The sequence below is a fragment of the Dromiciops gliroides genome, chromosome 3, assembly GCF_019393635.1.
Source record: "Dromiciops gliroides isolate mDroGli1 chromosome 3, mDroGli1.pri, whole genome shotgun sequence".
NCBI lineage: Eukaryota > Metazoa > Chordata > Mammalia > Microbiotheria > Microbiotheriidae > Dromiciops > Dromiciops gliroides.
The window spans coordinates 400,038,937-400,180,655 of NC_057863.1; the positions used below are offsets into that span (position 1 = coordinate 400,038,937).

Here is a 141,719-nt window from a genome sequence, read left to right on the forward strand (position 1 = left end):
AGCAAATCTAATTAATTAACCCAGTTGAAGTAGTTCTTCACTTCTGAATTTGTATATAGAATTATCTTGGCATTGCCAAAAAGATCAGGTTATTGCAGATGGATTCCTGCTGCTTTGGACAGAAATCACCTCAGCATCCTTCCACCTTTACCCTGGGGAGTTTGCCTTGATCCTATGATTGTCAGTCTGGATGGTGATTGACAAGCTATCCTTTCATAGCCTAAGGGATTATGAACTGCTGAAGTCACATGAGCAGAGAGTATGCCACTACCAGGCCAGTATATGGAAGTAGAAGAGGGGTGGCAACCACTATATATCTATAGATATACATATGTGTGTATATATATATCTGTATCTGTATATCTGTATGCATATATATATATATATATAAATGTGTGTGTATATAGAGAAAAATCTGTATATACATGACATATATCTATATCTGTATCTATATCTATTGGATTTTCTCTCACTTTTCTTATTCACATGTAAAGGTGAGGATTTTCACTCCCACCCATATCTATATCTATATCTATATCTATATCTATATCTATATCTATATCTATATCTATATCTATATCTATATCTATATCTATATCTATATCTATATCTATATCTATCTATCTATCTATCTATCTATCTATCTATCTATCTATCTATCTATCTATCTATCTATCTATCTCTATCTACATCTATATCTACATCTACATCATCTACAATCTACATCATCTACAATCTACAATCTACAATCTACTATCTACAATCTACTATCTACTATCTATATATCAAGCACCAGAACCATGAGATCCTGAGCACTGGACTTCAAGACCAAAGCTGCATGGATGGATCATATGTAGTGTATGGGATTTCTCTATTTTCCTTTCTCTATTTCTCCCAAGAGGGCATGTTACCATTTCCTGAAGCTTATCTCTGTTTTTTAAAATGTGATTTACCTTTCTGTTTACTTAGTCTTTTAAGTTGGGCTAGTCTGATAAACATGGTTAACCATTGCATGGCTAATCTACGTATGTCATTCAAATGTAATACAAGGGAGTCATGAGGGAATGTCTGGGAGCTGAGCGAGATAGATTTACAATGGTATTTTGCCCATGTGGCTCTGGCTGGGTGCTCAAGAGCTAGAAAAAAGAATTGCAATTGATTAATTTTTTCCAACTTCCCAGAGCAGAGAGAAAATACTTATGCCAAGATTTTTCCTAGGAAATGAATGAATCAGCAGTCTGGCTAAGTGGGGGAGGGTTGGGGAAGGGAAAAAAAAGGACCTTTATGAGCTGGACTGGCTTTGGAGGTACCATTATGTTTCCCTTTTTCTCCTCCTGGGTTCAGTTTGAAAGGAAAAACCTGTTGGAGGGAAGTGACTAAGTGAGTGGCTGGGAGGAGTGGTCAGGTTCATATTAATGCTAGGATAGGAGTGACCAGCCCTGACAAAGTTACTCAGTGTAGTGCCATACTATCATGCCATAGTTACATGTATATATTCTTTTTCCTTGTAAAGAAACTAAAAAGGGAAAAAAAAAGGTCAACAGAACAAGATAACTGGTTATGGTGGTGGTGACTGAAGAAGGTAAGGAAAATAAATAGGCTCAATAATGGAAAATCTCTCTACTTAGGGCTCAAAGAAAATCCTGTAAACTCAGTGTGTTGAGTTGGAATTCAATTTGTGAAGAACTTTGGACAGTCGTAACAAGTCAAGGTCTTCTGGTCAAATGAAAGAGTAGCCTTCGACCAGCTCCAAGAAGAGGATTTGATACCCCAGGAAGCTGATTTGGTTCACTAAGGCCTAAGGCTTAAAGATGACTCTTTCACACTCCTTATACATCTTTTTAAAACAAATGATGATTTTTCAAAATGAAGTTTATTTTTATTATGAATTTAACAATCAACAAATCATAGATATTTCAATCCACAAAAAAAGCAGAAAAGGGGACTTCTGTTATGTATTCTTTTAAAGGTATATTACATCTAGTATGATAGCAACCAGCCTGTCTGTGTTCCCTTCTGAACATCCTTCTACTGTCTTATGTGTATTTAAACAATTTTATTGATGTTCTTTATATTAAGTTGGTGGAATTTCATTGATTTCTACCTAACCTAGTGCTTCCTCAAGTTGCTGCCCCATCAGGACTTTGATGTACTCAGAGGAAAGCATAGATGTTCTAGACAAAGATGGGACTCATGTGAAAGGATAAGAACATTCTGTCCACTCATAGGTCTCCTGTTTCACCACAGTGGCTCTGGATCTAGGCTTAATCAAGGGCATATGTGCTTGGGTAAGTCAAGCTTGGCAAAACTTTGTGACAGGTGAAGTGAGCATTTAGTTTCTCTGTAGTCTTTGTTTTGGAAGCTACATTGTATCTGGGTATCTAGTACCTTTATGCTTCCCACTAATTGTTCAGACTCCCTCCACCCCAATTCCTTTTTAGCATCTCATCATTCAAAACCCAGCTTCTCTTCCGTGAAGTCTTCTCTCATCACCCAGGCCCAAATTTGCACTCAGAGTTCATCAGTTCTCTCTCTGGAAGGGGAAAGCATTTTTCATCATGAGTGTTTTGGAATTGTCATACATAGACCATTGTATTGATCAGAATAACTGTCTTTCACAGTTGATCATCATTACAATGATGTGGCTATTGTATATAATGATCTCCTTGTTCTGCTCACTTCACTCTGGATCAATTCACATGTCTTCTCAGTTTTTTTCTGGAACCAACCCCCTTGTTATTATTATTTGGCTTTTTTTTTGGTTTGTTTAAAAAATTTTTTTGCAGGGCAATGAGGGTTAAGTGATTTGCCCAGGGTCACACAGCTAGTAAGTGTCAAGTGTCTGAGGCTGGATTTGAACTCAGGACCTCCTGAATCTGGGGCCAGTGATTTATCCACTGCTCCACCTAGCTGCCGCCATGTTTTTTGTTCTTGCAGGGCAATGAGGGTTAAGTGACTTGCCCAGGGTCAGTCACACAACTACTAAGTGTCAAGTATCTGAGGTCAGATTTGAACTCAGGTCCTCCTGAATCCATGGCTAGTGCTTTATCCACTGTGCCACCTAGCTGCCCCAGCCCTTCTTCTTCTTATTGCAAATAAAATAATATTGTTTTTCACTTCATTTTTCTTGATTTTTAAACAACATGGCTGATAAAGAAATGTTTGCATGACTTTACATATTTAATGGGTATCATATTGCTTGACTTCTCAATGGGTAGAGAAGGGGCTGGAAAGAGAATTTGGAACTCAAAATTAAAAAAAAAGTTAAAATATAAACTAAAAAAGAGGGAGAGAATGCTAACAACTGGAAGGATTAGAAAGTGTGACACATAGCAGGTGGTACCTAAGTTATGTTTAAATGAAATTAGGGATTCTATGAGGTAGTGGTCAACAAGTACATTCCACGAATGTCCAATGGGATGTTGTGTACGGAACTTCTAGCAGGCTATTTTGGTCAGAATAGAGTCTACTGAAGGGAGTAGTATAAAGTAAGACCAAAAATGTAGTTCAGAACCCTATTGCATAGGGGTTTAAAGGGCAGACCTTATATTTCATCATAGAGGTGATATGAAGCCACTGAAGATATTTGAGTGTGTGTGGTGGGTGGTTAGATCTATGTTCTAAGAATATCAGTTTGACATCTATGTGGCCTGGTGGGTGGGCAAGGGAAAAGATTAGAAGTATGACCCAGACTTGAGCCATTAAACCCCAAACAACTCAGGGAAATAGAATTTATTTTACAATCATAGCATCGAGTTGAAAGAGACCTTAGGACAACTTTCTACAAAAAGCAGGAATTCCTGACAGATAATTTTCCCCTGGTGACAAGGAACTACTACAGCATGAAGATATTGGGTACCCCAAAGGAAGGAGGAAAGAGCAAAATAAGGGTAGTGGATAGAGAAAGGGGAGGTTATATCAAATGTGCTAACTTACAGAGGACTGGTTGCCCCTTTTCTTGCTAAAAGATAATTTCAAAATTTGTTGCAACAACCCAGGCATCCTGAACATTTTGGCCATACCAAATGCCTTGTCAGGCTTAACACACACAGAAGACCAAAAATTTAGTCCCAGCAGCCCAGCTGAGGTGGCGGGAGGAAACCTGTAGATGGAGAGAAAAGCAGACTGATTTATGGGCTAGCTAGAGGGAAGGGAAGGAGGAGGGGTATTGGCTGCTGGTTCAAGGAAAGAGTCCAACACCACATTTCAAATGTGCATTTAGAAGCACATTTCCATTCTGCAGGCTTGCAAAACCTCTCCAAGCACTTGCTCATATTTTAGAGGGAGTAATCACAGGGACAATTTAGCATGCTGTGGTGGGGCTTGATTTTAAGCCGATTACTACCACCTTTGTCACAAACGTTTTCCTTTACCTCTTTACCTGACACCAGGGCAGTGCAGTACTGTATTTGGGGCTGCCCTTGGCACAAGCCCCAAGAAAGGGAATAAGATCCTACAGTCTATCCCCACCCTAATTTCCTACTTAATCTTCTACCTACTCCCGTTCATGTATTGTGCGTTTTAGTTAGGCCTACCTCCTCTCGGTACCCAGAATGTCACATTCATATTCTGATTTCTGCATACTCGCTCCTGATGTTTGCTCCAACTGAAATGCCTTCTTTTTTCCTTTTTGCTTACCTAAATCCTGGACAATCTTCAGGGATTAGCTTTCTCCAGCTCTTCCACACAACTTTCCCCAATGGCTCTAGCCCACAGAGATTTGTCCTTTCTCTGGAATCCAATAGCATTTATTGTCTGTAGCACATGATTTGACCTTTACTTATTCCTCGTTTCATGCATATTAGTTTTGTTTCCCTCAGGAGATTATAAACTCTGAGAGGGTGGTGACCTTGCTGTCTCCTGCTCTTGCATCTTCCATAGCACCTGGTACAGTAGATGCTCAATAAATGTTCACTGATTGATTAAATTAATGATTGATATGTTTGGGGACAGGAAGACCTTGGTAACTGTAAAAGAAAGAAAAAAATACTCACATACATCACAGGCCTATTCTACCTATTCATAAAAGACTATTCTGGGCCAAAGGCACTTTGGTGATAACCCATGATCCAATTCCACATGATTCTGTTAATTTATTTCTCAGTGCCCAGTCCCTGAGCAGAGAGAAGCAAAGGTTGTGCCCAGTGGCAGTAGGTTCTAAAAGGGGTTTTCCCAAGTGCTCCATCAAATGCTTCTGGATTCTCCCACCATCTCCCCTTTCATTAGGGTACATTGCAGAAGAGGCATTTCAGTGTTATGGATCTTTATTATCAAATATTTCTGTTCTGCAAGACTTGGAGTTAATCAGGAATCTGTGTAACTATGGACCTCTTAGAACCCCAGACAATTCTCTAAGACTTAAGTTACAGGTAAGTTGTTGATCGGTTATCATTGTTTTCCCACAGAGACTTCTCATGTTAATGAGTCCAGACCATGTGAAAAACATTTTCATCACAAATAAATATATTTGTCTGTGGCATAGTGGATGAAGCACTGGGCATGGAGTCAAGAAGACTCATCTTCCTGAGTTCAAATCTGGCTTCAGACACTTACCAGTTGTATGACCCTGGACATGTCACTTAACCCTCTTTGCCACAGTTTTCTCATCTGTAAAATGAGCTGGAGAAGGAAGAGGCAAACTCCATTATCTTTGCTAAGAAAACCTGAAATGGGATCATGAAGAGTTGGACAAGACTGGGATGACTGAACAACAACAAAAAATGTGTAGGAACACTATTGAAATACTCTGTATAAAAACGAAAACAACAATAGTAATGACTTTATCATATAAATAGCTCATGGTACAATCAGGTTTGGATCTTTCACAGACTGGGCTTCAAATCATGGGGGATTCTAATTGGTAAATCTGGCTTGTTTTGCTGTTTCTCAATTAAGAACTTCTGAAGTTAACTTGGGTCTAGTTATTCAGTTGCAAGCTATGCTAATAAATCCAGGCAAGAACAGCATTAAAGCTGTAAAACACTTAGTCAAGAGAGAAACGAACAGTAAAGCACATTTTGCTGTTAGAACAATTTTATTCCCTTTCCTTCAAGAGCAATTAGGGACAGAAGTTTCTCTAAAGTTCATGACTCTGAGAAGGAAGACATGAGTACAGGATCACTCTTGAGCCAGAGTACACTGTTTGATGAATCCTAGGGGCTGGAGACTTCACTGAAGGTGCAAGTCTGTGTCTAACCAATGTTTGTTCCTTTACTATAATTTCTTTTCTTTTCTTTTTTGGTGAGGCAATTGGGGTTAAGTGACTTGCCCAGGGTCACATAGCCAGTAAGTGTTAAGTGTCTGAGGCTGGATTTGAACTCAGGTCCTCCTGACTCCAGGGCCGGTGCTCTATCCATTGCACCATCTAGCTGCCCCCCTTTACTATCATTTCTACATGTGGTTAATCTGGAATCCATCTCTCTCTAGGCTTGCATTAAGCATTGCTCTCTACTCCAGGCATTACAAACTGAATAGAGTTTTCTATTACTCTTACGTCTTTCCTACAGTCCACTTTCATCCATCAACAGCTCTGTGGTGTGCATACAGCCACATGTGAAACGGAGTTTTGCTTTCTTCTAATGAGCATTAATATTCTGGAGCTCAGCATTTTGGCAAATGTAATCCTTTCCCAATTTGGCCATACCTCTTATGGACAACTTTAGCTTCTTAAACATTTCTTTTCTTTAAATATTTTTAATATTCATTGTTTGAGATTTTGGATTTTAAATTCTCTCTCCATTCATTGAGAAGGCAAGCAATATGCATTATATATGTGACAACTAGCTTAAAAATAATAAACGTTTTTATTTATAGTTTTGAGTTCCAAATTTTATCCCTCCTGCCCTCCTTTCCCTCCCCCCTCCCTGAGGTGGTAAGCAATCATATATAGGTTATACATGTGCAATTATGTTAAATATTACCCTATTAGTCATTTTGTACAAGAAAATGAATATAAGAAAAAAATGAAAGTGAAAAATAACATGCTTCAATTTGTGTTCAATCAATATCAATTCTTTCTCTGGAGGTGGATAGTAAGCTTCATCATTAGTCCTTTGGGATTGTCTTGGATCATTGTATTTCTGAGAATAGTTAAGTCAGTCAGTTCTTCATCAAACAATATTGCTGTCTCTGTGCACAACGTGCTCTTGATTCTGCTCACTTCACTATACATCACTTCATACATGTCTTTCCAGATCTTTCTGAAATTTTCCTGCTTGTCATTTCTTATAGCACAATAATATTCCATCACCATCATATACCACAGCTTGTTTAGCCATTTCCCAATTGATGGGCATTCCTTCAATTTCCAATTCTTAGTCACCACAAAAAGAACTGCTATAAATATTTTTGTACAAATAGGTCTTTTTTTATTTTTTTGGATGTGACAACTAACTTTTCAAAGTACCTTCCCATCCACCATACCATTTGATCCTCAAAATACTCCTTTAAGGTAGGAATATCATGTATTTTTATCCATGTTGGACAGATGAGGAAACAGAAACTCAAGTTAAATGATTTGCCCAAGGTAATTTAGTTAATGAGTTTTAGGGCTGCTTGAGAATCCAGGTCTTCTGACACTGAGAAAGGTATAAACTTTACCTTAAATGCAACATAAATCCCATTCCTTTTTGTTCAAGTTGCAGTAGTCTTACTAGCTCTGAGGACTTCCTAGGGAACAAAATCACTAGGGTACCTCATGGTAGCATAAAGTAATGAAAGAAGAGGAAAAATACCTGTACCTGCATAGTATTATTTAATTTTATAAAGCTCTTTTTGCTTCTTTTAAAAAATTATTAACATTCCTAATTTTTTTTTGAAGATTCTCTCCTTCCCTCTAGCCCCTCACCTAATCCGTTGAGAAGGCAAGAGCCACATTACCAAAAAAGCAAGAAAAATAAGGAAAGTGAAAAAAAATAACACTTCAATTTGCTCTTAGAGTTCATCAGTTCTCTCTCTGGAGGTTGAATAGCATTTTTTTCATCATGAGTCCTTTGGAATTATCCTGGATCATTGTATTGATCAGAGTAGCTAAGTATTTTACACTTGATAATCATTCTAGTATTGCTGTTACTGTGTACAGTGATCTCCTTGTTCGGCTCACTTTACTCTGCATCAGTTTATGTAGTTCTTCCCAGGTTTTCCTGAAACCACCCCCCTTTTCATTTCTTACAGCAAAATAGTGCTCCATCAAAATTCCATACCACAACTTGTTCAGCCATTCTTCATCATTCAGAATCCCCTCAGTTTCCAATTCTTTGCCATAGCAAACAGAGCTGCTATAAATATTTTGTACATATAGGTCCTTTTCCTTAAAAAAAATTTCTTTGGGGAAGCTAGGCGGCACAGTGGATAAAGCACCAGCTCTGGATTCAGGAGAACCTGAGTTCAAATTCTGCCTCAAATACTTGTACTATCTGTGTGACCCTGGGCATGTCACTTAACCCTCATTGCCCCATCCCCCAAAAGATCTATTTGGGATGTAAACCTAGTGGTATTGATGAGTCAAAGGGTATATACACTTTTGTAGCCCTTTAAGCATAGTTCCAAATTGTTCTCCAGAATTGTTGGACCATTTCGCAATTCCACCAAAAAGTTCATTAATGTCCTTGCTTTTCCACATTTCCTCCAGCAATTGTCATTTTCCTTTTTTGTTGCATTGGCCAATTTGATAGGTGTGAGGTGGTACCTCAGAGTTGTTTTAATTTTCATTTCTCTAATCAAGAACAATTTAGAGCTTTTTTCATATGACTTCAATTTCTTTTTCTGAAAACTGCCTGTTCATATCTTTTGACAGTTTATCAATTTGACAACAGCTCTTATTTTCATAAATTTGACTCAGTTCCTTATATATTTGAGAAATGAAACCTATATTGACCTTTCAGATATATTATTCATTTCATACTAATAATTCCATTCTACTCCCCTTCCCTCCTGTAGTTTACTCATTTTACAGATAAGGAAACTGAGGGTACAGAAAGTTGTCAAGATTTGCCTAAGGTCAGAAAACTAATTAATGACAGAACTGAGACTTGAACCCAGAGTCTTTTTTGTTGACTTGTATCTGACTCTTTGTGACCTCATTTGGGGTCTTCTTGGTAATGATATTGGAGTAAATGTCTGAGGTCACATTTGAACTCAGGAAGATGCCCCCCCACCCCCATCCCCTCCCTGGACTACTTTTTTTTTGGGGGGGGTGAGGCAATTGGGGTTAAGTGACTTGCCTTGGGTCACATAGCTAGTAAATGTTAAGTGTCTGAGGCCAGATTTGAACTCAGGTCCTCCTGAATCCGGGGCCAGTGATTTATCCACTGTGCCACCTAGCTGCCCCCCTGGACTACTTTTAATATACCTCAGTATGTGTACTTTGGAGGGCTCATTTTTGTTACTCCTCTATTTTTTTTTTCCTTTCTCTAAATACTGACCCATTTTCCTTCGGGAGTGAAATCTTCAAAATTTGTCTTCTGTGCCCCTAATTATCAAGTTTTGTGCCCTCTTTCCCACTTCTGAAACCCAATAAATTCATACAGAAGCCTTGGAATCCAGCAATCCTGTTCTATTCTACTCAGAGGCAGCTAGGTGGCACAGTGGATAGAGTGCTTGACCTGGAAGACTCATCTTCATCTGACTTAAAGACACTCACTAGCTGTGTGACCCTGGGCAAGTCACTTAACCCTGTTTGCCAGAGTTTCCTCATTTGTAAAATGAACTGGAGAAGGAAATGGCAAACCACTCCAGTATCTTTGCCAAGAAAACCCCAAATGGGGTCACAAAGGGTCAGACAACTGAAATGACTGAACAGCAACAATTATACTCATACCCTTTCCTGGTTTTTTGTTTTATCTGAGATGGGAAGTTTTGACTCTACCCTGGCTGCTCAGAGTGATCTTGAATGGGGGGCAGGGAGGGAGAAGGGAGAGGAGAAGAATAATTTTTCCACAGATAATTACTTTCCTAGCAAAGCCAGTGAATGAGGGAGGTGAAGGGAAAATCAAAGGCAATTTCTGATGACTATGAGGTTGGTGGACAGGATTCTAAATAGTCTGAGATTGCTAGGTGAGTTCTACCCATTGGCAGCAACCATCTTAACCTGCTTAAACTTCTTTACCCTTGGCTCTGGGCAAGCTTAGAAATACTGGGGATGGATGAGATCCTAAAAATAAAACCACTGGGAAGAATAATAAAAAATGACAAGCACAAGTGACTCACAGAAAGGAAAGCCTTTTGGAGGCTAGTTTAGTTACTGAGCTTTTCTTACTGAGATTATGTGGCATTATGGCTTTGGCATTGTGCCTCTGTGTGTGTGTGTGTGTGTGTGTGTGTGTGTGTGTGTGTGTGTGTGCATGCATGCACTACAAGAGTTAATGGGGCTTACTGGATTTGGAATCAGAGGATCAGAGTTTGAATTCCAGACCTGCTACTTTACTGGGAAAGTGACTAGAGTAGCTAGATGATGCATAGGGTATAGGGCCTAGAGTCAGAAAGACTTGAGTTCAAATATAGCCTACACACTGACTACATACTGACTAGCTGTGTGACTCTGGGCAAGTCACTTAACCTCATTTGCCTCAGTTCCCTCTTCTGTAAAATGAGCAGGAGAAGGAAATAGAAAACCACTCTAGTACCTTTGCCAAGAAAACCTCACATGGGGTCACAAAGAGTTGGACATGGCTGAAGAGAAGCAGTAGCAAGCCTCAATTCCCTACTCTAGAAAATGAAGGTGTGGGGCTAGACAGTATATTCTTGTGTTGAATTCTTGTTTCTCAATCATGTCCTGAGGGAGAGTTGTTTAATGAGATCACTGGAAAACAAAAATGGAAGTCAAGTCAAAAAACATTTATTAAGTGCCTACTATATGTCAGGCACTGTGTTAACTGCTGGGAATACATAGAAAGGAAAAAATAGTTTCTGCCCTCAAGGAACTTATGATCAAATGGGGAAGACAAATGGAAACTATGTATAAACAAGAACTATAAATGATAAATTGGCGATAATCTCAGAGGGAAGGTACTAGCATTGAGAAGGACCTTGGGAAAGGCTTCTTTTAGAAGGCAGGATTTTAGCTGAAGAAAGAGATTAAAGTGTCTTCTCTGCTGAGAAAGAGGAAACTAAAATGAGAGAAAAAGGAGGAGGAGAGGGAGAAAGAGAGGGAGAAAGGGGGAGGCAGAGAGAGGAGAGAGAGAGAGAGAGAGAGAGAGAGAGAGAGAGAGAGAGAGAGAGAGAGAGAGAGAGAGAGAGAAAGAGAAATGTTCACTTTTAGTAGATGGGTGAAGCAGTAGTTCTACTGGGCAACAGGAGCAGGTGAATGTAAAGATACACTAATTGTCAGATAGGCTTTTACCTCCAAGGGAGGCTTTGGCTCCCTGCAAAAGAGGGAGGTGAGCCTATGTTTTCTTCTTGCAAATGGCATCGTTTACTTCCTGCCCTGAGATTGAGATGATGTACTATTTGTGGCCTGGGCTGTGGGAGGAAACCAGCTGTAACTTGAATGCCAGCATCTGAAAGTCCATCTCTGCCAGTATCGCCAGACCTTCATTTTTCCATGGGGCTGATGGCCACACAAAAACCCAGCTGATGGGCTTTGGCTCAAGTCTTGTTAGTGAGTGATGGGCCACCTGCCAGCAAGGAGGTATCATAGGCTGTGGGAACTGGCAGGGACCTCAGAGATCATCTTGTCTGAGCCCCTCATTTCACAGATGAGGAGACTCGACCTCAGAGAGGTGAAGGGACTTGCCTAGGGTCACGCATATAGTAAATGGCAGAGGTAGGAGTCTCGCCTGGCCTCATTCTCTTTGATTTCAAATCCGAAGTTCTTTCTGCTACACCATTGTGTAGGATGGGGGATTGTGGATGGATCTGTGCAACTCCTTGTTACTCCTAGAAAAACAATTCAAACAATAGCAGATAGCACATGCAAAAAACTATATAAAACAATATTATTAAAGGGTTTATAAAAGGTCACAGAGCTTTGCAAGGTTGAGTCAGAGCTAAAACCCAGGTCTCTTCACTCTAAAATGGCTCCAGATAAGCTGGTAAATGCATTTGTAGGTGGACTAAGAGCTACCTTCCTTCTAATTAGTTATAGGAGTCCTCATGAAGGAGGTGAGCCTTTTTTATAGGAGGGGGGTAGGCAGTCAGGATTACTAGTGAGTTAGAGCAGCTAAAACTGAAGCCTAGGGTAACTACATGGTGCAGTGGAAAGAGTGCTGGGCCTGGAGTCAGGAAGACTCAGTTTCATGAGTTCACACCCAACCTCAGGTACTTTATAAACTGTGTGACCCTAGGCAAGTCACTTTACCCTGTTTACCTAATTTTCCTTATTTGTAAGATGAGCTGTAGAATGAAATAGAAAACTGCTCCAGTATCTTTGCCAAGAAAACCCTAAATGGAGTCATCAAGAGTTGGATTTGACTGAAAAAATGCCTGAACAACAAAGCTGGAACCTACGGCCCAGGCTGGGTGCCTCTTTAGCCCTAATCCCCAAACAGCCCAACTCTAACTCTCTCCTAGGGCCACATTCTTTATTCTGACCATTTTCTACATCTCCAAACTGACTTATGTTCCCCTTTCCCTCTTCTGTCCTCAATTATCTGACAATTATAATAAAATCAGCACAGCCATTGCTTCTAGAAAGGATGTGCCAATTGAGCCCCTTACCATCCACGTGATTTCTCAGACCAAGACAGTTTTCCCTGGCTATCACTCCCCTTTATGTCTTGTCTTCCCCTTGTTGAAAGATAAACTCCTTAAAGGAAGGCACTGTCATGCTTTTGTATTTATATCTCTAGTGCTTAGTACAGTGCTTGGCATATAGTAATAATACTCATTCATTCATTCATTCATTCATTCATTCATTCATTCATTCATTCATTCATTCATTCATCCATCTATCCATCCATCCAATCAATCATTCAGGGGGGCAGTTTTAACCCTTGTGACTTTTCCTCTTACTTTAGAGAGTCAGAAAAATAGTCCCATTTCTCTGTCCCTTCCTCCCTTTCCCACCATTTGAAAACCAGCCACTTTAAAAAAGGAAACCCAGGAAGAGTGATATACCATACCTAGAGCACTCCATGAAACGGAAGGTCCCCTCCCAAAATAATGTCTGCCAGCCTAAAGACTTGGGTCTATACCAGCTGCTTTCGTTAGGCATCTGTTAAAAGAAGTTAAAAATATAAATCATCCCTTCTTAAAAAAATAGCCCAATGGAATATCACTTAGTGAGGCCACATCTGGACAATTGGTTGCTTTCAGGGTGTTGGGAAAAGGACGGAGGCCCGGAGGTAGGAGGGTTGGAATGCTTGACTCCTGGAGATGAGGGCACTTTAGAGACAAGGATGCAAACAAGGGGCTTGAGACTGAAGTTCATCCATAGCAACAACCTCCAGTGACATCTCCTTCTCTCATTATGTGTTCTACCCACATTCCAGACCTCTAAGAGCAGCTATGTAGCCAATATGCATCTGTCCACCGACTGAAAAGGTTTAAAATTTTCTCATCTTTGGAAGGCTTCTCAGATAGTGGCCTAGCATAGAGCCAAGCTTGTTGGCAGTAGTCTTTCAGAGAGGCAGAAGACTGTTATTGAGTAACTGAAAAGAAAGGAACACAGTTCTCCTAGCATCCCTTAGATCATGGTGGTTCCTTGGCTTAAAGACATGGACATTTAACTGGACTCAACCCTGAGTCAATTCACAGATATTTATTGAGCAGCCAAGAATATTCCTGGACTGGGTCACTGTTGAGGATGTAGATGAAGAATAGGGGAGGCAGCTTGGTGTGAGAGACCCTGGATAGTGCAGCAGAATAAGCACTAGATCTGTGATCAGGGAATCTGGATAAGGATTTTGAATCTGGTATCTACTAGTGGTTATGACTGCAGTCAAGGCAATAACTACTCATCTATAAAATGAGGGTATTAGACTAGATCAGGGATTTTAAACCTGGGTTCATGAAATTTATTTAAAAATATTTTGATAGTGATATTACAGTATAATTGTTTTACTTTGTAATCCTACTTTATTTTATATGTTCAAAACATTATTATGCGTAGGGGTCTGTAGGCTTTGCTAGGCTGCCAGAGGAGTCCGTGACCCAAAAAAGATTAAGAATCTTGGACTAGACAGACAATCTTTAAGGGCACCTCCCAAATCTAAAAGCCTATGTTTCTTTCCTTTTTTCTTTTCTTTTCTTTTTGCTGGGCAATGAGAGTTAAGTGACTTGCCCAGGGTCACATAGCTAGTGTCAAGTGTCTGAGGTCAGATTTGAACTCAGGTCCTTCTGAATCCAGGGCTGGTGCTTTATCCACTGTGCCACCTAGCTGCCCCCACCCCCATCTTTCTTATAAGGTAGGCTCTGCCCTCAAGCAGCTTAGCTTGTAATGGGAGCCAAAACTAACATGTAAAATCATGAGTGGATAATATAAAATGACATATAATCAAGGGATGGATTTTGTGATATTGATTGTAAGTGGAAAATTAAGGGGGTCTGAGAAGGTAGAGACCACTGAGGACTGGAGGAGCTTGGCAAATGTTTCCACTGTTTTCAAAAAAAGGAAAAGAGGAGGGCTTTGGAAACTATGGACTGAGGAGTTTGATTTGGATCCCTGGCAAAATTTTAGAGCAGTTAATAATAGACTTTTACAATTACAGGGTACGACAGTTACCACAACCCTGAGGTAGGTAGCAGAAATAGTATTATTCCCAATATGAACATTTGGGAAAAAAACCCTCTGGTTTTTGGACTCAAATTTTTCTGTGACAGGCTGCCTCTGTTCTAGTCACATTCCCCTTTCTTGCTTGGCACATACAGCCTTTTTGAAAGTTTCTACACGCGGAAACTTTCATGCAAGAAACTTCTATCTCTAGTGCCCCAAGGTACAACCTTGGTTTCTCTTTGTTTATGAAATCAGAGAGGGGAAACCATTCAGATGTGACAGATTCTACTCCTACCCTTAAAACCCATCCCTCTTTATAATTCTCAAACTACCCTAACACCGGACCTAATACTTCAAACTATCAGTCAAGTCAGTAGACAATCACTTTTAAGCATTTACTAGGTGTCAGGCCGGGGTGGGGGGTTGGGGGAACAGCTAGAAGGCTCAGTGGATAGAGTTCAGGGCCTGAATTCAGGAAGACCTGAGTTCAAATCCAGTCTCAGACACTTACTAGTTGTGTGACCCTAGCCATAATCCACTGGAAAAGGGAATGGCAAACGGTTCCAGTATCTTTGCCAAGAAAACCCCATGACCAGTATGGTACAAGGGGTCATGAAGAGTCAGACAGGAATGAAGGATTGAACGATGACAACAAAACATCAGGCTCTGTGCTAAACTTTAGAGATATAAGGAGGAACAAAAACACAGTCTCTGCCTTAGAAGAGCAAGGAAAACTTGGTGTAAGGATTCCCCAAGCTCAAGAGGTGGTTGTGGGGATCTGTTCTCACATGATCATCATGGATTTCCCCTTCCTGCTGATGTCAGAAGAGGTTGGCTGCTATCCTGGTATGTGTGTGTGTGTGTGTGTGTGTGTGTGTGTGTGTGTGTGTGTGTGTGTGTATGTGTATGTGTGTATGGTGTATGATGCCTGTTGGCTATTGATATGGATTGGGAGATCCATTTTATAGATGGAGAAACTGAGGCTCAGAGAGGTCAAGTAGATTGCTCATTCACTTGCCTCACACAACAAATAAATGGCTGGGGAGGGATTCAAACCTGGGTCCTCTGCCTCCTAGCCTGGGGCTCTTTCTACTACAGCAAAGTTAATATGATCCTTAAATTCTAATTGCATTTTGTGTCTATACCACACAATTGACCCCTTAATAGTTTTCTATTTCTTTCCCATGGGTCTATTTTGTCTTCCCAGAGAGAGTATAAACTTCTTGTGGAAGTTTGCCCTAGCCAGTATTCAAAGCCCACCACAGCCCGGTCCTATTTCACCTTACCAGTCTTATCTCCAATTATTCTTTGCTATGAAATCTTTGCTCCAATTGAAAAGATTTTTACTCTGTCTCTCCCAAGTTATGCTCATTTGCACCTCTCTATTTTTGGTCATAATTCTGCTTCCCTGAAGGCACCCTCTTTTCCCTTAGCCGATGAAAAATCCTACAAATCCTTCAAGGTCCAAGTCAAGTCATACCTTCCTTATGAAGCAATCTCAGACTATGTGAGTGCATATTTATCTCTCCCTTCTCTGAACGTCTATTTTACCATCCGATGTAGCTCTTAATTGTTCTCCAAACTGCAGAATTTTTAAGGTTAGATGGAACCTCTAATGCTTTTGACTCAAAAACGGTAATTATTTCACATGTGCTAGTCTCGTCTTCAAAGTTAGATTGTAAGCTCCTTGAGGAAACAGACTAAGTGTTATTCTCCACTTGGGAGTATTAAGGAGACTGGTTTTCAATCGGATGACTATTAACTGTCTCTGATCCCCTAAAGTAAGGGGGAAAGCCCCAAGGATTAGCACAGATCTGGGAGGAATCTACTTGTTGAATTAACTAATAAATATCATGAAATAGTAAAATCTTGAAACGCCCATTAGATGATGTGCTCCTTGAAAGCAGGGATTTGTCTTTTGCCTCTTTTTGCATTCCCAGTCCTTAGCACAGGGCATGACACATAATAAATGTTTATTGATGGATTGAAGTGCCATTTCAAGATAGCACGGGATTAAATGGAGAGGAAATATGGTACAGTGCTTTGGAGTCAGAAAAACCAGGGTTTCATTTTTGCCTCTGACACATAATAGGAATATGCCTCTAGACAAGTCACTTAATTTCTTAGTGCCCCAGGAAGCACTATAAGGTGATAAATTACAGAGAGTTTGACACTGATGTGTAGTGAAATCATGAGTCCAGACCCCCCCCCCCCCCCAATATATAGAGAGATCCTATATGTCTGGATAGGAGAGAGGAAACATCATAGAGTGGAGCTGGAGATGGGGAAGTTGCATAGAAACTAGTTATGTGATCTAGCTATGAAAAATGAGGGGAGAGGATTGACATAATGGTCCCTAAAGTCCTTTCTAGTTCTAAATCTATGTTCCTATCTTGAGCTAAAGAGCAGAGGAGGTTGTGAACATGCTGTATTCAGGGCCAAGTGAGAGGACCTGCGGTGGCTGGAGGAGATAATGTGTATTAGAGAGTTATGGGAAATTAGATTAGATAAGATAAAGTGAGCTAGGTTATCTAAGGCCCCGAAGGCAGATATACCTTCTTTGCCAATTTTGAGTTCAGCTCCTCTCATGTTTGAGTGCTAATTCTTTGAGAACTTTTCTTGAGTCTTACAATGGCAGAGCTATAATTAGTTTGGAGTGAATAGGGTCAATGTCTTAGGGCAGGGGGATGAGACAGAGCTTCCTCTGTGCAGTGATCACTATCCTTATGCCTTGCTTCATGGTTGTCTGCTATATCACATGTGGCTGAATTGCACAGTCCCTCTTGCGTCACTACTTCCCAGGCCCTGCCCCATATCCCTGTCCCCCCAACTCCTAAGGGCAGGAATGAAATCTCTGTGGGGTAGGGGTTACCAGCTTGATGGCAACCATAGTTAGCCTCTTCTCAATTTCCCAGCCCATCTTTTACCTCAGCTGAATTTGCCTCAGGTGCCAAGATTCCTAGTTATGCACATAGCACTGGCTGGAGGAGATAGAGAGTTAAAGGAAATTAGATAAGATAAGATAAAGTGGACCAGATTATCCAAGGCCCTGAAGGCAGATACACTTTCTTTGCCATTTTTGAGCTCAGCTCTTCTCATATTTGAGAATAAAAGTTTGGACTTCCTGGTGGCAGTAGGAGCTGGTCCAGTGAAGGAGAAATATTTTTAAACATGATTCAGTGGACCCAGGCCAGTGTGAGGCTGTGATGATCTGAGACACTGGTGCTAACGGCCCACAACTTGCTGGAATCTTCTGAAAGCTGCAGCCCACTACTTCCTTCCAAATATTTAATGCTTTCTCAAGAAGTCCTTTGAGAGCAGAGTCTGCATGTCAGAACTTGAGCCAATAGCACACCCCTCAGATGTGATTAAATTGTGAAGGAACAATGAAATTTTATTATCCCTGGAGGTTTTTGGGGAAGGGTACAGGCTGGAATGTGGGAATGTTCTTCCTCTCTGCTATTCCAAGTAGGCCTGGTGGAAGGCCTGTTCAGGCACACACTGTCTCTCCAATGCCAATGGGAAAATATCAATCATGGTGAAAGAGGGACACACAGTCTTTAAATTGCAGGCATAGCTCTTTATCTTCTTCCTGCATGGGTCTACTTCATGAGATTTTTTCCTTCTATGTAATATACAGAACTGGACTATTTGGTAACTCAACAGTGAGATGCACTGGGGCAACAGGAAGTGGTCTGGAAGAAAGGGGGGAAAGATTCTGAGCTCATCCATGTGCACTCATGCCCTCATTCAAGAAAGGCTTTTCCAAAATGTGCTTCTATCCATACAGCTTCTATTTGTTCTGTTCTGTTTGTTTGTCTTTTCATATCAATGTTAGCTCAATCAATCAATTATTCAATCAAGCTTCTATTGAGCACCTAACATAAATATCTTTTCCTTCTTTGAATTCCTGTGGTGCTTATAGTAAGAAGGATGTCTGTTTTTCTCCTGTTTTCTAATTGTTCATGAACCCAAAACTTCTCTTAGAAGCAAAGGTTGATGTTTAAATAAAAAATTGGCCCCTCTTTTAAATACCAGCCATGATAATTTTATATCAAGGCAATTTGTGGAAAACTATACTCATTGAATAATTAAACATGAGCATCATACAGAAGGTAATGGAGAGATGCATGGTGGGTATGAACAGACAGCACAACAACACAGAAAGATGGCAGAGTAGTTGCAGGAAATTAGCTGAATTTTCTCAACAGTCCCTTCCAAACAACTTTAAAATAATTCCTCAAATAGAATTAATATTTTTTTGGCAGGGCAATGAAGGTTAAGTGACTTGCCCAGGGTCACACAACTAGTAAGTGTCAAGTGTCTGAGGTCAGATTTGAACTCAGGTCCTCCTGAATCCAGGGCTGATAACTTTATCCATTGTGCCACCTAGTTGCCGCTCAAATAGAATTTAAAGCAGAAGAGTCAATAAAAGGTCAAGGGCAGACATTTTTCCAGTCCAAGACAACTTAGGAGGTTCGAAGAAGAGGTCCGTGACACTAGGGTGGAGACTGACCCAGAGTACACTGGACAACACACAACACTAGTAGCAAGCCTTAGAGGCAGCTGCAACAGTAGTAGCAGTCGATTCAGGACCTCTCAGCCTAGAGATAGTAAGGGAGTCAGACAGCTGGTCAAAAAGAGATTATAGGGCAGGACCCCGTTCCATTGCCCAAATGGAGTTTAGGGTGTCAGTTCCAGGGTGAAGAAGAGGTGCTTGTGGTCACAGCAGAGAAGCAGCTCTGTTCACAGTTTCTGGGCAGAGAAGAGTGTTGGCTACTCACAAGGGAGAAGCAGCCCTGGACACAGTTTCAATGAAGAAGGGAGCACTAGAACTTATAGCTGCAGGAGAGCAGGGAACCCTAGTTCCAGGACCAAGAGGAGTGTTAGCACTTGCAGCTGCAGGGGAGCAAGATCCCTTCCTGGGTAAAAAACCAGAGTTCAGGCCAGGAAAGCATTGACCACACTTCTTGATTCATACCACTTTGGAGGTACCCCAAACTTATAGATTCTCAGAAATAGCTCTGAAAACAGAAGTAAAAAAATCTGAAACTTGGGACAATGCTAACCACCTCCCTTGTCCTTCCAAAAGCAGAGCCCAATTTTAACATAGAGTTAAAAGTTAAGAAATAGACTGGAAAAATGAGCAAACAACACTACCAACAAAAAGTACCTGACCATAAAAAGCTATTTTGTTGATAAGGAAGATCAGGACACAAACTCAGAAGAAGAAAATACTTTTTAATGTTTTTAGAAGGAATGAATGTTTTATTTTGTCCAAAACCTTTTTTGGATTTGTTGATATAATCACATGATATTTGCTGTTTTTCTTATTGATATGGTTAATTATGCTGATAGTTTTCCTAATATTGAATAAGTCCTACATTCTGGGTATAAATTCCACCTGCTCATAGTGTATGATCTTTTTGATGTATTGTTGTAATTTTCTTCCTAGTGTTTTATTTAAAATCTTTGCATGAATATTCATTAGGGAAATTGGGTAAAGTTTTTGCTCTTCCTGGTTTTAGTATCAGAATTATATTTAAATTTTTGAGTATGTGTGTTAATTCTGTTTTCCTAACAACAAAGGGAAGGGGATGAAGGTAGGAAACAAACATTTATTAAATGAGTACTCTTTGCCAGGCACTGTGCTAAGTGCTTAAAAATTATTTTATTTGATCCTCACAAGAACCATGGGAGGTAGGTACTATTATTATCTCCATTTTACAGATGGGGAAATTGAGGAAGAGTTTAAGTGATTTGCCAAGGTTAATATAGCTAGTAAGTGTCTGGGGTAGGATTTGAACTCAGGTCTATCTGACTTCAGTCCCAGAGCTCTATCTATTTCAACACCTGGCTTTAATGATAACAACAACAGCAACAACAACAACAATAGCTAACATTTATTTAGTGCTTTCATATAGGTAGATTGTAAGCTATTTGATGGCAAAGATGGTGAGTTAGCTCATTCTGGCACAAAAGGTATATTTTAATTGGTGAATCTTACAGTTCATTCATTCATTAAATTAAAAAAAAAAATGCCTGTTTACTAAACACATGGTCCTAAGCTAGGCTTTAGGGCAGGACTTTTTTGGGGGAAGGGGCAAATAAGTTTTTTATGTTCTTCTTTAGACATGCTCCCTCTGTGGCTACAGGAAAAGAAGGGTTCATTCTTATTGTACAATAGTTTACAAATCAATTAAAGAAAACAAGGTATGTACATATACTCATAGACTCCTCTATTTTGGAGAGAATTCGGGCCATCTAGGCTAACCTCTGATCCAATGCAGGAATCTTGGCTAGCACATTCCTGAAGCACAGTCTTTCTTTCAGCTTCTGTTTGAGTATCTCTGGGGGTGGGCTGAGTACTTTGCCAGCCCCCTGATCTGGGTCCCTGGGTTGCTCCATGTACTGAAGATGTACTTTCAAAGTAACATTAATGATAATAATGATTATAACTCACAATCATATATTGCTTCTTTGTGGCAGGAACTGCACTAAATGCTTTATAATTATTATCTCACTTGACCCTCACAACAACCTTTAGAGGGAGGTGCTATTATTATCTTTATTTTACAGATGCGGAAACTGAGGTAAACAGAAATTAAGTAATTTGCTTTGGATTAAACAGCTAAGAAGTGCCTGAAGCTAGATTTGAACTCAAGTCTTCCTGTCTCTAGGCTTTGTCTTCTATCCACTGTACCACCTAGATACTATATTGAATGCTTAAGGACTATTCACTGGATCTGGACATTCAGTCTGTTGTCAATCCAGTTATATTCTCATTTAGCCATTGTTTCTCTAGATCTCCATAAGAGTACTGTGGGAAATACTTTATCAAACTTTTTGCTAAAGAAAACTATGCTTAGGACAAGGGAATAAGAGTATTCTAGTGTGACTGGTTCTTTAAAAAAATTCTGGATTTAACAAACCCCAGATAAGATGATGGATGACCTGTTCTTTGATGAAATTATGCAAGGTCTCTGCAATCATTGCTTCCTTTCTAGATGTTCACTAATTGTTTCTTTACTAATAAATACCAGAATTTTTCCAGGAACAAAAGTGAATCTTCCTGACCTAGAGGATTGTGGTAAAAAATGAAAGCTTTTAACTAAAATTTAAGAGTTGGCTAAACAATAACTGAAGGACCCCAGTTTTTGAAGGACTGCCCTTTCGGGGAGGAGACTGTGACGAACAGCCGTGTGTCTGCTAATGTTCGGGAGAGCGCGACCAAGCACTCCACTTCTGGGGTGTGAGCTTAAAAACGAGGAGAGAACGGAAGTGGTCTCTCTCGCTCTGCACACACACGCTGACTCAGGTTTGACGGCGTGTTCTGGTGATTGGCCCTGGTCCTCGGTAGCAGCACGTGCTTGACATGGCTCTCAGCCTTAGAGGTGGCCTCGGGATTCCATGAGTTTTATAATGAATATAGACTAAGCTTAGATCTAAGACTATTTATTTGTATTTCTACTTTCCTATTTCCCTAATCAGCATCACATTGTTTGTTGGCTAATTAATTCCCAAACAATAAAAGCTAAATAATCCATCTCTAATTAAAGCTCAGAGGCTTCTTTCTCTTTCTGGTCTGGGAGATATATAAGGGAAAAGTTAAAGGGGAGTTTAATGCTCTTATATCCAATTTTAAATCTCACAGGATGCAGATTAAATTCTCTTCTCTTTTAGAAAATCAAGACATTTGTCTGTGTCCATTCCCACCTTACATCTTGAGTTCTTCCTGATTGTTCTCATATTGAGAAGTGACTCAGCAATCACTTCCACCAGTTCTTTCACTACCCAAAGATCAATCAGTCAATATCAACATGCACTTATTAAGCACCACATCTGTCCTATTAATGGACCCTGAATACATTATGTTCACTTCCTCCTTTGTGATTTAGGTCAATAATTTTCTCACTTCTACCTATACATTTTCCTATCTCCTAACCAGATAGCTAGAACATCTATTGGGCATATTGCTCATTATATTATTTATGGTTCATCTATTATCTCCTTTACTGGGTTTGAAAGTTGAGATGTGTCTTAGTCATCTTTGTGCCTCCTTTAGTGCCTTGCACAATGCTTATAACTGCTGAATGCTGAATGTTGACCTCCCTCACTATTGGCCCTTATATCTAAGAGGTATATTGTTATTTAGCACTGAGACCTTGAACAGAATTATCATTCTTTTCTATTTGTAACTCACAGCCTCTGTTAGAAGATCGCAGGATCCAGGGAATGCCTTCATTTAAGCAGACCAAACTATTAAAGTGTATCAGGCCACTGGGCTTGGGAAGCTGCCAGGAGACTGATGTTGCTGACTGAGGGATTTCAGGAGCTGGCCAGTCTGTCATCAAAGCTTATGTAGCTCTTGGAAAATCCCAAACAGAAGGAGTTTCAACAGTGACTTTGATCAGTCAATCAAAATGAATTTCCTGTATTCCTACTATGTACCCAGCTTTATGTTAAGAACTGTGGGGGCAACTAGGTGGTGTAATGGGTAGAGTACTGGCCCTGAAGTCAGGAGGACCTGAGTTCAAATCTAGCCTCAGACACTTGACACTTATAGATGTGTGACCCTGGGCAAGCCACTTAACCCTCATTGTCTTGCCCCCAAAAAATGAAAGAAAGAAAGAAAGAAAGGAAGGAAGAAAGAAAGGAAGAAAAAAAGAAAGAAAAAAAGAGAGAAAAAGAACTATGACTCATTGTGGGATAGATCTTTAAGGATAAGACTTATTAAAAGGATAAAACTCAATCACTACCCTCAGATGACAGTCTTGAGTAGCAGTTCTCCAAGTGTTGTCTGGGTACCCTTTGGGGTCTCTGACACCATTTGAGGTTGTCTGCAGGGTCAAAACCATTTTTATAATAATACTAAGATATTTTCATTTTGAATTAGGTAAATATTGGTAGATAAAGCCTGCATAAACAAGAGCTCTTTGGGTGGGGGCATCCTAATAATTTTTAAGAGTATAGGGGCAGGGGCAACTAGGTGGTGCAGTGGATAGAGCACCGGCCCTGGAGTCAAGAATACCTGAGTTCAAATCCAGCCTCAGACACTTAACACTTACTAGTTGTGTGACCCTAGGCAAGTCACTTAACCCCAATTGCCTCATCAAAAAAAAAAAAAAAAGAAAGCATATAGGGGCAACTAGGTGGTGCAGTGGATAAAGCACTGGCCCTGGATTCAGGAGGACCTGAGTTCAAATCCAGCCTCAGACACTTGACATTTACTACCTGTGTGACCCTGGGCAAGTCACTTAACCTTCATTGTCCCGCAAAACAACAACAACAACAACAACAGCAACAACAACAACAACAACAACAAAACACACCCCAAAACCCAAACCAAACCAAAACAAAAAAGAGTATAAAGGAGTTCAGAAGCTAAAAAAATGCAGAAATGCTGGTCAAGTGTTTAGTTGGGGAAACCAGACATGATTACATCACACGAAATGATTAGGAAATAGTTCAAGATAGTATATAATTAAGGAAAGAATTATAAGTTACAAATTCAAAGAAGAGGTAGAATGAATAAACCCTAATATCCATGCTGCATGGGGAAGAGTGCTACAAGTCCCCTTCACAGGCTAAAACATCACTCATAGGCTTGCCCCAAAATAAAGCGAGCTCTTTGAGAGCAGTGGCCATCAATTATTTTTCTCTTTGTCATCCTTGGCATCTGGTACATTCACAGAGCACCTTTGGGTGGTGGCCATCAACTCCTTCTATAACACTGATGGTTTCTTTCCAGGGTAATTAGGCCTAGGAGAGACTATCATTCAGCCTAGGGCCCAAAACTTGTCCAGGGCAATGGTGCTGCTTTGGATGGCTACTGAAGTTTGTGACTGCTACTGAGGGAGATGAACACAGTAGACGACTTTCTCCCACTGATGCCCTTTCCCTTTGGGGAGGTAAGGAGCCAGCATATGGTGGAAACACATTTGTGGTTCTGGTTAGCTGATGGGATTGTTTCGCGGATTTTGTTGGCTGGCGATGCAGGGTGGTTACGTAAGTGCTATTTTGCTTAAAGGCTGTCAGTGGGGAGGTATGTGAGGATTCAGCAGATTTATCAAGTGCCGGCTTCCTTTTTAAGAGGGCAACATCCATGCATGGAGAAAGATGAATGAGAAGGGATCACCTTGTGAAAATCTGAGACTCCCTCCGTTCCACATGTAAGAAGTTACCAGACAGTCAATTCCCCCCAGGGTTCTGAGAAATCGTTTTGGTTGTTGATAGTTTTCCTGTAGACAGTGACTGGGGTGGGAGCTCTAGTCCGGACTCTGGGAATCTTGACCCAGTTTCTTAAAGATAACATTGAAACTCATTAGACCACTTCACTCACAGTGTTGTGGCATCTCATCCAAACATTGCCTTAGTAACAACATTCCAGAGCCAAATAACTAGATAACAACTCATTTTTGGGGGGTTGGGAGCAGGGAAGGAAATTGTTTAAAGGAATTTGAATATATCAAGGTCCTGATTAGTGTGAAAAATGAATCTTATGAAGTGGTTGAATTATTTTAATTTGCACTGCATATTTCTACTGGGCAGGAACCAATTATCATACTTTACATCATTTAAACTTTGAATAATGCAAATTTGAATACATGGGACCATTTTATGAGATTCATTATTTGTACTATTTGGGACCTATATCTTATAACAGGGATTTTGGGGCAGCTAGGTGGCGCAGTGGATAAAGCACTGGCCTTGGATTCAGGAGGACCTGAGTTCAAATTTGGCTTCAGACACTTGACACTTACTAGCTGTGTGACCCTGGGCAAGTCACTTAACCCCCATTCCTCTCCCCACCCCCCCCAAATAATAAATTCTAACAGGAATTTTTTGAACCTGAAGTTTCAACTTCAGTCAGCTTTGACTTTTGAACTTCCCAGGAAAGGGATTCTGCCTCCCAAATCAGTTCATTTTACTCCTTGGAAACTCTTTGGTAGGACATTTTTCCTCAAAATTTCCTCTTTTTACCTTCCACCCACTGCTTTCGAGTCTGCCTTTTGGGGGTGAGGTGAACAAGTCTGTCTGTCAGCTCTTGCAAATCCTTGAAGAGAGCTATTATGTCAATCTGTCTTTCTCTTCTCCAGGCTAATCATCCTCAGTTTATTCAACCTATTCTTATTATGCCATGAACTTAAGACCCTTCACCGTTCTGGTTGCCATCTTCTGAACACTTTGCATCTTATCAATGCCCTTTCTAAAACATGGCACCTGGAACTGACTGCCACACCCCAGATATTGACTGATCAGGGCAGTTATTATCAGCTTCTTAGTCCTAGCCTTTTTTGTTTTTTGAATTTGCTGAGAAGGTTAAGGAAAGGGAATAAAGATTTGTTAAGCATCTACTAGGTACCAGGCACTGTATTGAGCACTTTACAAATATGATCTCATTTTATTCTCACAATAACTGAGGTTAAATGACTTGTGCAGGGTCACACAGCTAATAAGTTTATGAAGCAGGATTTGAACTTGATTTTTTGACTCCAGACCTGGCACTCTATCCACTCTGCCATCTAGCTTCTTAGATGCAATAAGGAATTGCTGGTTGGTATCTATTCTGGAACTTTTATTTTTAGAAAGTTTTCTGGGACACTGAGAGGTATTACCATCTTTCAACTCAAATTGATAATTATTTTGCAACTTATAGTCCTAGAGAGTTTTTTCTGGTGGATGGGGTGGAGTGGGAGGACTCTGTGCTTAAGTGACTTGCCCAGGATCACACCACCAGTATGCCACAGAGGTAGGCCTCAAACTTTAAACTAAATCTTAATCTAGTCAGGATTCTTTTCTTTTTTTTTTTTTTAAAGTCAGGCTTATTTTCAAAGTCTTCTATACCAGGAGCAGTCAAGTGGCAAAGTAGATAGAGCACTGGCCCAGGAGGACTGAGTTCAAATCTGGCCTTAGACACTCATTAGCTATATGACCCTGGGCAAGTCACTTAATCCCAATTACCTCCAAAAACAAAAACAAAAACAAAAACAAAAACAAAAACAAAACCCTCCTATATAGGAAAACCTCTTTTAATGTAGCTGCAGAGATGACTTTTGCTCTTTCAGCCACCATATTGAGTTTGATGTTTCCTAAAACCTCAAGATCTTTTTCAGATTCATTCTTAACTGGCTATACCTTGTACTTATATAAAGTTGACTTATAAAAATCCAAGTGTACAAGATTTTCCATTGAACTCTATTAAATTCCATTTGATTTGTTTTGACCCATTAAGTTCTTTTTTATCTTGACTGTTATCAAATGTGCTACTTATTCTTCTGAACTTCATGTCATCTGCAGATTTGATAAGGATGCCCTTTACATCTTTATTCAAGTTACTGAATAAAAGGCTAAATACACAGGGCAGAGACTGGCCCAGTGACATTTCCCTGGTAACCTTTTAAAAATGTGTTTAAAAAAACCTGTGTTTGGAAAGCACTTTGTATCCTTTGCCTCATTTGTCCATCACAGCCCTGTGAGGTAGGGACTCTAGATATTTTATCCCCATTTTTCAGATGATGAAACTAAGGTTCATAAAGGTTAGTGACTTGTTCATAGTTACCCAACTAGGAAGTGTTCAAAGCCAGGTCTCTCCAAACTTCAAGTGCATACTCTTGCTGCCTTTCTTGCTTCATGCTTTCAAATGATCACATTCATGATCATATCCATGATCTCAGTGAAACTTTATAACAACCTTGTGAGGTAGACAGAGTAGAGTAGGGCAAGAATTGCTTTATTTTATAGGTAAGGAAACTGAGGCACAGAAAAGTTTATAAACTGACTAAATTAAGAACTCTGTGGCCCCACAGGTATTGAAACACCAGCTAATGTTCCCTTCCCTGTTCTCTTTCCCCCTTCCTGTTTCATCATTGATAATCTTTCCTGGGTTCTCTAAAGCTGCTAGAAATAGCTCTAGAAGAACCAAGAAAACTGTTCATTCCTATCTGTATTTCTCTTCTCTTCTCTCTTAGTCATGGCTCTTGTGAGTTTTGAAGACAATTTACATAGCTAATCCCCTTGTAACTAGCCTCCATGAGCTCTCAGTGGCTGGGTGTTTCTCCCCTGTAATGAAAGAGCTGCTACTCCATATTCAATTGACCTCTCAATTCCTCAGGCTATAAAAGAGGAGTTGTCTTTCTAGGAAGGGAATGCTCCAGGCTAGCCTCTTTACTTCCACTAACTTTAGGGACCCTTCAGTGTATGCCTAGTGAGCTTACTGGGTATTTGACCTTGGCTTGGAGAAAGTCACACAACTAGCTAGTGGTAGAAAGCAGAATAATCTAGGCCTCCATAAGAATTCTCAGCTCATTGCTCTATTTATTATATAACCCAACCTTTAAAAGTGCTGGTTTTGGGGCAGCTAGGTGTCGCAGTGGATAGAGCACTGGCCCTGGATTCAGGAGGACCCAAGTTCAAATCCGGCCTCAGACCCTTGACACTTACTAACCCCAATTGCCTCACCAAAAAACCACAAATAAATAAATAAATAAAAATAAAAGTGCTGGTCTTGATGTCAAAGATTAGTCTGAAAAAAATATATATATCTAACCTTTGTATTAAAAAATCTCTACCATTTACTCCAATAATTTACTCCCAACTTTTACTAGATCTGGGACAGAGGCAACTCTGTGGCACAGTAAATAGATTTCTAGACCTGGAATCAGGTAAACCTGAATTCAAATGTGACCTCACACATTTGCTAGCTGTGTGACCCTGGGCAAGTCACTTAATTGTGTCTACTTCAGCTTTCTCAGTTGTAAGATGGAGACATTATAAAAGTAATTTACTTCCAGGTTTGTTGTGAGGATCAAATATTTGTAAAATGCTTAGCACAGTGTCTGATGCATAGCAGGTATTTAATAAATGCTTGTCTTCCTTCCTTCCTTCCTTCCTTCCTTCCTTCCTTCCTTCCTTCCTTCCTTCCTTCCTTCCTTCCTTCCTTCCTTCCTTCCTTCCTTCCTTCCTTCCTTCCTTCCTCCCTCCCTCCCTCCCTTCCTTCCTCCCTTCCTCCCTTCCTTCCTTCCTCCCTCCCTCCCTCCCTCCTCCCTTCCTCCCTTCCTTCCTTCCTCCCTCCCTCCCTCTCTCCCTCCCTCCCTTCCTTCCTTCATCAGATTGTTCTAGGAGACCCTGATTTCAGGAAGGACATTGATAAGGTAGGGAGTGTACAGAGGACAGCAGCCAGAATGGTAAAAGGCCTTGCCATTAAGTCAATATACTTATAGATCAAAGGAACTGAGGATGTTTCATATGAAGAATAAAAGACTTAGGGGTCACTTGATAGATATTTTCAAGTATTTGAAGGGCTGCACATGGAAAATATAATATACTTTTCATTCTTTTTCTGACATAGGAGCCATGGGTGGAATTGCAAAGAGGTAAATTTGGAGGCGAATGACTTGACTTCAGAAGATTGTAGAAACTGAGCTAAAAGGGACACCAGAAGCTGTATGGTCTAACCCCCTTGTGTTTTTTTTTGTTTCTTTGTTTGTTTTTGCAGGCCAATGAGGGTTAAGTGACTTGCCCAGGGTCACACAGCTAATAAATGTCAAGTGTCTGAGGCCGGATTTGAACTCAGGTACTCCTGAATCCAGGGCTGGTGCTTTATCCACCATGCCACCTAGCTGTCCCCTAACCCCCTTGTTTTATAGATGATGAAACTGAGGCCTCAGGGAGTTAAATGATGTGACCAAAGTCACACTGGCCATGTCAGAGGACTTCTTAATACTGAGGGTTCTATCTCATCAGGTATCTTCTCTTAGAGACTGGATGATAATAACCTGTCTAGTCCGCTGTAGAGGGTGTTGTCGTTCAGATATGGGTCAGACTAACTGTGTGATTTTTGACTCCTGCATTCTTTTCTACATATAAACAACAATTCTTGCTCTTTATACCTTACAAGGTTGTTATCAGGAAAATATTTTATAAACCCAATGGAGATAGTACAGGGATCGTGAATCCAAGAGCCCTGGGAATTGTAGTCCTCTGCAGACACACACATATATATACATACAAACACATGTCACTTGCATGTACACACGTGCATGCACTGGGTTTCTGATGGCACACACTCTCTATTGGGAAAGTTCCCAAGTTTTGACAGGAACTTCAAAACCTACATGCTCTATACCTCCTGGAGTGACATTAATTAATGTTGCTAAATATCTCTAAGCCTCTTTTTTGAAAGGTGCTGGAAGACAGAGATATTACTTTAAATTCTGATTATAGAAACCCCTACTGAGATCTTGCAATTAGGTGGCTGTTGTTACACTTGAGCATGTGCGATTTTAATAACAAACTAAGTTTTAATTAAAGTAGGGCCTACTGTAACTCTAGATTTAGCCAGAGAAGTATTGTATTCTTAGCAGCTCATTATATACATAATATACTTGGGTTTCCAGGGGCATTGCCAATTCTATGGTCTATAATCCAAATGTGTTTTTCATCTCTATCCTCATAATTCCCTCTTAGGTGAGTGAGAATACCTTTCTTCTTCTTTTGTCTTTTTAATCTTGCTTGTTTCAACAACCCTTTACACCTCCTACTCTTACTTCTCTGGTTCCCAGGAAGACACCAGTTTACACTTTCTTACTCAGGTCTTGTTCTCAGCCACATGATTTTAAGAATAGGATTTATATTTCAAGTTTTCTGATGTTTATTGGTAACCTTTTTTTGGTGGGGCAATGGGGGTTAGTTGACTCGCCCAGGGTCACACTATTGGTAACCTTTTAAAAATAATATGTATCCTATGAAAAAAAATAAAAATATTCTCAGACTTGAGAGTAAAGAGAATTGGGTCTCTGTCACTAAGTTGTATTAGTCATTTAAACCATAGTTTCTCAGTTTGTGAGATAGGGACCATAATATTTGCTTCTATATAGCTATATCTGTATCTATATATACATGCATGCATATGTGTGTACATATACACCTTACAGAAGTTTTGAGAGGAACAAGCCTCCAAATGTCCATTAGAACGTAGGGTCTAGCACTGGAAGGAACCTTGGACATGAGAGAATCATAGATTTGGAGCTGGCAGAGAACTGGCTCCCCCTTTTTTTTTTAACAGGTGAGGAAACTGAGACCCAAAAAAGTTAAGTGATTTGCCCAGGATAGTAAGTAATAGAAGTTGTAATCCAATATTTTCATTTGATACATCAGGAAACTAGAGACCTAGAGAAATGAAATGACTTTTCCAAGGTCACATAGGTAGTAAGTAATTTAAACCCAGGTCTTTATGACTCTAACTGCAAAGGGTTATGTAAATTATGTGATTATTTTTACATAGCACTTACATGTGTTTACATAGTACTTTAAAGCTTATGAATAAATGAATTTTAAAAACCCATTTATTGGGGCAGCTAGATGGCACAGTGGATAGATCACCAGTCCTGGAGTCAGGAGTACCTGAGTTCAAATCCGACCTTAGACACTTAACACTTACTAGCTGTGTGACCCTGGGCAAGTCACTTAACCCCAATTGCCTCACTAAAAAACAAAAAAAAACCCAAAACATTTATTAAGCTCTTACTATGTGGAAAACATCATGACAGGTGCCTAGGATTCAAACAAAAATGTAAGATAGGGGCCAGCTAGGTGGTGCAGTGGATAAAGCACCAGCCCTGGATTCAGGAGGACCTGAGTTCAAATCTGGCCTCAGATACTTGACACTTACTAGCTGTGTGACCCTGGGAAAGTCACTTAACCCTCATTGCCCCACCAAAAAAAAAAAAAAAAAAAGTAAAACAGCCCCTGCTCTGCAGGAACTCATATTCCAAGAGTGAAACCAAAGAAAGGAGGTGATCTTAGTAGCAAGTCAGATGGAAATGACCAGCGGTCCTTAGGTTGCAGAGAAAAAACAGATGGTAATATCTTTTCTTTCATTTCATTTCCAGAGATAAAAGTCATGGTTTTCTACGTTGGACCATTTGACTGTGCCAAGGACTTTGGTAGTGAGAACTTTCTTTTCTAGGTCTTTGGTTGTTATGGCTGCCACCTCCATGGAAGTAGTTGCAGGCCACATCTCCATAGAGATAGGATTCTTGGGTCAATGGCTTTGGGGGCTAGGCTAGGAGCAGGTACGTGGGAGGTAGATACTGACACTCCAGGGTTTCTTGGGCTTATTTGCCATCAAATGGCATTTGGTTGGCAGTTGATATTGGTAGTGGCAAGCTTGATGAGCCTCTTTTTCACAGTAACTATTCTACTTAATAATGGCTTTGTGGTCTGGATAGGAAGCAAGGCCATTGGTCTGGGGACCACTAAAATCCCCAAGGCTCTTTGATTTGTGATCCCAGACTACGTTTATGAAACTTACAAAATATTTCCTTCCTTACAACCTTGTAAGGTATAAATGGGAAGAATTATTGTTCTCATTTAATAGATGTAGAAACTGAGGCTCAGGCAGGTTAAGTCATTTCCCAGGGTTCTATAGCTAGTAAGAGTCAGAGCCAGAATTCAAACCCAGATTTTCTGACCCCTAAGTCCAATGTTTTTTCCACTATACCATGTACCTTTCATTACTGAGGATGCAACAGTAAATGCTATACTTTTTATTTTCAAAATTATGATTCAACAATTTTTTTGGTAAATAGTATTTGATTTTTTCCAGTTACATGTAAAGATAGTTTTCAACCTTCATTTGTTTTTGTTTTTGTTTTTTTATGAGGCAATTGGGGTTAAGTGACTTGCCCAGGGTCACACAACTAGTAAGTGTTAAGTGTCTGAGGCCGTATTTGAACTCAGGTCCTCCTGATTCCAGGGCCGGTGCTGTATCCACTGCGCCACCTAGCTGCCCCCAACCTTCATTTTTATAAGACTTCAAGTTTCAAACTTTTTCTCCCTCCCTCCAATTCCCCCTCCCCCAAACAGCAAGCAATCTGATGTAAGTTATACATGTGAAATCATGTAAACATATTTCGACATTAGTCATGTTGTGATTCATTGATTGTTAAGTGACCAAAAAACCAGTGAAGACATTATACAAGGCAACTAAAGTAATGGAGAATATAAAACAGATTGAAAATGATTTAAAAAATTTCTTGACATTTTCCTTCTAACATTCCAGGGCGGTGATGAAGGCCAAAAAAACTTTCTTTTCCTCTACTGTTACATCTGTGAAGCCTCAGTTCAGTGGAGCTGTTCCAGGTGGTGGCTGGTCTGATTAATCTAGGATTCTGCCACTCAGGAAAGTGCAACTCTGCCCTCTGAAGAGCTTTTTCCCCTTTCCCTTTGGTAGGAACACGTTCAGAATCTGTTGGACAAAATCCTCATGAAGTGAGCTCAGAGAAGTACAGGAGATCGAGAACGTCTTGCTAATGAGGGCAAGGTTACAGTTTCACTGCCTCAGTGAACATTGTTCTCTGCACCTCAGCATCCTCATCTAAAATGAGAGGGTTGTATTATAGCTAAGGTCTCTTTCACACTCGGCCAGAGTACTTTACTGGTATTATCCTATCTGGAGAACTTGAGGAAAGTCCCCAGCGTGTTGAGTAGCCCTCCTTAGGAAGAGAAGAAAGGGAATATGCATTTGTATAGCACCTACTATGTGCTAGGCACTGTGCAAACATTATTTTATTTGACTACCCTTTGGGTATGGAACTTATAGGAGGATGTAGACCAAACTTGCACAGAAAGTAGGCATGTATAGGTTTATGATCTGTGTCAATGCAGGGAACGTCCCCATAGGTGAAATCACAAATCTGTTTTGAGTATTTAATTGCTCTCATTAATCATAATGTTATCTTACATTTATATATAATTTTTGTTGTTGTTTGGTCATTTTGGTCATGTCTGACTCTTTGTGATCCCATTTGGGGTTTTCTTGGCAAAGGTACTAGAGTGGTTTGCCATTTCCTTCTCCAGCTCATTTTACAGTTGAGAAAACTGAGGTATACACGGTTAAATGACTTATCTAGGGTCTCACAGCTAGTCTGAGGCCAGATTTGAACTCAGGTCTTTCTGACTTCAGGCCCAGCACTTTATCCAATGATCCACCTAGCCGCCTTATATATTACTTAAAGTTTACAAGGTGAGTCACATACATTATCTAAGTTGGTCTGTACAACAATTCTATGTGAGAGGTGGTACAAGTATTGTTATTATTATTTTTTTTTATTTTAATTTTTTAGTGAGGCAATTGGGGTTAAGTGACTTGCCCAGGGTCACACAGCTAGTAAGTGTAAAGTGTCTGAGGCTGGATTTGAACTCAGATACTCCTGACTCCAACTGTGCCACCTAGCTGCCCCTGGTATAAGTATTATTATTCTTATTATATTGATGAGGAAACTGAGGTTCAGAAATATGAAGTGGCTTGTTCAAAGTAGCAAGTATTGAGGTAGAGTCCGATCCTTCTGAATTAAAGAACCAGTGTTCTTTTCATGACACATCACCTTTCTTCACTATTGCCTCTGTTGTATAGCACGATCAATCCTAGGTCTATAATTGGAAAACCATCTTATCCACCTTCTTCACCTTGTGCATTTCAAAGCCTGTCACTTGTAGGAAGCCTCTCTGATCATTTCGGGGATCTATTCCCTTCTCTGGCATCCTAGACTATTCAGTGTCTTCTATGCTTTTAAGCATAATTATTCTATAGATGAGGAAACTGAGGACCAAGGAGAGTATGTAAATTGCTCCAAAACACGCAGAAAACAAGTGTCAGAGGCAGGATTTGAACCTAAGTTCTCTAACTTTCGACTCAGTGCCCTTTTCATTGTGTCACATGACATTCGGTGCAGATGGGTTTCCTCTTATTTACGTTTATTCTACCCTTTCCATTTTGGAGATTCATCTCCCTTGTCAGAGATCATGGAAGCAAAGCCACAGTTGAGTAGCTCTGATTTCTCCCTATCATCTGTTAACATTATACCATCTGCCCCGTGCAGCAGGATTATCCCTTTTTTCTTCTTCTCCGTGCTCTTAACATATTTCAGCTTTTTATAAAAAAAAAAAAAAAAGCATTTATCTATTTTGGGTCCTGTCATCCTACTGTTGCAGTCAAATTGGTCACGTTACCACCCACTCCCTCTCTCTAACCCGTCTGACAGGAATGCTCACTTCCCCCTAAATGCTGTTCTCTCTGTCAGTATTAACTTCTCTCTCTCTCTCTCTCTCTCTCTCTCTCTCTCTCTCTCTCTCTCTCTCTCTCTCTCTCTCTTCACCTTGTACATTTCAAAGTCTATTCTTTATATGAATCCTCCTTGACCATATCAGTCCATAGTGATCTCTTCTTTCTCTGCCATCCTAGAATATTCAGTTTTTACCATGCTTTTAATTGTAGATGCTCATGCAAGACCTTGTCCTGATGGGTGGGGAGACTTTTCTGTGCATGTAAACTGTCTTGAGGGATTTTTCCTCCTATTTTTTTAAGCCTTAATGTTAGTGAAGCATTTCCCTGAGGTATGAGTGAGGACATGAACCATATTGTTTTGTTTGAAAGAAAGGAGTAGTTGGAGAGCAAGGACACATGTCCACAGTCCCATTGTCTTGGGCAGGGTTAGGTGGGTAGGAAGAGTTATCTCAGTTATGCTAATGAATGGGAAATTAGGGGTGGACCATCTGGGCAACAAAGAGTAAGAAATAGAACAGAAATTCAGTCTGGAGGGAGCCTAGGAACTGCTTCAGGGAAGTGGGTAATAGAAATTTAGTCTTATCTTTTGATGCCATATGGTCTGATGCCAGCATAGGGCAGTAGGTGAGACATTTCACCATTCAAGACAGAGCCAAGAAAAATTTAAAAATAGGGGGCAACTACGTGGCACAGTGGATAAAGTACCAGCCCTGGATTCAGGAGGACCTGAGTTCAAATTTGGCTTCAGACACTTGACACTTACTAGCTATATGACCCTGGGTAAGTCACTTAGCTTTCATTGCCCAGCAAAAAAAAAAAAAAAGACAGAGCCATTCTTCTCTGCAGTGATTGCCACTGCTATATCTTGTCTTGTGATCTTTTGCCACCAACCCCAGGTCAACTTCCCTACCATGGTCTAGCCATTATAACATCTTTCTTCAGGGGTCTGACTCTCCCCCATCTCCCAACATCCCTGGGGGGCATTATAGATCAGAATTTATGAGGGACAGTCCTCCCTCTCTCCCAGGTTCACTATAAGTGCAATTGGGCTATCCTCTGTGTCACCTTCCTCATGGTTGGTCTGCCATTTTGCCACCTCCTTCCTCTTCTCCTCCATCATGTCCTCTGGAATGTTTTTGTCTTGGATGAACATGAAAATGACCAAGAATGGAAGGGAAGGAGAGGAAAGGAGAGAGAGACACACACACACACACAGAGACAGAGAGACAGAGAGAGAGAGAGACATAGAGAGAGACACACAGGGCAGAGAAACAGAGAGACACACAGAGATAGAGACAAAACAGAGAGACAAAGACAGAGAGAGAGAAGGAGAAACAGAGATGAGACGGAGAGACAGAAACAAAGAGAGAATATTCAGGAGCTAGACCACTGAGATTTCCATAGGAGGGTGATGGAAGCACAAGATCTGAAGCTCAAGAAAAGAGATCTTAGGAGACCAGTAAGGGAAAATGCTTGAAGAGACAGCAATAGGTTTGGAATCTGAAGACCTGGGTTGAAATTCCAGCTCCAGTCCTTCTAGCTGTGTAACTCTGGGCTAACTCCTTACCCTGTTTTTGCATCTGCAAAATGGGGATAACATTACTTGTGATACCTACCTCATAACACTGTAATGAGGAAAGCACTTTAAAGTGCTACATACTGTACCACCACCACCACCACCATCATCTGGTTCCTCTTCTTCCTTCTCATATTTGATAGAATTTAGATACAGTCTGAAGACAAATTGTTCTCCTCCTATTGTTCGTTTGTGTTTCTAAGCTCCTTGAAGTCAGGGACATCTATGTTTTCTGCCTCCCCAGTAGCACCTCGTATTGAGCTAAATCTAGAAGAAGTTTACAATGAATATTTGCTGATTGATTTCCAATTAATACATAGTCACCATTTAAGATCACATAGACACAAACATCAAAATCTATGGAGTTTGAGCAATAGAGAAAAAGAAGAGACTTAAATGAGGGGATGAAGAGTCTTAAAAATGTCACCATTCTAAAAGAAAAACTAATTAGAAAGAGAGGATGGAAAGATTATTGTGTAAATGGGAGCACATAAAATGGGAATAATAATATCACTCCCATCCCAGGGTTGTTGTGAGGATAAAATGAGATAATAATTACAAAGTGCTTTACAAACCTTAAAGTACTATATAAGTTCTATCACTACCACCACCACCACCACCACCACCACCACCACTACTACTACTATTACTACTACAAAGGAAACTGGATGCCCGAACCCAGAGTAAGCAGTTATGCAGTTATGTTTGAAAACTCTAACCAGGAGTAGTTCTGAGAAAGATAAACACAAAGGTTGGAAGAATCCCTTTGGAGTCAGGGGTTGCCCTACTGGATATCTGTTAGTCATGTTAGCTAGCCTTATCTCTACATCCCCCTCCTCTGGGTGAAGGATTCTTATTCTAACCAACTCATATCACAAAGTTACTCACTTTTCTATTTATCAGTTTCCTTACTCAATAAATTGGTATGAAAATTCTTCACCTGTCTAAGATTAGTTAATAAATGCTATGATTTTTAGAGAAAAGTGTTTTGGGGTCTAAGCAAACACACCACACACACATATTGTTGGGGTTTTTTTACACTCCATAAATTCTCAGTTTCAAACTTCACATAAAATATCTACCAAAAAGATATCCCTGAGTGAGCAGAGACAGTGAACCAGAAATGAGAGCTCTACTGAAAGGCTTCAGGGGAAGAGAAGGAAACCCCTGTGAACTCATTAAAGGGTAAGGTCTAGGTATTTGATGGTACTTGGTGTTTTCCCAGAAGATGGGATATTTATTTTCCTTTCAATTCACATATGCTGCCCAGAAGCCTCCAGGCATTTCTGCTAAGAATTTCAGCTATCTCTGCAATAATTTTCAAATATCATAGTTTCTGTTAACACTTAGGACCTTCTGTAACACCATCACCATTATAGGAACATAGATTTAGAACTGGAAGGGAGCCATCATCATGAGAAAGCACAGCATAGCACACAGATGTGAAGCTGGGAAGACCTGGGTTCAAATCCCAAGTCATATATATATATTAACTATGTAAATCCAGAGAAGTCACTTAACCACTCAACCTCAGTTTCTTCATCTATAAAATTACAATGACATATTTACAGTGTTGTCATGAACATCGAATGATATTTGGTTTAAATCAACAAGGATTAATAAAACACCTCCTATGTGCTAGGCACTGGGAATACAAAGGAGCTTACATTCTGTTCGGATAATTCATATACAGTGCTTTGCAAACCTTAAATGTTATTTAAATGTCTTTTATTATCAAGAAACAGAAAATTAGAGATGGGACTGCCTATTCTTGAGCCCGTGGTAGAAATGGAAAAAGTATATGGTTGGGAGACATTTGCTTCTGGTATCAGGAAACATCCAACCAGGTAGTTTGGGAAAAGAGATGAAAGTCTTATGTTATGTTTCCCTTTTATCTACTGCATGAAGTCTCAGCTTCTCTGCCTGACTTTCAAGGCCCTGAGTTATGGTACCCTAGTATACTGATCTATCTTTATTCACTGCCCTTTTTTTTTTTTTTTTTTTTGGTGAGGCAATTGGGGTTAAGTGACTTGCCCAAGGTCACACAGCTAGTAAGTGTCAAATGTCTGAGGCCAGATTTGAACTCAGGTACTCCTGACTCCAGGGCCAGTGCTCCATCCACTGCACCACCTAGCTGCCCTTATTCACTGCTTCTTTTTTTTTTTTTTTTTTTTTTGCGGGGCAATGGGGGTTAAGTGACTTGCCCAGGGTCACACAGCTAGTGTCAAGTGTCTGAGATCAGATTTGAACTCATGAACTCCTGAATCCAGGGCCGGTGCTTTATCCACTGCGCCACCTAGCTGCCCCCCTTCACTGCTTCTTAACATTTACTTAACTAATCAGATTGGTTCATTCACTCTCTCCTGAATACTTCATGCTCTGTTCATTTCCCACTCCATGCCTTTTTTTCTTCCTCTGCCTAGAATGACCTGCTCCTGAGGGCTATTCCAGTCTTACTCATCCTTCAAGGCCTAGCTAGAGTGCCATTTCCTCCATGAAGATTTCTTTGCCCATCCTTGATTTCACTGGAATCTCTCTCTGTCTGTCTCTCTGTTTCTGTCTCCCTCTGTATCTCTCTCTGTCTCTGTCTGTCTCTCTGTCTCTGTCTTTCGTTCTCTTTGTATCTGTGTCTCTGTCTCTCCATAGCACTTATTTTCTTTATTTTGACTCATTTGGCATTTAATATCTGAAGTACATTAATTAGAACTTGATTAGATTCTACCTGTAAGGGGCTAAAATTCTAGATAGTCTGTCTAAAATATCTAATAAGTGGTCACCAATAAATTATAAGCTTTAGCAAGAGTTTAGACTTTTAAGCATTTATTAAGGAGAATAAGAATTTGGTGAAGAGAGAGAGAAAGGCCAAGATTCATCTATCTATCTTGCGGAGCTACAGTTCTCCTGCTCTGCTCTCCATGAGAGTCCTGGCAAAAAAGAGAGGGCCAGCCTCGCCCCTTCTTCCTCCCACAAGCAAACATCACTTCCTGATGCCAAAGAAAAGCCTCATGGCTTGCCCTCAGATGCCTTCTCCTCATGGCGGAGTTTTCCTACAGTAGCTCTCCAGCAGCTGGTGGTGTCCTTCCAATTGTTACATACATTTTCTTTCCTTGTCTCAGTCTGCTGGGGGATTAAGTCATCTTCCCTTGTATGCCTCACAGTTATAAGGACACACTGTTACTCCAGCATCACCGATGATCTTTTGATGGCCAAATCCAGTACCTTTTCTTAGTTCTCATCTTTCCTGACCTTTTTGTAGATTTTGACACTTTTGATGACTGTTTTCTGGATACTCTCTCCAGTCCGGGTTTCCATGTTACTGCTCTTTCCTGTCTACTTGTCTGATCATTCCTTTTCAACATCTTTTGCTGGTTCTTCAGGTCATGCCTACTAAGTGTAGGTGTCTCCCACAGCTCTGTCTCGGACTTTCTTCTCTCTCCTATGGTGATCTCATTAGCTTCTATGGGTTTGATTATTATTTCTGTGCAGATGATTTCCAGATCTATATATTCAACCCTAATCTCTTTCCTGCTCTACTCTCACATCACCAACTACTTTTTGGACATCTCAAACTACATAGGCATCTCAAATTCAAGATACCCAAAGCAGAATTTATTTTTTCCCCTTGCCCAAATGCCTCTTCCGTATTTCTTTTGAGGACACTACCCTCCTATTGGTCCCCCAAGCTTGAAATGTTAGTGTTATTCTCAACTCTTTACTCTCTTTCATTGCCCCGTCTCGCCCCCAGCCATATCCAATTGTTGCCAGGTCTCCTCATGTCTGCCTTCACAACATCCCTTGTTTATGTTCCCTTCCCTCTACTCATATAGTCACCATCCTGGTTCAGTCTCTTATCACCTAATACATCCGTTTTCTAGCTGGTCTTCCTGCCTCAAATCTCCACCCCTCCCCTGCAGTTAATTTCCCACTAAGTTGCCAAAGTGATCTTTCTAAATTTGTGAGTCTGACTGTTCCATGCCCCTCTTTGTTCAGTAAATTTTAGGGCTTCCTTATTACTTCTAGGATAAAATAGAAAATCCTCTGGTTGGCTTTAAAGGCATTCACAACCTGTCCATTCCTACTTTTGCAATCTTCTTCTATTTTACTCTGCTCTAAGAACTTTACAACACAGAACATTGGTTTTCTTGCTGTTCCAAGCACATGACACATCATCTTCTGACCCTGTGCCCTTTCACCGGCTATCCTTCATGCCTGAAATGCACTCCCTCCTCACCTTTACCTCTGGCTTCCCTGGCTTTCATTAAACCACAGCTCAAATAACACTTTCTGTAAATGGCACAGTGCCTGGCACATAGTAAGTACCTAATAGGTGATTGTTGATGGATGCCACATCTCGGAATGTAGCAGCTGTGAGAAATATCCCTCTATACATTTTAGGGAGTTGCCTGAAGTGCATAGAGGTTAAGTAATAGTCCCAGGGTCATACACAGGATGTCAGAAGAAAAAAAAATGAATTTAGATCTTTTTAACTTCCAGTCCAGCACTCTTATTTCCCTCCGTAATATCCCACTATGGGCTCTTTACCAACTCAGGTAGTGTTTGGATCCCTAAAGGGGTGCCTTCTCTCAGGTTTCAAAGTAGTTTAGGGGTCTCTACTCACAAATCCCTAATTGATAAGCTTGTCCTTTACCAATAGAACCATGGATTCTTAAAAGATTGAATCAAACATTATTATCATTTATTCATATCATCCATCTAGCCTCTGCTTCCTGAAGCAATTGGCCCTCCCAGGACACCATTTTAACTTCTTGTCTAGATTTTTATCCTACTTGTTATCTGGGTGCCTTTGTCTCCTGATTTCTCTTTTTTTGCAGAAAGCCTTTCTGGGAATTAGAAATACAATACTTGGGCCCAGGCAGGAGAAAGGCCATTAAGTTTCTGGCTTTTATTTTATTTTATTTTCCCTTCTGATCAGCTCAACCCACAATCAACTCCCCTGACTATCAGACTGTTCTTATTTTCTCCAAATTATTCTCTCCAGCAGAGGAACACTTACTGCCCACTTCCATCTCCATAGGCCAATAACTGCAGAGGTAACTATCTCTGTATGATGTGTCTTCCTAGGGGACTCAACTCAAAGGACACTGTCAAGCCAAGGCTTCATAGCAGCAACCACCAGCACCCAGATGCCCTTTTCCTGGACTTTATAGGACTTTAATCATTAGAGAAAGCCCTTTGTGGCTTGTTAGAAAATCATAAAGACTGATGCCTGGGCAGTTTGTGACTTAGTAATTGTGTTACTCTGAACAGTGACAACACACCTTCTTTTTGTTTGCAGATTGGGATTGAGCCTTTGTCTTTGGGATTAGAAGGGAGGCAGAATCCAACTAGATTTTGGACTTTGAAGATGGAATTTCCCACATCTGCTGAACTTTCAATGTTTTAACTTAAAATCAAGGAACCAAATAAACAGATTTTGCCAAAATCAGGCAGCATATAGAAAGGTTAATTTTTATAGAATGGTTTTCCATGATATTTTTTTTTGTAGGGCAATGAGGGTTAAGTGACTTGCCCAGGGTCACACAGCTGGTAAGTGTCAAGTGTCTGAGGCTGGATTTGAACTCAGGTCCTCCTGAATTCAGGGCCAGTACCCTATCTACTGTACTATCCAGCTTCCCCAAGATTTTTTTTTTTTAACACCATTAGTGGGGTATCCAGTAGATTCACTAGATATGGACCTAGGGGACCTTCAAGGTAAACAGAAGCAAAGAGATAAACCTGGGTCTCTGGAGTGTTAGGTAGAAGATTTTCACTGCAGGGGGAGATAATAGGATCATGAATCTAGAGTAGGAAGAGGTTTATCCCTTCTTTTTACAGAGAAGTTAACTGGGGGCAGCTAGGTGACGCAGTGGATAAAGCACTGGCCTTGGATTCAGGAGGACCTGAGTTCAAATCCAGCTTCAGACACTTAACTAGCTGTGTGACCCTGGGCAAGTCACTTAACCCTCATTGCCCTGCAAAAAAAAAAAAAAAAAACAAAAAAAAAACAGAGAAGTTAACTGAGGTCTAAAGAGTGGACTTAGTGACTTGGTTACTAAGTGGCAGAGGTGGGATTTGAATTCAGGTTTTTTTGACTCCAGAGCCAGTATGTTTTCCATTGTGATGTATTTTCTCATCTACAACTAACATGAGACCAATTCAATTCAATTCAGTAACCATTTATATACAAGGAGGGTACTGTGTGCTAGGTTTCAGCGATCGATAGAAATGAAAAAAAAAAATGACACATGCCGTCCTCTCAAAGTACCACATAGTCTGGCAGGGAAAAATAAGAATAGCAGTTCCTTTTTTTTTTTTTTTTTTTTTTTGTGGGACAATGAGGGTTAAGTGAATTTGCCCAGGGTCACACAGCTAGTAAATGTCAGGTGTCTGAGGTCAGATTTGAACTCAGGTCTTCTTGAATCCAGAGCCAGTGCTTTATCTACTGTACCACATAGCTGCCCAGCTCCTTTCTTTAATTAATCAATCAATAAACATTTATTAAGCACCTACTATATGCCAAGCCCTGGGGATACAAAAGGAGGCAAAATATAGTCCCTGCCCCCAAGGAGCTTATAGTCTAATGGGGGAGACAACATGTAAAGAAATATATACAAAATTAGCTGTGTACAAATTAAGTAGGAAATAATTGACAAAGGAAAGAGGGGTTGGGAAAGGCCTTTCTCTGCCTTGGAGTTTAAACTTGTTAACCTTGAGCTTGTGGGAAGGACAGTTAAACACTGGGGGCAGGGGGTGTCCATGGAATGGGTTTAGGAGTGTGTAATTTAAGATTCTAAATGTGGATTCTAATCTGTTCCCCCAGTTTTTGGGGGAAACTGACTAAAATCACTGATAAAACGAGTTTAGGTTTTTAAGGGTTTATTGGAAAATAGAAAGAAAAAGATTGAGAAACAGAATTCCAACAGCCTGGCATTCCTATCTTTCCTCAAATTTCCTGTGAAGTCCTCTGCCGCTGCCACCACCATCAAGTCAGGAACCTAAAAGCGCCAGAGCTCTCCGAGGAGGCTCCCTTTCCTCCTTCCTGTCTCCTCCCAGAAAATAGGAGGCTCCTCAAGTTGATTGGCTGGTAGCCTTGATAGACAGCACCCATGAGCAAACGTCATTTCCTGACGCCAAGGAAAAGCCACAATGCCTCTGAGGCATTTCCTCATGGTGGAGCTTTCCCACAGCAAGTCTCCAGTAGGTGGCGTCATTCCAATCATTACAGGAGGGAGACATTAAATATTCTGTAACACTCACTTAAGTCAAGACTAGGAGAAACATGGTGGAAGAATAGATGGTAACATTCCATTGTTTCCTACTTCTTTCTAGGCACTAGGGAGAATCAATCTCAGTGGTCCCATAAATTGGTTGGTCAAAGTAGAGGTAAGGCAGAGGTGAGGGAGAGTCTTCTCAGGTTTTTGCTTGTAGGGGCTCTGAGCATCTTATTCTGTTATTGTAGAAACACTGAGGGCTAAGCAGAGTACTAATTCTCTTCTAATCTAGGACCAAGTTAGGCACCTTTTCCGAAGTGAGATGACATGTTGCTGATTCCTATTCTTCTGGGGAAAGTAGAGTGGATGTTGGGATATTTATTACAGTTGTGAAATAAATTCTTTTTTGCTAGAAAAACAAGAAGTTTCCCTTTCCTGTTATACTAATTGGAAGTCCATTAAGCTTGAGAGATTCCTTTTCTACAAACACATACTTCCTCTCACATGGTTACTATGGCAGAGAGTGGCAGGGTGGGGGTAATGAATGGAATACTGACTTTGTGGTCAGGAAGACCAGTCCAAGTCATCTCTGACACGCACTAGTTGTGTGATCCTGGGTGAGTCACTTAAGCTCTGTGTTCTAGGCAACCTTCTAAGAATGTAAGTTTGAAGAGAAAGTGCTGACTTGTATTAGCAGAGGAACTTTGTCACCTAGGAGTTCTCTAAACAATGAAATTGCCAGTCCAGTCCTATTACCATTCTTTTAAATCCACTGTCATTCACACCTCAGTGAATGGTGTCAAAATAAAGCTTAGCTAAAGTTTAAAAAGAGATTGGGGGAAAATGTAGGGCAACTAAGGTGGGAGGTGGAGCACTTCAGCTCTGAGAGGACCTGGATGGAGTGCTAAAGTGGGAGCTTTTGAAAGGTCAGAGGTCATGAAGACATTCCATGCCAGGAACTCAGAAGGAAAAGGGAAGATATTGGGAGAGGGTCAATAGAAAGGAGGGCAGCAAGTGGGAGGAAGAATCCTGGAGGGGCATAAAGAGGAAGGTGGGAAGAGGCCTAAGAAAAATTCATCTCTTTTTTTTTTTTTTTTTTTTGCCCTTAGCAGGGTCTGCCCAACTATGCCAGAAAAAGCACCCTTCTGTATCTTTTGGTTCAAATACCAGAGGTTACTGATGTCTTTTCTAGGTGAAGCCTCTTACCTCAGCCTGTTATTGTGTTGTTTGGGCATATTTTGGGACAGATGATTTGATCTGTAGTATATTTAAAACCATGTGGTAATGAGCCACTTCAATGGGTTCTTACTGAATTTTAAGTACTAGCTTAATCATTCTCTTGCATGGAGCAAACTCCAAAGAATATATATTTTTTTATGCATTTGGATGAGAACTTAAAAGTGAAAGGAGTTTGAGACCAGCATGTCTGGATGGGGGTGTTTTAGGGAAGTGGGAGGGACATGTTTCCCTTTATGTTAGAAATCTCCTGGGTCTAAGTTATTTGTAAAAATGTAGTTATGGTCCCAGGAATGTCTTTCCTGTGATTGCTGTTCAGAGTGGAGGACTGTACAACGCCAAAATTTTTCAATCTGTGCAAAGCTTTTAGGATATGAACCTGGATGTTTGGATTTGCCTGACAGCTGAATAAATGGAAAGTTCTGTTTATAAGAGAAAAGCCCTTCTTTTCTCTTATAAAAGGAGAACTCTTCAAGTTCCCCCAAGTGACCTCTATGAAACAGACTGGCTCCTGCCAGAAGATTATATGATGGACCAGGGTTGTGTGAATTAGAAACATGCAGATCAGTACACTATAAAGGGGTCCTTGGAATGATTGAGAGGTTGCAGGTGAGGGAAGTTAAACAGGATGTACAGGATTATATTGCTGGAGTGGAGGGGGCGCAGCTCTGACCTTCAGGCTTCCTGGCCATGAGACACAATTTAAACTCCCTCGGGACAGTCTGTACTTGATAGGAGAGATGGTGGTGTTGCAATTCAGCCTTGGATCTTGGTAGTATGTCAAGTAACTTTCTTCTTTGATCTAACTTTCTTAACTCTTGGCTGCAAATCTCAATGAGAATGAAGATCCGATTTGGGAAGACTCCAATAGGTGGATGGTTCATCCCTGCTAACCCTGTCGCCTTGGATTGAATTGTATTGTTTTCACAGTGTAATTGGACTTTCACCCAAGCCTGGATTTTTTTTTTTTGGTATGTTGCTGCTTTGGGGAGAGAGATGTTACTCAGTTGGTGTAGAGAATGCTAACACAACACTACAAAAGCAGAGTTGGTGCAAAAGCTTCTTGGGAGAGAGACATGTTCAGTTCTACGTACTCTTGTGGGAAGATGAAAGAAAGGGAAAAAATACTTTGGAAACTCTAGACAGTGTTGAGGAAGTCAGGTCCTCAACATGTCCTTGATTTCCAGCATGCCTCTACAGAAACTTTGGGGAGAAATATTCCCTTTGTTGAGGTTGGTGTCTATCTCTTGGTTTATGCTGCCTTCCCCAGATTCCTTCATGTCAATTAAAATCCCTTCTACGAGAAGACTTTCTGAGTCACTAGGCCAAATTTGTCTCAATTCCAACCTAGCCTTAAATTATTGAATTATTTAATGGGCATTGCCTCAGACAAACTGAGACCTGGGAAAGACCTTAGCTTAGAAAGGCCAAGATTTCCCACTGAATCTGGGGCCATCTCCAGGCATCCTGACCTCCATCTTGCCATTGCACTCTGATGACTCTGGAGGAGAGAGCAAGGCTGATGACAGTCCTTGACCCTCACTTAAATCCAATTCACCAGCAAGTCAAGATATCACCTTCCTGATGTCATTGGTCCTCTTTGAGAACAAAGAACAAACAATAATAACAATTACTATTGCCTTCCCCCTGAGGTTATCTCCAGTTTATACTACATATACCTTATTTATGCATAGTATCATCTCCCCTATTAAATTGTGAGCTCCTTGAAGGCAGGGGACTGTTTTTTGTCTTTTTTTTTGGTATCCCCAGCACTTAGCCCAGTGTCTGGCAAATAGAAGGCACTTAAAAAAGCTTGTTGACTTGACTCATGTATTTTGGGGCATATTCTAATGGATATAATTTTTCTGATTTCTGTTTGATGTTTGTTTCAATAGGCGAGTTTGCTCACTATTTGCTGCTTGTAATTGTCTTTTGGGTAACCTGAACTTGATGAGGAATTAACCCAGTGGGTATATGCTAAAGGACAGAGGTTAGAGAAGCGACCATAGTTTTAAACCTACTGTATCCCTAGACCAGTCATATTTGTGTGTGTGAAACAGATATAATTTTTTACTTTTTGGAAAATTTTAATTTTAATTTTTTTTTGCCGGGTAATGAGGGTTAAGTGACTTGCCCAGGGTTACACAGCTAGTAAGTGTCAAGGGCCTGAAGTCAGATTTGAACTCAGGTCCTCCTGAATCCAGGGCCGGTGCTTTATCTACTGCGCCACCTAGTTGCCCCAAAACAAATATAATTTTAACCTAATACTCCTTTTTATAGATAGTTAAGGAAAGGGACAAGTGCCTAGTCACTTTTTCCTCCTTTCCTTAAGGCAGAAATCTGTCTCTCTTGGGGAGGCACGGGCCATATTCTAGCAATATCCAGGCAACCTGTGAGCAAGCTGAATCTATGTTTAGATAACCCATATGAACATACATATATTACATGGGCAAACACATTATAATGTGTTTGATACTGATATGATGATAAACTAATTTAAGATAGGGTGTCACCCCTCCTTTTTCTCCCTCTGCTTTTAATTCTGTGGATTTATTCTGAATATGCCTGCCTTATGTTATACTTTTGCTTTTCCCCTTCCCCCTAATTCTAAGGTGTTACCAAGTTGGAATAGTCTTCTCTGCCTGCTGATTCTATGCAAAAGGAGCAGATACATACGAACCGGCAAGGGCCAATCCTAGGGTTATACCCTGAGAGGACCCTTGGCACCTTGGAGATGCAAAATCTTTGACCTTTCAGCAGCTGTGCCCTCTGGGTGACTGGCAGAGTTGCTGGGAGTGTATGTGTGTAGAGGGTGTCACAGAGAGATTGGAAGGTCAGAATACTGAGGATGGACTTAATTGCTTTATTGCATGCACAAAACTGTAATTATTAATGATAGAGAATTGTTTAGAAGTGGTTGGAATACCTAATTTTTGGTTAATTGACTTCTATGGGTTGGTCCCTACATTTATTGTGAAGTGTAGAGTGTGAATCAATTTCATGGGCCCTGTGACTGCTACTGAAAAGGGATTTAGAAGGGGGGGCCTTGAGAAGTTAGCCCCTACTAGAGTTAGAGCAGATAAAGGGAATCCTTACTTTTCACAATGGGGAGTGAAATTATGAAGCTCTTTACCTTATGTAGTGATGTGGATGGAAAATGGGCAGTTAAGGGGATCAGCGTATAGAGTGCTGGGCCTGGTGTCAGAAAGACTCATCTTCCTGAGTTCAAATCTGGTCTCTGATTTAACCCTGTTTGTAACAGTTTCCTCATCTATAAAATGAGCTGGAGAAGGAGCTGGCAAACCACTCTAGTATCTTTGCCAAGAAAACCCCAAATGGGCTCACGAATACTCAGATATGACTGAAAACCAACAAAAGTTGGAAAATATTAATATAGCTTCCTGAAGGGTTTAAAATAATTCATTGATGACAGAACAATAATGGATTTTTTTTTTTTTGCAGGGCAATGAGGGTTAAGTGACTTGCCCAGAGTCACACTGCTAGTAAGTGTCAAGTGTCTGAGGCCGGATTTGAACTCAGGTCCTCCTGAATTCAGGGCTGGTGCTTTATCCACTGTGCCACCTAGCCGCCCCCATAATGGATGATTTTTTAATTAAAAATTTTTTTTTTTTTTGGTAAGGCAATTGGGGTTAAGTGACTTGCCCAGGGTCACACAGCTAGTAAGTGTCTGAGGCTGGATTTGAACTCGGGTACTCCTGAATCCAGAGCCAGTGCTTTATCTACTGCACCACCTAGCTGCCCCCATCCATAATGGATTATTAAAGAAAAATCAGGCTGCTTGGGAGATGTCCCTGATCTTTGAGGCTGATTCTTGGAAGACAGTCATTAGCCCTAAATTCCAAATGTTTGACTACAGATTAAAATGTGAATGAACATCCTACATTACAACACCATACTCCTCCCTTGTCACTGTCCCCCATCCTCAATGCCACAGCCTATCATGGTGCTCTTCTTAGAGAAAATAACACTACTTTTACATTTTCCAAAGTGTACTTGCAACCTTTTATCTGCTCAACAACCATGAGGACAAGAGTCCTAGAATCTAGAGTTGGAAGTTGTTGTTGTTCTTTGTCTTTTGTTCTGAAAGAGGACCATGACATCAGGGCAATGGCATGACTTGCAGAGAATTGGATTTAAGTGAAGAAAGGCTGTGGAAGGTCACCAACCTCACTCTCTACTCCAGAACCATCCAAGTCCAGTGGCAAGATGTACATCAGGATGACTGGAGATGGCCCCAGATGTTTGAGGCAATTGGCGTTGTGACTTCCAGGGTCACACAGCTAGTAAATGTCTGAGTGAGATTTGAACTCAGGTCTTCCCAACTTCAGGGTCAGTGCTCTATCCACTGCTCCACCTAGCTGTCCATCTATTCTCTTACTTTACAGATGAAGAGGTTAAGTTGCTTCCTCAAAGTCACACAGGTAATAAGTATCAGAAGCAAGATATGAACCCAGGTCCTCTCATTTCTGATCCTAAGCTCTTTCCAGTGATCCACATTACCTATCTTTCTCTCCTCATTTTGCAGATGGGGAAGCTGAGTCACAGAGAAGTTATCATTTGCTCAGAATTATGAAACTGGTTAGTGATAGGTGGGATTAGAAGTGAGATCTTTTTCCAGACATCTGTTGTTTCCTCAAGCTATACTACTTCCCTGCTGAGATGAATGCACCTTGAGACTAATTGTCATTTTGTTTTTCAATTGTCCAACTCTTAGTAACCCTATTTGGGGTTTTCTTGGCAAAAATTCTAGAATGGTTTGCCATTTCCTTCTCCAGCTCATTTTACAGATGAGGAAACTGAAGCAAACCCAGTTAAGTGACTTGCCCAGGGTCACACAAATGGTAAGTGTCTGAGGTCAGATTTGAATTTAGTAAGATGAATCTTCCTGATTCTAGGCCTAGCACTCTAGATACTGAGCCTCATAGCTGCCCCTGAGATTAATGAGACTAAAACAAGATGACAATAAAGTTCTCATCTCTGAACTCCTGACTGCCCTGAATCCATGCTTCTTCAGAGAATCATTCTCTTCCTTGAGGATATAGCTCAAGAACCACGTTCATATGAAGCGTTTCTAGATTCCCCCAAATCTAGTGCCCCCTCTCCCTAAACACCTTATGTCTAATTGTCTTTGTTAGTTTGTTAGTAGCTAGTAATTTTTCTGTGGGTTTTTTTTTTTTTTTTGGTGAGGCAGTTGGGGTTAAGTGACTTGCCCAGGATCACACAGCCAGTAAGTGTTAAGTGTCTGAGGCTGGATTTGAACTCAGGTCCTCCTGAATCCAGGGCCAGTGCTCTATCCACTGTGCCACCTAGCTGCCCCTAGTAATTTCTCTGGATTCATTCTCCCAGCAAAGAGTTACTCTCCCCTCAGGGTTCTATGGGTACCCTGAGGGTTCAAGGTATCTCTCCCAAGGTTATCAGCTTGTGTCCCCATTTTAGTGTATTACAACCAGTGGTTAGTACTCCAGTTTCCATTTAGCTGATTAACATAAATTAGTCTTTTAGAAGGAATATTTCCTTTGAAGATACAGCAAGAACACAAGCACAAATATTCCCTCTCCCCAAACCTGGGGGCACACTCTTCTCTATACCATTTTGTTTCCTAGGAAAGTAAACTCAAATTGAACAAAATTTCAACGTAGAATTTGCCCCTACTGAGTTCACTTACAAAAACAGCATGGATGGGTCCACATCTCTGCTCCTGCTGGACAGAGCTCATAGATAGCTTGAGCTTTCTGTTTTCTCAACTGTCAGAAATACTCAGTCCTATGGTGCCTACTTTGCAGGGTTTTTCCTCCATTTTATTATTTCTAAAAATTGTATCTAATTTCATTGATTTTTATTTTGCTTCCACATTATATTAATTCCCAATTATATCCCTCCCCTTTCTTTCCCAGTGAGTCATCCCTTGTAATAGAGATTTTTTTTTTTTTTTTGGTGAGGCAATTGGGGTTAAGTGACTTGCTCAGGGTCACATAGCTAGTAAGTGTCAAGGGTCTGAGGCTGGATTTGAACTCATGTCCTCCTGAATCCAGGGCCGGTACTCTATCCACTGTGTCACCTAGCTGTCCCTGTAATAGAGATTTAAAAAAGAAAAAGGAAAAAAAAACAGTTTAATAAAACTAAGAACAACTATCATCCCTGACTATATATGCAATATTTTATACCCATCACCTCTCACCTCTGCAATGAAGGGAGATTCCTTCTTCCCTTCTCCAGGGGTAAACTTGGTCATTGTATTCCCTACCTTTCAGTTTTCTTTGTTTGTTCCTTCTGTTTTGTTTTTGCTGGTAGTCATTATTGTGCTCATTGTTTTTCTGGTCCTGTTTACTTCATTCTGCTTCTCACAGGATTATTGTGAGGACCAGATGATTAATAGATTTGGACACAAGTGTGAGATGTGAAGAACCATTTCAATAATTTGGATGAGACACCAGATGTGTCCTGGAAGCTCCAAGCAGGGAGTGGATCTCAGATCATCCAGACTGGTATCATTGACCTCTTTAGTGGATAAGCAGAGGCCTAAAATGTTGGAAGGCAGACAAGATCAGAGCCTTACTCCAAGAGAGCAGTCAAATCAACAAGCACTTATTAAGCACCCACTGTGACAGGTACTGTGTTAAAGATAGGGAAAACATGATTCCTGCCCCCAAGTAGCTCACTGTCTGTGAGACGGTAATGGATTTTGGGACTCCCAGAGGCCCTGCTCGAGAGGATAATATTGGGGTTGATTGGATTGACTTTGCTGACTTAACTCACTTAAAGTTGACTTGATTGAAACCATCCCTACCTGAGAGCCTGGCCCTGAGGGGGTGTGTTCTCTGAACTCTGACCTCGGGCACGTTCTGCTCGTGGACCACTCTCAAGTCCAGTGAACCAATAGACTTGAATGATGCTAACAAATTAGCTTTGAGTGGTGTGGAAGGGCCGCTTCTCCTGCAGACCCAGAGGAAGCTTTGAGACTCAGTTAGGCTCTCCGACACTCTCCTGGAGGAGGACTTGGAGGAAGAAGCAGGCCAGGCTTAGCTCTAGGCTAGACGGGCCTTTTCTGAACTTTCTGAGCCAAGTGTTCTCTCTTTACTAATATTTGGTATGCTTTAATAAATGCTTAATGCCCCAAACTGGTGCTAAAGCACCAGCTTCTAATTTATGAGTAACAAATATATTAGAGACCCCAGTTAATTTTCCCTAAACTTGGGACAGAAATGAGGCGACCACAGATAATTTTAAATGCCACACAGTCTAATGGGGTAGACACCATACAAACAAGATATAGACAGTATGAGCTGGAGATAATCTCAGAGGGAAGGCACTGATATGAAGGAGGACAGAAGGTAGAATTTAGCTGAACCTGGAGGAAGGCAAGGAAGGCAGAAGGCAGAGGTGAGAGGGAACAGTATCTGGAAGACGAGATAGAGCGTCTTGTCTGAGGAAGAATAAGGAGGCCAGGGTCAATGGATCATGAAACTCTGTGAGAAGACTGGGAAGGTAGGAAGAAGCTAGGTTAGGAAGAGCTTTTGAGGCCAAACAAAGGATTTTATAGCTGTCGCTGGAGGTACTAGGAAGCTCCTGGCATTTGTTGTTTGACCTTCATTCTCAAAGAGGACCATGACATGCGGAGGTGATGTCATGACTTGCAGTGAATTGGATTTAAGTGAGGGAGGACTGTGCAAACTCACCAGCTTCTCTCTCTCCTCCAGAGCTATCCGGGGCGAGTGGTAAGAGATAGATCAAGAAGACAGGAGATGGCTCCTGATATTTGAGGCATTCAGGGTTAAGTGATATGCCCAGGATCACACAGCTAGTAAATGTCAAGTGTCTGAGGTCAGATATGAACTCAGTTCCTTCTCACTGTGCCACCTGGCTGTGACATGGTCAGACCTACATTGGAGGAGGAGAGAATCCTGTAGCCTCCAGTTCACATCACATTTTGCCTTTTATCATCAAACTTTTTTCCCCTGATTTTGGAGGATCATAAACCCTACCCAAAGTAATACCCAGTTTAGAACCCTGGCCATCTCTCCCATGAGGTTCCTGAGGTAACAAAAGGGGGAAATCTGACTAGCTCCTGGGAAGGAGATCAGTAATGTGGATCTGGTTATAAGTGGGTGGCAATTGTCAATCGTTCTGCTTTTTCTGAGGAGTAATTAGAATAATGTGTTGGCTTTCCATTGCGTTGGATCTTGCATGGTTTATGGGGATAATTGTTCCAGAACTAGGGGATCTTTTCATGTGGGTTCTCTAGGGGATTAGAAGTTCAAAGTCTCCCCCATGAGCTCATGCTTCACCCTTTCTGGAAGGGGGTGGGGTACAAACTAGTGGGAGTTGGCAGGCAGGGGTTCTGTTCCATCATAGGACGACCCACTTCTCTGGGTACTGCTTCCTTATGTAATGATATTCTCTCTTTCCTCCCCCACCCACCACAGGAATAATTTGACCCACTTACTAGAGCAGACCGTGGGAAATGGAAGCTGGATCAAGTAACTGGAGAAGCCATCATTGTCCTCTTCTTGTTGGCTGTAAATCCTTTCTGTGCCCTACAGTCTCTGAAACTTTCCATTGGAAAGATTTATGGGGAACACTTCAGAACATGCTAGTCAGATCTGTCTTTGTCATGCAGCATGCTTGATTTAAGTCTCCTTAACTGCCTGGTGAAGTCTCTTAAACTGTCTGCTTAGGAAAAAATATTTGATTTTGTAGAAAGCTTTCGGGATATTGGGATGGGAGATACAAGGAGATAATTCCCTAGGAGGTCTGGGAGCATGACCGCCACATCACCTCCCGTAAGGCCCTAATGACCATTGTTGTCCATCTTTGTGTTATAGAGGACGTCACAGGAAAAGGAAACATTTATCTTCAAACCACTGCGGTTTGAGCTGAACCCTCATAGAAGGTCGAGGAAAATAATGTGACTTCCCATAAATATCAGAGGAAGATGAATGCTACCTTTTTAGTATAGTCTGTGACTCATTCTAAACCTCTTGGATTTCCTCGTTTGACTGTCTTTTAGCATTGTTGGAATTTTCCGACATTTCTATGACAAACCTTTTTTCCACCTTCCTAATTGCATTATTGGGAGTCGATGTCCTTGTCTGGGCCTATATACACACTCATATATTTTTACTACAATTCTATGCATTGAGATATACACATACACAAATCAAATTGTGTTTAGAATGGTGAATAAATATCCAGCGTTGGGATCAAGAGGACATGGATTCAGGTCCTGCCTCCACATGTGCTAGCTGTGTGCAATTGACAAATCCTCTCAGTGGTCCAGGTCACTATTATGATGCTACAGAGAAGTTGTTATCTGTACTGGTAGAGTAAGTTTCCACATTAGGCGTTCCCTACACTGATGAAATCATAGGCCTAAATTCCATAGGCTACTCCAAGTATAAAAGTATACACACACACACACACACACACACACACACAGCCTATGATACACACATGTATATATACATGCATACACACATACATACATATATATGTATATTATCATAGCTATAAAATGGAAGGAATATCAGAGGTCTCTAGGCCAACTTTCTTATTTTATAGGTGAGGAAATTGAGGTACAGAGAGGCTAATTATTAGATTTAAAATCTAAGCTGTTTGATTTGAATTCTAATGGACTTTTCACAGTCTAGCATATTCACAAATACATATACACACATCTATACATAAAATACACATAAATAAAATATACATATAGATATACAAATGTACATATTTACATATCATTATATTGTATTGTATAGCATAGGATGGTGCTATCTGGCTAGGTTATTGCCATGCTCAATGGTTTTTCAGTCATATCTGATTCTTTATGATCCATTTGGGTTTTGTTTTTGGCAAAGATATTGGAGTGATTTGCCATTTCCTTCTCCAGATAATTTTACAGTTGAGGAAATTGAGGCAAACAGGGTAAAATGACTTATCCAGGGTCACACAGCTAGTAAATGTCTGAAGCCAGATTTGAACTCCAGGCTCAGCACTCTATCCACTGTACCATCTAGCTGCCCCTAGTGGATTATAGCAAAAGTATATTATAGCTATCATATGATAGCATACTTAATGCTATGATATACTAGTTTTATAGTACTGTACTGTCCTATACAATACCATATCACATCATATCAAACCATAACTTGGCATGCCATGCTCTGCTATACTATGTTATCCTTAAATTTAATAAAGATAATATAGCTATATCTCTCTCTATAATGTTTTACTAAAGTATTTATGTCCTTTATTGATTAAATTTTAATATGCTGTTCTTTATATACTCGTTACTACTGTCAGAGATTTGAATTGTTTTTCTAGGAGTAGAAAGGGTTGTGTTTTCAAGCCCTCATCCTATATCATCATGTAAAATAAAGTTACATTTAAAATAAAACAAGAGGACCTGGGTGAGACACTCCTGGCTCTTCACTCTGTGCCTCTGTGCCTCTGTGATTTTGGGTGGGTTGCTTCTCTCTGGGCCTCAGTTCTCTTATATATAAAATGAGGGGATAGAACTAGATGACAGTTCAGGTCCCTTCCAGCTTTAAGATCCCAAACCCTTTGTAATTGCTAGCATATGAAATGACTAGTCAGGATTAGGTACACAGAGTCTGGCCTTGGAATAGAGCAAAGTTAACTGACTTACATAAGGATCAGTGCATTTGCCTCATGCTTGAATATCTTATAAATTACTTTTGTTGAAAGAGAACTTTTAACATCCTTGAGCTGCTTAACTTTGGGCATGATACTTCTGGTCTCAGGGCCTTATTTTTCATTTGTGAAATAAAATGGGGGATGGGGTGGGTAATTTAGTAGTTTAGTCAACTTAAGCCTATTGGAAAGAGCTCATCATTCTTGAACTCATTATCTTTCCTCCAAACTCTCCCTTCTTCCAAACATCACTATTTCTGTAGAAGTCACCACTATGTATCTGGCTGTATTTTCCCCTATTAGAATGATTTCTTCTTGTGAGAGGGATCATTTTACTCATTGTGTCTGCAGCCCCAAAACTTAGCACAGTGCCTGGTACATTTTTTGTTGTTGTTTGTCCTTTGTTCTCATAGAGGACGGTGGCATCAGGAGGTGATGTCATGACTTGCACTGAATTGGATTTTAAGTGCAAGGCCACCAACCTTATTCTCTCCTCCAGAGTCAACTGCGTCCAGTGGCAAGATATATATCAGCATGATTGGAGATGGCCCTGGATATTTAAGGCAGTTGGGGTTAAATGACTTGCTCAGAGTCACACAGCTAATATGTGTCTGAGGTGAGATTTGAACTCATGTTCTCTCAACTTCAGGGCCCGTGCTATATCCACTGTGGCCTGGCACATAGTAGGTACTTAATAAATATTCATTGACTGACTGATTATGGGATATAGATATGAGGGAATAGGATAGGGATACAACTTCCAGTATTAGGGAACATTTAAATCAATTTTGTTCCACAATTTCTCAAAGTCACATACCAGGCTGTGGGAGACTGGAATTCTTTCACTCCAATCTATACCATTCAATATAGTGTTCTCCTTGCATTGGGTTTTCAGTGGTTATCTCTGTGTGATGCTGAAATTAACTAGATAAAAAAGGAAATATTCCACTGTGGAAGCATATTAAAAGTCTCCTTTTTAGTAAAACTAAAAATATCAAGAAAGAATATTTATGTGGTCTAAAAAGTCCTTTCTAGACTTCCCATTTTGAATCCAGACAAAAAGGCCTTTTAATAAGGAAACAGTTTAAGAGTGAAAGTTGGAGACAGAGCCAAGATGGTAGAGGAAAGGCAGTGAATCACCTGAGCTCTCCCCCAAACCTCTCCAAATACCTTTAAATCATGCCATAAGACAATTCCTGGAGAAGCAGAACTCAAAAAAGGACAGGGTGAAAAATTCTTTCCAGGCAAAGACAACTTAAAAGTTGGCAGGAAAGGTCTTTTGTACCAGGGTGAGAATGGAGCACAGTCCAGAGCAGACCACACTAGTACAGACCAGGCCCCAGCAAATCAGGAGCATGCCTTGGGAGCCATTGAATCAATAGCTGTAGTGGCTACTTCCAGAGCTATCAATGTACATATGGTAAGGGGGTCAAACAACTGTTCAGAAGGAGATTACAGGTGTCTCTTTGCTATCACTGAGGCAGAACTCTGTTGTTTTGCCCATACTTGGATCTAGGTTGCAGTACTGGAGGGAGTCCCAGGGTAAGGAGGAGCACTAACTGCTACAGTGGAGCAGGGACCCTCATCATGATTCCAGGACAGAAAAGAGGGCTTGTAGTTACTCACTGACAAGAGCACAGGCTAGGAGAGTAGTAAATACACCTCTCCATAGAACATACCATTTCGGAAGAACTGAAAACTTAAAGTCCCTAAAAGTACCTCTGAAAACAGCTGCACAAAACTCCTGAAGCTTGGGAAAGCATGGCATCTACCATGGAAGCAGAGCCTTACTTTAACAAAGAGTTAAAAATCAAGAAATAGGCTGGGGAAATGAGCAAACAATGGGAAAAATCTGACCATAGGAAACTACTATGATGACAAGGAAGATCAAAATACACTTTCAGAAGAAGATAAAGTAAAAACTCCTACATACAAAGCCCCCAAGAAAAATATGAATTGGTCTCAGGCCATGGAAGGGATAAAAAAGGACTTTGGAAATAAAGTAAAAAGAGGTAGAGGAAAATTTGGTATGAGAAATGAGTGATGTAAGAAAATCATGGAAAAAAAGTCAGCAGCTTGGTAAAGGAGACACAAAAAATACTGAAAAAAAATAATACCTTAAAAACAGACTAGACCACATGGTAAAAGAGGTACAAAAAGCCAATGAGGAAAAAATGTTTTGAAAAGCAGGATTAGCCAAATGTAAAAAGATTCACAAAAATTCAGTGAAGAAAATAATTCATTAAAAGTTAGAATTGAGCAGATGGAAGCTAATGACTTTATGAGAAATCAAGAAACAATAAAACAAAATCAAAAGAATGAAAAAAATAGAAGACAATGTGAAATGTCTCATTGGAAAAACAACTGACTTGGAGAATCATAAAAAGGTAATCAAGAAAAGGAAATTATAAGGGATTTAAAAAGGGTAAACTGTTTACATTCCTACATAGGAAGATGTGACTTGTACCTATATGAACTTTATCATTATTACAGCAGTTGGAAGGAGTTTATATAGACAGAGGGTACAGGTATGAGTTGAATATGAAGGGATAATATCTAAAAAATGTAAAATTAAGGGATGAGAGAAATGAACTGGGAGAAAGGGAAAAGAAGAGGCAGAATAGGGTAAACTATCTCACATAAAAGAAGCAAGAAAAAGCTTTTACAGTGGAGAGGAAGATGGGGGAGGTGAGAGGGAAGTGAGTGAACTTTACTTTCATCATAATTGGCTTGAAGAGGGAATAACATACACACTCAATTGGGTATAGAAATCTATAGGAGAGAAAGATAAGAGAGGAGATAGAAGGGATTGAACATTAGGGGAGGGGATAGTCAGAAGCAAAACACTTTTGAGGAGGAACAAGGTGAAAGGAGAGAGTGAATAGAATAAATGGGGGGTGGAGAGAAAAGGTAGAGGGAAATACAGTTAGCAAAAGTAACTTTGAAAAATATTTTTTAAGCAAGTTTTTCTGATAAAGGCTTCATTTCTCAAACATATAGAGAACTGAGTCAAATTTATAAAAATAAGAGCCATTCCCCAATTAATAAATGATCAAAATATATGAACAGTTTTCAGATGGAGAAATCAAAGCTATGTATAGCCATATGAAAAAAATGCTCCCACTATTGATTAGATTGATTAGAGATGCAAATCAAAACAATTCTGGGGTACTACCTCATACCTATTAGATTGGTTAACAGAACAGAAGAGGAAAATGAAAAAATATTCTAGGAGATGTGGTGAAAATGAGATATTAATGCACTGTTGGCAAAGTTGTAAACAGATTCAACCATTCTGTAGAGCAATTTGGAACTATACCCAAAGAGCTACAAAGCCATGCATACTTTCTGACCTAGAAATAGTGCTACTAGGTCTGTATCCAAAAAGAGATAAAAAACAAAACGGAAAAGGACCTATAGGTACAAAAATGTTTATAGAAGCTCTTTTCTGGTGGCAAAGAATTGGAAATTAAGGGGATGCCCATCAATTGGGGAATGGCTGAACAAATTGTAGTATCTGATTATGATGGAATACCATTGTGTTATAAGAAATAATGAACAGGATGCTCTCAGAAAAACCTGGAACAACTTACATGAGCTGATGCAAAGTTAAATGTATTTTGTACAAAGTAACAGCAATATTGTAAAATGATCAGCTGTCAATGACTTAGCTAATCTTAGCAATACAATGATCCAAGACAACTCTGAAGAACTTATGATGAGGAATGCTTTCTATTCTCGAGAAAGAACCAATGGTATCTGAATACAGATTGAAACATTTTTTTCTCGACTTTTCTTGAGGTTTTTTTTTTTTTCCGTTTTCTTTCACATGTAAAGAATTAATTGTGATTTGAGGTTTTTATGCCTCTGCGAGCACTGGCCTAGGGCTCAGCAAACCGCAGGCTACTCCATCCACTGGTTGTAGCCATTGCCATGGCACTGGGACCGGCACCTCACATCATCACCACTTTCAGTCGCCTATATGGGCGTGGTGAAATTATAATGATTGGACGTCTAGTGAGGGCAGTCATGTGACTATCACAGCCCCCAACCAATAGGATGGCCGCTCTGACAGTCACATGACTGCCCTCACTAGGCTTCCAATCATTATAATTTCGCCAGGGCCATGTAGGCATCGAGTGGTGATGACGTGAGGTGCCCGCGCCATGGCAACGGCTACAACCAGTGAGTGGAGCAGCCTGTGGTTTGCGGAGCCCCAGGCCAGTGCGCACAGAGGCATAAAAACCTCAAATAACAATTCTTTACATGCAACATGAGTAATATGGAAATGTTTTTCATGACTATACATGTATAACCTTTATTGAATTGCTTGCCTTCTCAAAGAGGGTGGGGAGGGAAGAAGGGAGAGAATTGGAACTCAAAGTTTTAAAAATAGATATGAAAAGTTGTTTTTATTTGTAATTGGGGAAAAATAAAATACTAAATTTTTAAAAAGAGTGAAAGCTGATTTTTGAACAAAGAATACCTCAGAAGTGATTGGGCTATTGACCCATCTAAAGTCAGGCTTCTTTTTGCCACCATTTGAAACCTTTGGAATGATGATCTACTCATTTCTATTGAGAAAATATTAAGATTTTGATCTTTGATAATGATCCCTGTCATTATTTCTAGAGAATACTTAGGGGAGTGCAACAGGAAGGAACTGAGTAATAATGACTTGTTATTTTTAGAGTGGTAAGTCTAAAATTCTATTTTAACATATTGTAATATTTTCCTTGTTTAATATTCCTATAAATATTATCTCAAATCACCTTGTGGTGTAGAGATAAGTTGGAGGATGGGGGCAACTGTGTTATGTTGGACACCTTGCTCTCAAGGTTAGAAATACTTAGATTTTAGAATAACATAAGATTAATTAAAATTGTTTCTGGGAAACTTGTGCCTAAAATGAAATGAACAGTATTAATAGTTTTTTTTTACACTATCAACCAGTTGGATATTGGTTTACTTGACACCAAATATCCAGGAATTTGAAAACATCTTGGGTTTTTCAAGTTTAAATTAGACACTGGACATTATGTAGCTATCATCAATTTTGTTGATTGTCTGACATGCTTCTCTCCACTCATACCTACCTTTACACATGAAACCCAACTGCCTGGTATAATCCTGACATAGAAAAATGTGACATATATGTAAATATACATGTAGTCCTATGATTTATGTGGTAGCCAATCAATAAAAAATTAAAACATAAGATTTCTATAGTTAGTGTTAAACATGTATAATTTCATAGCTACAAATACATTTAGAATAAAAACAATTATGTAACTTCTAGTTGGAAGGGAATTTAGAGATCATTTTTTTCCCCAATCTTTTTTCTCTAGCAATGCTAACATCTCTTCTATAGCCTTCCTGAGGGATGGCCATCTATTTAATCCAGAGATAGCTATGCTAAGGGGTTCAAGGAGAGATATTAAGTGGACCATGCATGAACTGAAAAAACCCCCAACACTTTTGATCAATGTATTTCAATATAATTGGTTTCCTTTGCAATCCTATGTGTTTTTATGCATTTGTTTTGCCAGACTGCCAAATAGATCTATGGCAGAAAAAAAAAAGTTTAGAACCCTTGGTTTAGACATTCTTTATACATGCTCAGTCACAGGGATCTCACTCCCTATCCAGGCATCCAATTCTATTGTTGGATAGTTTCGACTATTAAAAAATTTCTTCTGGTGTAGAGCCAGAATATGTCTTCTCTTACCTTATCTTTTAACCCAGATGCTCTTTCAGGCTAACAATGGAGCTTTAGAATTTTGGCCTGTATTTTATTTTGCAAGGAGATGGAGTCAAGGAAAAGCCAGCAAGAGTCTGGATTTTCACTTTTTGCTCTTTTACATTCTTCAAATTTTATTCACTATACCCCAGAATATTTCAAATTCCTCACTCCTGTGTTACTAGATTTTAAAAAGAGCCCTGATCACCAGCATTATCATCATATTTTTCTTTTGGTAAGTGGAATGAAGCTTAACTGGAAATTCTAAATTGATAACAAACTACTTCTTTTTCCAACCCCATGTATTTACTCTATCCTATGCTATCTCAATGTTTTTTTTCAACTAAAAAGCTTTATTTTCTCTCCCTCCCACCTTTAACCTCCTAAAAGAAAAACAACAATAAAAATAATAGCTAACATTTATAAAGCACTTACTTTGTGCTTGGCACTATGCTAAATGCTTTACAGGTGCTATCATCATTCCATTTTACTGTTGAGGCAACTGAGGCAGACAGAGATTAAGTGACTTGCCTGGGGTCACAGAATGAGAAAGTGTCTGAGGCTGGATTTGAACTCAGTTCTTTCTGACTCTATGCTCAGTGCTCTAACTACCAAGCCACTTAGCTGCCAAAACTCTTGTAACAAAAATGCATAGTCAAGCAAAACAAATTCCTACATTGGTCATGTCCAAAAATATAGACAGTTAATCCTCAACATTTGTGTGTTTAACTTTTGTGACTTCAAGCATTCCCATGATTTTATTAGTGACCTCATTTTTGCTTTCATGTTGTCAACCACACACATTTGAGATTATGTGCAGTAGAGAAAAAAAAATCAAAGGCACAATGGGAACTGGTTTGTGGAGCTGTTGATATCCTACTATTTGCTTCATTAGTCTTGTCACCTAACCATTATGAAGAGCTCCCCATGTATTCATTGCATATTTTTGTTTGTCTTTAAAATTTGTTTTATTTTGCAATTATGGCCCCCAAACAGTGCAAGTCCTTCAGGCTCTAAGGTGATGTTAAGACCTTGCCTATCTCAGTGCCTCCTGGTAGCAGCAACTAAATTCTTAGCAACCTGTCCCTTGATTTTCAGAGGGCAGCCATAGAAGAGAGGTTTGTAGCAGTATAATTGACAGTACAGCACCTTTACACTTCCATCTGATACAGTGGAAGGTAAGATTCAGGTTAAGAAATTTTTTAGTTGTACAGTATTTATGGTACTATAGATTTTATGTTATGAAAACTGAATATTGCCTGAAATCAATATTTTTTAAAAATTGAGATGTTAGCACAAAAGGTCACAGAATTCTGGGAAAACTGTTTTGCATGTTAGCAATTTTATTTTGTGTATTGAGTTTTATGGGTTGTTTCATGGTTATGGTGTTATGAAAGGTAGGTATTATCAGAATTAATGTTTTGATATAATGAATTGTATGCAGAAAAGTGTATTTTCAGCAACCCCTAGTGAACAATTGCAGTTTGTGGTGGTCACTGGAACCTAACCCCCCACTTCCCATAGGTTCAATGTATCAAAATTTACATTTTTTACTTTTTTGCCATTTTCTAGGAATGTTACTCACATGAAAGTTGAAGCTTGACTCTATCTCATTCTGCATCTCAAGTCTAGTTCTTCTCTGTCAAGAGGTGGGTATCATTCTTCATAAGTCTTCTGTTTATCTTCAGCAATTTAATAATAGCTTATATGGATAAAATATTATACATCATAATTATGCTTTGTTTTTTATGTTCAGTCCAAACTAAATGCCATTAATAGGTTCCATTCTAAGTTCATTCTTCCTTTATGAATATGATAGTTTAGGGGCAGCTAGGTGGCACAGTGGATAAAGCACCAGCCCTGGATTCAGGAGGACCTGAGTTCAAATATGGCCTCAGACACTTGACACTTACTAGCTGTGTGATCCCGGGCAAGTCACTTAACCCCAATTGCCTCACCAAAAAAAAAAAAAAAGAAAGAAAAAAAAGAGAATATGATAGTTTTCTTTGATGGGATATCTCCTTAAATTAGCTCGGATATTCCTTGAAGCTTAAGATTTTCTCTCACAAAAATCTACATAAATGATAAAAGATTTATCTAGATGGTATTAAATACTACATTTTACCCCATTCCATTCCATTCTTTTCCATCATTCATTTCCAATATAGATATAAAGCTGAACAGGACCTTACAACCCCCTTGTTTTATAGATGAGGAAATGAGGCCAAAGGTTGTTACTTTCTCAGGGTCATGGAGGTTGAGGGTATGAGAGAGGGTATTTGAACCCAGATCATCTGACTGCAAAAGCCAGCACTCATTTCATTGCACCATATTGCCCTCCCATATTGTACGCCCAGTGCCCATCGTACATTATTTTTCTTTTATCTTTTCATTTTTTTTGCGACTCGTACATTCAATAAATTCTGGGGCATTATATGTGCCAGATGCTATGTATACAAATATGAAAATGACACAGTCCTTACCCTCAAAGATCTGCTGGTAAGATAAGGATACAGATAACAAAGATAAGGATACAAATAACTGTTGATACAAGTTAAAATGAGAGTAACTGTGTGAGATTTGTGAGAAACAGATGAGAAATTACAAGACAGAGGGATCACTTCTAGCTGAGTTAGGCTTCATACTATAGAATGGGTGGCATCCAGGAGTGTGCTGGAGCCAGATGGAACTGCCTTGTGAGTCAGTTGTTAGATTTTCAGTGTGAGCATTTATATATTTGTAGCAAATGCTACAAATCAAGGCTTGATTTATTGCTTTGTTGATTATTTAGACTTTAGAAAGTGAAGGAGAAGATGTTAATAAAGCAGATTAAATTTAAAAGTGTATTGTGTTTACTTATTTTTTTTTGAGAGCTGATGTTAAACATTTACCAGCCTGTTCCTGGTTTACCTGAACTGGGTTTTGAAGTAAGAGAAGGCTTTCAGCAGGTAGAATTGAGGGGAGTAGTGTGAATGAAGTCTGGGAAAGATAGATTGGAGAAGGCAGGTTATACAGAGCCTTAACTTGTCTGAGGACACATAGGTAGTGACAGATATGGAACTGGGCACTCCTAGTCCAATGTTCTATCCATTATATAGTGTGATGTCTGACACTTATATGATCAGTGTCTTGGTTCCTCTGATGACTTCCCATAAAGTGAACATAAAGCCTACCCCAAAACCTTGACTTTAGGCCAGGAAGTCTATTATTTATTCTCTACACCAGTGCTTTCCAAAATATTTTGACCCCAAACTTCTATTAATAAAAAGTTTTTGAGGATGACCTCTTAATATAGGTATAATTTACAAATATTATGTGTACCTTATGAAATTTACACAAAAATTGAAATTTAAAAAGTTGAGATTAAGATGAAATATTTTAAAAAGATTTTATTTATTCCTGGTTTAACCCCATTTTCCTCTTGCTAAAATATTATCATAATGATATTTTAATGAGAGCAATGTGATTGAATAGGCCAAATTGCTTTTAAAAATCTTGGTTTAGCACTTTGTGATACAGTAATTCAAAGAGTTGGGTCAGTTTATTTTGATACTAAGTTTTAATAGCTAACTGAACAAAACATATCAGAAAGATAAATAGATCTTAATGGAGGAAGTATTTTGTTGACTAAGCTTACTAAATCGTGATACTCATTTTTCTACCCCAACTACCAAGTATTCAAAGGTTTTTGTTGATATTCAGTTAGCAAATTTTTATGTTCCCTGATATCAATCAGTTGTTTTTACAAATTAATCATATGGTATTGTATTTTCATATTTTTAACAAATGGGTTCAAAACCCACTGCAACTTTGTAAGATTTTAAACAAAATAGGAAATTATCTTCCTAAGTTTTTTTAAAGTGTGAGAATATGAGTTTTTATGAGTAAATACACGTATTTACTTCATTTTAGTAACCCAGAAAACAGAGAATAAGTGTCTAGAAGTAGATGGTCATTAACAGTGTCAATTATTGCAAAAGAGATCAATCAAGAGAAAGAAATGGTCTCAGACCATGAGTTCTGTTTTGGACATGTTCAAGTTGAGATGAGCACAGGACATCAAGATGTGCCAAGAATCAGTTGGTGATTTGAGAATGGGGCTCCAGAGAGAGATTAGGGTTAGTAATATAGATCTGGAAATCATTCACATAAGGGTGATAACTGAATCCATGGGAACTGATGAGATCATTAAGGGAGATAATTCAGAGGAAGAAGAGAAGAGATCTCAACACAGAGCATTGTGGGATACCCACTGAGGGGGAATTTGGTAGAAAGGGCATGGAGGTGTTGCTTGACAGTGTTTTGGGTGTCTGAATCTCATTTAGGTTATAACAACCCTGAAGGGCTTATGGCTAGTGCAGCAATAAGAAAGAGGTGAAGGGAGGAGGTGGGAGAGTATTGAGTTATGATGGGTGAAGAGGGGAGTATGGTTGTGTTAAAGACAAGTCCATGATTGGTTATCATTTTCCCTTCTCCAATGTTTGATCACACATTCCCTTGAGTTCATGACATTCCTCAAATCCCTGTTCCCTAGGAGACTATGGTCCCTACTTTGGAGATTACTACCCTAGGCAACTGAGGGGATGGGGTAGGCAAATAAGGTATTTTAGCGGGGGAGCAATGTGACTAGCCATGTGAATTAGGAAGAATGCTGTGGCAGTAGGTAGGATAGACTAGAATAGGGTTAGACTGGAGACCAGTTAGAAAGCTATAACAATTGCCCAGACAGTCTGTAATTAAGATCTGAATGAGGTAGTGACAGTGGGAATAGAAAGAAAGGGGAAGATGTGAGAGATCTCATGGAGTGATAATCAATAGAATTTGACACTGGGTTGGATAAATGGGGTAAGGATCAGGAAAAATCAACAAAGTTTGATGATGGTATCATCAATGAATATGAGAAAGTTTGGAGGGGCAGACTTTGAGATGAAGAGATGATTGAGTTCAGTTTAGGTTACATTGAGTTTAATGTTTGTGGAGCAAATAGAAGTGGAGATGTTGGGAAGGCATTTGGAAATGCTGGACTGGAACTCAGAAGGGAAATGGGTTTTGGAGACAGAGATTTGGAAGTTATCAGCCGACACTACAGTGCCAATTTAATTCATGAGAGTGGATAAGATCACCATTCAGCTCAAGCATCACCTTTCTTGCTTTGAAGCCTTTCCTGGTTTTCCCAGCTGCTGGGGTTCCATTTGCCCAAACTACCTACCTATGTTATATATACTCATATGTGTATGTATGTATGTATGTATGTATGTATATTCATCTGTGTACATATTATTTTCCTCAGTAGAATGTAAGCTCTGTGAGGGTTGGAATTGTTTCATTTTGGTCTTTGTATTCCCAGTTGAGCATAGTTCCTGGTACACAGAAAGAACTTAATAAACACCTGTTGAACTAAGTGAGTACAGAAAGACCAGAGGAAATAAAAAGCTTGAAATAGAACTTTATGAGAAGGATTACATTTTGGAGCTAGGGTGAAGAAGTGCCAATAAAAGAGAGTGAAGGAACAGTGAGAGGTAGAAAGAGAATCAGGAAAGAGACAGTTTTATGGATACTTTAGGAATCAATTAATCAATCAATGAGCATTTTTTAAAGCATCTACTACTTTCCAGGCACTATAGTAGACACTCATGGTACAAAGACAAAAATGAAACAGTTCTTGCCCTCAAGTAAGTACTTAATAACTTTTTCATTCATTCATAATCATTCATTCATAAGATATACAATATAAATTTTAGAAGTAGAAAGTATAAAAGAAAGAGAAATTTTTAAAAAAGATAAAGTCATTAAATAGTGTCAATGATGCTGAAAGGTATAGGAGATAAGAAGAGCAAGAATGAATGAAAATTTATCACTCAAGTATTTGGGCCATATAAGCTAAATACCTGAATTGTTTCTCTTTGTGTCTTTGTCTATTTGGTTCAGTTGAAAACTCACCACAGGATGCTGGGTAGTTCATTGCCCCTCTCTGGCCCTCTTTTTTTTTTTTTTTAATCTGTAACATAAAGAATTTGGTAGATGATCTGTAAAGTTTCTTCCACTCCAACTCTAACATTCATTGGCTTTCTTTTAGGATGCCAAATAAAATAAACAAAACTAATTTCATAGTACATGAACCAGGCGTGTGAATGGTGTCCTTGGCCCTGCTATGGTACTTGGAAAGATTAAAAGGCGGCTACATGTCAAACATTCATTTAAAGCATTCCTCATTTGCTTTAAATTGTGTGGAGTTCGGGTCACTTCATTAGAGCTCTGGTCATTTTTGTCATCTGACTCAATCTCCTCTGGTGCTTCATGTTTCACTTCTGCATTGCAACCTTTTGCTGAGCCAAATTTTTCAGCTTGTCTGTGAAATTTTGAATCCCAACCCTGGAAGGGGACATTTTGTTTCCTGGGTCACCAATGATTATTGTCAACCAAAAGAGGAATTTTGAATTGGTGATTATACCTTCTCATACCTAGAAAGGCAATATCTGTTGTCACAAAGGAGTTATAAGTTAATTTATGAATTATTGACAACAACATCCTTTATAACTCCACAGACATTTATTCTGAATTTTACATTAGATATATGTTCTTCAGGATCCAGTATGGCTAAGAGAACATTTCTCTACAATTCAGTACCAGCTATTTTCACTTAGATATAGGAATAGAGAAAATAACTCTAGGGGTGAAAATGTTTTCCAACAATATGGGTCACATATCGCATATCTCATTATTTATTAGATAAGTCCCAGAGAATTGTTTGAGGCAGATAGGGGTGAAATGACTTGCCCATGGTCACACAACTCAAGTTAAAGGATTTGAACTCATCTTCCTGATTTCAAACCTTGCACTAAATTACAGCATTCTACTGCTCTGTTTGGAATCAGGAAAGACATGTCTGACATTTATTAGTTGTGTGACCCAAGGCAAGTCACTTCACTCAAACCACCTGGATCAAATCCTGCTTTTGGTGCTTACCACCAGTGTGGCCATAGATAAGTCATTTAATCTCCCTGGTTTTGGAAGAGAAGTTCCTCACTTAACATCAGTTTCCTTAACCATGGATCTTTGGTCAATCTGGAAATGAAATAGGGAGATGCCTTCAAAAATTTTGTCCAGATTTGAAACCCTAGTTAACCAGTTCTCCTTTGCTTAGCTACAGGGACTTTCCTTTCTGGACCACAGTTTCCTCTTCTGTAAAAAAACAGGACAGTTAAATCATACGATCTCTAAAGAACCACCTAGTTCTGTTGTTTCTGAAACTAATTCAAAGTACTATATCACTGGATGTTTGAACCAAGGTTCAAAATATTTATATAACTTTTTAAAGATCATACAGGTCAGCTAGCTGGCACCATAATGTGTAGAGAGCCAGGCTTGGAGTTAGGAAGACTCATCTTTTTGAGTTCAAATATGGTCTCAGACACTTACTGGCTGTGTGACCCTGGGAAAGTCACTTAACCCTGTTTGCCTCAGTTCTTCATCTGTAAATTGAGCTGGAGAAGGGAATGGCAAACCACTCCAGTATCTTTGCCAAGAAAACCTCAAATGGGGTAAGAAGAGTTGAACAGGTCTGAAAAACAACTAAATGAACAACAAAAACCCCATATTACTGGGCTGATTCTATGGCTTTATGTCTTAGATATCTTCCACTGGCCTTGACCTTTTTCTATAGTAATGTCAGTGCTCTGACACATTGCAGACTTTTTCTTGTCTCTACCTTGACTCACTTACTCCCCTCTCCTTTTCCCAGAATGGCATCATACAAAGAATTATGGTGCCCTGAGCTGAAATCCCACATCTGATACTTCCAAACAGTTGTCTTAATCTCTCTGAACCTTAGATTCCTTATGTGCAAGATGATGATGATAATGTCCTACCTCACAGGGTTGTTGTGAAGCTCTGGTGAGATCATGCATACAAAGAGCTTTGCAGATGTCAAATCCCTATGTAAATGTCAGTTATTGTTAATATTTTCTTGATTCATAGGGAGAAAGTGTTTGTAGACAGAAGGGGCTTTAGAGATCATCCAGTCTAAACTAATTTTGCAGAAGAAAGAAACTGAGATTCAAAATGTTTAAGTGACTTGATTAAGGTCATTGGAAGAACTAGGGTTTGAACTCGAGTCCTCATACCAAATCTTGTGTCCTACCTACTTACCATACTATGCAAATTCCACTGACTACACATGAATAATTGGACCCTTGATAACAAAATTACCAGCATTGGGACTGGTTGGCTTTGAGCTAAGAGACTAGGTCTCCAGCCTAACCCGCCTCCACCTTCTCCAATGAGAAAAAGGGAGCATGCAGTAGTTATGTTAGACATCCATTCTGCAATGTGACACTTCTAATATCTGCAGCACAACACTTTAGAAGTTAATCTAGTCAGTTGACTTTTTTGCCATTCCTGCTCATAGATTCAAGTGATGGGAACCTTACCACACTTGAAGATGGCCAGTTTCTTTTATTTCCCCCTAAAAGGATAATACAAATGTACTAAATTATCCTTTTGGAGTTGATGTTCCAGCAGTTAAACATGCCATACAGCTTTCTATAGAAATGGGATTTTGATCTGAGAATATCTGCAATGACCTAGAACATGTTTTGCCTGGTACTTGACTTGAAGCCTTCTGTAGTTATTAGACACCCACTCTCAGAACACTACCTTTAGCTAGAGAATGTCAGAAACAGAAAGAGGGAAAGGGAAAAATGTTTGGTCCACTCTCTGGTTGTTTTGTCTGCATATGTGAAGCCAGACATCCAGATATGCATGCATGTGTATATATATATGCATGTGTCTGTCTGTATGAAGTGGAAGTAATATACAGTCATCCACATTCTGAAGACAGAATATGATGATAAAAGGTGATGGTTATAAGACTTGTTTGTGCATCTTACTTACATTGTTTTTTTTTTTTTTCCGGGGCAATGGGGGTTAAGTGACTTGCCCAGGGTCACACAGCTAGTAAGTGTCTGAGGCTGGATTTGAACTCAGGTCCTCCTGAATCCAGGGCCGGTGCTTTATCCACTGCACCACCTAGCCGCCCCTAATCCTAGGCCTGGGAGGGATTTGTCTGGTCATCTTGCCTATTTCACTGCCTCTTTTTTTTTTTTCAATGGGGGTTAAGTGACTTGCCCAGGGTCACACAGCCTGTAAGTGTCAAGTGTCTGAGGCTGGATTTGAACTCAGGTCCTCCTGAATCCAGGGTCGATGCTTTATCCACTGTGCTACCTAGCTGCCCCCCCCCCTGCCCCAATTGAATTTTAATCTTCTTCTCAGGGTATTCCAGAGTGCTATTGTCAGCCACATGGCCTGCTGGTCATGTCTTTGACACTTCCGGTTAAGAACAGTCCAATATCTGAGTTCAAATCCAGCCTCAGACACTTAACACTTACTAGCTGTGTGACCCTGGGAAAGTCATTTAACCCCAATTGCCTCACCAAAAAAAAAAAAAAAAAAGAACAGTCCAATATAACAAGCATTCATTAGGTACCTTCTATGTACCAGGAACTTGGGATGCAAAGATAAACAAAAAAAAATTTCTTGCCCTCAAGCAGCTTACCTTCTACTTGGGGTTGTTTGGGGAAAGTATGGTTTTAGAAACATGCAAATAGCTAAGTATATACGTGATGACTGGAGGATAGAGCAAGTACTTCCAGTGAGAAAAATCATATGGTGGTACATGAACTGAGCCTTCCAGAAAGCCAGGAATCCTAACTGGTCTTAAGTCTATGTCCAAGGCAATATTTATCTGCATTAAACATGCAGCAGCTTTCTTAAGATGCTCATTAACAAGCTTCTTAATTAAATTTCCACTACAGTCAATAATAGAGCTGACTGTTGTTTAAGAATGGAGATAGATGTAAGTGACGGTGAGTTTCTTTCTCCATTACAGCTTTCATCTGCTCTGGTAAGTACTCTTGGGTGAAGTTGGGCATCAACTAATTCCCTAATAAACCAGAAATTGTGAAACATGACACAGTGTACTTTCCTAGGCACTTTTCCACCTCACTTTTTCAAGGTAGCCAGGGGTCACAGTGGATAGAGTATCAGGTCTGAAGTTAAGAAGACCTGAGTTCAAATCTGACCTCAGACAGTTAGTAGGTATATGACCCTGGGCAAGTCACTTGATCTTTGTCTGCCTCAGTTTCTTTAACTGTAAAATGGGGATCCTAATAGCATCTATCTCCCAGGGTTATTGTGAGGATCAAATGAGATAATATTTGTAAAAAGCATTTAGCACAGTGCCTAGCACATAGTAGGAACTTAATCAATGTATCTTCCCTTCCCCTGCTTTGACATGCTTATGGACTAATTGCCCCTTTAATAATATTCCACTTCGCCACAAATCACTTCAGCAGTTCAGTTTAGCAAACATATATTAAGCACTTACTGTGTACAAGGCATTGTATTGGATTTGGTGATTCAAAGACATAAAAAAATTAAACAACTGCTGCCCCCAAGGAGCTTATTTACATCTTATGGGGGCATATGACATTGATGATAACAACAATGAAGACGATGATGACAGGTAGAATTTAGCACTTCAGGATTTGCAGAACTCTTTATAAACATTACCTCATTTTATCTTCACAACAACCCTAAGAAGTGTTTGCTATTATTATCCCCATTTTTCAGATGAGGAAACTGAAGTTAAGTGACTTGTTCCGGGTCACACCCCTGTCTGAGATGAGGTTTGAATTCAGGTCCTCTTGACTCCAGGGTCAGTACTCTATCCACTGCATCACATAGCTGCCCCTAGGTGCTAGAAGTAATGCAAAACCAGTGAAATTGAGTGAAGGGGTAATAGCATGATTAGGTTTAGGAAAATCACTTTGGCCAACCAACTAATGGTTTCTTCATCTTTTTTCTTTTTCTTGACTCATATTCTCTTGACTCCAGGGCCAGTGCTCTATCCATTGTGCCACCTAATTGCCCCTCCTTCAAAGCACAGCTCTGATGGCCCCTACCACCCAAGACCTTTCTTTATTTCTCTCTTTTATTAACATTCACATTCTCTTAAAATAATTTTGTTTGACTTCATAGTTATTTTATAGTTACTGGTGTACATGTGGATATTGTTCAGGACTTGAAGTCAGGAAGTCCTGAGCTCAAATCTGGCCTCAGACATTTAGATGCCTTAAACATCCAGGGCCATCTCCAGTCTTCCTGATGTATGTGTTGCCACTGGACCCAGAAGGCTCTGGAGGAGAGAGTGATGTTGGTGACCTTACATAGCCCTCCCTCACTTAAATCCAATTCAGTGCAAGTCATGACATCACCCCTTGTCCTCTTGGAGAACAAAGGACAAACAACAACAGCTTTAAAGGAAGCTGGGGATCATATTAGGTAGAGGTTCTAGAACTTTCTCCCCAGTGACCTCTGAAAAGTGGACAAGGATTTCTATCCTTAGGGAGCCCTGGTTTTGAAACAGGTGGTTAAACAGTGTCACCTCCAAGAGTCCCTAGAATGTGCTATTCCAGAATGTGGATGTGGAGACTGGATTTCTTACATTCCTTTGTCCATACCTACGTATGCCCCCAGGCTTTCTTGCCTGAAAGAAATGTGCTGAATTCTGGGTTTCCGCTATGTGCTAAGTATACAATGCAATTCTTCCATGGAAAATGAGTAACCCATGAAAGGCAAAAATCTTTCATTTCAGAAAGCTGCATATGATGATGCTTAAAAATAATTCCAGCTAGTTATTATTCAGTGTTGGGGGAAAAAGCCCTCAGTACTAGAATAGGGTGGATTTTTACTTGATAGTGAATTATATAATTTGCCATTAGCTTTCATTCCTTGTCTTCCAGCATTTCCCCCCCAGATAGTGCAATGAGATTCAATCACCTCTTTGGGCTTCAGTTTCTTCATCTGAAAATGAGGAGGTTGGAGCAGATGATCTCAAAGGTCTCTTCTAGTTTAGAGGAATGATTCTCAGTGATATCATTGTCTTGATACACAGAAAGAAAGAAATTTGACCTCTAAAAAGTGACTAAAAAAACCCCTACAACCCTCTGCCTTGCTTCTTAATGAATCCCAGGGAGCTAATCTTCTGAGTTAGGATCAGCTTTTGGCCATCTGATTGCGATATGATTTCATATTTTGTATTGTTGGAACCTCCCAGGATGAAGTTATTTGTGTCCCTCCTCTTTCTCCCTTCTTCTCCCACCCTCTTCGTTAAACTATTGTTGACCTTTGCTATCATCAGGAGCTTTCCGGGAATCTTGGAAGGAGCAGGGCCCTCTTAAGATAGATTAATGTATGTAATTGGCTGCTGACTTAACCGCTCAACAATGTAAACTGAATATTTGTCTCTTGCCAGAAGTTTTTTTTTTCTTCTTCCCACCAAGATGACTTTTTGTAATAGCAGTGAGAGATTCCAAGAGGAGTATTTATCAAGAGATAATAACCTGGCAGCAGATTATGGCTCATTTGGCCAACAGGCCTCCCTGCCCCAGCCTCTCTGGGCTGTTCCTTATTGTTTAATTGTGAAAAGCCAGCAGAAGAGGCTCCTATTGAATTGGTGAATTCCAAGTAAGAGCTTTGAGAACACAAGACTCATTCTCAGGTGACAGAAGAGCCCCACCTCTAAATTTAATTTCATATACATAAAGGGAAAATGGACCAAAGGAAGCCTGGGAGGGAAACCCTGTGGAAAGCTGGGGAGGGAAAAGGAGGCATGGGTAGCTTTGGGTTGAAGAGGGAAGATCCAGTACCTTTTCAGCACTGCATAGTTTATATTTCAATACTGTCTCCCGTTTTCAGGGCCTTCAATGCCTCCCTAAAGTGGCATATAGGTATTGATGATAATTAGAAAGTTCAAGTTGGAAATATAAGGAGACAAATTTTGTGGGTTCCTAGATTTGAACCCAGCTCTTCAGATACCAATCCAGTGCCCTTCAAATTAGGTCAAGTTTTACATTGCTTCTTATTTCCACCTAGAATTCCCAAAGAAATGATTTTTATCTTCCATGTTGAAAAAAATCTTTTGGCAAAATTCAGTATCAAAATCAAACATAGTAGGGGGCAGCTAGGTGGTGCAGTGGATAAAGTACTGGCCCTGGATTCAGGAGGACCTGAGTTTAAATCCGTCCTCAAACACTTGACACTTACTAGCTGTGTGACCCTGGGCAAGTCACTTAACCCTCATTGCCTCACAAAACAAAACAAAAACAAAAAGAAACCAAACATAGTAATATATAGATCACAGCAGCTCTTGTGAATTGGCAGCATAGTGCAGGGGGAGTGCTGGATTTGAAATCAGAGACTCTGGGTTCAAATTTTGATTCTGCCAACTGTGTGACATTGAGCAAATCACTTAGCTCTCTGGGTCTCTGTTGGGAAGAAAAAAAAAACCTCAGTTCTAGATTAAGGTCGATTCTTACTTGATGGTGAATTATATAATTTGCCATTCACTTTAGTAATTCCTTGCCTTCTAGCATTTTCTCCAGATAGTGCAATGAGATTCAGTAACCTCTTTGGGTTTTAGTTTCTTCATCTGAAAACAAGGAGGTTGGAGTAGATGATCCCTAAGGTCCCTTCTCGCTTCAAGCTCTACATATAGGTACCTTAGAGCTCTAAATCTATCATCATATGAAACACCTCTCCTTATGTTTCCAACTTTCACTTGTGTGTTATAATATATATAAGCCACAGCAATGAGAGATTAAAGGCATTACAAATGAAGGCCAGTGTTAAAATCTCGAATATTCAGTGCTGAAAACTTGCTGGATGTCTCTTCTTCATCCTGAAACTAACCTTACTTACGTATCTTTCCTTATTCTATACAAGGTCTCCCTTGCAGGCATTCTATCACCAATTTTCTCCTCTCCTTAAGTCTAGGGAATAAAATTGAGGGACCCAGCTTTCCCACTTGGCCTCTGTGGAACATTGGGCAAATTCACTTACCTGCTTCGTACTTGTATATACTCATCTGTAAAATGAGAAGACTGGACTACATGGTCCGTGAGGTCTCTTCCATCTTTAAAATCTACTATCTTTTGATCTGTGGAGTGCCCATGAAAGTGAAATCATAGGTCTATAAAAATGTTGCAGAAGCCTCACCTAATAGTCCCTTCCCTACCCCCACTCCCCACCCCATTATACCCTGGAGGTGGCCCATTAGCATAGGGTAATGAACATCCTATTGTATAGCACCTCAATGTCTAAAAAAGCCACAAACCCATCAAATTAACGTTTCTGTCATTCTCTCTTCTATTAAGCCTTTTCTACAGAGCATTTCTCAGTTCCTTAGAGACCCAAGCCATCTTGGACTGGCTATAAATTAAAAACATCTAGTAATTTAATGAAAATTTATGAACTTGTCTTTTGACTCTGCAAACCCCAATTCTTTCCCCTCCCCTGGCTGGGAGATTAACAGGTTGTGCTGAGCTTCATTAATTCCAGGGATGATGTCAGCAGGGCTTGTTGAAATAATTTAAGGACCAAACATTGTAGATAACAAATGGAGAAATTGCTGTTAGAGCAATGAGTCTGTATACCTCGATGCAAATTCCACTCACCTCATGGCTCAAGAAAAGATTAGAGGAAGCACATGCAGAACAAGGAGCCTAGTCCATCACAGCCTCCGCCCAGTAGCCAAGACGGCAGAAGCTCTGGAAGTCATGCAAAAAACTGATTGGAAAACTTACATTTTTAGCATGGTCCACAGATGGGTGAAGGTTGTCATTCCAGTAAAGGCTCAATTGCCTTGCAGCATAGGACACATTTTCTGGAAATCAAATATAGATTTCACATTGTGGAAGGGAGGACACAAACCTTGATTTCCCTTTTTAAATTATGGACAAGTGCTCAAAGTGAGGAGTCACAGAAAAGAAGCATAAGCAAGAACATCGAACTTGGAGGTAGAAGGTATGGTCTGGTCTTGAGTCCTGCCTCATGTTCTTTATCAGTTGCCACTAAGAGCTGATTCTTTAACTTCTCTTGAGTTTCAGTTTGTGCATCTATAAAATGGGGATAATAATATGTAGTAGCACCCACCTTTTAGGAGTAATGAGAAGATGTAATGTAAGAGTATAACTCAAGGGCATTGCTAACCTTAAATGCTATGTAAATGCTAGTTGTTATTAGTATTTTATAGTAGAAAGAACTTTGGATTTGGAATCAGGCTACCTGGGTTTGAATTTTGCCTCCCACCTTTTCTAGTTGTGTAAACCAGAGGTGTCAACACACATAGCTCATAATACTCTAGAGTGTGGCCAAATTAAAAAGTAATTGGGGGAGGGACAGCTAGGTGGTGCAGTGGATAGAGCACTGGCCCTGCATTCAGGAGGACCTGAGTTCAAATCTGGCCTCAGACACTTAACAATTACTAGCTGTGTGACCCTGGGCAAGTCACTTAACCCCAATTGCCTCACCAAAAACCAAAACCAAAACCAAAAGTAATGGGGGGAAGCAGCTAAGTATCACAGTGGATAAAGCACCAGTCCTGGATTCAGGAGGACCTGAGTTCAAATGTGACCTCAGACACTTGACACTTATTAGTTGTGTGACCCCTGGGCAAGTCACTTAACCCTCATTGCCCTGAAAAAAAAAGTAATTGGGAAATATTTGGCAAAGTAAATACAAAACAATCAAATATAGATAATGTTTATAGTTTTTTTAAACTATAAACAATATTTACCATCAAGAATTCTTATGTATGGTTTAATGGCCCTATTTATATTTGAATTTGACACCTCTGGTATAAACTATGGACTCATCATTTAAACTCTCTGAGTCTCAGTTTCCTCATCTGTAAAATAGAAATGATGCCCCATAAAGCACATAATTCAAAGGACTGTTGTGAAGATGAGACATAATAGTGTATGTGAAGTACTTTCCAAAGCTCAAAATGCCATAGGAAACAACTATTATTATTTTATAGTGGAGAGAGTTCTGAGCTGAGATTGAGTCCAGAGATTGGGATCTTTCCTCATGCACTAGCTTAATATGTGATCTGGGCAAGACAGAACCATCTGAACCTCAGTTTTCTTGATGGTCATATGAGGCTAGCATTATACTCTTTCCTTCCAGTCTCACAGAGCTGTAGAGGTTTATGTGGAGGATTTCATACCAAAAAACTGCTCCAGAAAACTAAAGGCTTTGTCTGTAGTGGGGGAGGGAGAAGCTATTTGAGCAAAGGATCAGAGAAGAGGGATTCTCAGCAACACATATCATCTGCAAAGAGTGATAGTTTTGTTTTCTCATTGCCTATTCTAATTCTTTTAATTTCTTGGTATATGCATTTAATGGCATAGTATTACATAGAAAGAAATGACAAGGGATTCAGAGAAACAAAGATTAGTATGAACTGATGCAGAGTACAATAAATAGAAGTGACTGAACAAAATACACTATTACTATAAGAATATTAATATAGTGATCATTACTGTAAAAAGGAAGCTGAACTCTGAGTAGTGAAAAGAGCAATGAGAATACTAATGAACAAGATGCCTAGTTGTTTCATAGCAGAAGAGTGGGGGGCTACCAGGAGAGTATGTTGTGTACATCATCAGACAATTTGGCTGTATCAGATGTTGTCTTTTAGTTATTTATTTTTCTTTGTCAGAAGGAAGGTTCAATCTGAAGGAACTGGTAAGAAATGACAACCATAAAGACAAAAGACATTAATAAAATTAATCTAAAAAGGAAACTCAATCATGGTCCTGGAGAATATATATTGAAACATACCTCCTTCTTCATGGCAGAGAGGTGGAAGACTACTTAGAATACTAAATGCAGTGTCAGATACAATCACTGTATTGATGTTTTGCTTGTTTTTCATTGTTACAAAGGAAGCTTCAAATACTGGAAATGAAATGACAGTGATATCAAGACAAAAGGTATTGGTAAAGCTTATTTTAAGAAATAAAAGGAAATGAAAGGGGAAAAAGGAAAAACAAGCAGGTGTGATCTTGGTCATAAACAGTCTTTGGTCCCACTGGAATGGCAAAGTTTCGTGAGTGTTACAATGATCAGGAGAGGGACTCATCTGAAGGGGAAAGCCCACCAGTGAAAAGAATAGAAAGGAAACAATATTGAAATTTTGAGTCTATTATTATGTTTGTAAGGAAGTGAAATATGATTCTCGTGGGAATTTTGAGTTTATTTGGTGGCAAGAAAACTGTCAAATGGTGTACTCTGTTAAATATCTTTATTAGAACAATATTGATAGATATGTGATTACCAGTGATATAATAATAATAATAATAAAAAAATAAAAGTTATATTATGACAGGTAGGTGGTACAGGGGGCAGCTAGGTGGTACAGTGGATAGAGTGCTGGGCCTGGAATCAGGAAGACTCATCTTACTGAGTTCAAATCTGGCCTCAAACACTTAGTAGCTGTGTAATTCTAGGCTCATCAGCCACGTTTGTCTCAGTTTCCTCATCTGTAAAATGAGTTAGAGAAGTAAATGTCCAGTATCATTGCCAAGAAACCACAAATGGGGTCAAGAAGAGTTGGACTGAATAACAACAACAAATATGATGACTTATTTATATCGTGATATAGCTATACTATTAATAGCTGATGCTCATATAGCACTTTTATGTTTTATAAAGCATTAAACAAAAGTTTGCTCATTTAAGCTTCACAATAGCCCCGGAGTTAGGTAGTATATTTTTACCCCCCATTTTATTGATAAGGAAACTAAGGTTCAGAAAGATTGTAAATTATTCAAGGTCACATATCTAATAAAAGGCAGAAGTGGGATCCAAAGCCAGGCCTCCTGACTCCAAATACACTTCTCTTCCTTTCACACCATAGATATAAATAGCACTTTGAAAGATTTTGAAATCAAAAAGGTCTTTCATTCATGAAAGGTGGGAGTAGTATACTTCTGTCAGAATTTAGCTCCCTCCTCCTGTGGGGTCAATTGGGGCTGGCTACAAATATTATTTCTGGCCCCGGTCCAGAACATGAACAATAGGGACAACAAGCAGTGAAGTGCCTCTTAATTGTTGCAATTGCTCAAATGGGTTGCCTTTGTTTACTGAGCAATTATGTTTCTAGAGAATTGGGAATGACTTCATTTGCATTTTATCCCCTACTCTTTTTCGTTTTCACAGAGACTGGTATGTTGTAGGCTCTTGGTAAATATTAAATCAAACCATTAGTAGATTTGTGGAAAGGGAATCCAAGCTGTAAACTGATGGATGATCTTTCCCCATGAGTATCTGGGTAAATAAAAGTGTGGTGTGTTGTGCTAATGATAGAAGAGGGCAATTAGTCTTTTTTTTTTAATGATATAAGCCTATTTAAAAAAATGTGATTGTGGATTGGTTAGGTATTATGTGCAAGGCACAGCTAATGGCCAGTCTGATCAATCTGTGTCCTTCATTAGTATGTATTTACGGCTTTTCTTTTTATAATTTTTAAAAATGTTTTTACTGATGTCTTTTTTTTTTACATCACCATAATTTCTCCCAGCATCTCTCTCCTGTTCCATTCCAGAAAGTCAGAACATATAAAAATATTTGTAAAAGTCTTCCTGACTCATAAAAAGAAAAAGAAGAGGAAAAAATATCAGGAAAATTGACCCAATACATCTGCAATGTGATGGGGGAGTGTGTGTCTTCTATCTCCTTTTTGAGCCATTTGTTCTTTGCAGTTTTGCAACATTCACTTGAGATATGTGCAAGTATTTGTACATTCTGCTAACATTCTTATACTTGTTGAACATATTGTTTTCCTGACTTTGCTTGCTACATTCTGCATCAGTTCATGTAGATTTTCCCATGCTTCTCTATTCAAAATATTGTTCATAGTAGCATATTGTTCACAGTAATATTCCATGACATTTATAAACTACAATTTGTTTAGCCATTCCCCAGTTGATGAGCATAAATTTTATTTCCAATTCTTTGCTATCACATAAAGTGCTGCTATAAATGTTTTATTGTATATGGGGACTTTCTTGTTATCAGTGATCTCCTTGAGGTATAAGCCTAATAATAGAATCTCTGGATAAAGAAGTGTTATCCTTTGACAACTTATCTATAGGGGAATGACTTCATATCATATCCATTAATAGTTTATATATTTTAGATATCTAATCCTTAGAAAAAATGGGATACAAAGATTTTTTCCTATTAAACCATTTTGCTTATCCTAGCTGGGTTAATTTTGTTTGTCAAAGTTTTTCAATTTCATGTAACCAATGTTATCTATTTTATCTTCTGCAATTGCCTCTATCCTTTGTCTGGTTAAGAATACATCTTCTACCCATAGTCATGAGACTAATTTTTTAATAGTATAATCTTTAATGTTAAGGTCACATATTTTTTTAAACATATTGTGGCATATGGTGTAAGGTGGTGGTCTAAGCTTAATTTCTGCCTGTTTTCCAGTTTTCCTAGCAGTTTTTATCAAATAAGGCAGTCTTTCCTAAATAACTTATTTTCTGGTTTATCAAACACTGTGTAAATGAGTTTCATTATTTTTGATACTCCCCTATCTAGTCTGTTTCATTTTTCTCTCTTTAAACCAATGCTAAATAATTTTCATGGCTACTCTTTTATACTAAAGTTTGCACTCTGGAAGTGCTATTCACCCTTCATCTCTACCTTTTTTGTTATTTCCTTTGCTATACTAAGGATGCAGGGATGGCTTAACATTAGAAAAAATCAATAGAATTAATAATATTAAAAACAAAAACATTCTAAACCACATGATTATCTCAATAGATGCAGAAAATGTCTTTGGCAAAGTATTCCACTTTATTCTAAAATTTCTACAAAGTATAGGCATAAAAGGACCTTTTTAACATCACAAAAAAGTATCTATCTTTTAAAAAATATCTATCTTTTTTTTTTTTTGGTGAGGCAATTGCGGTTAAGTGACTTGCCCAGGGTCACACAGCTAGTAAGTGTCAAGGGTCTGAGGCCGGATTTGAACTCAGGTCCTCCTGAATCCACGGCCGGTACCTTATCCACTGCACCACCTAGCTGCACCCCCCCCAAATATCTATCTTAATACCAAAAACTTAATACTTAATATAATTATCATATGCAGTAGGAATACATCAGAACTTTTCCTAATAAACACAGAATGTATTTATTAAGAACTTGGATTGGACTTAGATGAGAGTCATACAGGATAGGGGAGCCATAGATGAGTTGAGATCTGCATGGTTGGAAGGAATACCTATGTTGATGAGGTCACAGATTCATTGAACTAAGTAAGGACGCTTACTTTCCCCAATATTATTTGACAAAGCTTTAGGAATGCTAGGAGAAGGAATAAGACAAGAAAAAATTATACAATTTGAGGCAAAGAGAAGATAAACTATCTCTTTTATTGATAATATGATAGTTCACTTTGAAAATAATAAGGAATCAGTAAAAAAAAATAATTGAGACAATTAATAGCTTCCACAAAGTTGCAGGCTCCAAAGTAAACCCTCAGAAATGAATAACATTTATACATGAAATAATAACAAAATTCAAGAGGGAATAAGAGAAAGAGAAATCTCATTCCAGATAACAACAAAATATACAAAATATCTGAGGATTAATCTACCAAAGCACACAGAATACTTCTATGGATTTCATTGCTATGTCCTCCTTAAAGAAATGAAGAACATCTTAAGTAGCTAGAGACATATTTAGTTCTGGTGGCTGGGCTGTGCCAATATAAGTGACAATAGTGCCAAAGTTAATTTACATTTTAAATTCTATGCCAATCAAATTATCAAAGGGATACTTTATAGAATTCTATAAAATAATAACAAAATTCATTTATTCATTTGGAAAAATTTAAGATCTAGTCCAGGGGTTCTTAATGTGTGTGTGTGTGTGTGTGTGTGTGTGTGTGAGATGGGCCCTTTTAGAATTTTGGTGAAATCTATGGACTCCTTTCAGAATAACATTAGAAAACACATAGGATTTCAAAGGAAATGAAATATATTGAAATAAAGTTTTCAAAATAATAAAAACCAAAGTATTCAAAGACCCCAGGTTAAGAATCACTGATTTAGAGGAAAACCCCAGCTCTTTGGCTAGATTTCCCAGAAGATTTATGGGAAGACTTGGATGAGAGTCATGTAGAATAGAGCAGCCCTGGATGAGATCATACCTGTATAATTGTAGGGAGTACCCATATTGATGAGATCATAGATTTATTGAAATAAATGCCACTGGTGCTTTTATTTGAATTTTCAGCTTCATCACCCAGCATGCTCCTATCCCTTTTTGAACATTCTTAGCTTGCTGACCAAGAAGGTTCTAGCAACGGATTCTCAAAATTTGCCAAACACAGATGTTGACTTAGTGGAGATTCTAACATTCTTTTTCTTAATTGTGGACTGGGAATAAGCAGTGATAAAACTAGGCCTATTATTAATGGATAAATAAATTATGATAGCAAGCTCTCTATCTGGAGGAATTTGGTTGAAAAACAGATGGTTAGAGCTGGGTGACATTTACTTTTCTGTCTGTCAATATTTGGAAGGTTTTATTACTTTGCAGTGCCAGGTTTTAGAATGAATTAAATGGCTAATGGAAATATTAAAATGGAATTAATTTAACTAACTAAATAAAACTAGGAGACTCCCCACTATTCTCTGAGAAGTTATTGAATATGCTTTTCAATATAAAACTCTAGGGAAGAAAATTCTAGGTTGTATACTTTAGTTGGATATTCCTGTATGCTGACTTATTCCCTTTTATAGCTGGGTTCCAGAGAGAAGATAAGAATGGGCAGAAGAGGTGAGCTATGAAAACTGCAGGAAGTTGGAAGCAGCATCGGCTTTATGCGTAGGCAGAATAGAAGATGGTTTATGTAATGAGACTCAGGAACAGAAAAGCCCTTCTTCCCAAGAATTCTTCTTCCATCAGACTTTCATGTTATTTGAAAGTTTACCATTAGAAACTCATCTTTTGGGATTCAATATTGGTTTCTGAAAGGACTATTGTTTAAAAGGTAGTAACATTAGAAGCTCTCTTTTGTGTATGAAAAAACTCATGAGGATTCTGTGGGAAATTTGTATAGAATTGGAAACTGGAAATCAACAAAGACTAACATGGTCAAAATTTTAATTTAGGCATATACACTCTGCCCAGGCTTTGAGTGGGATGGGGCTGGTCTTATCCTGGTATGTGTCCTCTGTAATGGATTGGGGGATCACTTTGGATAACTACTCAATGGTATGTTTTCCTTTAAAAAACTGGGCATGCCCATACTCCCTTCCATTCTGCATTCCATGTGTGAAGCAGTAGACTTGAACGAGACCATCCATGGAATTTCAGCTATGCCAAGTTCAGGGTGACCCCCACTGTGAACACTGTGTCCTAACTATTCACCTGTGCATGGTGAAAAGTTGGTCATTAATAGGGAAGAAAAGTTGCTGCTGTCCTTATTGTATCTTGGTTGTTACTGAGACATTAGGGATGGTTTAGCTCCTTTGAGAAAGCCTGGGCTTTAGGTGAAAAATACTTGGGAGATTCTAGAAACAAAATCAGTGAATTTAGGATTTGCCTATTGAGTAAATCATATATATATATATATATATATATATATATATATATATATATACACACATATATATATATATATATAAAAATATATATAATCCTATCACAGGCAAGCTGGTATTTCTGTACCTGCAGCTATGCTGTAATTAGGTGCACCTGTATGGCTCAGCTGGTAGGGAAGAGTGACGTATAGTATGGGTGTTTTTGTCAGAAATCGCCGCCTGTACAGAGGAGCCTCTGTACACTTTGAGGATCTTTCACTTCTCTGGTTTGTTGTTCCTATACAGATAATTCGGTGTCTGATACCTAAATGTAGGGGTACTCTCCATTTCCCCTGAAAATCACATAGGCTTATAAGATACTACATGTTCAGTTTTATTTTCAAGTTAATGGAAATGGATAGGACTCATGTCACACACATAGAAAATAGGGCACCAATGATCAACCATTCTCCCAGAGATCAGTATACTCTCAGTGACTTACTCTAGTGATATGGATAGGTGCTCCACGTAGGGGGCCAGTTAGGTTTGCTCTTCCATCTCACTATTTCCCTTATCACTGCTCTGCTTTGCTGTCCTCTGTAGTGTTGCCTCCTGCAGGTCTCCTCAGCTCCCATTAGGTGCTTGTTCCATGCAGGCCCCTCCTCAATTGTTCCAAAACCCTGCTTCTTGAACTTCTCCTTAGCTCCCAAATAGATAGAACACTTAATCCCTTTGAGAAGTGGGGAGGAGAGAGGGCAACTGACCTATAGAAAAAAGAATATCCTGTAGCTTCTGTCTTGGCCTGGTATATTTCCAGCTCAACAATGGCCTCCATTTTTATGAAACCTTTGGAAACTGGTTCCTGTTGCCAAAATACCTCACAAACAAGAGGGTTCCAGAGAATTGGAAGGATGATTTCTTCTTGTATGTTGGATAAGATGGATCCTGGCCCCCAATTAAAGGTATATGGTAGCTTGTAACCATTTGTATTTGTATCAGTATTTCCCACTGGTTTCTGGGGTCTTGTGTGTATAGTGGAGATGGTGTGTGTGTGAGGGGAGCTGTTCTCTCCTAGAAGACCCTCCATCCCACGTACTTTCCCCTGAGCAGTTGGGCATAGTTAAACAAATTACCCCCAGGCTTCTTCCTGAAATATCCCAAAGACAAAGTGAGAAGAAATTATATATTCCATCTGGTCTTTTTTAGAGAAAGATTCACCAGTCCTGCTACATGAATCAGAATTGATTTTGATTCAAGGTGGGGGGGTGGTGGGGCAGGACGAAACAGTGTCTGTATCTGCCCTTAGAATAATTTTTAGGAAAACTTTTTGAATTATGTCAACTCTGTTGAAAAACTTTTGATGGGTGGCAGCTAGGTGGCACAGTGGATAAAGCACTGGCCCTGGATTCAGGAGGACCTGAGTTCAAATCCGGCCACAGACACTTGACACTTACTACCTGTGTGACCTTGGGAAAGTCACTTAACTCCAATTGCCTCATGAAAAAGAAAAAAAAAGAAAAAAGAAAAACTTTTGATGGCTCCTCAATTAGTACAGGTTAAATGAGTGGAAGCCAATGGCAATCAAGGCTCTGCATAATCTGGGACCTATCTTTGTAGGCATATCTCATCTTACTCCCTTACAATAACTCCTTGTCTGAGTGAGGCTGCTTTCTTCATTGTCTTCTGAACATATTATAATGACTTCTTCCTCTAGGGCAAGGGTTCCTAACCTGGGGTGTACAGATGCCCTGTGGATGGATTTCAAGAGGGCTGTCAACTTGCAAAGGAAAAAAATACATCTTTATTTTCACTTACCTGGGGATAAAATTTAGCATTTCTTTTGATCATGAATGTAGGCCCCAAAGCATTGCTTTGTGGTTTCACCCAATACACTTAGGAACTGCTGGCCTTGCCAGGAAGGCTCCACCTTTCTACCTATCCAGATTCTACACCCATTTAGGGGACATCTAGGTATCCTTTCTTCTCTCTTTCCCATCCCATGTCTAAAAGGGGGAGGGGCACATTATGGACCAATTTTCTCTCTGGGAGGCAACTATGTTTTCACTTCCTTTCCTTTCCATTCCCCCTCCAGAAACTAATCACACTCAGGAGCTCATTGGTTAGGGAAAGCAAAGGGAGACAATGATATTGACTGAGGATTGCTGTCTAACAACTAGGCATTCAAAGTTCCAGCTGCTCTCTCCCCTTTGCCCTTCTATGTCTAATGAAGTGGGGAACCTTTAACAAGGAACTCCAGACAGGGAAAGAATGGAGAAAGCCTGAATCCAAGGTCATTGCTGCCTGAGATCACAGGAACAAAGAACTTGAAGAGAATTAAAAGCCCCTTGCAGGAACCTAAGAGATATGACTCCTTAGACAAGAGTAAGCCCACTGTTGTTATTTTATTTTATTTTATTTTTTTGTATAAGGAGGTAGGCTTAGCTATTTGATTATCTTCAGGGAATGCTTTTCCCTCCTTAGCTAGGGATTTATTTACCCTGTGTATTTGATATATTCTCTTGCAGTGGCAGAAAGGAGAGCAGGTACATTCATTATTTAATATTGTAGTGCAGTAGAACAAGAAGTAGAATTACAGTCAAAGACTCCAGGACCTGAATTGGAAACCTAGCTTTGGTGCTTACTACCTGTGTGGACATGTTACTTAAACTCTTTGGGTCTCAACTGCTTCATGGATAAAATGAGGGGTGTTGAACTAGGTAATTCTTGAGGTCCTTTCTAATTCAAAATCTGATGATATCACATTCTCTGTGCAGCACATATCCCTACCCCTGCTTCCCCCGCCCCTACATTGAGTCCCAGGAATTTTGTGGACATCATTCATTCAAAACCATAGCTTACAAGTCTTCACTGATGTGTTTAATTTTACAAGGCCAGAAGACACATTAGATTAAAAGTAAAAGATGCTTAGTCAAATAGCTTAGCAAACTTACTGATAAAAAAATCCTCCTCTATGTACAAGTATGCTCTTCTAAGATTATGATACTGACTTTGAAGAAATACACATGTGCCCAGAATAAGTATGGTCAGGGGATACCCATAGAAAGTACACACATAGGAAACATGTGTGGGAACATGTATGAAGGGGGATGTATGTCAGGATGAAGTGTGACAAGGGTGCATTTAGGGAAGGCACATGTGTGGCTGGAGCAACTCATTCCTCAGATGCTACAGAGCAGCCAGAGTACTTTACTGATATTGTATCACTTTCTCTATTTCCCTGCTGGATTTTGAGTCTCTGATCTTTGCCAGGGGTATCCACTATTCTGGTGATCACTGAGCTACTCTTCTATGCTCTGATTTCTTTAGTTATTCAAATTCTTCAGGGCCATCTGTTGCTTTTTGCTACCATCTGCTGGGGGTACATAGGCTAGTAAGCCTCTTCCTGGAAATTAATCAATCAACTAACATTTATCAAATACTTACTATGTGTCGTGCACTGTACTAGGTTCTAGGAATTACATGATAAAAATGAAACAGCCCCTGCTTTTAAGGAGCTTTCATTTTGTTGGAGGAAGACAAGAGATGGTTAAATTTCTTTTGGTAATAGACTAAATAAAACTAGGAACCCTCACACCCAATAAGGCAGCCAAGATAATAAAACCTGAAATTAATATAGTGTTGAAGGTTCACAAAATGGTTTTAGGAGTTCTTGTTTAATTCCACAACCATGGTGTGAAGTAATTGAAACAGGTATTGTTTCCCCTATATTATAGATGAAGAAATGGAAGCACAAGGAGGTCAAGTGATTTATGCATGATCATACAGGTGGAGAATGTCAGATCTGCTTCCTGCAACTTTCATTGGTTTCAGAAGATGATACTTGTTACTTTTTTTTGACGTGTTTCAAGGGGAGGTAACTGGCCCATAGAAAAAGAATGCTTTGGAGTTTCCATCTCTGTTCCTTGGAATCCAGATCCTAATGACTCCATTCCCAGAATTCTCTCTAATACCTCAGACCACCTCAAAAGCCAACAGAAACCTCAGACCAAAACTAAGTCTATTCTTTTGACTTACTCTTGTCTGGCTAATGTTTGAAGTTCCTGAGAAGAGGCTTCCTCTGCCCTCCTATCATGACCCTGATCACCAATCTGTATCCACTCAAATGGTTTTGGGCATGTCAAACAGGTATGTGGGTAAGTAGAGATGATGAAATTCTTGTCAATGATCTCTAATGTTCCTAGTGACCATGCAAATAAATCTAGGGGCAATGACAAAAGGGCTAGGTAAAGCTGGGAGGGCTAAGAGCCTCTGCCTTTGTCTGCAGTCATGCCTTTGTTACGCATATCTTCCAGCAACAAAATTGCTGGTCATTCTGGACAGCATCAAAGCACTTTTCTCCCTCTATCTATCTATCTATCTATCTATCTATCTATCTATCTATCTATCTATCTATCTATCTATCTATCTATCTATCTATCTATCTATCTATCTATCATCTATCTTCCATTTATCTATCTATGTATCTATCATCTATCAATCTAGCTATCTAATCTATAAAGGGTTACTTTCTTTAATAGTACTGGTGATTTTTTTTCTGTTATGGGAGTTTGGGTTTACAAATTTTTTTTCCTTCTCTCTATCCCTCTGCCATTTAATTCCTTAACTAGTGTTTCAAGTAAATAAATTTCAAAGTGGAGAATCATAGCAATCTGATTAACTGAGGAAAATTAAGGTGTGAATGATTAATAGGATTAATCTTTCCTGGAGGGTAGTTGTATTGTAACAATGGAATATGCCAAGCCAAATGAATCGATCATAGGTGGAATGTGGGAAAGATATTTCTCTTTGGGGAGATTGTCCTTGTGCTACTTGCTTCTTTCAGGGGGAACTGTGGTATTCCATACCATTCAGAGGACTACTTACCCTGCCTAGGTGCAAGGTTGATTGTGCTTAGTTGCTCTAGTTCTTCTCCTTGAGGTGCCTATAATCTAATTAGAGAGACAAAGTATAAGTTCTTAGCTCTTATCTATGACCCTCTGACATTGCTACTGCTCTCATACAGGCCCCTTATCACCTCATGTCTGATGGTGGGTCTGCCTGCCCCATGTCTCTCTCCACTCCAATCCATCCTCCATTCAGCCCACAAAAGTGATCTTCCTAAAGTGCAGATCTGATCACATTACACTGCTTCCCCCATTCAATAAACTCTGGTGGCTTCCCATTGCCTTCTAAAACAAGTACAAAATACTCTTTTTTGACATTCAAAGCCCTTCATAACCCACCCCTCTCCCTCCTGCCTTTCCAGTCTTTTTATACTGTATGTCCTGACAGGAACCCTTTACTTCAGTAACACCAGCTTCCTGGCTGTTCCATGAATGAGACACTATCTCTCAGCTCCTGGCATTCTCTCTGCCTGTCCCCTATGCCTAGAATGCTCTTCTTCTTCTTCTGCTCTCACTACTGACATCCCTGGCTTCCTTTAAGTCCCAAATAAAATCTCACATCCTACAGGAAGCTTTCCCCAATGCCTCCTAATTCCAGTGCCTTCCCTTATCCGTATATAGCTTGTTTTGTATCTAATTTGTTTGTATGTTGTCTCTTTCATTAGATTGTAAGCTCCTTGAGGGCAGGACTGTCTTTTGACTCTTTTTGCTATTTGCTAGTTTGCTATTGTGTCCCCAACATTTAGAACAGTGCCTGGTACATAGTAGGTGCTTAATAAATGTTTATTGATCAATTGATCTGATATACACATGAAAACACACAGCAATACAAGAAAGTTTGTAATAAATGCTAAAATACTTCTCTATGGACAAGTATTCAATCATTTGTTTCACAAATATTTGTTGAGTGTTGACTATGTATAAGACATTGTGCTAGGCACTGGAATACAAAGACAAAAAGTTCTCTTCTTTTAAAGAGCTTACAATCCACTCAAGAGGATGTAAGCAAATGAGGATAATTCAAGGATCTCATCATGATACCAAAAAGAAATCCAGGTAAAGTACTCCAGGAATATTTATTTATATAGGAATACTTTCTATTGATTGGGAGAAAGGGATCAGGGAAAGGTTTATGGAAGAAGGAATACCTAAGCCGAGCCTTGAGGGGAAGATGGGAATTCTGAAAAAAAGGTTAGGAGAGCATGTATTATAGTAGTAGCTCTCAAAGTATGATCTATGTGTGCCTAGGGATCCCTGATTCCCTTTCAGGGGGTCCTGGATGTCAAAACTATACTACTACTACACTACTACTACTACTACTACTATTACTACTACTGCACTATTTGCCTATCAAAATACTCCTCCATTTCCCAACTATATATCTGTGGGAGCCCAGATTTTCTTCATATACTTCAACCAAAATGATATATCACGACAAATTGATTGAATGAAGAAGCAGATAAGAATTTAACAATTTTCTATTAAACCAGACATTAAAAAGATATTCAAAAATATGTAAAGCAATGCTGTTCTTCTCACTACTTTAAAAAAATTTAATTTTCCATAAAATGTTATATATTAACATGTAATGGATTTATTATTGTTATTTTGAAATGATTAATAAGGAAATACTTTAAAATTTTATTAGTTTTAATTTCTCATTCAGTAATTATTGATAGATATAACTCACATAAAACAAAGCTCTTTGGGGTCCTCAATATTTTTTAAGATTGTAAAGCAATCCTGAAGCCCAAAAGTTTGAGAATTGCTGTGTTAGAGGCAAAGGGAAAGGCTGATGAAATAATGATGCTGTTGCTGATGTTAACGATGACATTAATAATGATAATGATAGCTAGCCTTTATAATTCACTTTAAAGTTGGTAAAGCACTTTATATAGTTATCTTATTTGATTGCAAAATGCCATGGGGGGGGGTGGTGGTGGTAGTGGAGTGGTGAATGTTGTGTGGATGCTTTCAATTCAATTCAATTCAATTCTACATGTTTTTCTTATCTATGATGTGTCAGATAGATTCCTTGGTGCTAGGGATACAGAGATAAAAATGAAATAATTTTAGTCCTTAAGGACCATACATTTTATTGGTGAGAGTCTGTATCTGTGAATGGAGAAGCATGAAAAAACAGGCAGAAAAGTTTATTTATCCTTTATCCTGGAGGCAATAGGAAGCCACCGAAAGTTCTTAAGCTTTAGAAAGATTTGACCTGGTAATGCAGGATGCAGGATGGTTTAGAGGAGGAAGGGAGACCAGCTAATAGGCCCGTGGAACAATCCAGGTGAGCTGATCTGTCAGCTGCTGTTGTTGAAAATAAACAATATATGCACATAAGCAGAAGGTGGGTCTTATGTGGGAGAGATCCTATGTGTATTGAGTATAGGTTATCTTCAAGCATGTTTAAACTAGTATGGAGGGGCAGCTAGGTGGCACAGTGGATAGAGCACCAGCACTGGAGTCAGGAATACCTGAGTTCAAATCCGGCCCCAGATACTTAACACTTACTAGCTGTGTGATCCTGGGCAAGTCACTTAACCCCAATTGCCTCACTTAAAAAAACAAAAACAAAACAAACAAAAAAACTAGTATGGATAGTATCCTTTAAGTTTCTTCCTTCTAGCACTCTCCCCCCACCATGTCTTTTCTTACATATACACACCTATACATCATAATTTTAAGGAATTTGGGCAGGAGCTGAGGAAGAACAGTCAACCACATCATATTCACAATTTTAAATGTCTTGAAACAAAATCATGTCCTATTTGCAACCGTAAACAAGGTCGGATTTTAAAAACAACATGACATAGCTCTTAGAGCTGTCAGGATAGTGAAATCGGAGAGGTGCAGCTGAGTTTCTGAGAAGAAGGGAGATGGTGAAACACTTTATGGGAGCCGACCGCTCACCCTGATTTGTTTCCCTGCCTGTTTATGAACAATGGCATGGCTCCAGCCTTTATTAAATCAAGAGAGGAAAATATTTTAAAAACCAGCTAAATAGAATTTAATTTGCCATGTGGTAGGAATTAACAAAGAATAATTCCTGAATGCCTTTAAAGGGTCTGAAGGGCTGACAAGCCCATCTCTCTGCCTTTCAGCTCCAGCTCTGCTGGAGCTTTTGTAATCAAGGGTTGTGGATAGAGTCTGAACTCGGCCAGAATTGGCTCCAGAGCCAGTTAATTCAGCACAACACATTTTGGATAAATATTTGACTTCAGTGGTTGGGCTGAGGGGTACAGTAAAATAAGAAACATTTGAGAGGGTTTTTTTTTTTTTTTTTTTTACCCTTGCAACTCCAAATGCCCACAAAGATGATTAAAGGATTGGAAGGCAGGACCTGGGAAAAGAGGATTAAGAGAAAGTGGAATTGGTTAGACTGAAAAAGTGAAAACTGAGCTGAGAATTCACTAATGGCCTCTTCACCATTTACCAATTCTATTTCAATTCAAACCTTAATTAAGCACCTACTATGTGTAGGGCATTGAGATTAAAAAGGTCCGAAGGAGATAATCTCTGTCTTTAAGGGGTTTGCATTCTGCAGATTGAATTTAATCACATATCACCCCTTCTTCCATTCAAAGTCCAAGAAGACTGACACTAGTTAATACAGGGGACTCTCTCTCCCATCTCTATGCATTTGTACTGGCTGTCCCCTATGTCTAGAATAAATGTTCTCACCTCTGCAATTTGAGAATGACTGAGAAAGCATTTATTAAGACCTGATTTTGTGCCAAGCACTGCACTAAACTCTGGAGATAAAAATACAAAAGGAAGACAGTCCCAGCCCTCAAGGAACTTCTGGAATTCTAAAGCGGGAAGACAAGACATATAGGGGACTGCTGTCCAGGGAAGAGTCTTTTAGTCTGGGAAATTGTAGGGCTGGTGAATGGCTTTAAATAAAAAAAAATGTGTATTTTATTCTAGGCAATGGGGAGGAACTGAAGCTTCTCAAGCAGAGAAATAAGATGGTCAGATCCATGCTTCAAGAATATTAATTTGGTAGTTGTATGGAAGCAGGATTAGAGAGGAGAGAAATTGGAGGTTGGGATATCGGAAGCCTTTTGCAGTAATATAAATGAAAGGTTGGTGAGGATCTGGACTAGGTTGGTTGTGGTATGATAAAAGAGAAAGGATGTTATAAGAAATTATGGACTTGCACGAGATAGCGAAGAGCAAAATAAGTGGACCAAGATAAATTTGTATACAGTAACAGCAATATTGTTTTAAGAACAACTTTGAGTAAGTAAGTAATTTGGACTATTTTAAATACCCAAATTAACTTCAAAGGACCTATAAAGGAAGATGCTATCTGCATCCAGAGAAAGAATTGATAAATAGAAGTGTGTATAGGATGATTCTACATCTACATCTACATCTGTATCTGCATCTGCATCTACATTTACATCTGTACCTACACCTACATCTATCTCTATCTCTATTTCTGTCTCTGTCTCTGTCTCTATCTCTATCCCTGTCCCTATATTGGTGTCTAATATTAGCCATCTTTAGGGCAGGCTCAGGAAAGAAGAAAAGGAAAAAGAAATTTACATAATAACTATTATATATTTAAAAGAAATAGCAAGTTGTACATAATATATTTGCGGTTTCATATGTAATCATCTTTTAAAAATTATCCTGTGTTATGGAAATGCTTGTTTTATTCCATAAATTAAAAAAAAAGAAAAAAAGGAGAAAGGAACAGATATGAAAGATGTCAAGGAAGAAGTATTAAATCATTTGGCAATTGATGGCATATGGGAATGTGGTGAATGAGAGTCAAGAGTGAAACTTGGGGTCCTAGAAGAGTAGTGATACCCTTTATAGAAACACAGAAGTCAGGAGGAAGGGAGGTTTAAGGGGGAGGATAAGAGTTCTGTTCTAGGAATATTGAATTTGAGTGGCCTATGGGACATTTGGATAGAGATGTCAAGCATATCATTATAGATATGAGGCTAGAACTCAGGAGACATTTGAGTGCTGGATATAGAGATTTTGGAATCGGCTGCATAGAGATGATATTTCAACCCACAGGAATTGGGGAGATCACCAAGAAAAAGTATAAAGAGAGATGATGAGAGTACTAAGGACAATGCCCTGGGAAATAACCATACATAGGAAGTGGAGTATGGATGATGATTCTGAAAAGGGGCCTAAGAAGGATCCAGGCTGATAGAAAAAAAAATCAAGCAAAAGAAATGGCATGAAAACATGGAAAGAGGTACTATTCAGAAGGAGGGAGCTGGGGTGGTCAATAGGGTTAAATGCTGAAGGAAGGTAAAGGATGAAGACTGAGAAAGGGCCATTGAATTTAGAAATTAAGAAATAGTTGGAGAAAGCCATTTCACTTGGGTAGTGGGGATAGATGCCAGATTACAAGGGATTGAGAAGTGGTATGATGTAGAAAGTAGAAACAAAGAGTTTTTCCTCAGGAATTTGACTTTGAAATGGTGGAGAAATACAGAACAATAATATGAGGAAATGGTAGGGTCAAATGAAAAAAATTTTTAAATGTATTTATTTTAACACTCAGTTTTTAAAATTTTGGGTGCCAAACTCTCTCTCTCTCTTCCCTACCTCCCAAGAAGGCAAGCAATATCATATCAATTATCCACGTGAAATCATGTAAGGCATATTAGACATATTACAAAAAGCGAGAAAAATAAAGTGAAAAAGGATGATTTAATCTACATTCAGAGTTCATCAGTTCTCACTATGTATGTGAATAGAATTTTTCATCACGAGTCTTTTGGAATTGTCTTGGATCATTGTATTGATTAGAGTAACTAAATCTGTCACAGTGGATCATCAGTATAATGTTACTACTAATGTGTAAGATGTTCTGGTTCTGCTTACTTCACTTTGCATCAGTTCACTTAAGTCTTCTTGTGTTTTTCTGAAGCCATCCTGCTCATCATTTCTTATAGCACAATAGAATTCCATCACAATCATATGCCACAACTTATTTAGTCATTCCTCAATTGATGGGATCCCTTCAATTTTCAATTTAATGATGATGGAGATCTGGGCATGTTTGAAGATGGAATGTAAGTCTCCAATAAGGAAAGACTGAAAGTTAGTCAGAGTGTAGTAATGATGGAAGGGTGGAAATTCCTGGAAGATATAAGAGGAAATGCGATCAAATATATAAGTAGAGAGGTTGGACTTGGCAATGAGGAAGGGCACTTCACCTTCCAAGATTGGAGCAAAGAGTAAGAGTATTTGAGATCTGAAATGAAGCCCTCTGATGATAGGGAGGGGAAAGGTAATAGAGTCAGTACTTAGGAAAAGAAGAGAAGGTTTGGAATAGATGCTTTAGGAGGAAAGAGTCAAAGTTTTGGCAGGCAACAGTGAGGGTTCAGTGAGATTGGATAACATAATTTGTGGTAGACTTTGTTAGCATAGTTGTGTGACTTCTTCCAACCTCATTCAATAGTGGATGAACAAGGTGGGAGTAATCCAGGGTTGTGGACTGAAGTAGGTAAGCAATTATATAACAATGGGGTAAGGTATGAAGGGTTGAGAGCAGTATAAGGTTTTATTGATTAACTAATTAGTTGAGATTTTGAGGATCAGAATAGAGGGATCCTGGGCCAGGGTTATCAACTCAAACTGTTTAGGGCACTAAGATATGGATTGGGAAATAGACTTCGAGGTAGATCTATTCCTTTTCATGCTTTCTTTCAAGGGGAAGGTAATTTTTTTGAACCATTCTGGATACAGCAAACACACTGAACCTTATTTTCACTGTACTTCTTCCCTCAACATTATGGAACCTTTTTGCTAGTGAACCTGATAGGAAGGTACCAAGACCAAGAAGCCCTTTGAGTTTGCTCTCTGCTGTTAGAAAGTCTGGGTCAGCCCTTGGAGAAATTGTGAAATTGCAGGTTTGTTTTCCAACTATCTACTTGCAATTCTTTGATTGTCCTTTCCAACTGGGCTCATAAAATTTCATCGAAAGGATCTGAGAGGTCATCTATTTGATTTCCCACCTGATGTGTGAATTCCTCCTTTGTTGTTTCTACTAGAACACCTCCAGTGAGGAGACTTATTGCCTTCTAGAGCCTTCATGCTGTCTGTTCTGTTGTGTGGCCCCTGGCCTACCCCCTGTATAAAAGTTCCTTCTCTCTGTTATACATGCCCACTTCCTCTACAACATAAAATCTCTTATTCCTTCAGAGCCATGTTGCCAAGGTCCCCTAGAGGTATCAAAAACAGACCTGTGGGGACAGCTAGGTGGCGCAGTGGATAAAGCACCAGCCCTGGATTCAGGAGTACCCGAGTTCAAATCTGTCCTCAGACACTTGACACTTACTAGCTGTGTGACCCTGGGCAAATCACTTAACCCCCATTGGCCCCCCCCCCCCCCGCCCCAGCAAACCACCCCCCCCCAAACTTAGACTTGTAACACATTAATTCACACTAAAATATAAATGGTTGATGGATTACCTCACAGGTCACTTACTGCAGTCTTTCAAGGCTCCTCTTAAATTGTGGTGCCAAGAACTGGGCACGATACTCCAGATGTGACCTGATTGTTAGAATCATAAAGCCATAAAATACAGTATGACTCTCACAATACTCTCTACATGAACATGCCTCAGTCCTCTCCCTGCCCTTAGCTTCCCTTCTCTGTGTTCTTAGATGTCCAGTATCCTCCTCTCTCCACTCCTTTCAAAACTTGTCTCTTAGAAAAGAATCTGATATTAGTCATTTACTTCACAGTGTGAAAGTCAGTCCTTACTTTTGTTCTCTAAGGAATAATTGCTTTTCCCCCTTTTACCTGGAGAGATCATCTATAATCTATTTCCATTTATGCAGTCAAATGCTTTGTTAGCTAATAAAGGAATTTGGGGGAAGAATAGTTTAGGAATGAAAGAGTGGCAGACCTGCCATATCCAGAAGGATGTGGGCTCCCCAATGGTGGAACTCTTCTTTTGGCTAGGGATGAAGATCCATGACTTTCCAATTTGCTCCTTGGAGGCCATGTAGACCACGAGGTCTACTACACAGTTGCTGTAACTGTACTCATTGTCATACCAGGAAATGAGCTTCACAAAATGGTCATTGAGGGCAATGCCAGTGCCAGCATCAAAGGTAGAAGAGTGGGCATTGCTGTTAAAGTCACAGGATACAACCTGGTCCTCTGTGTGGCCCAAGATGCCCTTCAAAGTTTCCTCTGATCCTTGCTTCACCACTTTCTTGATATCATCATATTTAACAGGTTTCTCCAGGCAGCAGGTCAGATCCACAACAGACACATTGGGAGTAGGAACACGGAAAGCCATGCCTGTGAGATTCCCATTCAATTCAGGTATGACCTTGCTTACAGCCTTAGCAGCACCAGTGGAAGCAGGGATGATGTTCTGGGCAGCACCAGACCCATCACACCATAGCTTGCCAGAGGGGCCATCTACTGTCTTCTGGGTAGCAGTAATGGCATGGGCTATAGTCACGAGTCCTTCCACGATGCCAAAGTTGTCATGAATGACCTTGGCCAAGGGGCCCAAGCAGTTGGTAGTTTAGGTTGCTTTACTGACAATCTTAAGGGAATTATCATATTTCTCATGGTTCACTCCCATCACGAACATTGGGGCATCAGCAGAAAGGGCAGAAATAATGACCTACTTGTCTCCACCCTTCAAGTGAGTCTTAGCCTTTTCCATGGTGGTAAAGACACCAGTGGATTCTACAGCATACTCAGCTCCAGCATCTCCTCACTTAATATTGGTGGGGTTCCACTCCTGGAAGATGATAATGGCTTCTCCACTGATTACCAGCTTTCCATTCCCAGCCTTGACAGTGCCCTTGAACTTGCCATGGGTGAAATCATATTGAAACATATAAATGATGTAGTTGAGGTCAATGAAGGGGTCATTGATGGCCACAATGTCTACTCTGTTGGAGGTCAATGCAGCCCTAGTCACCACCCGTCCAATATAGCCAAATCCATTGACTCTTACCTTCACTACCTTGTTTCAGGGATGCGACTGAAGCTTGGGAGAGGAGCTAAGATCCAGGCTGACTTTTACATATATTTGAGAGGCAGGTTGTTGTAGTGAAGTCAGAGCACCTGGATTTGAATCCTGACTCTGCTACTTACTCTACTTCCATTTCTTTGGGAAATTCAAAATGGGAGTCTCTTTGGCCATCATTTTTCTTATTTTTCAAATGAGAGGCCTATGGTCCTTTCCCATTCTAAATCTCCATTACCATTTAGGAATGAAATGTGTACTTGGTTTTTGTTTGTTTTTGTTGTTAACTCTGTGTACTTTGACTATAGCAGAAATCATTAGAAACCTGTCTGTTATTGAAGGAGAAATGGATCTAGCCCCCAGTGTCTTCTGGAAACATAACTTGAGTCACCTGCTTTCTTTCTGCAGCAGCTTTCTAAGGGGGCCCATCACATTCCAAAGGGGGGCCTGACATCTGCATGCAGTCTGGAAAGCATCAGGAATACTCAGGGAAAAAAAATACAAGTTTGACTTTTGAAGTTAATTTCAGGTCAGTGTCTCATATTTCTCTGATGAAGCTAAGCTGCCTTGGAGTTCTGTTTCTACCCCAAGAAGTTCAGCATTCGATTCCAAGACACAATTCAATATTATAATGAGCTTCAATTCTAGATATTATTAAGAGGAATAGAGAATTCTGTAAGAACTTTTAAAGGCTTGGTCACTTTCAAACATTTGCTGAAGCGTTTCCATCTTTACAATTGCCCTCTTTTTATAGATTGTTTCAGTTGCTTTCATTTCCATTTGATATTTGGGATTGTAGATTTAAAATTGGAAGAGACCTTAGAGATAGTCTAGTAATAAGTACTTTACAAATATTAACTCATTTGATCCTTACAGCAACCCTGGAAGGTAGGTGTTATTATTGTCCCTATTTTTATAATTGAGGAAACCGAAGTTAAATGACTTACCTAAGATAACACAGCTAGTAAATGCGGAAATCAGATTTGAACTCAGGTCTTCTTGACTCCAGGCCCAGCACTCTGTGCACTATAACACCACCTAACAGCCAGTCCACCCCCTTCATCTTATAGGAGGAAAGTTATTAAGTACCTTTTTTGGCAAGTAGCAGCATTGTGTACGGGATAGAGAACTGGTCACAAAGTCAGAAAGAGCTGAGTTCAAATTTTGCCTCTAACACATATTGGTTTTGTGACCCTGGGCAAGTCACTAAACTTTTCTGTGCCCTAGGGAACACTCAAATACAGTAAGTTGTAGAAGAGGGCTAACCTCCATTGGTAGAGGGAATTTTCTCACCTGGAGTTCCTTTTACCAGTGCACTTGCCCAAATGTATGACACATTGTATTGACACTGGAAATATAAAAACAAAAAACCAACCAGTCCCTGCCCTCCAGGAACTTATATTCAACATTCACTCACACACTTTGTCTGAGATTGTATTCAAAATATGTTTATGTTTAAGATAAGTGTCTAAAGTATATCAGAGTTCAACAATTTCTTTGTGATTGACTATATTATGTTGCCATAAAGGAAAATAGAATGAATCAATAAGTTAATTTGTAACAAGGATTTGGAGCTTGCTTAGAATACTTCTGATTGCATTCTCCATGTAGAGAGGCTTATCTATTTCTGAGAGAGTTTCTGGGGCAGCTGGATGGCAGAGTGGATAGAATGTTGCACTGAGTTCAAATCTAGACTCAGACACTTCTTAGTTATGTGACCTCTAGGAATAACATTTCAGATTCAGATCAATGGTAGCTGAGACATGAATTCCTCTAACAGTAATGACATATTTGGACATGAACTTAGTGGGGCCAATGCTAGGAACTGAGGTAATTCTGAACTCCTTCTCAGAGAACAAGATGTACATATAGGCAAATCATATACATCCAAGGTGTTAATGCAATGTTTGTACTTCTATTCTTGCTATATCTTAGAAGTAAAGAGCTTTTTGTCAAAGGTAATTGATTCTAAGCAGTTAAATAGAGCCAGAATACTAATAACTTGTACATAGACATGGAGTGAACACTCAATGTGGGGCTTGAACTGAAGTATTAGAGGAGAGAACCCCCAGGACCCCTCAGGATACATATAGATGGTTAAAGGGGCATCTGTAGCCTGCCTGGCTCTGGGAACATGAGCCAGAGCATACTTGCTACAAATCAATCAACAGTTCTGTATTAAAAGTGCTGATTGAGAGACAGCTAGGTGGCACAGTGGATAGAACTCTGGCCCTGGATTCAGGAGGACCTGAGTTCAAATCCGGCCATAGACACTTAACACTTACTAGCTGTGTGACCTTGGGCAAGTCACTTAACCCCAATTGCCTCACCAAAAAATTAAAAAAATTTTTTTAAAGTGCTGATTATTTTTTTTTTCTTTTTTTTTTTCTGATTATTTTTATGAGACAATAAACAAAGAAAAAGGCCTGCCTCAGTCCCTGGAGCTTCTGACGTCTATTTGGATAGGCACTGTTGTCTTCCTCTACTTTCTCCTTCCTGACTTTTCCCTAGAAAGGATTTGTAACTCACACACACCCCCCAACTGAAAACAATTTAGGGGCAAGACTCTACAGGGACCATTTAAATGTTATCAGGGTCCAAAGCCTTAAGTAAAAGGACAAGATTTTAATTGTAAAATTTCAAATATCAGCAGGGAGGTAAGGATTTGGGAGAGACATCAGAAATTGCATCTCATAGGCAGGTGACTGCTCTTGTAAGGCTGTGCTACTCTTATCTATAATCTTTGTAAGATACTTCAACCATAGAAATCTCAGTGAACTAGACTGGAAAGTGATTAGAATGATTTTTAAAGATTCTTGATTTCTTTTTGAATTGGGAACTTTTCCTCATGCTACTCTTTTAGAACTTTGTGATGGCAAGTGAAATATATGAGATGCGGCTATAAAATAACGGGCCCATTATTCTAAGAAACATGATAGAACTTAGATCTTGTCAGGGTCCTGTGAATACTACCTTATGAGGTCCCCTTCCCTGACACAAACATGCCCAAGAGAAAAAAAGGAAGGGACTCAGAAGGTTTTGTTCAAGATGAAGAGTGATCCAGTAGAAAGAACACTGGGTTTAGAATTAGAGGATATGACTCTTTGCACATGATATGATGGTATACTTAGAGAATCCTAAAGAAACAACTAAAAACTACTTGAAACAATTGCCAACTTTAGCAAAGTTGCAGGATATAAAATAAACCCACATTAGTCATCAGCATTTCTATATAAGACCAACCAAGTCTAGCAGCAAGAGATAGAGAAATCCCACTTAAAATAACTGTAGACAATATAAAATACTTGGGAATCTACTTGCCAAGACAAACCCAGGAACTATATGAACACAATTACAAAAAACTTTTTGCACAAATAAAATCAGATCTAAACAAATGGAAAAATATTAATTGATCATGGGTAGGCTGTGCTAATATAATAAAAATGAAAATTCTACCCAAATTAATTTACATATTCAGTGTCATAACAATCAAACTACCAAAAAAGTATTTCATAGAGCTAGAAAAAACAATGGCAAAATTCACATGGAAGAATATCAAGGGAATTAATGAAAAAAATGCAAAGGAAGGTGGCCTAGCTGTACCAGATTTAAAACTATATTATAAAGCAGCAATCATCAAAACTATTCTGTACTGGCTAAGAAATAGAAAGGAGGCTCAGTGGAATAGGTTAGGCACACAAAACACAGCAGTAAATGAATATAGCCATCTCCTATTTAATAAACCCAAAGACTCTAGCCTCGAGGATAAAAACTCACTATTTGACAAAAACTGCTGGGAAAATTGGAAAATAGTATGGCAAAAACTAGGCATAGACCAACATCTTACACCATACACCAAAGTAAAGTCAAAATGGGTACAAGACCTAGACATAAAGGGAGATACCATAGGTAAATTAGAAAAGGAAGGAATAGTTTACTTGTCAGAACTGTGTAAAGGGGAAGAATTTATGACCAAAGATGAGCTAGAGAACATTATGAAATGCAGAGTGGATTACTTTGACTACATTAAATTAAAAAGTTTTGTTATGAAAGGCTTTGAATAGCAAAAAGAGCATTTTATATTTGCTCCTGGAAGCAATAGGAAGCCATTGAGTAAGAGGGTGGCATGGGTAGACCTGCATTTTAGGAAAATCACTTTAGTGGTTGAATAGAGGATGGATTAGAATAGGGAGAGACTGAGGCAGGCAGACTTACCAGCAGGCAATTGCAGTAATCAATGTGTGAAATGATGAGGGCTTACATTTGAGAGGTGGCAGTGTCATAAGAGATAAGGGGGTGTATTTGAGAGATGTTGCAAACATGAAATCAGTAGGCCTTTGCAGCAGCTTGGATGAGGGGGAGGAGGGTAAGAGACAGTGAGGAATCCAGAATGTGGCAGGAATTTTGCTGCCCTAGCCCATGCAGCCTGACCCCAACTCCTCTCAAGGCCATGTTGACTACTCCACAAACTATCCAGGTTGAGGGGCTTCTATTTGTTGGGTTAGAGGAATGGTTTTCTCCCACGTAAGTCTCCTTTTGACAGATCTCCCTTTAGCCCTGATAACTTTCTCTGGGGCAATCTTTCTCAGAAGGGCATGCCCCAACTTCCTGCTAAACTGGGAGCTGGATGATTTCCCATACTTCTCAAATTGCTTAGTTTCTGTCTATTTAGCCTGCCTTATTCCTAGGAAAACTTTCCGTCAAGTGTTACCAGAAACTTCATGACCTCAAGACTTTTCCCCTACACTGGTGGGCTTTCTTCCCCAGATGGTGGCTGCCTATATTACTGTGCCTTCCACATCAGAAGCACTGCTCTAAGAGAGACAATTAAAACAGTTTTCTGGCTAGTTTCCCCTCTACAAATCCTTGTCTTCCTGACTATATCTTCCTATGGTCCCTACACCAGACTCACTGGTATTGCTAGATTAGATTAAGAGTGCAGCACCATCACACTTCCAGCTAATGCTCTGAGAACTGTAATCAAACCAAATATAACTTTTGGAAAGGGCATGCCAGTGGAATACCTTATGTCTCCATTTAACATCACTATTGAATGACCTAGACCAAAACACCTTTCTCTGGCCCAAATTCCCCTATGTGTTCTCTCTTCCTATTAGTATGAGAGTTTCTTGACAGCTTCTCTTTTGTATTTGTATCCCAAGTGTTTAGCATAGCACTTGGTAAATAGTAAGTCAATACATACTTTTGTTCAACAGTTCAAACCAGAAGTACAGGCCCTGTTGACCATGCAACTGTCACATCTTAAAGGATTTCAGTGTCTGTCTGACCCTTAGCTGCATGAGCTTGGGGGTCTTCTAACATCTCAGAATCACTATAATGTTTTCTTCTTGAGTCTTCTTTTTCTTGTCCTCTAAGTGATACTTTAACACTTAAAACCAATTAATTTGCAAGCAAAGACATCACCCTCCTGATGATATGTCTTCTTCAAGAATGAAGGACCAACAACAATCTGTATGAGTAGTAGTAGCCCCCCTGGGGACCTGACTGATTGGGCAATGCTGCTATTTCCTTCTCCTCCTTCTTTTCAAAAAAATGGGACAATTAACTTTTTTTTGTCTCATGCAGTTTTTGTTTTATTTTGTTTTGTTTTTGGTGAGGAAATTGGGGTTAAGTGACTTGCCTAGGGTCACACAGCTAGTAAGTGTCAAGTGTCTGAGGCTGGATTTGAACTCAGGTCCTCCTGAATCCAGGGCTGGTGCTCTATCCACTGCACCACCTAGCTGTCCCTCATGTAGTTTTTATTTACGATTTCTTGAAATATAGCTCTGGAAAACCAGACTTTGATAAAGCTCATTCAGATTCAAATGGAGCTACTTGACTATACTTTAAAACCCAAATCACTCTGGCTCTCACTGATTGGCCAATAATAGTTCCTGGCCTAAGCCTCACTTATTCATTGGATTTTGAAGGCTCAGAGTGAGTGTAAATAACAATGATTTCTGTTCTGGTCTGAAACTCTGAGGATCTTACCCTCTCAAATTGATTCTCTTTTTTTTTTCCTTTTTCTTTTTTTCTCCCTATGGCAATGAGGGTTAAATGACTTGCCCAGGGCCACACAGCTAGTAAGTATCAAGTATCTGAGGCCACATTTGAACTCAGGTCCTCCTGAACCCTGGGCCAGTGCTTTATTCACTGTGCCACCTAGCTGCCCCAGATTGATTCTTTTGTGAAGGAAAATTAGGCCATCTTTTGCCTCCGTTCTAGCTTTTACTTACTGATGGGGTGTTACCTCAGACAAACTGATTCCTGGAAAAGGCCTTAGCTTAAAAAGGGCAAGGTCTCTCCTTGCATACTGGGTCATCAGAAGTTGTCTTCCCTATGTCTTGCCAATGGACTCTGATGACTCTGGAGGAGAGTGCAGCTGATGACTTTGTGCAGCTCTGCCTCACTTAAATTCAATTTACTTGCAAGTAAAGACACCCTCCTGATGTCATTGGTCTTTTTCAAGAATGAAAAAAATGAACAATAACAACAACAAACAAATAAACAATAACATATCAGTTAAGGCCAGAAATCTTTAGGTCTGGAATTTACTGTTAGGTGGTCCTTTAAATTCTTATTTAAGTTCTTTTAAACATTCTCATCAACACCACCTCATTCCAATCTCAGATAACTGTCTGTTGGCAGAATTAAAGACATCCAAGTTCACTTTTCTTGTTGGAAGGTAAGATTGACAGTAGCAGTTATTCTATATCTAAGGAGGATACTCTGACATTGTCAGAAACCTGGTCTTATTCTTTTTTTTTCTTTCAACAAACATTTATTTTATTTTCCATTTACATGTAAGGGTAATTTTCAACATTCATTTCCATAAGATTTAGAGTTCCAAATTTTTCTCCCTCCCTTTCCTCCCCGCTCCACAAGATTGCAATCAGGTTATATATGTACAATTCACAAGTGTTCTTTTTATCAGTTCCTTGGGTTTGTCTTGGATCATTGTACTGCTGAGAGTAATTAAGTCATTCACAATTACTTACTGAACAATACTGCTGTCACTATTCACAATGTCCTCTCAGCTCTGCTCACTTCAGTATACATCTATGTTCATTAGTCTTTCAAGGTTTTTCGGGGATCATCCTCTTTGTCATTTCCTGTAGCACAAGACCATTCCACTACAATCATATAACACAGCTTTTTCCATCATTCCTCAATTGATGGACATTCCCTTGATTCTCAATTCTTAGCCTCCACCAAGAGTTGCTATAAATATTTTTTTGTACAATTTCCCCCCTTTTCTCTTTTTCATGATTACTATTGTTAACTGTTTCCCTTCCATCCTATTCCCTTCCCCATGATATTTATTCTATTATCCATCTTCTTTTATCCAATCACTCTTCAAAAGGGATTTGCTTCTGTCTGTCCCCTCCCCCACTCTGCCCTTCCTTCTTTTGCCCCTTTCTTTTTATCCCCTTCCCCATCTATTTTCCTGCAGGGTTAGAGAGATTACTCCACCCAATTGAGTGTGTATATTATTCCCTCCCCGAGCCAATTCTAATGAGATTGAGGTCTTTGAGCCAATTTTGATGAGTGTTAGGCTCATTTACTGCCCAGATTAAATAGATTACTCCACCCAGTTGGGTGTGTCTGTTTGTCCCTCCTTGAGGCAGCTCTGATGAGTTTAAGGTCTTTGAGCCTTTTCTGATGAGTGTAAAATTCATTTACTGCCCTGCTCCTCCCCCATCTCTTCCCCCACTCCATAAGCCTTTTCCTGTTTGCTTCTGCCCTTCCCCCTCCCCCAATGAATTCCCTTCACCTCTCAGTTTAACCCTAAAGATGTTATCATCTAGGGGCAGCTAGATGGCACAGTGGATAAAGCACTGGCCCTGGATTCAGGAGTACCTGAGTTCAAATCCGGCCTCAGATACTTGACACTTACTAGCTGTGTGACCCTGGGCAAGTCACTTAACCCCAACTGCCTCACCAAAAAAAAATGTTATCATCTAGCTAAGTGGAACAGTGGACAAATCATCACCCCTGGACCCAGGGGGATCCCAGCCAAAACCTGGCCTCAGACACAAGACAGCCGCCCACTGTACGACCCCAGGTATGTCCCCCAGCTCCAATTTTTTAAAATAGTTCTCTAGGGTCTTGTATTTGAAAGTCAAATTTGCCATTCAGTTCAGGTCTTTTCATCACAAATATCTGAAAGTCTTCTTTTTCATTAAAGTCCCATTTTTTCTGCTGAAAGATAATGCTGAGTTTTGCTGGGTAGGTGATTCTTGGTTGTAATCCCATTTCTTTTGCCCTTTGGAATATCATATTCCATGTCCTCAGGTCCTTTAATGTAGAAGCTGCTAGATCTTGTGCTATCCTGACTGGGGCTCCACAGTATTCTTTCTTTTTGGCAGCTTGCAATATTTTCTCCTTGACCTGAGAGCTCTGGAATTTGGCTATATTATTCCTAGGAGTTTTCTTTTAGGGATCTCTTTCTGGAGGTGATCAGTGGATTCTTTCAATTTCTATTTTAGCTGCTTCTTCTAGAATTTCAGGGCAATTTTCCCTGAGAATATCTTGGAAGATGGTGTCTAAGCTCTTTCCTTGATCATGGTTTTCAGGTAGACCAATAATTTTCAAATTATCTCTCCTGGACCTATTTTCCAGGTTGGCAGTTTTTCCTAGAAGATATTTCACATTGCCCTCTATTTTTTTATTCATTTGGATTTGCTTTATTGTGTCTTGGTTTCTCATAGAGTCACTGGCTTCCATTTGTTCAATCCTAATTCTTAGGCAATTATTTTCATCAGAGAGCTTTTGTACCTCCTTTTCCATTGGGTCAATTTGACTTTTCAAGCTGTTGACTTTTTTCTCATGTCTTTCCTGCATCACCCTCATTTCTCTTTCCATTTTTTCCTCTACCTCTCTAATTTTATCTTCAAAGTCCTTTTTGAGCACCTCTGTGGCCTGAGACCAATTTGTATTTTTCTTGGAAGCTTTAGATATAGGGGCCCTGATGTTGACATCTTCCTCTGAGGGTGCCCCTTGGTCTTCCTTGTTACTGAAGAAACTTTCTATGGTCCTCACCTTTCTCTGTGGGCTCATCTTGCCTTTCTTTTACTAGACTTTTAGCTCCTTAAAGTGGGGCACTGTTTCCAGGCTGCAGTATCTCAAGCTTAAGAAGTCCCAGGTGGTATGATTTAAGGAGAATCAGGTTCTTCCCTTGCCCGGCCTGTTTCCTGGTCCTAGATGACCCCAGACCAACTTGCTAATCAACCAGCTTTGTGTGTTGTGGTTGTTAGCTCCAACGAGCCTGTGCCCCTCCCCCACCTAGGCCACTTCTACTAGAGCCTACCACCTGGTTCTCAGTAGGGGTATAAAATCCAAGTTCTGCCTTAGCACCAGCATAGATCCCTGTAGTTTCTCCCCTGCCCAGGGCTTAGCCCATTCACCAGACTGTGAGCTTAGTTCCAGATGACACTGGTGCTTCAGCTGATTCAGAGGCTCTGGGGGTCTCCTTCTCTGGTGAGGACTTCCTGAGACTGGATCTGTGTCAGGGTGACTGTGGGGTTGGGTCCGACTCCTTTATCAGCACAGCAGCTCCCTCCTTCTGACCTTCCAAGCCGTTCTTGGTTAGAAGATGATTTCAGCACATTCTTCTGTGAGTTTTGCTGCTCCGGGTATTTTCCTATGGCCTTATTTGGATGTTTTTTGGAGCCTTGTCTTATTCTTTATGTATCTATCAGGAAGGGATGGACCCTTCCATCAAAAGAGCTACCCATTATTGAATACCCCCTCACTTTGATGTGGGGATGGGTTTAATTGATCAAACTGATCAAGAGGTATCCCAAAAGAATTACAAGACTCAGTGACTCAGTTTCCCAAGTTTTATTAGAATACTGTGATGACCATGGGGAGAAGCACCCAAAGGAGATAGGTGTCTCAGATAGGGAGAGGAAAAATGGTTATATTTATAGTGAGGAAAAGTAGATTATCTTCTCATTATCTTAATCTCTTCCTTAAGGAGTTACATGGGAGGTTTGTATCCAGATGTAATGATTGGAATGATGCCACCTACTGGAGACTTGCTGTGGGAAAGCTCCGCCATGAGGAAAATGCCTCAGAGGCATTGTGGCTTTTCCTTGGCATCAGGAAATGACATTTACTCATGGGTGCTTTCTATCAAGGCTACCAGCCAATCAACTTGAGGAGCCTCCTATTTTCTGGGAGGAGACAGGAAGGAGGAAAGGGAGCCTCCTCGGAGAGCTCTGGTGCTTTTGGGTTCCTGACTTGATGGTGGTGGCAGCGGCAGAGGACTTCACAGGAAATTTGAGGAAAGATAGGAATGCCAGGCTGTTGGAATTCTGTTCTCAATCTTTTTCTTTCTATTTTTCAATAAACCCTTAAAAAACCTAAACTCGTTTTATCAGTGATTTTAGTCAGTTTCCCCCAAAACTGGGGGAACAGATTAGAATCCACATTTAGAATCTTAAATTACACACAGATTTGGAATTCTTGGGGTCCTAAGACAACCCCTGAGGCAGGCACCTTTTTCCTCTGGAGGTGTGATTTTGGGGTTTACATGTCATAAGGACACACTTGGTCTTTTCTGCTCATGTACATAAAGACATGCTTAAACTTGTCAGACCTAGAAGGTGTCTGTGTTTATGATATCTCTTTACTTAAGATCTGGTTTCTAGTCCTGTCATCTAGGAATATTAATGGCTATTAAAGGTTAATGGTCCCTAATTACCTTCCCTAAGCTTCTGCTGCTATTGTTGGTTGATAGGAACTCAAACCCTCTAATTACCATTGATAAAAACTTAGATCTTAATTTCTCTATTAACCCTTTTGGCTACTATCAATAGGTTCTCTGTTAACCCTTTTTAGCCTCCTCCTTCAACTTGTCTGCAGTAAAGATACCTCCTTGTCAGATCTACCGAAAATCCTGGTGGTTTTGTGGTTGGGTCTAAAAGACCAGCTGAGTAAGTTCAAATGGGTGATCCCTTTGTACCTGGAACATATGATTCCAAAGGAATGTTTGGGCAGTGGGAAGGTTACCAGAGATTATAATGCTCGTAGAACCCACTCTACCCATCTGTGAGATACTCTTGGCATACCACAAGCTGAGTCACCATCATAACTTTTACCAAGTCCGTAGGTAACATTGGTCTGACTCTTTGGAGTTATAGGTTTGGGGGTGGTGAAGTCCATGCTGCTGGTCTAATTCATCAGGGTCCCACTGCCTCTGACAAAGCTGTGTTCAAATTTATAGGGACAAGATTCAAAAGATGTTATCAAGTATATATAAGTTGTTATTGACTTTGAGACATAGAATCATTATTTCCCAGCTTTCTGGTGTATTCTATGCCTGAGACATAAAGCAGCTCACAACACAGCCATTGGGTGAGTCTTTGCCCAGGGACAAATAAAACACAGGGAAATGCAAATTAAGACAAACAAATAAAGGCACCCAGGTAACCAAACTTCCAGAGTAGCATTACTTTGCAACAATGAAGTTTCACATTATTCTCTTACTAGTCAGTCAAAACCATTAAACTCTCCAATCATATTATGATAGCCAGCCCAGAGATCACTGCTTTTATAAACTACCTATAGTATCTCAAAGAGATCAACTGATGCCCTTATTAAAGCTTATTGGCAACATTTGCTGCCTTCTTGTTCTCACACCTCAAGTTTCTCCTTTTCTATTTATATTACCCAAATGATTTCTGCCTCCTTTAAAGCAGTTACTTTGAAGATGCTTATTCAAAGGATGCTTTCACTGCTTAAAATATTTTTCTCCAACCATTTTGAGAATGACCATTCCCATTCATTTGAACTTCTATAGTCTTAACAACTCACCATTCTTTGGAGGTAGATTTGCTTTTTGAAAAATTAAAGTATGTGAAATAAATTTTACTTTGCAAATTAATAAGGCATTTGGAACTAAGTCTTGTGGCTAAATTGAATATTCAAGTTGGGTAATACCAATTTTGACAAAAAAAAAAGAGGTGGATTTCTTGTGTGTTTCATAAACTATCTTTGAAGACAATTCCAAGAGAGAAATTACTTTTTTATGCATTTATAATATTCTTGGAATAAGTTTGTAGCTCCTCAAGGTTACTACTCTGGAGGACAACTCTCATGTGGAAGTATAAATTCTGGTGGTAGATATTTTTTAACCAACCTGTTGGATTACTTTATGTTCTATATCTTTACAATGCAATGTCCATCAGTTATTATTAAGTTGGAGCACTGTGTCATTGTTAGTTAGCAGCTCTGTTCCCAACCTAACAGTTTATTTAACAGATGGCTGCTGTCTTTATCAGGGGCCCCTTAGCACAACAAAATTGTGTTTGTTGAGACTGCCAAAGTGATAAATCCTCCTTGTATTTACTCTTTAGTTCCCAAAGTTAATTGTTGTTCCTCAAACCAACAAAGGGCCTCCTTGATGTGCTAACAGCCTCTAACGAGTTGAGTTATGCAAATAAACCATTAGATTGACAACAAATATGTCCATACAGGCCCACTCTACCAATTTTGTGGATGGTTAATGGATATTAGCCATATACAAAGGACAGTCTGGCCTTGGGGAGGCATGCTTCAGTCCTCCACAGCTTCTGCTTAACTGCTAAGGCAAATACCAAGAAGTCTGTGCCAAGGAACTAATTTGAAGTAAAAATCCCCTTCATGCGGGGTTTGTGGGGATCTGTATGGAAACTACGTACTTCAGGAGAGGTGGGGCATTTCTAGAAATTGATTTACTACAGATACCCATGTTTTGTGGATTTCCATAAATCAGGGAGTTCCTCTCTGTTCTCTAAGTGACTTACCAGGTTACCAGGTGTGAAAATGGGAGGTCATGTTAATGAACAAATCACATGATTAAAAAAGCCCTTGAAGTCACAAAGGATGAGTTCATAAGGCATTGGAAACTTTACTTTTCCTCATTGATTTTATCAGCAGGGAACTAAAGCAAATCTAGAAGAGAAGAATTTCAACATGGGGGAAATCAAGTAAAATCAATAAGCTTTTATTAAACACTTTGTTAAAAATTTGCATACTATGTATGTGTGAGATTCTGCAGGGACACAAAGATCCAAGAAGGTTTTATTTGGTAAGATCAGCATAATTTTTCCCCTAAAAGTGATGTGTCACAACTCCAGAAATTTTGAATGTAGATGGTGAGAAAATCAGTGAAGTGTTTTGGCAAGTGGTTATCATGATTGAGGAATGGGCTGTTCTTAAGACTCATCCTGGCAGGTATTATGGGAGGTGACCTCTCTAATGGTAAAAACAACACTTAGGTGTCAGGAAAACTTGTGTTCAAAACTTAGCCTTTGTAAGTCTTAGTTTCCTCATTTTACAAACGAGGTTAACAATGCATCTAGTACTTATCTCAGAGGGTATGGTGAGGCTCAAGTGAGGCCATATGTGAGAGGTCCTTTGCATATTGAATATATATGTATATGTATGTGTGTATATATGTGTATATGTATGTATCTACCTCCTATCATCTATCTATATCTATCAGATGTTCTTTTTATTTGAGGTATTTTTGGAATGTCCTGGGCCTGAAAGCATTTTCCTCACCACTAAGCTTGCTATAGTACTTGAAGTTAGAGTCACTTAGCATGACACAGAGGAATGAATAAACACCAGACATGCTGTTAGAGGACTTGGGTTAATATTCTACCTCTGTACCTACCTGTGTGAGTCTGGACAAATCATTTAACTTCTTTTGGCTCAGTTTCCTCTTCTATAAAATGAAGGGATTGGGGTAGGTGACCTCTGTTGCATCTTCTGGCTCTGTGACCCTCTGATTGTACAATCAATCCATTAGTAAATGTTTACTAAATACCTACCATTTGCCAGGCACTGTTATAGGCCCTTGGGATATAAAGACAAAAATGAAATAATTCCTACCCTCAAGGAACTTTCATTCTACAAATATATTGTTACAGAAATCCCTGGTAAAAAAAATACATATATTATATGGGAGGGACAATGAAATAAATACAGTGGTCTTGATGTGAGCATCTCAGGACATGCAAATAAGACCATGACCAACACAAAATGCCATGTTCCTATTCTTTCTTGTTCCTGGGGAATTCCCTGAGGATATCACTCAAAAGATATCACTCAAAAGGTTGGAGCAGGAAGGGAACAGAACTCAAACAGAATGCAGGACATCTTCACTTAAACCTCTTCTTTTCTTCTTCCCAAGAAGGGGAAGATTATAGAATCATAGACTTAGATGATATCTAGTCGAAAACCCTCATTTTAAAGTTGAGGAAACCGAGGCCTAGAGAGATTAAGTGAATTGCCCAAAGTTGTGTAGGTAGTGTCAGAAATAGGATTTGAATCAAGGTCCTCTGATTTGAGTCAGTTATAAAACATCAAGCACTCAGTGCTTCCCAATCCAGGCTAAGGAAAAAATATCAAATTTCCCACATCAAAGAGATGCTTCTTTTCTTTGATCCTGTGTCAAATATGTCAATATAAGGGATTTGGATTCACGTTTTCCTGACTTGAAGTCCACCCCTCTATTCACTTTGCCACAAATTAGGACCAGGCAAAGCAAGCAAAGGTATTTTCCTACTTGGATGAAGCCACAGATCCTTATAGAAATATATACTCATTAATGTAACCATGTAGAATAGATTTGGGTATGTAATCAGTACCCATAAGTCTTGTCTTTCCTTTCTTCTCCTCTAGTCTTCTCTCCTCTCCTCTTTTCCTTTCTTTCTCTCCTCCCTTCCCCTAAATTATATCCTCTCCTCCCCTCCTCTTCCCTCCCCTTTCCTTTCATTCTTTTCCTTTTTTTTTTTTTTTTTAGCCAGAAAAAGGAAACTACAGCCCAGGGCAGTCAAGTGACTGACTAAGGTCATACAGACAGTTGTAGCATCTTCATACTTAAGATCATGCAGGTAGCAGAGCTGTGTTTTAGATATAAGTGGCCTGATTCTAAATTAAAAACTCTTTCCACTATACTGTGCTGCCTTTCTCAGTGGTAATGAATATAATTTCGCTTTGTTTCTGTTCTAATGTTATGAAGAAGAAATTGCTTTAATGCTAATATGACTTTTCCCCTTGGGTATGTCCCCTTTTCTTGCTTGACTGTCTGTCTGCCTTATAAGAAGAGACCAGACAAACCTTGGGCTCTCATCATTAATAAATGAAGAGAAGATGTTGTCTTGTCATGAGTTTCTTTTTTAATATATAAGATAAAACCCAGGAAATCTGAGCAAAGGACTGCTACCACATCCCTTGATCAATGCAGATATGGAGGTTCTTCGTGATTAACTTCCACAAATGATTTATACATTCTTCAGTTAAGGAACCATTTTTTACTTTTACTGTAGATGTTCCAATCTGTCAGAAGATTGGACCAGCTTCCTTCCTAAATTCTGTTTCTGGAGGGAATTCCTTGGCAAAGTATATCTGGGTCTTCCTGATTCCAGGTTGAGAACTCCATTTCATCAAACTGCTTCATTACATATTGGAATATTAAAAAAAGAATAATACAGTGTCTCTGCTTTCAAGCAGCTTGTAATCTAGGTGAAAAGAGTGGACGTAAGCAAATGAATAATTTAAAAATCACAGAATTCTGACAGTAAATTCGTGGTGGCAGTATTAAGTGGGATAAAGAGCTAGAGCAGGGAGATAGCAGTAGGAATTAGTAAGTGCTTGCCGGTTGCTTGCTTGGAGGCTGGAGGGTCAACAGAGAAGACTTCATGGAGGAGGTAGGACATTATCAGAACCCAGAGAAATTGGACGGTGAAGTAATGGTGGATTGAATGGAAAGCTAACCATTATGGATTGCAATGGAAATGTTTTTCACCTTCTGAATGTAAATATCACCCTTTCTGTGGATTATAAAATAAGTGAATCTCTTATGTGAATAAGGGTTTGAGCCCTGACTTGAATGGAAATTCCATGGGAAATGTTGGATATTTATTCTATGACTTTAATAAACATTAACCCCAGAGAGGAATGCCCCTTTAGTTCTCTGAACTACTACCCAATAGTGGACTAAAGGGAAGTTGTAAAGGTCAATATTATCTCAACAAGCAAATTCTCTGAAATAAACAAAGCTCTGTGGTGTTTTTTTTTTTAGCAGATTATGGGGGCCTGGTGTTCATTGTGGTGGGATAAGGAGTAGTGGTCCATTGAATAACAGAATTATAGAAACAAGTGAGCTGAAAGGGTCTCTAGAGATCTGATCCAAGTTTATTTTTGTGGATGGAGAAACTGAGGCCTAGACAAGTGAAGGGAAATGCTCAAGTCCACACAGTGGAAGAGTCTGGATTAGAAACCAGATCTCTTGATTCACAGTCCAGAGGAGAAAATTCTGATTTGTTTCCAGGGGATTCAGTTCCATAACCTTGACTCTCCCTCTCCCCCTCTACTGGCCTGCCAGAGGAAATTATAGTGACAGTTTGATCGTGGACAGAAGGGGTGGCCAGGCCCTTTCCTCTTTTCCATTAGCTTGTAGCCTGCCTTCATCAATTTCTTCTAGGGCATGACTTAGTTTCCCATATTCACTGGTGAGCAGGCCAGCAGAAGAATTCAAGGCATGAGGCATGGGGTCAGCTGACCCTTTAGGTCATTGCCTGGGACAAAGCCCCAGATGCCCCACCTTATTTATGGCTCTGCAGGGTTTTCTTCCACACCTACACTATTGTGCTATCTTATGGTTAGGAGCCACACAGTTCTCTATTTTCCCTGTGTTTCTGACAATTCCAGCTACAGCATGTAGAATAGGCTGAAGACTCCTAGCAGAATGTAAGCTTCTTTAAGTGAAGAAACTATTTCATTTTTGTCTTTGTATACCCAGTACCTAGAATGACACACAATAGGTATCCAATGCATACTTATTCAACAAAACCTAATCGAGAGAATGAAGGAAGAACACCAGATGTTTGGTTGTTGCAGTAGTACAGGGTTGAGGTGATTATGCCCTTACCATGTAGTTTCTGTGAACTGAGCCACTTGCATAAATATAGGACTAGTCTGTGTCTTAGTGTAAAGGATTAGGATGGAGGAAGGGAAGTACTTGAAAATGGGGAGAGAAATTTATATACCAGGTTCAGCAGTAGAGAGACCTAAATTTCCCAATAACATCCCATTCTGCAGTAAAAGAGAAATAGCTATGGGACTGAATGTTTGAAGCTGGGCCCTCTTTGGAGCATAATCTTCCCTTCCCTCTCCTTTTGTCTCTTATCCTTTCCCTCATCTCTTGTCCTTTTCTTCTCCTCCTCATTATGAAGCTCTCTGATAGCTAGCTGTTTTGGCAGGAGCTGTAGCCCAATCAATGAGCCTGATAGTCTCAGGCTCCTAAGATTACCCCATTCTGCTATACTTCCATGGAGTTTTGCACCAACTGTGAGATGTGGGCCATGACAGCCCTGTTAGTAATGCTCTCATCATTAACCTGAGAGTTCAACCATAGAGTCTGGGGAGGAGGATCCACCATGTCAACAGAGATAATGTAAGTAAAGGAGTTGAGGAGCTAGCAGATAAGAGGAGAAGCTGAGATGAAAATGAATCACTGGATGAGCCAAAGACTCAAAAGAGTAAGAAAACGAAGTCAGCAATAGAATTGTTCACTGAGTGACTGCTTGTATTACTGTCTTTTAAAGTCAATTTTCTTTTTGGTGAGTTTGTACCTGCAGGTCATAGCAGGTCATAAAGGGTAGAAGAGTTAATGGAAGCTAGAAAGTCTTAATATTTAAGAATTTTCTTGTTCTCAGTGGGCCATCCACATACTAAGGTATTTTCTGATAATGGCTTAAGGGTTCTTGCATATGCATTGTCACAGAGAACTCTAGAAGATAAACAAATCTTAAAGACCCTAGGGATAAGTCTCTAACAGTGCATTTCCGGATGGAGTTTTGCTTGATATTTCTCAAAAAGAAAAAAATCACACTTTATAGGCAACATTCTACTCTGTCTACTCATAAGGACCACCTTGAGAACACCTATTTTTTCCCCATTTGAAAGATGAAAAAGCTGACACATACAGAGAAACGAGTTATTGGTGAGTTAGCTCTGGTTAGACAGTGAGTTAGTGTCAGAGCCAGGAATGACCCTGACCCTGGTAGTGTCAAATTGAGAAGTGGACCTGGGAGTGGTGGGGGGGGGGAGGGTTGGGGGGGTGGAAGCAGGGAGGGGCAGAGGGAGAGGAATCAATTGATGATTATTTAAACAGAGTAGGGGTTAGGAGCAGCTGTTCAGGGTTACTTACTTGGTCAGAGGTTACATTTATGAAGTCATGAACAGTAGTGAACTTGGCAACTATAGAATCCATCCCTGGACCTTCTGGGAGCAGCTGAACCTTTGCATGGATGGAGATAGCCTCCTGAACAGCTTCATCTGAGGGTACCAAAATATCCCCCCGCTGAGATTATCTCTCTCTCTGGTTTGCTACAATGACCGATGATCTTCCTATTCTGGAATTTCCACCATTAGAGTCAGTTAGAAAACAAAATCAGGGACACTATGTCTTTGGAAAGTCACTGTGTATAGTTTACTTAATAGCAAAAGGCAGCAATCTCTCACATTAGCACAGGAACATGAATTAGTTTAACAGATAGCTAATTGATATCTTAAATTCTGAGGCCATGAGACACAAGAGGAGGGAGCCTCAGTTTAGATGGAAACAAGGTAGAAAGTATCAGGCCAGGAAGTGTGTGTGTGTGTGTGTGAGAGAGAGAGGGGGGGGGGAGAGGGCGAGAGCGAGCAAGTGCGAGCATGAGCGAGCTTGCCTGTGCATGCACCCCAAGAGTTAATGGGACTTGTTGGATTGGAATCAGAGGATCTGAGTTTGAATTCCAGATCTGCTACTTTACTGGGGAAGTGACTAGGGTAACTAGGTGATGCAGTGGATAGAGCACAGGGCCTGGAGTCAGGAAGACCTGAGTTCAAATTTGACCTCAGATACTTACTTGCTGTGTGACCCTGGGTAAGTCACTTAACCCTGTTTGCCTTGATTTCCTCATCTGTAAAATGATCTGGAGAAGGAAATGACAAACCCCTCCAGTATCTTTGCCAAGAAAATCCCAAATGGGCTCACAAAGAGTCAGACATGACTGAGAAACAACCAAAGTTGTCAAATATAAATATAGCCCAGCCAAAATACAGCTCTCCTACTTCTCTGTTCCTTCTGGTGGTAAGGACTCCATAAAACAATAGTTAAATCTCTGAGAAAGTTTTTCCTTATTTTCTGTTGGTCTTTAAAGGGGAGAGCTGGGATCACAGGACCAGAGACTTTAAACTGCAAGTGACCTTAGAGGTCATCTAATCCATCTTACTCATTGAAAAATGAGGAGACTGAGACCCAGAGAAATTAGATTCACCCAAGGTTATCTAGGTGGTAAACCCAGCATGTTTTCCACCATACCATGCAATGCATGAAAATTATTATACACTGATACAGATTTTGCTTCAACTTAAGGAAATCTTTTTAATAATCAGCTATACAAAAATGGAGTGTGTTACCTTGGAGGGTAGTGAGTTCTTTGACACTGGAAACATTTAAACAGAGGATAGACTGTGGGTTCTTGACCCCTTTTATGTGGTTTTGATAGTTTTGATAATTTATACTAGGTAACTTCTTCCAACACTAAGATTCTATGATTCTAGTGTTATGATAACATTTATACCCTGGCACTGACTGTATACTCTGAAAGGCTACCAACCCTGGCATAAAGACAATGTGACCCTAAAACTGGTCCTTTAGCACCCTACATTTGGAGATAAGGCCTATCATCACTCACGTTTAAGCATAAATGCCCTCTCCTTGTCTTGATGTGGAGGATAAATATCCCCTTCCTCCTTCTGAAGCGAGGAGGAATGCCCCCACTCCCATCCAGATAGTTAAAGAGTCCCTTCTCCCTCAAAGAAATCCTATATCATCCCCACTAAGACTACCAGTGGAACAATCTCTGACAGTCTCTAGACTGCTTGATTGTCTCCCAATCTCAGCTGATGCTCACAAACTTCCCTCTTTGTCCTTCAGGGATCACCTAAACCACTGTATGGGACTCCCTTGGGCTCTATTCTTCATCCTGTCCCCTCTCCCCCAATTAGGCTTTGCTCTTGTTGCACCGTCTGTCTCTGGAATGACTACTTTTTGCCCACTAACTGCCAGTGCTGAGACATGTCAATAATCCAACAATAAAGCCTCCTGCAATGCCTCTTAAAATCATCCCCTCTTGGCAGAATCCAAATGAAGCAGCTAGGTCAAATCAGGACCATGAGGACCTCCTTTTAGTTCATGAGCTGTCAACCAGGCTGTGACTAAGTGCCACTTCATCTCTATGGACAGAAAAGGACAGACAGCCTCACCAATATCTCTGGTCCTTCCTGGAGAGAGCAGAAGTCAGGTCGCTGAACCTGGAGACCTCTGTACCCCTTTCTCCTAGCTCATGAACCATTGTTGGAAAAGAAATCACTCAGCTGAGCAGCTACTCCATATCCCAATGAGGGCAGCATTGGGATTCAGGACTCAATGCCAGGGGTTGGCTAGAGTACCTTCAGGTTTAATGGGAGAGGCTCCTTCATTCTGCTGGATCCATAAATTATTGACCAAGATTGGGACTAGGACCCTTGGCAGTTGACCCAATTCCTGATGTTGTGATTTGTGACTTGAAGGCAAGGGCTGGGAGTCTTTACCTCATGCCTCAGCAATGGGGAACATGCCTTTATCCTTAGGCCTATGAATGCTGCCCAAGGCTATGACTAGGTCCTCCAACAACCGTACCTTTGGCAGCAGGGTTTCTTGTCCTTGCTAAAGCAGGGTCCCTGAACTACATGCCTCAGCAACAGGGAAATCCCTCCCTTCTGTGGTCAAGGCAAGACCAGTGCTCTCCAAGTATAACTGATGACTTCAGTAGCAAAATGTCATGCAAATCTTTCTATACTTCCTTGAATTCTTCAAATCAATATTTATTGTGGTGCTGTAATATTTCCACATATTCACAGTAACACAGTTTGTTCAGTGGTTGTCAGGTACTAGGATACAAAGACAGAAATAGAATAATCCCTGTCCTTAAGGACTTTATATTTTATCAGGAGAGAATAAAATATAGAGATTGTAATAGTTAAAATTAAGGTAAACTTAGACACGAAGTTCTGAACATGATCAATTTATTAGGAAAGCGTGAATTTATCAATAAAAAGGATCTTAGCTTCCTCAGCAAAGACCCCAAATCTTTTATAGATTTTGGGAAGTTACAGAACAAAGAACAGGACTTTGTAGGCAGGGAATAAATTATGACTGGTTACAAGAGCTTGATATCATCAATGGTGAGATCAGTATGATTGGTTACAGAGCTGAAGCATGGGGACAATAGGCTTGGTTGGAAATTGGGAATGAGGGACTAGTAACAAACCCCTTCCTTCCCTCCTGTGAATAAGAAATGTCCATTGTTTGAGTCTACTTGTATGGTCAGAGATAGTGGTCCAGAAAAGTTTTATATAAGAAGTGGCACTTGAGCTGGGGTCTTGAAGGAAATTAGAGATTCTAAGAAGAGAAAAATTAAGAGAGTGACTCACACAGGAGTCCTTGACTCTACTGCCCCTGCAGTACAAAGGAACTGGGGACAGGATGTAGGAATCTGTGAATGAAGAATAGTAAGAAGGCAATTTGACTGGAGGGTGTGAAGAGGGATAATTTATAATGGAGCATGAGAGGTAGGTTGAGGCCAAGGTATAACGGACTTTTAGTGCTATATTTCTTCTTAGGGGTGATGAATGGGGATCATTGCATTTTATTGAATAAAGGGGTGATGTGGCTAGACCTGTACTTTAGGAAAGTCACTTTGGTAGCCATGTTGAAAGTGGACTGGAATAAGGGAGACTTAAGTTGGGAAACCAATTAGGAGGCCATTGCAATGGAAATGATGAGGGCTAGAACTATGGTGAAGGTGTGTGAAAAAAGAGGGTAGATTTAATTGATGCTGTGAAAGTAAAAAATGACAAAATTTGGCAACTGATCAGATATAAGGGATAGTAAAGGGAGATTGAGAAGGTGATGATGACACCGAGTTTGAGGTCCTTGGTGACAAGGTAGGAACCTTCACTGAAACAGGGAAGTTAGAAATAGGGGTCAGTTTTGTGGAAAAGGTTCTTCACTACTACGAAGGGTTCTTAGCTATTACAGAATGCTACTATGAATATTTTGGTGGATATGGCATTGTTCATTTCAATCTTTGTCCTCCTCTGTGCCGAACAATGGGATCTTTGGGCCAAAGGATATGAATTTTTTCTACACTTTCTCGGCATGATTGCTTTTCAGAATAGTTGGACCAATTCACAGAACAACTAACAGTGTATGCACGAATCACTTTTCCCAGCCCTTCCAACACCAACTATTCCCATCTTTTATCATTTTTGCTAATCTGCTGGATGTGAGGTGATGCCTCAGAGTTGCTTTGATTTGTATTTGTCTCATTATTTGTGATTTTGGAGAAAATATTTTGTTATTTCTAATTTCTAATTCTTCTTTTTGAGAATTATTTGTTCCTATCCATTTGACCACTTATCCATTGAGAAATGGCCATTACTCTTATTTATATGAATAAGTTCCCTATATATCTTTGCCAGAGATGGTTGAGACAAAGTTTTTTCTAGCCTATAGCTTCTCTTTTTTTTTTTTTAAATTTAAAAAAATTTTTTTTTTTTTTGCGGGGCAATGGGGGTTAAGTGACTTGCCCAGGGTCACACAGCCAGTAAGTGTCAAGTGTCTGAGGCCGGCTTTGAACTCAGGAACTCCGAATCCAGGGCTGGTGCTTTATCTACTGCACCACCTAGCCGCCCCATATAGCTTCTCTTTTAATCTTATTGATTTTGTTTGTGCAAAAAGTCTTTCAATTTATGCAATGACATTTTACTTTTTAAATGACCTCTATCCCACTCGATTAAGAAAGAATACTTCCTCAAACATAGCAAGTTTCCTCTTCTTAGATCTAGTCTTCCAATGTCATAGTCGGTGTTCTATTACACCATACTGTCCATCCACATAAGCAATTGCTGTCTTCCTTTCTTATTTTCCAAGTTAATCATGATTGCCCTTGTGAGAGCTTTTCTTCTGGAACTAACATTTTACTTATGTATTGTTATGGAAATCTGCATGATTTTATTGCTCCCCAACTACACTGTATTCTTTTAGAGGACAAAAACCATGTCCTATATTTCTGTGCCTTCCACAGCCCTCTTCAGCAGAGCTGAGCATATACCACATGTTCAATATGAAATTGTTGATTCGGTTAAAAAGTACAGATGATGAAAGCTCCAGTTTGAACTATATCTAGGATCTCCATTTCCACTCATCACTATTGAGTTCCCTGGAGGTCACTCTATCTCGGCTATTTATGTAATGCATAACACCATAGCCACGTGATTCCAATCCAGTCCTATTCAACAAAGACTAAATATTACATATAAGACACTATGTACTGGAGACGCAAAGAAAAAACAAAATAAAATGTCTCTGCCTTCAAGGAGCTCACAATCTATTAGGAGATAAAACATGTAAACAGATAAGTAAATATAAGGCGATATTTTATATTTTGTTGATATCTTTTGGTTTTTGCATCACTTCATTCCAGAATGTATCCCTATGTCTTCCCCTCTCCAGCATGCCATTCCAAATGCAGTGTAATTTGAAGGAAGAGGAGAGGATCAAGAAAGGCTTTCTGTGAGAGACAGCATCTGAAATGAGCCTTTAGGGAAGATAAGAATATAAGATGCAGAAAAGAAGAGAGAGTGTCTTCCAGGCATGGGATGATAGTGGGGTAACCTGTATAAAACATGAAGATGGGAGATGATAGGTAGAATCTAGTCAATAGTAGGAAAGCCCAGTTTAGCTGGAACAAGAGTGGGTTTGCAGGAGTAATGTGAAGAATTTTTGAACAAGAGATTGACCTATCCTTTAAGATGATTATTTTGGCAACTATGTAGAAGACAAATCAAAAAGGAAAGAGACTGGAATCAGAGAAACAATTAGAAGGCCATTCAATGGTCCCTATATAGAGAAGAATGCTTTTTGTCAGAACATTTAATAGAATAGGAAACTGTAGCCCTGGAAATTCAACAAACATTCAACAAATTCATTTCAATTTAGGAAATATTTATTAGGTGCTGACTGTGCGTTGATCATTATGCTGGTGACAGAGTGCCATGCACCTATTAGGTGCTCAATAAAGACTTTTTAAATGGAATTGATCTTTTTTTTTTTTTTTGGTGGGGCAATGGGGGTTAAGTGACTTGCCCAGGGTCACACAGATAGTAAGTGTTAAGTGTCTGAGGCCGGATTTGAACTCAGGTACTCCTGACTCCAGGGCCGGTGCTCTATTCACTTCACCACCTAGCTGCCCCTGAAATTGATCTTAATAATTTATCGACAGACATTAGTCTCTCTCTTTTCCAACTGTCAGCAGCACTTACTGTCTACACCATATATCCTGACACTTAATTATATTCAATTTAGTCCCAGTAGGTGCTTAATAAATGTTTATTGACTGACTGAAACTACACTATTGTAATGTCTATTGCATCTGATTCTCCTTTCCCATTCTATGCTCATCACCTTTGCTTAGGTTCTGGTCACTTCACACTTGGATTCCTGTAAATCAGCTCTTACTGTATCTCCGTCCTCTTAGTCACTCCTTCTTCTAACCTATTCTGCATATTATTTGCCAGATTTGATACTGTAATTCTTCAATGGATTTGTGATCTCATCAATCTGATTCTCCCTTCAATGGTACAGATGGTATACATGCTCTTTCATCCATTAGATTATCAGCTCTTTGAGGGCAAGGACTATCTTTGGTCTCTTTTTATATCCTTAGTCCTTAGCACAGTGTGTGGCACATAGGAGGTGATTAACAAATTCTTATTGACTTACTGACTGTGACTCTTGCTATTGTCCTTTCCCAAATCCTTCACAGTGCATCCACACAGCATCTTATGGGAACTATTCTAGTTCTCTTAAAATATCATGGCTATCAGTTAATTAAGTAGGCTGCTCATTTAGTCATCTGTACCTCTTGTCACACAACCGGTCCATTTTTCTGGTCACATATCTGTTGCTAGGAGTATGTTCTGACAGCAGATTATGTCTATTTTTTGAAGACCAGCTTAGTTAAGCATGTGGAGGATCATCACCAGAAGGCTGGCCACTTGGTGATGAATTATTTCACCATGAAGCAAGTAAAAATGGCCCTCAGTCTGGTGCTGTTCCCTTCCACCTACATTGTCTTGATGTTAAAGCAGTAGAAAAGAGGGGATTGAGGGTGGTAACAATCACCTACAACCTAGAACACCTACACTTAGAATACCAACCAACATGAACTTAGTTGCTTGTTTAATGTACCTAAAACATTGCTTTCATTATATTTGTCTATAGCTGAAAGTCTTTTGTGGATTTCCATTGCTTATAGGATAAAGCCGAACCTCTGGGCCCAACATTTGATATTCTCTCTGTATCTCTTTTGTGCTGTTATAACATACTTTCCTGCTAGTATTGATACAAACTGCCTGTCCGGTCAGACTGGCCTACTCATTATCTATTTGTCATACTAAATCAAAATCAAAATTTGTTGATTAGTGTAGGCACTCCAAAAATTCTTGGTGATTTCATGTGACAAAGAGTCAGTAGATAGACTGTATGAGGAGTTGTGTTAGGATTACTGAGTGTAGACAGTTGTTTGTCAGTTCTTGTATTCAAGGAGTTTATGAAAAGTTAATAGAAATAAATTATTTAAATTCCAATTCAGGCCACAATAGAAGAGATGTCATAAGGGAGTGTATATGATCAATTGCCAAATGAATTTACGAAAAATAATTGTATGAAAAGCTCAGAAGAGGGGAAGAATTCATTGCAAGCCTGGGGAGTTGGATCACCTGCATGGAGGAGGTGGCGCTGTAACTGGGTTTAAGAGTGGGGAGGATTTGGATAGCCAGAAAGGAAAGGGTGAGTCTTAGTGGTAGGTAGGAAAGTGTGAAAAAGATGTGATGGCATACATATCATAAACCAAATTAGAGAAGAGGAAAGGGTGACACCTCTTACAACTATGTAGAGGAGAATAGTGTTCTTAAGCCAAACATGGAGGAGAAATGATCAACAGGAGGTGAAATGAACAGTTTCTATTACAACAAATGGAATAGTTTTTGCACCAACAAATTCATTGCAGTTAACATTTGAAGGGAGATAGTTAACTGGTAAATATCTTTGCAAAAAATTTCTCTGCTATAAACATCTGATATCCAAGATATTTAGAAAGTAGAAACAAATATCTATAAATAAAAGCCTTTCTGTAATAGATAAACTGGTTAAAAGATATCAAAAGGCATTTCTAAAAGAAACAAATTCAAGCTGTCAACAAGCATGTGAAAAATGCTCTAAATCACTAATAATAAGAGAAATGAACATTAAAACAACTATGATTGATACCCTCTGAATCTATAAAGATGACAAAAAAAGGAAAAATTACAATTATTGAAGGAGCGTGGGAAGACTGTCAGTCATATGCTTGGTGGATATGTAAGTTGGTCCAAGTATTCTGGAAAGCAGTTTGAAATTATACCTTGAGTCATTAAACTGTGCTTACCTTTTGATCCAGCATGCCATGTCTGGATATGTGACCCAAAGAGATCAAAGAAAGAGGAAAGGACCTGTTTTTATAAAAAAAAAAACATTTATGGCAGCACTTTTTTGGGAAAGAACTGGAAATAAGTGAGGCCCTCAATGCATGATGATACGTATGTTTAAGCTCTGTAGCTACTAAGGAGGCTGAGGCTGGTGGATCAATTGAATTTGTGAATTTTGACTTGTAGTAGAACTAATGTTGATCAGATGTTGGAACTAAGTCCAATACTGCTGGACCCTGGGAACCACCAGGCTGCATAAAGAGGGACAACAAACTGGGCCAGTTCAGAAATGGAGTGGACCAAAGCTTTTGTGCCAATCAGCAGTGGCTATTTCATTTCTACCCAAGGTAAGATATCTCCATAAATACCTAGTTTAAAAACAAGTGGATCCTTATAAATTTCACTCAACAAATTATGGTATATGAATATAGTGGGATATCATTACACTGTTAAAAATGACTAAAGGGATAGATCTCATAGAAATCTGAAAGGACTTATATGAATTGATGCAGAGTGAGATAGGCAGAACCAGGGAAAGAGTTTATAAAATAACTACAACATTGTAAAGGAAAACACATGGAAAAACTTAAACTATGATCAGTGCAATGACTAAGCATAACTTGAGAAGACTGGTGATGAATCATACCACCTACCTCTTGGCAGAAAAATGAGAGACTAGAGGAGTAGAAGGAAAAATACATTTTCATACATAACCAATATGTGAATCCGAGGATATTTGTTTGTTATATGGAAGGGCTTTTATTTTGGGGGAGGGTTTCTTGCCTCTATAACTTTGTCCCTTTGTCATTCCATCCCTAAGATAACTTCAGACTCCCCCCTTCCTACTCAAATTCTTCTCATTTTTCAAGGCTGTGTTCATGCCTTACCTCTTATAACAATGCTTCTTTGAGTACACTGACCCAAAGTAATCTTTCTCTGCTTGGAACTCATATCACTTCTGATCTCTCTAGCACGCCTTTTCAACTAATTAGATAATACCATTGGAATCTATGTGGCACAGTGGACAGAGTACCTAGGCCTGGAGTCAGGAAGACCTGAGTTCAAATCTATCCTCAGATACTTACTAACTGTTTGACCCTGGACAAGTCACTTCCCTGTTTGCCTCTATTTCCTTATCTGTAAAATGAGCTGGGAAAGGAAATAGCAAAACCACTCCAGTAAAGAAATCCCCAAATCAAGTCACAAAGAGTCAGACATGACTGAAAAATGACTTAACAACAACAAAAAAATGCAATGTAATATGTCCTGTGTTGTCAGTTATATTTTCAGTTTTATTTCTTCTCCCCATATATACTTCCAGAAAGAAAGGGACATATCTTTTCTTTTTAATTGTCCCCTGCTATAACTATAGAGGGCAACAAGAGCTTTGCCCTGGGTCATCAAATTTATGGGGCAACAATAGCATTTGTAACTCCTCAGAAAAGATAGAAGCAACAAAACTTAGCATCTACTTTAGCATATTAGAAAACTTAAGGATAGTTAAAATAGGAAGCCATCAGGTAGCCTGGAGTTAATTTTTTTCCCTTTCCTACTTCTTTGCCCTTCCCATTTCTTCACTCCTTCCTGTGTAGTGGCTTCCAGTTAGTGTTCTGGAATTTCCTTCTGGATCCAACAGGGTGGAAAGCCAATTGTGCTTCTGTTTTTTTTTTTTTTGTGTAGGGTTGTACTTTGTGATCGTTGCCCCAGGCGTGCTTTGTGGTCCTCACCCCAGTACAGAAATTCCTAGCTATGTCTGCCCCACTGTCTCTAGCATAGAGCTACCTCTTCATCTTTACCAACCAAAGCTTTTGGGGAAAAAGGTCCAATCTCAATTTGGTTGGTGGTATTATTTCCTATTTTCTCCCATACCCAAACTCAAACAGAGCTGGTAGAATGAACTCATCTTTCATTTCCCATTTGGATTCTGTGAGGGAACACCAAAATGGCAATTTTGACCTGTTTGGAAAGTCGGAGTCAGGAAAAGTTTCCTTCTTCTGTCCAAATCCACTTATTGTTTTATAGGCCTGGTCTAACAAGCAGGGCTTGAGTTTTTGGGTGCTTAGTTTATGTTTGGCAAAGCATAATTCCTGTCTTTTTTTTTTTTTTAAAGAAAAGGTCCTATAATATTTGTAAAAAAGTCAAAACCCAATTTGTGGCCCTCACAAAGTACTTGCAAAACACATCTTTAATGATTTAAGTGTAAATTAATGAGAAACATGTGGGTTGAATTTTCTTTCTCAGATGTCAGGAATAGAAACATTTTTTAAAGCTACTAGGAAGATGGAGGCTGGGCTTTCTTCTCTAAACATCTGTAAATTGTTGGAAACATTTGTTGACACCATAAACTGCCAAGTCAGATACCTTTGTCTTTCCTCAAATAGACTTAGAATCCTGGTTTGACTTGAAGGACATTTCACTGTGGTCAACTCCTTGAGGTTAAGAAGGTAATAGGATGCACAGCTGTAAAGGATCTAGGACATTATCTAGACCAGGAAGACATCTTTTTTGTTTGTCATGGAGTCCTTGGGCATTTGGGGGGAATCCTATACCCTTTTCAGAATAATACTTAAAAAACTGTAATTGAAGAAAATGTTAAATTTCAGTTAAAGTTGAATCAAAATAAGGATGTTATCTTTTCCCATCAAAGTTCACAGATTTCCTGAAAATTGTCCACAGACCATTCCCTCACTTCAGGTTAAAAACCCCTTATCTATGGTAACCTACTCACTCTACAGATTCTATTTAATTCAATTCAACAAACATTAAATACCTAGTACATGCCAGGCATTAGATTGGGTGGAACTTGAGGATAAAATGCCAAAATAATAACAATTTCTGCCCTCAGGGAATTACATTGAATGAGTAGATGCAACATTTACAAAGATAAGTAAAGATAATACAACCTGAGGAAGAGAGTGGTACAATCTAGAAGGATGTGGAAGAGCTTCTCCCATGAAGTGGGAGTTGAGTGTATTACAGGCTTGAGATTTATTCTATGTAAAAGCAAAGAGCTGGGAGATGGAATTTGAAGATCAAGAAACAAAAAGTGGGTTTAAAATGACTGAAATGCTGAGTGTCTGAAGGAAGAGTAATAAGCTTGAAAGGTAAGTTGGAGACAGACACTGGAAGTGTTTAAATGTCAGTCTGATATTTTGTATTTATTCCCACAGGAAATAGGAATCTGTTAAAGACTTTTTGAGCAAGCAGTTAAGCAGTACAGTGTTTAGAGAGCTAACCAGAGTCAGTAGGATCTAAGTTCACATCCAGCATCAGATGTGTGACCTTAGGCAAGTCACTTAACCTCTCTCAGTTCCTCAACTATAAGATAGGGATTACAAGAGCACCTTCCTAGTGGGGTTGTTGTAAGGATAGAAGGAGATAATATTTGTAAAACACTTAGCACAGTGTGTGGCATACAAAGGAGCTTAATAAGTGCTTGTTTTCTCCCTATGACACCTTCACCACTCAAATGAATCTGTCATCTCACTGGTTTGGATAGTATCTTCTGGGAAGAAGATTGCAACCCATTCCTGCCTTCCTGTGGTATGTGACCCCGTATACATTCTTCTATAAATTAGAAAATTACAAGGGTATGCAAAGTGATTTCATCATATCCTAATTTTCTTCTACAGGGCCAGGAAAAGTTCTGTTTACTCTGTTTTTCTGTGATTAGTTCCTGACCATCACACAGACTCTTTAAAATTGTAAGCTTAGATTTAGAAGAGACCTTGGAGATAATTTTTTATCTAAATCATGAATCCTGGATCCACAGTATCCCAGAAAGTGGTCATCCAGATTCTATCTGAAAACCATAGGAAACTCATTACCTGCTGTGAGAAACAGGTGCTGGCCACCTTCTCAAAATAAGTTCTTTCAGAGGCAACTAACTTTTGTATGGCAAAAGCCTTTATTGCATTCTCATAAGAATGGGCACCCACAGTAAAAACAATCAGTGAGTGCACTTGCAAAGAGTGTGCAGCCTGTACTTATCCTAAGCCCTAACACCTTAAGTCCCAGTCACCATAGGTTGGTTCGCAATTCTTCCTGGATGAGTTCTAACTAAATTCTCCCCTGATATATTATCCCTCCAAACCACATACACTTTCATTCAGCTGATGATTGAAAACAGGGTATAGATTATAGATATGGAGGAGAAATTAATATTAAATAAGTCTATTAAGGAAATGCAGAGTAGTGACTAAGGTTGAACTTTTATCTACTTTTACTAGGACCCCATTGAGAGCCCAGCTCAAATGGTTTTTATCAGTTCTCCCTCTAACCTGAAAAATTTACTTTTCTCAAATTCTTGAGTTGACGTAGTTCACTAGATAATATTGCCTTGCTGTTTCTTATATGGGCATTGCTTTTTCCTAACTGAGAAGAGTCCACTACTTTAACAGGTTATTACTATATCTCACGTCTGTCAAGAAAACTCATTCCATTTTTAAGCAGCTCTAAATATTAGGAAGTCTTCTTTGTGCTGAGCCAAACCTACATCCATTGGTTGTAATTCTGCCTCTAGAGCCAAAAACATGGCAGCATGTTAAAATAGATGAAAACACATATTATGTTCACCACTATTACTTCTATTCACTAGCCCAAGTATTCTCAGTTTCTTCAACTGGTTTCTCATATTACCATGGTTTCTCCCCCATCATATTGATTGCTGTTCTTAGACATATTCTTGCCTGTCAATGTTTCTTATAAAATATAGTGCACAGAATTAGGCACAATACTTGATATATGTATGACCAGGGAAGAATTCAGTGTTATTATCATCTCACTCACTCAAAATGCTATGCTTTTATATTATTCAGGCTAAGATTATATCCCAATTTGTTTGTTTGTTTGTCCTTCATTCTCAAAGAGGACCAATAGAGGCAGCATGGAGTGGTGAGTACAGAGTGACCCCGGTCAGGAATTTTTGGCTTCAGGTCCTGCCTCTGACACATACTGGTTGTGTGATCATAAGCAAGTCAATTAATCTCTTGGAGCCCCAGGAAATTCTCTAAGACTATAAATTGTAGAACTATTGCTAATTTGTATTGATAGAAGGGATCCTCCTCATGGGAGAAATACTAATGAAATCTGAGGTATGGACCCCAAACACCCATATTAGTTTTTCCTGGGGCCATATCATGTTACCAACACAGATTGGGGCTTATAGTTGAATTCTGAAAATTCTTTTACATGAACTGATTATAGCCATCTCTGTCACATTCTCTACTCTTACACTTATTTTTGAACCTAAGTGGAGGACTTAGCATTTATTCTTTTTTTTTTTTTTTAGTGAGGCAATGGGAGTTAAGTGACTTGCTAGGGTCACATAGCTAGTAAGTGTTAAGTGTCTGAGGCTGGATTTGAACTCAGGTACTTCCTGACACTAGGGTCGGTGCTCTATCCACTGCGCCACCTAGCTGCCCCCAGCATTTATTCTTATTGTTTTACTTTGTTAGTCTCAGTTTTCCATTTTAGCTTGCAAAGATCTTTTTTTTTAGATCCTAATTCTGTCAATCCACATATTAGCTGTCTCTCCCAGTTTTTATGTTATCTAAAGATAAACATGTGTGCATGTGTGTGTTTTGGGGTATGTGAACATCTTCACATGTAAAGAAGAAGCTGAATTAGATAACCAGTAAGGTCCCATTTTAGCTCTAACCCTAAGAAAGTTACATCAAATTCAAACTTTTCTGCCTCGATTTTCGAGACCTTCTGTAACTTGTTTCTATTCTATCAAACAAAAAGTCTCCTATGACTCCACAACATAAATCCTACATTTTAGTTGAGTTTGTCTCCTTGCTGTATCTGCTCAATTTCTTTCTAGAATTTTCACCAATTAATCAACAAGTATTAATTAAGCAACTACTGTGTGTTAGGTTCTGTGCTAGGAACAATAGCAGCAACCTCCCATTTGCATAGCACCTTCAGATTTACAAAGCACTTTTTCTCACAGCCTAGGTACCTGGTCCCATCCCTATCCCTAACCTTGTAAGGAAGGTAGTACAAGTGTTATTATTCCATTCTAACAGATGATAAAACCAAGAGTCAGTGATTTAGTGCCTTGTCCAGGGTCCTACGACTAATCAATGTTGGAGGCAGCCTTTAAATCCAGGTCTTCTGACTTGAAGACTGGTGCTTGGATGTGTGCCTTTCACTAGTCCTACAGTATCTCTATCCTTTAAGCCAATTTCTGATAGATTAATGTTGACAGCAACTCAGTGATCGATATCTTCTGGTTCTTCCAATAACCTAGGATATGGTTTTTGTGGGCTGAGTGACTTGAGAAAGCTACTTGCTATCTTAACATACATGATGAGAAGGGACTAGCATTGTGGTTGTTTTTTGTTTATTTTATTTTGTTTTGTTTTCCCTCCGTTATAGCACTTATGAGAATTCTATGTATATAGTTAGGTATTTTGCTGACTTGTTGACTTGATGGGGAATGAACAACTGAGTTGTGATTAAAGACACAAGACTAAGACAGGACTTACTCTATGTCTTTTTAAGTATATCCCTTTACATCCTACTTCGGGGAAGAAGAAAAGAAATATAAACATGAATTCTTCCTATCTTTGGGGCAATCCAGCATTGGTAATCAACAATGCCAACACCACCACCACACAACTCTCCTAAATAGTCAAGGTTCATGCTGTATTAGTAAGGTAGGATCATAGTTATAACATTGAAAGCAACTTCAGAAGCTATCTAGTTAAAAACTCCTTTCATTTTATAGATGGGGAAACTGAGGGCCCAGGAGGGTTTTAAGTGACTTGTCCAAGATCACACAGGTAATAAAGAACAGGGTGGGACTTGAATCTAGAATCCTCTGTCTCTAGAGGTAATGTTGCTATTGCTCTTGTTCATCCTTCATTTCTTTGGAGGCAATTGGGGTTTAAACGACTTGCCCAGGGTCATACAGCTAGTAGGTGTCGGAGACCAGATTTTAACTCAGGTCCTCCTGACTTCCAGGCTGGCATTCTATACACTGTGTCACCTAACTGTCTCCCATGTTTCATTTTTGAAGAGGACTAATGACATCACAATGTTGGGGTCAGGGCACAGTATGGCTGATCAGTCCCATATGAGTTTGGAAGGCTTTACCACAGGTCGGGCACAAGTAGTCCATTAGAATTTTTGGGATGGAACTATCTCTGGATTTTCACAGCTCACCTTTCCTTTGTGCTACTGTGATTCTGTTTTGCTCACACAGTACAGTGGTCCTGTGCCACCATCTTCCACATTTCACAATTGATAATAAAATTCTTCAGAGAGACTTGAGAATGTTCTTGTACTTCTTCTTTGGACCTCTTGGTGAATGCTTGCCCTGTGTGAGTTCTCCATCAAATAGTCTTCTAGGTAAGTGTTTAGTATTAAATAATGTGGACAGCCCCTCAGAGTTGCACTCTTTGCAGTAGAGTTTAAATGCTTGGCAGTTCATCTTGAGGGAGGCCCTCAATGTCTGCTACATTATCATGCCAGATGATCTTTAGAATCTTCCTAAGACAAGTTCAGGGGGAAATGATTCAGTTTCCTGGAGTGCTACTGGTAGGACTGTTTGGGTTTCACAGATGTACAACAATGAGGTCAGAACAATGGCTCTGTAGACCTTTGGTGTGGTAGGCAGCCCAATACCTCTTCTCTCCCATAGTGTCTTTCAGAGCCTCCCAAATGCTGAGCTAGCTCTGGCAGTGTGTGTCAACCTCATCATCTATGTGTACATCCCTGAAAAATATACTGCCAAGTTAAGTGAACTTATCCAAAGCTTTCAGAATTTCTCCATTTGATACAATCAATGGTTCCACATATAGATGGTGTGGTGCTGGCTCCTAGAGGACCTCTGTTGTTCTTGGTGTAAATTGCAAGACAAAATTGGCACAGACAGCAGAGAATCCATCCATACTCTGTTGCATTTCAGCCTGAGAGTTTGCATTGTGTGCACAATCATCTGCAAACAAAAAAAGTCATGCTCCAGTTCTCCCTCTACTTTGGTCTTGGCTTGCAGCCTTTTCAAATACCAAGGACTGTAGCCTTTTCAAGTGTACCATGGACCATAAAAAGAAATAATCCTGTTGGCAAAAGTTAGCAGCCCAAACCAAATTTAAATTTTGTATCTCCTTCAGCATCTAGCATAGAGCTCTTCACATAGTAGGCATTAAATATTTGGTGACTACATAAATGAATTTGACTCTTTGTAACAACACTTTCTGTGTAGTCTGAGTATGGGTGAGTATTGTGTCCATTTTATAGATCAGAAAACAGTATCAGAGAGGTCATGGGGACATAAATTTAGATCTGGAAGGGACTTTAGAGGTGATTGAGTCAGCCTTCTTCCTCATTTTGCAGATAAGTAAACAGGTTTAGTGAGGTTAAGTGACTTGCCCAGGGTAAACAATATCTGAGGCAAAATTCAAATTCAGATTTTCTTAACTTTGGGTATAAACACTTTCTGAACTACACTGCCTCCTCATGAAATGAGTCAGTGGCCAGTCTAGTATGGAACCCAGGTCTCCTGATAATTAAGTTTTCTTTACTTTCCCTGATGCCACCCTGCATGCCACATCTTAATCTTCATTCTGGGATTGGTATCCAGCATAGCTAAGAGCAGAAAGGGAAGGAGCTAATTAATTAGAGTTCTTCAGGTTTGTTTTTTTTTTTTAAGGTGTAAGCCACCAGCATCCTAAAAAGGCCGGTGCTTTTTTGAGTTCTGCTAAGTAGGTGATTCTTTTCTTCTGTCTCAGCCCGTCTCCTCAGAGTGATGAGGGGCTGAAGCCTTGGGAACAGTTCTCCTGGAAAGCTTTAATTCAAATCTAGCTTTAACAGCACTAGCCAGAGTTGAGTTCTGGCTCTCAGGGGACAGATCCATTTTCAGGGGATGCTTTCCCCAGCTGTACAGTAGGTTAGGGCCCCATTATCCCTAATGGCAGAGAAAGAATGCTGGAGGCCAGCCCACTGGTGCTCTGTCAGTCAAGAACTCATAACGTGATCTGTTGTGTGTGAGTGTGTCGAAAGTGTTCTAAGAAACATTTCAATAAATGGAAAGGGGCTTTCACTGTAATGTTGGGATACCTGGGGACTAGGTCCAGCCCTGACACTTGTTCAAATTAAAACCTTGGACAATTGAAGCACTCAATTTATTAACTTCTTCCGGATCTCAGTCTCCTCATCTGTCAAATAGGAACGATAATACCTATGTGAGCCTCAGTTGTTAACACTGGATTGTGTTGAGTGGCTGGGCAGGCATGGGGCAGTATACATCAACATAAAGGCCTGTGTGCCAAAGCATGAGCAAAACAGACCAGAGCCTCGGTGGGACCAACCAGCATCTCTTGAAGCCCACTCAGATGTGTTACTGCCTCTTTTCATGACCCACAGCTTGGGATTTTTCTCTTTTTTCTTATCCATTACTGATTCTCATGTGTGTTGCAATGACTCCTGGCTGGATTATTTACAACCCAAGACAATCTCTGTTAGCTGGGGGCTCAGGCATAGGCTTGTGGTGAGGATCAAATGAACTAATGCATGTGAAAGCACTTTCTAAAAGCATCTACTTGCATCCATTGATGGCTTGTGCTACTGTCCAGGCCATCTCCAGTATATGGAATGGACTCCCTATTCTCTTTTGCCTCATAAAATCCTTAGCTTCCTTCAAAGCTCAGTTCAAGTGCTTCCTCTCATAGGAAGCCTATGCAGATGCCCCTCCCCTCCTAGAGGCTTTCCCTCCGAATTTACTTTGCATCCAAAAGGGAAGGAGAGTGGACTCCCCTCTTTATGCCTCTGACATCACACATTGAGATTTTATGTGTCAACTCCCTTATTCCTTTGATTTACAAATTCCTCTTTTGGTTGTGTCAAGAAGGAATCAACAAATTATCCAGGACCTCTGGGGACTTGGAATAGTTAAGCCCTGAGGAGATAAGGGCAGTCAGGGCCCGAGCAGTTATTGCTTGAGATCAGTGGGGGGTAGGGAGGTGAAGGAGGGGATTTCTCTTCATCTCCCATGTAAGCCTTATAACCTTTAGGGGAAGCTACCTTCAATAGGAGATACTCCATATAGAAGGAAATAAAGAAACTTCATATAGGGGTGGGGCAGAGGGACAGTCTTTTCAGTCAGGATGTTGCTTTTAAGAAGCTAGTCTTGACAATTGAGAGTTGAGAGCTCAGCTGAATGACCCACACAGCAGATGCTACACTCGAGGACAGCTGAGTGAAGACTCTATAAAGAGAGAAAGGACTGTCAGGCCCCCTCAATATCAGCAGTTGGAATGATCTTTGCTACACAAGTATCCAGCACATGGGCCTGTTATTCCACTCCACCCCCACCCCTACCCCCCATGGAAATTATGTGTATTTGTGGAGATTAGTAGTAGTTGGCTTCCACCAGTAGCAGAGGATCATGGATCAGTGCCTTGAAGAGCCACAGGCCACAGTGTGGCTGTGAAGTCTGATACGGGAGCCACAGCACCTGAGTGACTTATAACAGGTAACTGCCGCATCCCATGTTGTATCTACCCCATGAGGAGTAGCTGGAGTGTCCTCTCCAGTGCGCTGGCCTGGCAGATCAATATGGAAAACAAGCTGTTGCCCATGCAGCAGGTTTTCCCTCTCCGCGACATTGGTGGATCCAAAGGAGAGGCAGAGGCAGTACAGTTTGGCACTAGTGCCGCCGCAGGAGTTGCCAGAGGGATGTGATGTCCAACATCCAACTGCCTAAGGGACTCCAACTCCTGATTTTTCCTCGGGGTTAACTTCCGAAGCCTTTCCCACATATGGGTATAGTTGCAAGGCAGGTGAGGTTTAAAACAGGGTTATCCTTCCCCTAGGTGGGTTACCTGCTAAGGCTAAAGAGCCCCACCTGCCCGAAGCAACTGGTTTTAGGGTGCTAGTGACTGGCCTTCACCCCTTCTCCTGTTAGTAGAAACAGTTCCACCACAAGAAGGCCAGGAGTTGGGCTTCCGTTGTCAGAGGCTATTTGAGACGCACGCTATTGGAGCATTTTATAGAGAGCTGGGAGCTTATTCCCACTCCCACCCTGGCATGACAAACCTTTGGAACCAAGGTGTAGATTATGCCTCTGTTTGGGGGGGGGGAGGGGAAGAGAAGATGGTTTGTAACTACTCTTCTCATGGTACTCTTTGAATAAATGCCTTTTCTAAGAGTTAATTGAGTCTATTGGCTAACTATTATTTTGAATCATAACAGGAGGGCTCATGAGCTATGGTGTTAGATGCTTAACAACACTACTTCTAGAACCCCTTTGAGAACCAAATTCTGTAGTATGATTACTGTTTCTGGGGATAGTCTAGAAGAGGGTGGTGTAATAATAGTCAACAATTATGTAGTGCTTTAAGGAGTACAAAATGCTTTGTAAATCATCTTGTTTGATTTTTGCCAAAATTCTGTAAGCTAGGTGATATTATCCCCATTGTACAGATAAGCAAATGGAGACTAAGAGAGCTTAAATGTCTTGCCTAGTGTCACACAACTAGTAAGTGACTGAAAACAGGATTTGAATCCAGGTCTTCCTGATTTCAAGTTCCACACATTCCACTGTGTCATCTAGCTACTTCTATATACTTCCTCTTTAATTTTCTATTCATGTTTTATTTTCATCCTCTTCTCCAAATAATGTAGGCTCATCACATTTTAATTTTTGTAATCCCAGCACCCAGCATAGTGCCTGGCACTTGGTAGATGTTAAATAAATGCTTATTGAATGACTTGAATGAATGAATGATCTGAATGAGCTGTGATCTCATAATAGTGGGTACTCTCTCCATCCCTCCAATGATGCAGATGACAACTTTCCCATGCCTGGCCATGCCTTATATTTCTCATCTGTGTAAATCTGCTACACATTCACCTAATATGTTGGAAGTCCTTCCCCTATAGCTCCCGACCTTGTGCAGATGGAAAGGGAGCAGATGGGCTGTCCATCCTTTATGTTGCTTGCCCTTTCACCATTCCTGTTTGTTATGTGTTGCAGCCTGGTCCTGTCTCTCTCCATTGTCCTTTGTGGTATGCTCAGCTCTAGTTCTTCAGAGATCAACCATGGTATCCCATGCCTTCCAGTCATGCAGCATCACCAGAAGAATATTGGTGTTAAAAATGATAGACTCTTGTTCTAGGGAGCAGCTCGGGGGCCATTAAAAGTGCTGTTCACTTTCACAAAGGTAATCCTCTCTGCTGGATTTTATCTGAAAACATTTTTTTCTTTTGTAAAAATCCAATTTGAATAACACTATTTGAAAGAAAAAGGAGAGAACTAATGAATGGACCTTATACTACATGAGACATTCTTATGGCTTGGCACTTCCTCTATTCCTTCTGTTTTTTTTTTTTTTAAGGGAACTTTTAGCTGCTTGGATTTCAATTGTAGAAGCATCCAGGGCCCAATGAGCATGTTTTAATTAAATCACATAAATAAATAATCATCCTTCCATGGCTAGAAAACAAACCATTTCTGCTGTGTATCACTGAATAAAGAATGAGGGAGAAAGTGGCTACTGAAGTTTGAATGAAACTGAAAAGTCAATAGAATAAATTTAAGTTTAACAAATAATAGCTTAAAATCTTATTTGTTACTTTTAATGTATAATTTATTATTTTTAAGTGCTCATAAACCATGCATCATTTTGATCATAAAAACCAAATTACTCATTGAAGAGCTCTGAGAGAGGGAGAGAGAGAGAGAGAGAAAGGAGAAAGAGAGGGAGAAGGAGAGAGGGAGGGAGAGGGAAAGGGAGAGGGAGAGGGAAAGAGAGAGAGAATAAATGTAAAGTCTCAATAACTTTGTATATATTTGCTTGTTGTTTCCCATATTAGACTGTAAGCTCTTTGAGGGCAGGGACTGTCTTTTGCCTCTTTTTGTATTCCTGGAGCTTAGTGCAGTGCCTGGCACATAGTAGGTACTTAATAAATGTTTATTGATTGAATAATTATTGATTATCCAAAGGAAAACCTTGGTTTATACAATAGACTTCCTGAGATATTCTAGTGCACATCAAACTTTTGGTCTGTTTTTAATACATAAGCAAAGTTAATAACTCATTAATTTTTGGAAAAAATGAGCTCATGAAATGATGGTCTCTGGAAAATGAAGAGTCCTTTTGTATTGCTAATAAAAATCTAACAATTAGATTTGACCCAAAGTGGAATGAGCTGACTGAAGAGGTAGTGAGTTCCCTATCACTGTTCAGTTGTTTTCAGTTATTTTCTGACTCTTCACAAAGCCATGTGGGGTTTTCTTGGCAAAGATACTTCTTTGCCATTTCTATCTCCAGCTCATTTTACAGATGGAGAAACCGAGGCAAACAGGGTCAAATAACTTGTCCAGAGTCACACAGCTAGTCTGAGGCCAGATTTGAACTCAGGAACTCAGGAACATGGATATTCCTGACTCCAAACCTGATACTTCATCCACTGTTCCATCTAGCTGCCTCAAATGGAAGGTCGTTGGGAATGCTATAGTAGGGATTTCTGGTTCAAGTACTGGTCATACTAGGAGACCTCTAAGGTCCTTTCCAATTCTGAAATTTTATGATTTCATGGAATGATTAACCCTTAATGTGTTGATATGAAATATATAAATTTTTAATTCACACTGTCATTTAACAACAATTTATTGACTGCTTATTATGTGAGAAGCACTGAGCTAAGATGTTAGAACATTAAAAAAAGTAAAAATGGAGTGCCTGGCCTCAAGGAGGTTACCATATATATTGAAACCTATTACATGCTGAATAAAACATTCAAATCTAGTAGATGTGGAAATATGTTGGTCCAGCCTCAACTTTTGATGATTCTCTTTGAGCCACGTGGAAAGGAGATTTCTCAAATGTTCTTGGTCAGTGATTTCAGTTGTGTTTGACTTCCTAACCCCATTTGGAGTTTTCTTGGCAAAGATTCTGGAGTGCTTTGCTGTTTTCATTTCTAGCTTATTCCAAAGATGAGGAAATTGAAGCAGAGGTAAATGACTTGCCCGGGGTCACATAGCTAGGAAGTATGTGACGCCAGATTTGAAGTCAGGAAGATGAATCTTCCTGACACCAGGCCCGGCACTCTATTCACTGTGCCACCTAGAACAAACGTTGCAGATGAAAAACAGCCACTAAGGACCACTTTTGCTCTCCTTAGCTGTCAAGAAGAAGGTAAGCACAATGGTCCTGCAAACTGAGAATGAATGGTGGTGTAGACAAAGTATCATTCTAATGTAGAGGGATTTTGTGTTGCCTTGTGGCTGAGCAAAGAGTGTAAATATGTGTGTGATGTGAATAGGTGGCTTTCTGAGATTAGGAAAGGGGAGGAAAAAGATATCTTTTCTAGGCTGAATAATCATAATGAGAAACACCATACCAGGGAGAGTTTTAGGAGGAATGGAAGGGACATGGGATGCCTTTTGCAAAGCTATGCATCTGCTGAAATTGCTGCTCAACTAACTATCCCTCATTTTGGTAGCTACTTTATATCCTTTTAATTCAGGTTTCCCTTCTCCATCTTTACATGCCAAGAGCCTTAATACTGGTCACTTAACCCACTTAGTATCCAAATGCTCCTAATCCATTCCCTTGCCCCTTCTGTGGCACTGTAAGGCTTAGTACTTTCCTTGAAACTACAAAGTCCTAGGTAGACTGATCCTCAGAGAGGTGAAGAGACTTCTCCAGGGTCACACAGCCAATAGGTCTAGGAGCCAGGATCTAAGTCCAGGTTTCATGACAACAAGTCCCAGTGCTTATTCTACTAAAACACCATGGCTTTCCAATAAAACTTAGTTATCTAATGCCTATTTCCTCAGGGCCATATAAGGCTAGGTGGCAGTAGATGGTAATTGATTTTGCTAATCAGATAAGTGAATCCCTGCTGTCATGTCATCCCTTCCAGACCTTCTTAACACATTAATTTTTTAAAAAGCAGTGATTATATCAGTGTGAATACTTCCTCCTTTAAAGATGGCAATGCCTTTATTTTTGGGTTCATGGTTATGAATTGCTGTGGCCCCAAATAAAACAAACAGTACAAAATAAAATATCGTCTGGCTAAAAAAATATGGTAACTGAATTGCCAATCTTCTGGTGATAAACTTCTCAAAATTAGGTCAGTTTTCTCTCTGAGGATCGACATTCAAAACCTTTATGCCTTGGAATGTTCTGCTAGGGATGGCTCTCCAGTGACATTATATGGTTGACATTGTGCTGAATGTAGAGTCAGAGGACCTGGGTTCCAATCCAGGCTCTACTACTTAGTAGCTCTGTGGCTTTGAGCAAATCATTTAACACCTCTGAGCCTCTATTTCCTGATGTTTATAGTGAGAGTATTAGATTAGATGGCTTCTAAAATTCATTCCAGCTTGAGATGTATGATCTTATAATAATAGCCTTTAGGAACCCATGGTCACCTCGACACCACCACCCTGAGGCATTAAAATATGATCTAGTGGGAAAGTCCATAGTGAGAGACTTCCTTACTACTCATTTCCTTCCCTATTTTCCCATGAAATGATAATATCCCTCCCACGAGAATAATAATAGCCAGTATTTATATGATGCTTTAAGGTTCACAGCAATCCTGTGAGGTGGGTTGTATTATTATTTCCATTTTACAGATGAGGTAATTGAGGCTGAGAGAGATTAAGTGACTTTGTCAGAGTGACTCACTGAGGCAGGATTTGAACTTAGGTTTTTCCTGACTCCGAGGATAGTATTCAATCCATACCATAGTTGCCATAACATTATATTGATGACTTTCTGTTTATGGGTGAGGTCATATGGGGAAGGAAAATAGCATCTCTATGTGGTGCTGGAGGGGAAGACCACAGGGGTTGGAAATACCACAGGAAAGTCCTAAAGGTGACTCTGTACACTTATGGAAAGGGCAAATCCTGGTTAGGACTGATCACATATGTGAGCAGATGCATGACTTCAGAAGAAAGGAGCTCCTGCTCCTCTAAATCCTAACCCCATATGCTTGCTGATAGGTGGTTTAGCCCAAGAGTCCTTCTATTCCACCATTACATTAAACAACCACCACCACAGAATAAATGCCAACTTCTCTGGAAACAGAGTGATAACTCGCACATGCTGAAATATAAATGGTCCATAGCAGAAACTTCTCCAGGCACAGATTTGTATAAGGTAGAGATTTTATTTATTTATTTGTTTATTTATTTATTTTTTTGGGTGAGGTAATTGGGGTTAAGTGACTTGCCCAGGATCACACAGCTAGTAAGTGCCAAGTTTCTGAGGCTGGATTTGAACTCAGGTCCTCCTGAATCCAGGACCGGTGCTCTATATGTAGAGATTTTTAACTAGTGGCCTGAGAACTTTAAAGAAATCATAATTGTATTCCACCATAATTGGTTTCCTTTGTAATCATATGTATTTTGTATTATATATTTGAAAATATTCTTCTGAGACGTTCATAGGCTTTACCACACTGATGCAATAGGTCCATGGTACAGAAATGGCTAAGAGCTCTGGGTATAAGGGGAAGAAAGATAGAACAACTTATTTTGCACTCCCTTTGGCTCTCCATCCCCAATCCAAACCTCTTCTCAGTAATGGAAGATCTTCAGAGGTAGAATTAAGATTTTGGGGGCTAGAAAGTTCTTCCTCCTATCATCTCCAAATCTTGCGTTTGCTTACGTGTAATGCTCTGTTAGGTGCTACAATATTTTAGGAGCATACTGTAACCTGTATGCTCACAACCTCTCTGGGCCCATTTCTTCATTTGTAAAATGAAATCATTGGGTTAAATGACCTCAAAGGTTTCTTCTGCCCCTAAATCTATGATACTAGGATATTCTGCTCCCTCATGTTGGTACAGAGGTGACCCTGGGTTCTTCAGACAACAGACTACTTCTCAATTTTGCCAAGGCCTACGGCCCAGAATAGGCTTCAAACAAAGCTTCAAGTTTCAAGTTACAAGTAATTAACCCACTAAGGTCACAGACCTTCAAGAATTGTTTCTTGCTCTCCTTGGCCCTGCTAATTTGATGATGGAGACTGGTGACAAATGGATTATTTTGAAAACTGAGCTTGGCCCAGGATTTTATCATCAGGGTCAGCTTCCTGACTGGTGCTTGGCACTTTCCTTTCAACCTCTCTCTCAGTTTTATGCGGGAAGGGCTGTCTTTGTCCAAATGGACGTGTGTTAGCTTTAGTCAGAACTCTGATGTTTTTCAGTTGGATAGAAAGTAGGGGTGGACAGGGGGTAGGGGTGAAGGTGGAGGGGGAGCCAGCCAACACCAAGCTCCTGCCAAGTGTTCTTATCATTGCATCTTAAGCACTTCAAACTTAATGACATTTTGCAAGTGGATATGTTGTTAATTTGCTTAACAAATAGTCACTGAAGAAAAGAGAGAACTCTGCATGGCATTTAGAAACAAACCCTGGACAGAATTGGTTCTGATCAGCTGGGCTGCTATTGCTTTGAAAGATAATTTTTATGTCCAGGCTCATTCACACTAGAATTTTCATTGCCTCCCATCCCATCTACCTCACATTTGTCTAATAAAAATGTTAAAAAGCATTAGCTCATTTGAGTCTAAGGGTTTTTAACAGTATTTATTATCCTCCGACACTCAACATGGTGCCTCATTGTTCATGCAAAGCAAAAAGAGA

The 141,719-nt window shown here is 39.6% G+C and overlaps 1 pseudogene; it reads right to left on the minus strand.

The window, feature by feature from the left end:
- Positions 1 to 24,918: 24,918 nt before the first annotated feature.
- LOC122747677 lies at positions 24,919 to 108,657 on the minus strand (annotated as a pseudogene).
- Positions 108,658 to 141,719: the final 33,062 nt, after the last annotated feature.